General features: G+C 40.1%; 4 protein-coding genes across 6 annotated transcripts; all 4 read right to left on the reverse strand.

Moving 5' to 3' along the window:
• Nucleotides 1-9,185: 9,185 nt before the first annotated feature.
• On the reverse strand, nt 9,186-26,123 carry ASB9 (ankyrin repeat and SOCS box containing 9; the record flags this gene model as incomplete). The annotated part of the gene is made up of 8 exons (XM_084291696.1): nt 9,186-9,906; nt 11,003-11,167; nt 13,458-13,649; nt 14,990-15,124; nt 15,685-15,835; nt 17,167-17,274; nt 18,083-18,162; nt 26,030-26,123. The coding sequence occupies 7 exons, from the start codon at nt 26,121-26,123 to the stop codon at nt 11,043-11,045; spliced, it is 885 nt and encodes a 294-aa protein (XP_084147822.1). The 3' UTR covers nt 9,186-9,906; nt 11,003-11,042.
• Nucleotides 26,124-42,391: 16,268 nt separating this feature from the next.
• ASB11 (ankyrin repeat and SOCS box containing 11) lies at nt 42,392-54,565 on the reverse strand (the record flags this gene model as incomplete). Of its 2 annotated transcripts, none has more annotated exons than XM_084293375.1 (7): nt 42,392-42,516; nt 43,581-43,772; nt 44,726-44,860; nt 45,069-45,219; nt 47,666-47,773; nt 51,084-51,163; nt 54,388-54,565. In XM_084293375.1, 7 exons carry the CDS (start codon nt 54,563-54,565, stop codon nt 42,392-42,394), a joined length of 969 nt encoding a protein of 322 aa, XP_084149501.1. The 2 variants fall into 2 exon arrangements, with proteins under 2 accessions (XP_084149501.1, XP_084149500.1); XM_084293374.1 differs by having other exon boundaries at nt 43,575-43,772.
• A 6,416-nt stretch (nt 54,566-60,981) lies between these two features.
• On the reverse strand, nt 60,982-67,407 carry PIGA (phosphatidylinositol glycan anchor biosynthesis class A). Its single transcript, XM_084288090.1, has 5 exons — nt 66,641-67,407; nt 65,925-66,057; nt 64,645-64,777; nt 62,921-63,127; nt 60,982-61,276 (listed from the first exon to the last, which is right to left on the reverse strand). The coding sequence occupies exons 1-5, from the start codon at nt 67,347-67,349 to the stop codon at nt 61,013-61,015; spliced, it is 1,446 nt and encodes a 481-aa protein (XP_084144216.1). The 5' UTR covers nt 67,350-67,407; the 3' UTR covers nt 60,982-61,012.
• An 11,371-nt stretch (nt 67,408-78,778) lies between these two features.
• VEGFD (vascular endothelial growth factor D) lies at nt 78,779-109,227 on the reverse strand. 2 transcript variants are annotated; one of them, XM_084290241.1, is made up of 8 exons: nt 109,079-109,227; nt 108,684-108,848; nt 90,985-91,195; nt 87,124-87,314; nt 84,735-84,883; nt 83,829-83,926; nt 80,874-81,069; nt 78,779-79,421 (listed from the first exon to the last, which is right to left on the reverse strand). In XM_084290241.1, exons 2-8 carry the CDS (start codon nt 108,771-108,773, stop codon nt 79,295-79,297), a joined length of 1,062 nt encoding a protein of 353 aa, XP_084146367.1. In that variant the 5' UTR covers nt 108,774-108,848; nt 109,079-109,227; the 3' UTR covers nt 78,779-79,294. The 2 variants fall into 2 exon arrangements, with proteins under 2 accessions (XP_084146367.1, XP_084146366.1); XM_084290240.1 differs by having other exon boundaries at nt 109,073-109,227.
• Between the last annotated feature and the right edge of the window lie 34,952 nt (nt 109,228-144,179).

A 144,179-nucleotide genomic window follows, 5' to 3' on the forward strand; every position in this document is an offset into this window, starting at 1 on the left:
TCTTTTCTCTGGGAGAAGCAAAAAACCTAGTACTTCTACACTGCAACTCTTCATGAAACAAACCAGCCAAATTGTTTTGATTCCTTTAATGACAAATTGTCACCCTTTCCTTTTTCACTCACCTATCAGATAAGTAAGCCGAGAAAAACTCTGGACTCTGTAGATAGGTAAAGACTGCTAACAACTATCCTACGGATCTCAGCTGTTCTGAGAACAACCTCTATAATCTGACAGGCTGCTCTATTTCAGGCCTAGATACACATGAAACTTCACTCTGCCTCTGTGATAGGTGAGATTTAGGTAAACTCTCTCTCTGCTTTGCACCCGCCTTCCTCCTCACGGGGAAGACATCCACAGTGGTCTGAAGGAAGCATCAGTTTGGTTCCTGATGTTGACAATAGGTGGAGCAGAAATCAGGGTGTTCCAGGTAAAAAATTGTGTACCATAGCATCTAAGTAGTTTTGAGGAGCTAAATGTCAAGTGAAGTTGTGTGACTATGTTGTTTAGAGCATAATAATTACCAAATTTTGTCTATTTTGTTGTTGTTGTTTTAACCTTGATTGAGTTTGGATGTAAAAGTGGTTTTGATGTAATATTGATGTAATAACATAATATTCTAATCTGGTTATTATTATTATTTTATTAATATTCTTTTTTATTAAATCTTCCTTTCGGATTCTCAAAAATGCTTTCCAAATCGCTCAACAGTGTTCACATTCATGCTTCATACCTGCTGCACTTTAGTTATACTAATGATAATGGTCACCTTTTGTGAGTTTAAGGGATCAAAAATGTCTCTTAAGTAACTATAAAATGCTGCAAACAAAGATTTCCCCGAAATGAATGTTTCCTCCATGGAAACTAGTCCAACCACTGATATTTTACTGAACTTGTTCTGCCTGTGGGCAATCTTAATAGCTCTCAGAAAAGTAATCCACACCAAAGGTTTGAGTTATAAGGCAGAAAGCTGGAGGAAATTAGGTTTATTTTGCTGCTAAAAGAAAGAGGCAAGATCCTGTAGTAAATTATCTGTTTTTCATTTTTAAATGATTGAAAGATATTAATAAAACTTAAGACACAGAATGATCTTGCTTTTGCTATAAACATGAAAGGGCACTGTATACTAATAGCAGATTTCTGGGATAACCATAAAACAGAATTTAATGAAATTGCTTCAGAGAAATGCAGCAATAAATACATGTAATGAACCAGCAAAAGGAGACGGAAGGCAAGGTGCTTCCATACATATGAGTTAATAAGTGCATTAGTGAAAGGAAGAATAGGGTCTTGGAGAGAAAATTGTTTAAAGTGATCAGAAAAATCATTTTCACAAAATCCCACCAAGAAATCTTTTTCTTTCTGCTTATAGTAGAATATCTGCACTTATTAGAAATCTTAGGAGGCCAAAAATTGTAGTTAAAATACTATATGCTCTTACTGTCAGATGAAAGAGCTGTGAGTGTTGACATGTGCTATGAAATGAGGTTGTTCATCTGCCTGTATTGCTTTATGCACCAGCATACAAAACTCAGTGCTGCCGAGGGAAAAGCAGCCTCAGGATGACCATAGCTGGAGCTTAATGTTAAAAGATGCATCACTTCCGATGGAACCCACGCTAATTGAACCAGAAACTCTTTGGCGCTTACATCTGTGTGGTGCATGGTTTCCACACAGCTGGTTACAACATTCCTCTTTTCGTGAGCTCAGGCTGCAAGGGTGATTTGTAATATACCAAGCCCAGAAGCACACAGTCAACAGCAGAAGAGAGCTCCTGTCTCCTTCCTTTTATGGCTTGTGTGGAGACAGAAGAAACTGGTGAAGAAACTGTGCATCTTATGTATACACCAGTCAGCTGCAAGTTGCTGCACTGGAGTTGCACAAACACACCATGTTGGAGATACCATTCCTACCCCTTACATTTTTTCTCATTGATTTTTGCAAGTTTCTAGGCAGCTCCTATATAAGGTTCAGAGAAATGAGCACACTTTCAAAGTAAATGCCTTCATTTGCACAAGGCAAATGCATACCTTCAGGCAGTCACTTGTGTGTCCTACTAAACTGCCTTACCCAGAAGGATGCCTGAAGACCTGCCATAATAATTCAGAGCATATATTATATTTAAAAGGCCTAGCCTACATGTAGTCAGTATGTGAAGGCATTTGTTTCTAAGATATGAAGCTGAATGTCCTGGATTCAGCTAGAATAGAGTTGATTTCCCTCCTAGATGCTGGTATGGTGTTGTGTTTGGGATTTAGGATGACGTTTTAATTGTTGCAGAGCAGTGCTTACACTAAGCCAAGGACATCTCAGCTTCTTGCTCTGTCCTGCCAGAGGGCAGGCTAGGGGTGCAGCAGGAGCTGGGAGGGGACAGACCCAGGACAGCTGACCCAAACTGGCCGAAGGGTTATTCCATACCATCTGGCGTCATGCTAAACAATAGATAGAGGTGGCTAGCTGGGATGGGGGGGCCGTCTGCTCAGGGATAGGCTGGGCATCGATCAGCAGGTAGTGAGCAATTGCATTGTGCATCACTTGTTCCATACACATTGTTAGTAGTAGTAGTATTATTATCATTATTATTATTAACATCATCATCGTCATTATTATCATCCTTTCTTTCTGTCTTAATAAACTGTCTTTATCTCAACCCTCAGCCTTTCATGTCTTTCTAATTCTCTCCCCATCCCAGAGAGGGAGCTGGGAGGGTGAGCGAACAGCTGTGTGGTGCTGAGCTGCCAGACAAGTTAAACCAGAACACTGAATTCAGTTGTCATCTGTAATGCATACACCTGCTGGGCTGTAAACTGTCGAAAGCACTGCAAATAAAACACTGTAGAGAGAACATGGGAAAAAGACATTCCCATGAAATCAGTCACTGAGCAGCACAGGGAACAAACCTGGTGAATCCTGCCTGTGACATCAAATGGCCATGTACTGGATGTGTTTTAGGAGTAGGCTCTAAGGTGCACTCTTGTCCAAAATAAATTACAGGAAGAGCTCTTGCCTAGAGGTGCTGTCTAGAAAGTAGTAAAAGGCAGTCTGTGCAATTGGGAAGATGACATTTAGAATTATTTCCTTGGAGCAGAGAAGGGGCTCTGAAGGGTATTGTACTTCTTCTGTAAGTGCTCATCCTGAGCACCAAGGCAGATTCAAGTGTCTAATTGGTTAATTATACGTAATTTCAGTAGGAAGGGGTGCTCCATTTTAGACTTCTCTAGCTCTTACATTTTTCTGTCAAGTATTAACGGATGTTGGGGGAAAAACATCTTTAGCAAAATTCTAATTTAAAAACAAAATAATTGAGCAGACCTTTCTAGGACTGGGAATGTTGAGGGCTACCTTGAATTGCCAAGTCTTTGACAAACCAAGCGAGAGTGTCCATCTGCATTTCTGCCAGAGCTCCCTGGTTCTTTCCTCACATCTATATGATTGGTAGACTGTTAGCCTTCACCACAGAGTGAATAAAAAGCACAGTTGACCCATCAGCCTGGGAGTTGTATGCATGCTGCTGAATCGCACTTCTGGAAAATCAGTGCAGAAAAGCTGGGAAATGAGAGTATAGTAAAAAAATAAATAATTATAACAACAATGACGACAACGACGATTTTATTATTATTATTATTATTATCATCATCATCGCCGCAATAATTAATAGAAGAAGAAGAAGAAGAAGAAGAAGAAGAAGAAGAAGAAGAAGAAGAAGAAGAAGAAGAAGAAGAAGAAGAAGAGGAAGAAGAGGAAGAAGAGGAAGAAGAGGAAGAAGAGGAAGAAGAGGAAGAAGAAGAGGAAGAAGATTGCACAGCTTGGAATTGGCAATGTCGGGCGATGCCCTGGTCCTTCTGATCTCGTGTTGTCTACTCGGCTCTCCTCCCTGGGCATCCCCGGCTGTTTTTGGGGCGAAACCTTTACGCGGCGCCGTGTGCCGGCAGTGCCATCTACCGCCGGCACCTGAAGCCGGCTGCTTTTCCATGGCCGGGGGGGGGCTGCGGTGAGCCTCACGCTCAAAAGAAATAAATTTCTGGCTGCCTGTTCCTCTGCTCAGCTGCCTGGGCACGACGAAGAGCAGACACGGAGTCCCGGCTGTGCTCAAGGGCCAGGCACAATCCGTTTTTTCATGTCTCAGGGAAAGATCTCAGCGCTGCTTCCCTGTTTGGAGCCTTGCATGTAGCAGTCACCCTTAAATCCAGGGAAAATGTGCACGGTCATTTTTATGGTCTGGGGTAACTGAAAAGAGAGAGCATGTGCAAAAGCCCTTCAGAAACTGAGCAGAGGTATTTCTGGTATTTCTAGGTATTTCTTTTGGATTAAGCTGTCTGCCTATACAAGCCAGGAACAGGCAGTACTTGAGAAACACTACAAGGCATTCAAGGAAAACAGCCAGAGGGCATTAGGTAGCACTGGCCATTTTCTGGGAGAATGTAGGAGTAATACTTAATTTATTAGTACAACCTCAGGTCAGTCCTGTCCAAGGACTGGCTAAAGGGGCTGGGAGTCTCTGGCCTGGGGAAAAATAAATAAATAAATAATAAAAAAAGAAAATGGAAATCTAGAAGGGATGACATAGAACCATCAAGGGGGTACCAAGGAGAGAATCAGGGACAATTGCTTGTTTTCTCCTACAGTTCAGGAGATAGTGAGTATTGGATAAAATTAGTTAGAAACCGCTTCAGAACAAATGAGAGCAACTAGCTATATCCCAAATACGTCGCAAAGGTACGGTTCTCTTAACAAAGTCCAATGGATGCTGAAGCTCTGCAGGGCTACCAAGTTGTCTGGGCACTGAGGGCACCCCCTCAGCCCTCCCTTGTCACCCCCTGCCCCAGTGAGGCCCTCATCTGAATACCCAGTCTTATGCTCTTACAAACCAAGACATTATCAGTGAGAAACTTTTAGTGAAATCAAGACAGTCTTGCTGGATGAGTGGAGTGAGACGCTCAAAAATGAGAAAGATTGAATCACAGAATCACACAGAATCACAGAATTTCTAGGTTGGAAGAGACCTCAAGATCATCGAGTCCAACCTCTGACCTAACGCTAACAGTCCCCACTAAACCATATCCCTAAGCTCTACATCTAAACGTCTTTTGAAGACTTCCAGGGATGGTGACTCCACCACTTCCCTGGGCAGCCTGTTCCAATGTCTAACAACCCTTTCGGTAAAGTTCTTCCTAACATCCAACCTAAAACTCCCCTGGCTCAACTTAAGCCCATTCCCCCTCATCCTGTCACCAGGCACATGGGAGAATAGACCAACCCCCACCTCTCTACAGCCTCCTTTAAGGTATCTGTAAAGAGCAATAAGGTCACCCCTGAGCCTCTTTTTCTCCAGGCTGAACAAGCCCAGCTCCCTCAGCCGCTCCTCGTAGGACTTGTTCTCCAGGCTCCTCACCAGCTTCGTCGCCCTTCTCTGGACAGAGAACATTGAACTCCAGAGAAACAGGGAGGCTGAAGATAGAGACTGAATATGTTAGATCCTGTGAGGGGATTTGAATTTGCTTCTATCACTTCTAAAGAATTTAGGTCCCAATAGCCAAGAATAGCCATGTTTCAATATATTCCTCAGAATGTGTCCCAAGAATAGCCCAACTGATGGATATTTTTCACATTTTGTTTTGTTTCTGCAAGAAAAAGAAAAAAGAAAAAAGAAAAAAGAGAAAAGAAAAAAAAGAAAAAAAAAAAAGAAATTAAAAAGCAATTTGCTTCATGTGCATTGAACTATTTGGGGTTGTTTCCATTTACTTTCTGTTTTCATAAATAGTACATTTATTTATAGCTTGGAAAACAGAAAAAAAAAAAAAAAAAAAAACTATTTTTTAACCTTTGATTTCTGAGAAAGAGGTTTAGGGTCCAGTGGCTGGCTGGCTAAGATATGTGGGAGCACAGAAGCTGCCTCCTGCTGTCCCTCCAGCGGTCAGTGAGCAAAGAGCACAAGATGCTCCCAGGGCCTGAGAGGTGTTTTGCCTTTCCTATGGGATGAGTTAATAAACTTAACTCCAGGGAAGCTGTGATATGCTCATGCCTTGCACTCACTAAGCCTAATTAGTTCAGGAGCAGAAGTACATCTGTTGCCTATGCTGAACCCACGAGTATAGAAATAGTTATTACTGAAGAGGAAGCCTGTCGCTTTCCTTGGAGAGACTCAGGAAGGCAGAGGTGCCACCTACCAGCTTATAGGAAGAATTATACATGGCTGGAAGGAATAAAGGGTTTGCCAGCCCCAGTCCTGGCACTCATGGGAGCAGCACAGCAGGGGTTGTGTACAGGGGTGGCTCATTGCCTGGAGCTCTGGGGCAGTAAACTAGATGCTGCAGGCTTCTCTCTGAGGACAAGCTCACAGCACAGACAGTTCTTGTTTTGGGATGACTGTAATGACAAAGACAAAACAACACAAAAAAAAAAAAAAAAAAAAAAACTTGAAATGAATGGAGAAAATCCTATATTTATCGTATTTATAGAATTTTACAGGGCCTGCCTGGACTTTCAGGGTTGAGAGCCAGTGCGCTTTCATGAGACAAAGAGCTCTGACTGTTATTGCTGTGTTTTTCAGGCTTTAGAAAGGAATTATCTAGGGATTTCAAAAGCCCCAGACCCAGCAGAGATTCCACAGTGTAATTTGTGAAGCGAGACAGCTGACCAAATACAAACTCAATTTTACTTCACAGACATGAAAGCCAGGAATCTAGGCTTGTTTCTCTCAAATTGGTGATGAGTAAAGAGTTTCAAGCCCATAGCCCATTAAAAACACAAAGGGTGATAGAGCAGAAAGTAAAGGCTTCATCTGGCATAGAAAAAGAACGAAACCTTGTTACAAGGTGACACAGCCCAGGTGTGGTCGTTGTGCTATCCAAGCACTCACTCAGAGCAAGGGTTACTTTGTTTAGTGGGGACACAAGAATGTGAAACAACTGTCTTCACAGAAATAGTTCATTGCTATCATTTTAAAGAAAATTGGACTCCCCAAGGTATCCTAGTGAGCACTTTTGCATCAAATGTGTGCATGAAAGTGCTCCATCCCTTGAAGCAGTGAGCTGAGAAATGTATCAAAGAATGACAAATAATCACTCAATATGCAGAGAAATAACTCCCAGAAACATTTATTCAAAGCCATCAAAGTTTGGGCTGGGACCATAGAGCAAGGCAGTCTCTATTTTGGCATATATATTGCATGCGTATCAGGAAAAATTGCCTTTAGCTGCATCAGACCCTGGACCTGGGGCACTCAGGAACACGAGTGCTGAAGGGAATTCAGTATATGCCATGTTTAGGGATGCAAGCTTTCTCTGTTGTCTCTTCTAGCACCACTAATCTGCTACTTTGTAGCTGGTCAGTCCCATTGTGCTAAACTAGTAAAGTAAAATGTATTTACTTAGTCATCTTTATAAGACTTAACTTCAGTAGATACACAAAAGGACAGAATCACAATGTGGCTGAGGCTGGCAGGGCCCTCTGGGCTCACCTGCTCCAAGCCCTGCCCAAGCAAGGATACCCAGAGCAGGCTGCCCAGGCCCAAGCCCAGGTGCCTTTTGGACATCTCCAAGCAGGGACCCCACAGCCTCTCTGGGCAGCCTGTGCCAGGGCTCCTCACCCACACAGCACAGAAGTGCTGCCTGGTGCTCAGGGGGAGCCTCCTGTGCTCCAGTTTGTGCCCAGTGCCCCTTGTCCTGGCACTGGGCACCACTGAAAAGAGCCTGGCTCTGTCTTCACTGCACCCTCCTTTCAGGTATTTATAGACATGGATGAGATCCCCCCTGAGACTCCTCTTCTCCAGGCTGAGCAGTCCCAGCTCTCTCCACCTCTTCTCATAGGAGAGGTGCTCCAGTCCCTTCATCATCTTGGTGGCTCTCTATCAGACTCTTTCCAGCACGCCCATGTTTCTCTTCTACTGGGAAGCCTGGAACTGGACACAGAACTTCAGATACAGCCTCACCAGAGCTGAGTAGTTGGGAAGGATTACCTGTCTTGGCCTACTGGTGACATTTTGCCTAATGCAGCCAAGAATACTGCTAGCCTTCTTAGTGGTAAGGGCACGTTGCTGTGTCACATTCAACTTGGTGTCCTCCTGGGTCTTTTTCTGCAGAGCTGCTTTCAGGCTGGGTGCCCCCCAGCATGCACTGGTGGTTGGGGTTGTTCCTCAGCAGGGGCAGGACTTTGCACTTCTTGTTGCTGAACTACATGAGATTTTTTTCAGCCCACTTCTCCAGTCTGTCAGGGTCCTCCTGGATTGCTGCACAGCCCTCTGCTGTATCAGCCACTCCCCCGAGATTCATGTCATCTGCTCATTTACTAAATTACAAAATATTGCACAAAATCAGTGCTATCATTAAAAAGAAAAAAAAAAAAAAAAAAAAAAGAAGATGAAAAGGGAAACAGATTATAAACCATTTATTTTTGAGCTAATATCCTATACAATTGTGCATTGGTAGCCACTACACTGCCAGCAAAATAACAGCAAAGAATCTGATAAAATATATTCATAACAATCTTTCAAATCCTGCAATTACATTTGGTTTCAAATACAGAAAAAAGTCTAAATCTCACCTATATTTAGCTTATTTCATTTGCATCTTCTACAACTTTTGCAGTTTATAAATGGACATGTGTTGATGCATAAAGATATACTTTACCAGTGTTGATCACAATTTTTATTAAAATAAATAAGCAAATATATTGAGATGATACAAATGAAGCATAGAGAATTCATCCTAATTTTACATGATCTGAGGGATTCAAGTAAGCAGAGTCAAGGCATGAAATTTCCAAATGAAAAGCAATCTAGAAAGAATGCTCTTACCACATCCTCTGAACAATATTCTCCTTGTATTACTCTGGTAAACCCATTGAGTGATGCTACAAAATAAGATGCTTAAAGGTAAATAATGAAAATAGCAGGTAAAAAAAAAAAAAAAAGAAAATTTTCATCTAAAATAAAATAAGCTGGATTTTCAACTTTCAGATGTGTCACCAAAACAGGAATTCTTCACACTTAACTTTCATCTTAAAAAGTTAAGCATGATTCAGCTTATGCAAGATAGTGATTTTAAAAGGATCTACCTATACAAGACACCTTTCAACCACCATATGAAGACAAATGTCTATTTTTTCCCCTCAGCAGGAAAGAAAGAGTATAGGTGGCCATCTTAAACCAGACAGCAATTTTTTATATGGCTCAGATGACATGTGATGAATTGGGTCAGATCACTGAAGATGTCTAGATGTCCATATCCCATAAAAAGGAATTCTAATGACCTGACTGTACTTCTGATTTTGTCCCATTAGGGTACAATTTAGTGTCCCATAAACCAAAGGAACTGTTCCTGTTGTGTTTGGTCAGCACAACAATTAAACTCTTATACTGGACACCTGCAGCCAGTAGTTGTGTTCTCCAGCTGCATATCTGAACTGTTCTATACATCAAATACAAGTACCCAGGTGTAGCCTTTGGTCACTCCTCTTGTACTTCTCATAAGCAAAAGGAAGGCTGGCTCTGCAATCACACACACACCAGCAAACACCAGAACTGTGTGCATATTTGAAGACCGCTGCTCTCTCCACTAACACGAGATGAGGACCATCTGTATCTCATTGCTGATGTTGATGACTTCACCACAGTTTTTGCACACCAAGCTCATTCTTGCAGGAGTCTTCATAGCTAAGTGAAGAAGAAAAGGATCTCCAAAATCACCCAAGTGCTTGGCCTGCCCCTCTGGCACACAAGCAATGTGGCACTAACCCTGCAGGTGCACAGTGGTCCAGATATGGAGGTAAGATGAGGTTGATGGTGTAAGAACTAGACCTTCATCATCCTCAGTCTCATATCTGTTGGGTAGCCAGTATTCCCAGGGGAGCATCCAGGAGAGCACAGAGTGATTGTAACTGCACTTTGGTTTGTGGCAGCAGGACAGCTTCCTGGGAGGAAAAGAAAAACAGCCACTATTGAAATTTAGCTGGAGGAAATATTCATTTTTATGACCTCAGTGGAATAAGAACTGCATACATAATGTGCATTTGAGAGTCTTATACACTGCACCTGCAGATCAGCAATGGAGAGAGGGGCAGAAATTATCTATTGTACGTTTAATTTGGGATGGACTGTAATTTCACTATTTATATTGTTAATTTTATAACCACCCATTAGAGGTCCCGTTATTATTACTCCCATTCAAAATGCTATGAATGAGGTAGAAACTTTTCAAGAAAACAAATTATCTTATTCTCAAGATGTTCTTTTTTCTTGGGTGGGAAGGGAGATAGAAGCTCTTGTTTTTCAGATGCATGCTGAGGAATACTTAGGAAATGTCACTGAATACTCAGGGCAGAAAGGAGGAGTGCTTAATGCCTGCAAGTGATAGCCTGTTAGCCCGTGTCCTTGAAAAATAATATGCTACAAGGAAAATATGTGTAATATTGAGGTGGGGCTCCCTTATGTCTCAGAGCAACAGGAATAAGTGATATAAATGGGTGATTAAAAACATTTCCTCCGTTATTACCGCACTGTGGGGAGCTGCCAGCAGCAATGACTTACTTGCTGTCATGGCAGAAATGTGTGTTTCAGATCCTGGCCTACATGCAGATGATTGGTGGTTGGTGCTCATCTATCTGCAGTGTGATATACATAGTAAATAAATAACACCTGCCAGGGGACCTTGCTTGCTTTGAAAGTAGGTTCAGCTGGGTTCCCTTTTCTTACCCTTACAGTGGTGTGGATGCAGCCCTCACATCCATAAGCCTTGCTTACAGAAGAAGTGCAGATATCCTTAGAGTTTAATGCACACAAAATGCTGTTCCTGCTGGGCTGGGATATGAATTTTCTTTGTAAGGTGTTGTTAGCCATAAGCTCCTTTTCAAGTTACTGGTTTGCTGGGGGTGGTGGCAGGGAGGACTCAGCAAGTTGGTTGTTCTCATCCTTCCTGGACTGAGGGCTCTACTAGAGACCAACAGCTATCGTAAATTATCACTGCAGGTATTGGCAACACTACTGATGGGAAATCTTTCCTCAACAAACCTTGCTGTGTTATTAAGGCACCATGTTGAACTTGAAAGGCTTAAACATGGAGAAGAAAACGTTTCAGCTCATCTGGGAGGAGAAGATCAGTTATTTTCTGGTGCTGCTTGTGTCCAAAGCACCTCCTGATGGACAGGCGGCACAAATGCATCAAGGACAGTGGCCCTGGAGAGAGAGCCAGGAGAGAGGTTACACACGTGGCTTAATCACACCAAGATCCTCCATCGATGCTCAGCCCCCCCAACACACTTGGCAGTGAAAGCCAGACTGATGTCTACCAAAGAACATCAGCCTGCCTGTGAGTCAGTTCAAGCCTCATCACTCTCTGTCATTATGCAGACATAATTAGTATCAACAGCATCATTCCCTTCTAAATTGCAGAAGTGTGAAGCAGCTTGTGCTACGAAGAGATGATTGATGCTTCCTTCCAAGTCCTTCCACCCATACCCTCACTGAGATCCAAGTTTGCAGTCCACTGCTTTCCTGAGACTTATTTCATAACAGTGGCAAACACATAGCAAACAAAAAATTATACAATCTTTAATTTAAACCTTCCAATTAACCAGTCCCATGATGATAAATACAATACCTGCTGAAGAATCTGTGGTGCTTTTTTTTTTTTTAATGCACATATAATGTAATTAAAGGCTTGTTTGGGAGGTGTATCCTTTCTATGAAAGGTAGATCCTGTGCAGTGCTTTTAACTGCAGCTCCTGCTACCATCCAGCCCCCCAGCCTGTCATTTGCACGGCCATATGGCACACACAGGGTGACCAGCACCAAGGGCAGTGAGGGAACGTTCAGGGGGCAGATAAGAAGGGGAGATACAGGCAGGCGGTGAGCACAGACAAGGGAGTCCCAGACAGGAGTGGGAAGGAGATAAGTGGAGATGGTGCAGAAAACAAGAGGGAGCTGGGAGGGAACAGTGTAGGTGCTATCAGCCATGCCCACCTGCATGGTGGACAAGGTGGTAGTGAGCAGAGGAGCTGAAGTGTCAGCACTGGTGGAGGAGTGAAGCGCGGTACAGAGGGAACGGGTATGGCAACAGAAATAGCAAGTGCAAGTGAACTCTTCAAAACTATGGTGCATATTTGTGTTGTTAGCTTTGCATGTAAGACCCTCGCTGCGATGCCAGCAGGTTATGTGGTGGTGTGCATGTGGAGGACATGCACAAGCTGTGTATGCCAGTGCTATGGGGCTGTGAGCCTCGCTTGCAGGGTGACTCTGAACCCACAGCACATTTGCAAACCTCCACGTGAGACCAGAGGGTGCAACGTGTGCAGCCCTCTCACGTGTCACAGCCATTCATCCAACCAAAGGAATCAGACATCAGCTGCTGATCGGGCATGACCCTACTCAGGAAAAGGAATGTTGGAGAACAGCAGAAAACACCAGTCAGCTGCAAAATGCCCTTCAGGCATTCATCGCTTCTAATTTCAGTTACTGACTTACACTTAGAGAAGATCCTTACTGCCCAAGCTGCCAGCTCAGCTGCATAAGAGTTTCTCATGCCAGCTCCACAGGGTGTGCCTGAAATTTTTTTTTTTTTTTTATCTCAAATAAACAGGACGCATGTGGTACCATGGGAGTCATGAGTCTAATGCAGCAGGGACTTGAGCTTGAATAGATCACCACTCTGTGCATCATAGATTAGGCTGAGAAACCAAATATCTGCTGCACATAACATAATATGCACAGCCCCGTTGCTTTCATGCTTTTATTTTCATATTACTGTTCCATGCAGGGCCTGATTCATCGCTTTATTGCCAGTTTTACCTTGGTGTAAATCTGTTTATGATAACAATCACATAAATACTAACTGGCATAATAGAATTGTGGAGCAATGTGTAACTTGTTTAAAACAATGAAAATCTAGACTATTTAGCAATGTGTATAGCTTACTGACTGAATGAGAACAGCTAAAGTAGAACATAAGTACTCCAATAAGCAGATACTAGAGAATTTATTCTAGTTTTCCTCAAGAATAGTTAAGTAAAATTTCTCTCCATAATTCATTGAAGTATTCATAACCAATAAAATAAAAGGGTCTGGAAACTATTTCATTTACAGCTGCAAAATAATCACTTCCTAAGGGTCAAGCCTATGGCTTGATACTACTGGATTATTCAGCATATCGTTTTGGCCTTTAAAAGCAGAGAAACAAAATAAACAAAACCTAATATATATATATATATATATATATATATGTGTATATATATATGTATATATATATGTATGTATATATATATATATATATATTCATTATATCAATCTTGTGTAGTTTTCCTTAATCCCCATAAAACAACAGCTAACACATATTTTTGCATCCACACAAGGTTTTGGCCCAAAAATGTAAGTAAAGGCCAATAAACCAGAAGGTCGGTGTTGCAATATAATTTCCCCCACCCCCATCACATGCAATGAACAAAGCAAGCATTAAAGCACTAAAGGGCACCTTCTTTCTGCAGGAACAGTCGACCCAAGGGGCTTCCAGGTGGAACCAGCTCCATCGGCCTCTTGCTTTTGGCATTCTTTGCCCAAATGTCTGCTCCAAAGTCAATCAGCAGCGTCACCAACTCTGCACTGCAACTCCTGGCGGCCGCATGCAGCGGGGACTCGAGGCCCTTGCCGCTGTTCACATTTGCTCCTGAATATGAAGAGACAACAAGGAATAATGACTATAGCACAGTCTCTTTCCATTTCCTGCACTAACTGCTGTTTCCCTGAATAATCTGTAAAGACTGGAGTGTCCACTTAGAGGTGGACTTCTGTGCTTTAGGGCTTGGTCCCACAATTTGCACATACACAACTTGTGCTGTGTGGGAAGCAGTCGGGTGTTACCAAGAAAATTATCCCAGAAAAACAGGGCATGAGGAAGTCTTTCATCCACAGCCCAGCCCACAGACCCTCTTGAAACAGGACAAAGATGTAGGTCCACCTATGGCCCACCTTGCTCCCCACCTGAGCAATCCATTCGCTTAAAATACATGCAGTGTTTCAATTTGCTCTATACCAGAGGCTTAAACTGATGGGATTTCCAAGTTCTGAGTTACCCAATGTGCTGGAGGAAAAAACATGAGGATGGAAAATTCTAGAGGCCCTAGATAGAGGAGGGTGTAAGTACGCTGTGATTTCAAAGTGCTTCCAATCTGTTATCCTGGGCTAATGGTTCATAAAACTCAAGGGTGAGCTGCAGAACTAATTCAAAACTATTTATAACATTTTTAAAGTACACATGCCTGTACATAGAAGACAGAAAAGGAAAAAAAAAAAAAAGAAAACAATAGACAAAATTATATTTATATTGTGTTTGATTTCTTAAAACAAAAATCAACATGATATATAAAACATAAGGTCATTTAAGTGTGGGTTTTTTTTGTTTGTTTTTCAAAGGGGCTTTGTTGTTCCTTCTTTTTTGTATGAGCTGTGTGGTTATATGTCTCCTTTGGTTAGGAGAGATGAATTACCAGAGATAACAAAAAATGGCCTTGAACCTAAGAGCTTGGATTTGCAGCTGGGTTTGTTTTAGGCAAAGAATACAATATTGAATGCTTTTGCTCTGTGTTGGAAATGTTGCAAACTTTTTATGAACTTAGTGAGAATTAAAGTGTTTGCAAAAATGGTATGTAAAAGTCACTGAATCATATCTTTTGGATAAAGAGAAAGGAACAAAAAAGGAAGTTTCTTCCTACCCTATTCAAATACTACAGCAGCACATACACAGACATCAGGAAAGATGTTGTCCTAGGCACCACTGGCAGTGTGAAATCCAAGATCACCCATCATTTTGCTGGGAGCTGTAAACCTCAGTTCCTGTATCATGAATGCCCTGTCTTACACTGCTGCCCTGTTTAGCCAGGGCTGCCACTGAGAGCAAAACATCTCCAGATCCAAGAGCAGGTGCTCTCTAAATGTTTGATGCAAAGAGAATCCAATGATGGATGCTATAGGAAAGGAAAGAACACCATCCTTTATTTTCCGTGTTACCTGACTCAAGCAGCTTCCTGGCACAGTTGACTTGCTGGTTCTCACAAGCTACATAAAGCGGAGTACCCAGATGCTTGATGTTATGATCTATGTTCACCCCATGGGATGCGAGGATCTCGACACATTGCACATGACCTTAAAAGGGATAAAGGCAGAGTCAACTCACAGCGATCAGCAGTTTTGCAGCAGTCCAAATTCTCTGTTGCAGCAGTGTAATTTGGCAAAGATTCACTCTTTTGTCAAGAGGTGATAGCGTAATACTTTCATCCACTCCCCTAATCCAGTGTTTTTAACCATGAAACACGAACTGCAAATCCACAGTTAGAAAACAGGCTAAAGCCCCCACATTTTATCTGACTAATTTCAGATATGTACTGAAGATGAGATGAATCATGTCGTATTTCTCTCCACTGCTCTTGAAGATGGCCAGATGACTCTTGCAGATGTCTACATCTAAAACAGCTGATTTAGGCAATGCATCCCCTGCCAGGTGTCACCACATGAACTCAGAGGCCCCAAGAGCTGGGCTGAGCAGCTCTTGATAAGCACCAGGACTGGGAGGAAAGCACCATGAGGAGAGCAAGTAGGGATGAATAACTCATGGCCTAAATCACAAAAAGAATCTTCTTTATCTCTTTTCCACTTCAGCTAGCTGCTAGCAACACATAAAGCAGTTCTGGCACCCATGGGGTTACCTCTCTTAGCCGCTTCGTGTATGGGGGATGCTAAGTCACAGGGTGGGTGCAGGCTGGCTCCGTGTTGCAGCAGTAAATTCAAGCAAGCCACACTGCCACTGACACAGGCACTGAACAAAGGAGTGTGCCAGTCAACAGTCACTCCATTCACCTGGGGAAAGAAAAGACAAAACAAGGCACATGTAAGCTTTTTGTTTGTTTCATAATAGATGAGATTTGGCCTCAATAGAAAACAGGGTTTTCAATAACTTTTATTTTATTCTTTGTAAAAACTGCCTACTGCTCCTGAGGATTAAAACTTTGTATTTAAAAGAACATTAAACAAATCTGCAAAAACCTTGCTCCCAAGTGTGCTACAAGATCTCTTGGGAGTTATTGAGACACGTGTGCTCATTTCTCAGTTACCTCAGCTGAAAAGCACTTGCCTATTGCCCTGTCCTAAACCATCCATTTTTAGCTGAAAGTGTGCAGCCCTTTTTTAATTTATTTATTTTTTTTTAACTGAAAGGTAATATATGTATGAGTTAAATTTTCTTATTCACTATAAATTTCAATATTAGCTTGAAAAGTAGAGGCCATGAGACACACTCATTTCTCACATTACTTTGCATATTATCTCCATTTTCCTCACATCATATCTATATATTTTTATATAAAGATCATTTGATCTTTACAGTCTTACATCTCTACCTAATACTCTGCATATTGACACCAATGGGATTACTGTATGCAGAATACAGAACATGCACTTAATTTTTACAAGATTATAAGCCATTTGCAAGAGGAACTTCCCACTTATTCTTTCAGTAAATGATGAAAACATTGTACCTTGATCTAAAGAATAAAAATAGTTACTTCTTATAGCTGCACTTTTTGGATTTCTTTGTTAAGAATTACATTTTATAACATGGGTACTTTAGGATGAAGTACAGAATGTAAGTAGTGATACTGTACATCTTCTAGAAAGGGGTGGAAAGAGGGTCAAAATGATCAGAGGGCTGGAGCACTCTGTCCAGTGAAGAAAGACTGAGAAGGTTGGGGTTGTTAAGCCTAGGAAAAAGCAAGCTCCAGGGATATGTCGTTGCGGCCTTTCAATACTTGGAAGGGGCTTATAAGAAAGATGGAGAGAGACTGTTTACCACAGCCTGTAGTGATAGGACAAGGGGTAGTCATTTTAAAATAAGAGAGATTTAGATTAGATACTATGAAGAAATTATTTACTGTGAGGGTGGTGAGGCTTCACAGGTTGCCCAGAGAAGCTGTGGATGCCCCATCCCTGGAGGTGTTCAAGGCCAGGCTGGATGGGGCTTTGGGCAATGGTCTGGTGGGAGGTGTCCCTGCCTGTGTTAGGGGGGTTGGAACTAGATGGTCTTTAAGGCCTCTTCCAACCCAAACCATTCTGTGATCCTACAATCTAGTATTAATTTGTCATTATAAAACATACAGACTCTGGAGACAGAGACCTGCCCATGATGTACTTACCTTAGCACCGTGTTTTAATAGGACACTGGCACAAGCAGCATGACCACCTAGGCAGGCTTCATGGAGAGGAGACACCTGGTCTGTTGTAACAAGATTAACATCACTCCCCTGAAGAAATAATAAAAAATATCATTACAAACAACTGCAAAACAAACAAAAAACACCAACAAGAGCAAAAACAAAAAAACACCACCCTTTCATAATGATCCTGAAGTCTTTATTTAATCACAGCTTCCTCAACAGCCTGCAGTTGCTCATCTCATCTGACGGGGTAAGCAAGGAAAGAGTCTGTGATGCTCCAGCTGGAATAGGTACAGTCAGAGCATACTGAAGGTTATGCCTTCCACCTACTGATAATCAATACAGAAAGCTGCAGCCAGGGGACTGTCTGATGGAACAATACAGATATCCTTACAGCAGAAACCATTGGCTTGATTCTAACACTGGATCTTTTCTTTCTAGCAGCCTTGGTACTCCAGAAGTTTAAGCTGGAAGAGTATCCAGTAACTCTCCACAGGCTAAATCCAAGAGTTTTGAGGGAATTGAGCAGTGAGGTTCAGAAATCTTTTCTCCCCAGCTGTGGCCTTTTGCAGGGGGGACAGGGGCCCCCTATACCCTCAGGCATTTTGGATGGCATCAGAAACAGAATCTTTCTACATGTCTTTGGCTCAGTACACAGAGTTTGTGCAAAGCAAGGAACCATTTGTAATAATAATAATAATAATAATAATAATAATAATAATAATAATAATAATAATAATAATAATAATAATAAATAATAATGCATTACAAGCAGACCTCACTACATTCTGGTCAAAGCAATTTTCTCACCGTGGATGTTTCACAGTGAAACTCAAACTGAATTCAGCAACCATACAAACCCATCAGAGATCACATCAACCTGGCAGAGGGATACCTGGCTGATGAGTTTCTTTAGAGTAAGCAGGCGCCCATGGATAGAGGCATCATGTAAAGGAGACCAGTCTGAAACAAAGTCTGTATAAAGAGAAAGACAGGAAAAAGGTTAACAGCTCCACAGACTGTTCCTTTTGTGTACTTTACTTCAACTGCATGACCCCAGTAAACCTCTCTTCTTCTAATTTATTACTTGAACTGCCAAGCTTTTCTTGGAGCAGCCACAGGGAGGGAGTGAAAAAACAGGATGGGTTTGCTCTGGGTGTGTTTTTAATTCATCCCATGTTAGTGCTGAGCAGCTGTGTTCCCATCCAGAGGATAAGAGAGTGATTTACAGAACACCACCTTGTTCTGACTGAGCTTGTGCTTAGCTTTGAATGATTTCCAGTGACTTTGTTTTCACAAGTTCATTACATTTTACCAATTAGCTCTAAAGGAGTATGTTTTGAAAAGGGTACAGCTGCTCAGTCATTCACCCCTGGTCAGACATGGGCTAGAGTCAATAATAGGTAACTAGAGAAGGTACCAAAGTACAAGGACATAAGTTATGTTACCTGTTGATTTTGTGTCTGTTTTGTGTCTGCTGTTAGCCTGTGCAGTGGTGCATTTTAAGTAATAGCTGTACTCTGCATCGTAGAAGCTATAAAAAGGCAGGTATGGAGGGAAGCTCAAAGTAAGGGTCTGTCTTAGCTTTTAGTTTTAACATTTAGTGGAGGAAGGAAAGCACACAGGATTAACCAAAGTAGACTTGGTGGAAAACATCGTATCTCCAGAAGGTTGTTTATTTTTTTATTATTATTTTTTAATTTTAATTTTTATTTAAAAGGGGACCTGCTCACAGATGCTGAAGGAAATGAGACTCCTCCAATGTGTGGAAACCCCAGGGAGGGAGCACATGCTGAGACACAAGTAGCTCCCGGGACATTGCAGGGGATGGGACAGGATGCCTGCTGCATGGCACTAAGGATACAATCCCAGGCCACGAAGGGAGAAATTTTACCCACAGGGGTCATAAAGAAACTCTACTACTGTGATAAACACATTGATATTTAAAGTGCCTGTATAAAGCAAATAGATTTGTATTTGTTCTTGTTAGGTCTTCTGTAAAAGATTGACCTAAGGTCACTTTGTTGGGTGACTTAAGAGGCACAAAAGGTCAGCATCAGAAACAGAGTTTTAACTCCTGTTTCCAAGTAATTTGATATTTAGAAACTGATGTTTAGAAAAATACCACAAGCCAAAAATAAGTATTGCAAATGAGTCAACATAGTTCTAGTTGGATGAGGGAGGTGTAGGAGGAAACCCATATGGTTAAATTTGGTATCAAACCTGTCAAGTCACGTAGAGTATTTTTTAGAAAGATTTATTGTCCAGGCAAAAATATTATTTGATGATTTTTACAAAATATACCTTCCTTTCCTCAGTTACCCAGTGTAAGGGTCTGAGGAAATACTTACTGCTAATGACTTTGCACTTCATTTCTCTGGTTGCTGTATCTGTTGTTTATTTCAATATAGTGAAACAAACTAGTACTGAGGATTATTCAAAGATTAACAGAGGGGCTCTTTAGTATTACATATTCATGGCTGAGAGCCAGCTGATATGGCTATATATATTATTAGTGTGGCCCTGAGCATATATATATACATATATGAGCATATATATATATATGCTCAGGGCCACACTAATCCCTCTGGGAGAGATTTACTTCCTTCAGTATTCATTGCCTCAAAACTCAGTATCTGTTCTATGTTAATGGCCCAGGTACCCCTGGGAAGGAAGAAAAGCATTTCCAGATGGTATTTCATCCATTTTCTTTTACTAACACGTTTTGCTGCTCTCTGGTGATGTCCCTCTCTCCTTCCACTAACTACAGAGAGAATCCCAGTGACCGTCTTAGGCAAGTTGCTGAGGTTTTCAGGGACTAGACCTCTGTGAATTATTACGTGAGTGGAATAGTCTTAACAGTGAAAAGTCTGCTTTCAACTACAAGCCCAATAAAATACTGTAATTTCTTAAATAACTTTCACAGATTAGTTGATGATGTCAGTGCTTATGCAAGGTCTGTATATCCTGCTTTGTCTCAGGTATAAGCACATGGGGGAGCTCTGAATCCCTCACAGCTGATGTCCTGCCCTTTCTGGCTATGCCACAGTGTGCCAGGATGGGGTAAACCATCACCTACTCTGTTGGGCTATTGCTGTCTCACCTCCCAGAGTGCTCAATAAGGGACAACAGATTTAAACAAGATAAGACGTAGCATAACAAGAATTGTATTGTCTTTGGGTTTGAAATATTCTGCACTAAATAAATTGTGACTGAAGATGTTTGTATCTGAAATGTGCTGTCTCTACTACACACGGAAGACCTTCACCTACATAGCTATGTTAGGCAGGAGTGTGACCTTCTGCTTTATAATGACCACAGAAAGGCCTGCTATAGATTTAGGTATTATTGCAAAAATCCTTTATACCTGTAGAGCATATTTTCCTAGAGTTATTCATATAAGCAAAAGTTTATTCCTACTTCTGCAGCACACCATTTTTAAGCCACTAGATGCTCATATTAATGTTTATCTGAATAGCACAGTTTTGCAAATATATGGATATTGCATTTGACTGTCTACGAATTATGGCTCATTGATGGATTAAACATGGTAAATTTTAGTCTTTCCATTCTTGGGCACCCAAAACCTGTGGCTCACTTTAAGAAGCAACAATTCAAACATTCAAAATAATTCAAATAACAATTCAAACTGGCAGCAGTCACACATACATGACTGAGACAGAAGCCAACTGGCCCTTGTGACAGTTCTTAAATGAATGAAAAAAAATCTAGAGGGGCCGTCAAGGCTTAATCTTCTCTTAAGATAACTCTTCTCTAACAGTGCTCTAGCACACTCCTGGCTTATAGGACAATCTCAGTGACATCCTGGAAATAACTTTGGGACAGGTATGAAGCCCAGAGGTGGACAAGTTGTGAGCAAGTTTAAAAAAAAAAAAAAAGAAAAAAAAGAAAAAGGCCTTTAGGAAAATAGGTCTCTTCAAGGATGGTCAGACAAACAGTTGATTAAGGATTTTCACCATTTCTCCTTATTCCCTTGTCTCTAGTTATTATTGCCACATAGTTAAGAGAAGGTAAAGGAGGAGGGGTTGGGGGTTGTACAAAATAGTAGGTAATTCATTGTTTTATGCTAGATTTACATTTAAATTGTCAGAGATAACACTTGGTGCTCCTTGGGGTCAGAAAAGAGATTTATCTTGTGTCTACTGGAGACTGACCACAACTGGAGACTGGACACAGACCTAGCAGAAGGATCTGCTATTACTCTGACATACTCTGTCAGTATGTTCTGCTCATGGGTGCAGTTAAAATCTATAAGCTTTGAAATCCGGAGATGCTCGGAAAGAAGGCTGGGAGGGACCATCAGCTCTGCAGCTGTGCTTCTTCCAAGCCTGGGGCACAGTCTCCTTCCTGTGCTCACCATGGTGGTCTTTTTTAAAAAAATCCTATTTTGACTCTTTGTCCTGCTCTTGACATGTAATTATTACAGCTGTGGGGTTTGGGTCTTTACCTACAAATCATAAGTTTGTTGCCACAGAACAGGGAAAGTGTTTGGTGACATACTGACCATGCCTACAGACTAGGTGTTTGGTGGACACTGAAAATCACTATCTATTCCATGACTGAGAGATACTGTCAGAGATTGTGTGGATTTTATAGTGCTAGATAAAGAGCTTCAAGTTTTTTTGTAGATTAGTCCAGCCAACTCCAAAACAATACTCAGACACAGATCAAGGAAGAACTTTGTATCAGAGAAGGTTCCCAAAGGTACTTGTAGAAAAAGCTGCACCAGTTTTGGCTCTTCACTCTACACAAGCCTTCCTCAGCAGGACTATCCCATCAGGCTTTGTATATGCAAGCATCCTTCCTGCCATGCTCAAAGTCATGCAACACATTGCCTCAGCTTCATGTTATGAAAACAATATTCTGTTGGTCTGCAACATGACCCTGATATTTTATCAGAGACTTTGAACTGGGAAAATATACAAAAAATGATATGAATGTCTCAGAAAAATCAGAGTCCAGCAGTGTGGATTTAGCCAGTCTTCTCTTGAGGGGACAAGCCTTAAGCAAGTGAAAATATTCACTTAAGCCTTAAGCAAGTGAAAATATTCACAGGCAAGTCAGCCTGAACCATTTGGTCTCAAAGACAGAAATGGCCCCAGTCTCTTTTATTTAGCAGCATAGAAACAGATAACTAGACTCCACAAATCAAGAGGTCTTTTCAAGCTTTATATTCCTATCACTGTGAGAGTTGAAAGGAAAAAAAAAAAAAAGGAAACTGAGAAACAATCCAGAATTCATGGGCACAGATTCAGCAACTCAGTTGTGACCCATATTGTGAGGATCCTCAATATTAGAAAGCCAAAGGAAGAGATGTTACCCCAATACAGCTTTACAAGCGGTACTGGGAGCATGAAATGAACAGAGGAATGAACTCTGGAAGTCTGGGTACTGTATGTTAATTAGCTTTCAAAGAGAATTATATTCTTTGTCAATGGCATCATTTGAGAGCTTTCTGCCTCTTTCTACATCTCATGGGCTGTGTTCCACAATAACCATGTGTTTGCAGTAAGTTTACAAACATTTTTTGGCTTTAACAAATGGACAGCTATTTCCAGAAGCTATGGTTCTGTTCTCATAAGGATATGTCATCTCCTAAGGGCAGCCAAACCATGGTACAACTATTAAAGCACAGTATTATTAATTGACTAAAATAGCTTTTCTTTGAAAGTGGTGAGTATCAGATGATACTTGTTAAATTACATTCAACTGTGTAAAGTTAAATATTTATTTTTCCAGTGTGCAAAGCTGTGAAGCATCTCTGTTTTCATTGTCCACCCTAGGAATGACAGTCACATTGTCAGTGCATTGTGGTGCACTGAGATTACTGTTCTACATTTCCCTGTGCTTTGTCAACAACCCTCACCATGTTGTTTTAAGCAGTCCTGTGAGAAGACCCAAATCAGTATTGATAAGAGCAAGTGAAAACCAACTCCCAGAAACATCACTAAGTAAAGACCCTTGATTTTGTCAATCTTTTTGAAATGAGGGCAGGTGTACACCTTCAAACCTTCATCTCACTCCCAGTATGTTGAACCAAGCTCAGTTCTAACAGGCATCCACTCCGGCGGTATTGCCTGTGTCATGCTGTTTTTCTTATTGATCCTGCCACCGTTACCACTGGATGTGTAGCCAGTGCCATTGTGTAACCACCACCATTGCCAGATCTTCATGAGTTGCAAGGGAACCGTGTTTACAAGTTATGATAAAATCTAGATTGAAGAACAAGTTTTCTGAGCTGTGCTTGATCACTTTTTGGCCAAAAAAAATACAGGCAGAATTTTGTATGAACTACCAAGATGATATATCAACGTGTCAGTATTTTGGTGACAATAAAGGAGGTGGATGGTCATGTCACCATATCCAGATGTAGCCTTTATCCATTCAGTGCTTTCTTGAGAAAAGGCAGGTTTCCACTGAGACTCTAAACCAGGGCTTGACCAGACCATAGTCATCCATAAACTGGCCATTACCTTGTAATTTTGTAAACTCTTAACATCAGATTAGAAGAGTGACTAGAAGAATGTCAAAGACAAGCATCAGTGGACAATAAAAAGAGGTATGTGCAAAGATGATATCCTAAACCACTGAGAGGGGCTGAGGCCTTTATCCTAAATGGAAGTGGAGGCCTAAGGTAGCTCTAAGCTAGTCTTGGATACACTGGGCAACGGGAGTCTAAGGGCCTGTAGGATGCCTGGCGTAGTAAGTACAGCATCAGTAATATAAATGATCACTATTTTCACTACATAGGCATCTGATTAAAGCCTTAGGAAGTGCCAATGTGAACTTCTTAAATCCTCAAATAACATTGTTTAGGAAAGTACTCAAAATATTTTGCCCACCAAGCTGTCCATGGAGGAAGAAGACTGTTGTACACAGGTGGTGAAGTTGTGTTTGCTGCACGTACTACCACAGCAATGTGGATTTCTGATTGCCAAAAATGCATACAGCTGCTCTCTTATGGAGGAATGAGCCTGTTTATCCAAACTTGAAATGTACCCACACCTTAATCCACAGGCAAGCTGAGTCAGGCCTCAAGGCTTTCAGCCTCTAGACATCCAAAACCCACTGGTTTTCCTTGGCATTGGGCCATCCAGTTACCCTTTCACCACTGAAAACCCCAGGCAACCCAGAGGTTACATGACACCTCTGGTCCTCCACCTGGGCCTCTGAGCTGGCAGAGCATGTACGGAGGGAGCCTTAAACCCGTAAGCACACGAACATCCAAGCCCTGACTGCAGCCTGGGGACAACAGAGCCTTCACAGCACCCTTCTAGGAGAGCATTCAGTTCTGACGGTGGCTGAATGTATCTTTCTACAGCCTCTGATCGTGAGGAGGGTATCATGCACTCAGTGCACATCCCAAGGCCGGTTCCCTTTCATGGTGCTCTCACACAGTGCAGCTCACAAGGGGCTTTGAAATCCTTTCAGCTGAACTATGCTCTTGTATACACATTTGCATACACATAGGCTTATGGCATGTATAACAGTACCGCAAATGGTATTTTTCATATTTAAAAGCTATCGCCTAATGTTTGTGATATATGTCACCAAATAAAATCCTGCTGTAAGTCACCAGCAGACCTTACTGATGCTGCTAAGGACCAGGCAAGCACAGGAGGAACACACCAAGCTCCAGCATCTAGGGGACTGAGCCACCCATGTGCAGCGGTGCTGCCTGTGGGCTCCCCTCCTCCCAGCCTCCATTTTGGCAGAGCTCACCTCCAGTGAGAACAGGGTTTGGTTCACACTGTTAACAACATTGTCATCCCTTCCCTCCCACCCAGCCTCACTGTGTACACACACAAACACGAGGAGCATCAGACAACACAGCCAACATACTGATCATTTCTGTATCATAACTTGCCTCTGTATATTTTTGTGTCCTGTTTTTCTATTTGGTTAGAATGAAAGTGTCCTGAATAGCCCAGGAAAAGAGGATGGATGGTTTGAAGTTGTGTTGTATTAATTTATCTCCCTATTCCTTCTTCATTGCCCATGAACTGAAGGAGAAGTGTCTCAGAAAACAGGGCTAGAGGGAACACATCCAGCTAAACTGTTATGTGAGGTTAAATTACTTGTCTTTTGTCACTACGTCATATTTTCAATGGCCCTGGGCCAGACAACAGAGCAATGATCGGAGTGAGGCCATTTGATAATAAATAACTGACTAACTGCTCACCAGTGACCACAACAACATTGGTCACAACTGACCACAACGCCCTGGCAGTAGGGGAAAAACCCACTAGGGCTGGTGGCTGGGCCTGTGCAAGAGCACTCGGGTCTGCTCATTGGAAAGAATAAAGGGGGAAGGCGTGAAGAGGGGGATGAAGAAAGAAAAAAAGAAGGAAGAAGAAAGAAGAAAGTAAAAGAAAAATAAAGAAAAATGAAAAGAAGAGGCAGAAGTAGAGGAGGGAAGGTAGAACAAAGCGAAGAAAAAAAAATGAAAGGAAAGAAAAAGAAAAGAGGAACTGAGCCAAAGCTGAGCTCCCAGCCAGCAGCAATCTAAGTTCAACATGCCACATTGCAACCTCTTTTTTAGTTTGCTATAGTTCAAGTACTACATTTGTTTCCGCTTGCACAAACTGCACTACAGAATCAGACACTTTTACGTGATGCACAGGGGGGAAAACAAAAATCAGTGCCAAATAAAAAGAGCTTATTAAAATCCCTTCTGAAGTACAAGGACACTATGTGGGAGAGGTTGTGGACCTGCACTGGAAGCGAGACATCAGGAGGAGCACACAGCCACAGCCTGACCCTGTCCTCTCCGTCTGCTGGCAGAGGCGAGGGCAAGTGGCAAGGCAGGAGCGTTACTTACCCCTCATCAGCAGCAATGATGGAGACGTTGCAGACGCCTGGCCCCCAGTTCCTTGTGATTTACTGGTGTTTTGACTTGTTCCCTCATCATCCATCTCAGCCTTGTCTGCCCGGTTTCTGTTTTCTCACTTCAGGGTTGCTCTTGAGGGTTCAAATTCCATCGTCCTCGGTGAGCCCCTGCACTCGTGAGTGATCTGTTGAGCAGACTGCCTGTGCACCACTCCAACAAACCTCGCAGCGGGCTGGGACTAGGTGCAGCACCACTTGGTGCAGAAATTCGAGTACCTGGGATGGGGTTTAGGGAAACATCTCCCCGACTCCACTGGTAGGCAGCCAGCAATCGGACAGACCACACCGCACGAAGTGAGAGATGTGCCTGATGTCATATCCTCCGCAACCCTGCACCCAATCGGGGCGCCGGCCGGCTGTTTTTATCAGGAAGGAAATCCTTGGTTTGCCAAAAAAACAAGAGAGAAAGAGCCAGTTCAACTAGTTGAGCAAACTCTGCCTGCGGGGGATTTGCAAAGAAAACCCAGAGAGGCACTGGTGAGATCCGCACCACTCCCAAGCGAGCGGCTTGCAGGCGGCCGAGCCTCGCTCCTCTCTGCAGGCTGCCCTGTGCTGTGTGAGCCCACCCTCCTGTCCGAGCAGCCCACTGCCCTGCTTGTGCAAGGAGCGAGGCACTGAATTCCTTCCACGCGGTGGTGGTCGCCACATGCTGTACGGATATTGAAACCACATGTTCGTGGGGCTCTGCTTTCCACTGGAAGCCCTTTATTGTCTCCATGGCACGGAGAGTGCAGCACCGAGTGGGCTGATTTCCTTCCCCCTGTTTCAATCTGGTTACAGTCACACCAGGAGTTTCATATCCAAGCACTTTCCTTTTATTTTTTAAGCAATTTCTCAATCTAAAACCAAAATTGCAAACCTAGTCATGAACAAATAGCAGCAGATTTTCCAGAGCACCTCTGCTTCGTTTCTCTAGGTCTGTCTGCAAAAATCCTGACCTCACACATTATCTCTGTGTACTTTTTTCTTTCCCAGTGAGTATAAGTTACAAGTGCAAAGTCTTTTTACTGTCCCTGAATATCTGTTCATGCATAAAAGCAAGCAGGCAGAATTTCCACATAAAAATCTCACCCGTGTAAATAAAATTTGTCCACTAGAGCAGATTTGGCATGTGTGTATTTGGAGATACAGAGCTGCTAATCCAAATCCTAACTAGACTGGTCCCAAACAGCAGGGTTTCACTTTTAACCCATGCAGTAGATTTAGATTCTTTTTTTTTTTTTTTCCCCATATCCTCCCTGCCAGCAGGGAGGCTGTGAAGGCAACCTGGGCACATGCTGATGCAGAACTGCTGATGAAACAAGGATAGGGGAAAGGTTTAAAGGTTTGCCCCTTCCAGGGCTGTCCCTGCCAGATGCCCTCCTGGCATCTGAGTTTGTAAACACATTCTGGATGCAAGTTTACACCTTGGGCTGACTGGAAATTAAATTTGTGTCAGCCATTTAATTTACAGCATTAAAATGTTGTTGGAAAAAAATGCATATATCTATGTGGAAAAATGTACATATATATAGGGTTTGATGATTAATATGCTAAATGAGGAAAGGAAAAACAATTTTTCTCTTTAGTACTGCTTAAGTGTAGTGGCTAGATTGCTATATCTTATGTATAATCATATATTTAGCAGTATTAGCAAATATGTCAGCAATGCTACTGCTAAAATGGACCAGCATTTGTGTCCAAATATGCAGTGATATGGCTTGTAAGTGAAGAAGCATTATCAAAGATCTTTAAATTCCACACTAGTAAGAAGGGGCCTACAAGACAGAAATGTCTTAGTCCCTAGTCGTCCATGGATGGGGAGACTTTGGCCATTTGATCCTTTGATCAAGAGACCTGCTGACTATTAGGGTAATCATTTGAATCATATGGTATTCATTGCACATACTTTGGTCATGTTTTGTTATATAAGTCTCGACAGAAGAGCTGAAGACTGCTCTTCCTTGAAGCTGATAAGGTTGCTGAGAGCATCTAACACTTCACAACTCTCCTCATGGTGGTGGGTAGCCTCTAACTACTATTCCTGCCTCCATCACCCTCTCTGAAAGGGAGGCCTCTGAGATCCCCACAACAGGCTGGTAGCCCACAGGCATACTTTATCCTAGTGTGTTGGTATCCTGTTCCATATGTATTTGTATCTCATGGAGTAGAAAGTCACAGGTGTCACAAAAGGAGTTCCTAGTTTCATCACACTTGTCTTCTGACAGCACCAAAGAGGCAGAGACCTGGGAAAAAACACAACGTGAGCAAGATTCAGGTAGTGGATCTTAGTGGAGTTAGGGCAATTCAAGAGTAGCCCAGCATAGATGCATAAATACTTTTCTGTCTGTGAAAATGCAAATTCCTGACTCTCCACACCCTGTCCTGTGTGGTGTCTCACCACAGTCTCTCTTCAGCACATGCACACATTTTCCCCAAATAATTAGTTTCTGTTTGGCCAGATTTCAGCTTGCAGAGATTTTCTGTGTCACATACATTAAGAAAGCTGGTAGTTTTTACAGTTGTGAGGAGTCTAGTTTTGAATTCTGCCAAACGAGTTTGTAGTAGAGGCACAATGAATTAGCAACACAGAGAACAGAGTGAAAAACAAAGAAACGCTGTTTTTCTTCTCAATTGCAAAACTGCATTCCTTTCCCTTTGCTATGGTGTTCCCCACCATTGTATGAGCAAGCAGGAAATCAGCATGTGAGGTTCATAAAAAGACACTTACAAGACATACCATTATCTCCCAACATTGAGGCCATATTGATTATGCTTATGTTGGCAACCAAGCATGGGTCACTGGAGCTCTAGAGAGCTTCAGAGGGAAGGTTCAAGCCCTGAAATTCTGCTGTGTTGGGAGCTCAAGCTCTCCTTCATTACATTTGGACGTGTGAAGTATGCTCAGAGTGTAGCCACCTTTTCTGCTGACCAAGAATTGTGCTCCTCCAGATTATACTGCAGATGCCTTTATGCCGATGTGCAGCCAGATTACGGAAAAAAATACCCAGAAAATACATAAATCAAGAATTGAATAGATGTTAATTGTCTCTTGGGCTTTTGTTTCAGCTAATAGCTCAGATTTGCATACAGAGGTGGTGTGTTACCTTTGACCTGGTAAATCAAATAAAAATATTTTACCATCTAGGGCCACTCATTTTCCATTATCACTTTGGTCTAAATGGCCTTACATCAAGGTAAATTTATAAATTAGCTAAAATATCCCAAAGTCAGGGGATTTCTATAGGGCCTATACAAACTTGCTGGGCACCAAGAATATGAAAGTTTTGACTCAATTAGCTACCTCAGCTGCAAATCTTTTTGGATGCAAATGGAAAATTGTCCAACAACAAAGGAGCATGTTTTAACATCAGTCTGGATTTCGAGATAAACATAACACAACTTCAAATACAGACCTGAAACAGCTTACACAACACAGAGCTTTTAGTCATTACAATACTATTTTCCATTTAAATAGCACCTAAAACTCTAAGTTCTACATAAACAAAGCTAGCTACAGAAATCACTTCATCATTATTCAAATGCAACCATCCTGCATGGATAAAAGTGCACCGTAAAGCTGAGACTATGACATTCAATATTACTTTTTCTGTTTACAAAATGTCTCATAAACTGAATCACTTTTTTTTTTTCTCTTGCAAAGATGTAAATTGTTGTTAGCAGTTCAGTGAAATATTCTTCTATCTTGATCTTTTGTCCTACTTGATAATCAGTTTTTAAACTGTGCATATTAATTATTCATTGAAAAAAAGACTAATTATTTACTATTCTGGGCAAGTATAATGCTTTTTTTTTCTTTTTCTTTTTTTTCTTTTTTGTATTGTTAGAGAAAATATTTGCTGCAACAGTGAAATAGACTGCTGCTAAATCTGTATTGGTATACAAATTCAGTTTTGGTTTCTAAGGATACAAACCACAGAATTACAGAAAATATTTGGAAAATTAGACACAAAACATGAGATTTTTTTCAATTTAACTTCAGAATCCAAGCCAGACATCACTAGGTCTACTTTAGAGCTAATGAAGAGAAATATGCATTTTGAGATCGTGATTCATCTGGCATAGGTTAGATCTCTCCTTTGAGAGGGCATGGACTAAGCCCAGAAAGCCTGCCTTCACTGAGTCTAAACAACAAGCTGAGGTGTAGATGTGTGCACGGAATCAGCTGAAATCCATTTTATAAGCATCACTAAATTCACAGCCAAATGACCCAACTCTGACTGCACATCAGCACTGCTGTGCCCTTTGTACCATACAACCTCTGCTGCAACAGCTTAGGAGAGCTGTCCCATGCCTGAGTCCCCAGACCTTGACTTTGGGATATCTGCACCTCAGGGAGGAGGATTTTGACAAACAGGTCTGGCAGATTTAGCTGCAGTGGCCTAATCTGTTTCTGCCTGCCCTGTTGCCCATTTTCAGCAGGGGTTTTCCATGACCTTTTCCATTCCTTCCAGACGGAAGCACTGTCTACAAATTGAGACCTCAGCTGCCTGTATATAGTCCATTATGGTAGCTCAACACCCAATTAAAACAGTTTTCTATTCCAGCATTTAAACTTGAGCCCAGAGACACCAACATATATCATATTCTGCTGCCTCTCCTCCAAGGCAATAATTTCCAGCTGATGAGCAAGGCAAACATTTGGGACAGTCCTTTTTTAAACCACAGCAGTTAAATCTGCCAGAGCTTCTTCTCAAGAGTACTAAATCACCAGTGCCATCTTCAGCATTACCTGCATGTTCTCTGCAAAGCTGCTGTGCAATCTCTGAGTGGACACAGAGTGAAGAGATCCATCCTTGAAGAAATTCATAATATTCTCCGGTTCTTGTAACCCTACTTTCCTTTCCTCAAATGGAGTCCAGAGGCTTTCCTTCTCTTACTGTTGTTCTGAGTATGCAAAATTTCCATGTTCCCTTCCTCTCACTCTCACAGAAATTTGCCATCAGATTGATTGCAGACCAAATAGACTTCTGCAAGGAATGTTTGCTTCTTTTATGTAGGTTGGCAGTTTTACTTAACAAGAGTCTCACAAATCACCATCTAAATGAAAGCCAACAAACTCTGAGAAAAATAGTAAACACGTCTTAGTGTCAATAGCACCTTTTGTGTGTTAACACATTGCAGATGCACAGAAGTACCACAATTTCCTAGGGAGCAGGACAAACTTAGCATGAGTTTGCACACGAGTTTCTTGTACTTTCTTTGTGGCAAAGGGGATTAGAGCATCTTCCCAATGGAGAGGTGAGCAGTAACACTCCATTTTTCATCTTCTTGTGCCAAACATCTCTCAGTGAACGCCTGCATAATTTATTTTTATTTATTTATTTATTTTTATGCTGTGAAATAAATCTTGGCACTGTTTTCTGAACTGGCTTTAAAACTTCTGCACTACAGACCATGCAAAAAGAATTCAAACCCTGAAACTTTTTTCTTTTCAAATCACCATGATTCCAAGCATTTTTTTTTTGGCTTGTCTTGTGGGTTATAATCACAGTTTATCAACACCACCATGTTTCTAATATGATGAAATGATATCACGTAACAAGTACACACCAGTAAGCAGATGGTAGGTGCAATTAAAGCAAAAACCTCAACCTAGTACTTAAGAGCTATGGTGGTGGTGGTTCTTTTATTATTTGTTTGTTTGTTTGTTTTTACCACAGTCTCCTAGAATTTGATAAACTGTAACGTGGTTTTATGCAATACCAAATTTAAGTGAGGTCCAAATCCAGGTATTGAGTGTATTTCATTTTCTCTCTCTTCTTTTCTAAACTCTCTTTATTAATTTTGAAAAAAAAAAAAAAAAAAAAAAAAAAAAAAAAAAAACAACTGTGGGATTTGGTGGTGGTGGTGGTAAATCTTTTGGGTTCCCAAACTTTCCAGTGACACATAACCATTCCTGAAGAAAGTAAAATCATTCCCAAAGAGACATTAGTTTTGTCCCAACAATTGTTGAACAATTTCCATTAAAAAAAAAAAAAAAAGAGTTTTCTACCACTCCTGCTGATTAAACTAGCAGATGACTATACTGGAGAAAACCCAGAAGAGTTACAAGCAAGCTCACTGCCACAGGAGCCAGCTAAGGTGGTCTTGTACAGCAGTGCTTGATGCCAGGCCCCATTCAGACCTGCCTAGGCATATTCCCCAGTTCACTACCACCCAACATCTTGTCTTTCCAGGCCCAAAGGCCCATGGTTAGTCTTACCAAACCAAGTGACTTTCTATATCTCCACCCAGTTGCTTTCTCTTCCCACTACTTATGCCGTACCAGGATGTAATAGCAGTAAAAGCTGAGGACTAACAAAAAGGCCAATGAGAAAGTGACAGGAGCTTATGGGTTGGAGGTATCTGATTCAGGGCACTCAGATTCTAACTGAGAGCACCTCTGCTCTAGTGCTTCTCTTCCCCAGCCTCACTGGGGTTAAATGTTCACTGCCCATCTTGCACATTACATGGCAATAAGCTCTTCCACCCGCAATCACAGGTGGCTTTACGGACCTTGTTAGAGGTTACCTCTAGAAATTTCCCTTAAGTGACATATGTCCCCACGCTTCTGCCCATGGTGGGAAAAGCCAGCATGCCCCAAATGTTCTCACACACACGACCTCTCAGGACTTCTCCATGGCATCCCGAAGTGACCAACATCTTATCACTACTGAAAAACACAATTCATGAACTTGCACCCAAAAATAAATAAATAAATAAATAAATAAATAAATAAATAAATAAATAAATAAATAAATAATCCTGTGATACTTTAATGCATGTCCTGAACTGGGACGTCTGTTGGCCTCCAAAAAAGGCCTGCAGAGAGCTATGCTGCCAGCTTAACTGCTCGGAAAATGACAGCACAGGAGAAAAATGTCCGTGGACATTTTATGTGGTTCTGTTCCCTTTAGCATCTCACTCACGTAGCAGGTGCTGTCATTTTCTTTTGGCAAAAGTTACTAGCAAATTACTAAGGTGTGTGAAATGATTAAACTCTCCCAAACACCACACTTGTCTCCCTGCACCTCTCCTGGAAGACAGCATATGGTGCTGTGGAAAAGGAGGGTTTGTGGAATAGCCTAAGTCAAACCCTTGGGATCTGAACTGTTCCCATCACTGTCTTCAGTCAGAAGAAATTCACATGCCTTGGCACTGACAGGTTAGCTGATTAGATTAGCAGCTATCCATATTCTCTGCCTTGAAAGATACAAATGCAAACCTGGGACTGTAATAAGCACAACAGTAGTGTGCTTTGGTAGATGTTTCCTTTGCTGTCCCCAAACACAGCTTCACTTTTGTTTTCCATGAGGCTGCAAATCCTCTGACAGATAGTGAGTGCAGATTCACAAAGCTGATACTGTAGAAATAAGAGTATTCCTTCCTAAAGGACTATGATCTGAGTACAGTGATGAGTGTGCAGGCATCTCCTAGTTACTGCCCATCCAGCTTGGCCACTTACCTGAACGTCTGATACTGTGACAGAATGGAAATTACCTCTGGAAACTGACATACTGGTTGCAAGGCTTAGCCCAAATTGAAGCATAAAGACCAGGAATTGTCCCCTGTGTCCACGAGCAGGGATGACAGAACCTCCCCAGGACCCTGCCAGCCCTTTGGCTGGTGGCAGGACAGAAAAAGTACGCACCAGATCCCATCCTGGTGACAAGACATGATGCAGGGGGGTGGCAGAGGCCAGACCCATCTGCAGACCTTCTGCATTCCCTCAGGCCACTTACCTGTGACAGATCTCCGTGCACTCAGCATCTTCAGAGCAGACCTGGAGGTTTTCAGCTGCAGAGCACAAAAGAGTTGTCCGGATCATTCTCCGTTTTGAAAAGGTGGGCATGTTAGGGCTTGTTACACCCAAATTTTGTTTTCTCTTCCTCTCTCCTTGTAACAGCACTGGGGCAGACATCATAAGATCTAGAGTACCTCTTCACTCCTCACCTTGCAGTTTCTCCTGATAACAAAGTTTGCTAGAGCTAATGTGACTTCATGGTCAGTAGCAAAAATGTATTTGTTCCCAAGCTGCTGCAAGCAAGAAAAGCCTAGGTATTTCTCATCCATGTAAAATGGCTGAGAAGTAGACAGGGAAAAATTCTGCACAAAACAAGTCATTTCAGCACAAATGCTTTAATAAATGTCAGACAAACTGGGGTCCCCGTGGACACCGCGCAGAGCAGCTGTGGTGCCAAGCCTGCCACCATGTTGGGTGGTAGGACACAGTTTCAGGGGCAGAACTGGAAAACATGAATTTCTAGGGGAAAAAAAAGAAAAATAAAGAAAATAAATAGAAATAAAAAACACCACTAGGCTCAGAGTGGAATTTCTTGTCCTATCTAAGCCAACAGCCCATGGGAAGCTGCTTTTGGAAACAAGCTGGCATTACTAGTTGATGTTATTTCAGTGGAAACTTTTCACTGAAACTTTGGCATACCCTGACCCCAAAATATGTTTCTCGGTAACTGTAGTTATTCAGGACCGCATGTCACATATATATGCCTTGCTGTATATCTGTAGTGACACTGAAAGCACAAACAGCAAATCTAAATTATCCTATTCGTTAATTAGGAGCCAGCTTGAATATTTGGGGTTGATTGGGCTTTGACAAGTGCTCAGTGATGGAAGGCATGAAGCTCCTGGGACAAAGTCAAAGTGTCTTTACACACACCTCAGGCTACAGGCAGCAGGAGCTAACCTTTTGAAACAGTTAAATGCAAGCATCTCCCTGCAAGATAATGAGATACAAACAGTAAGCAAAGAATGTGCCTCTGGGCAGTGTCCTTAAAGTATTTCAGCTTACATTATGGTGGAGACAGCATGAACAGGGAACAGTAGCAGCTCTGTTTGAAGATGATCTTTAAACAACAGCAATTCCCAACGGTCCACGTGGGCATATGAATTTAAACATATTTTGGAACAGCTGTACCATGATTTAATATTTGAAAATGCTGTAAAATGCTGAACTTTTTAGTTGTTTCCTGTTCCATGTCCACATCATGTGCCCTGTCCTCAGACAGTGTAACCCTGCTACTAATATTCTTCATCTAGTACTTTGCTCCCAGTTGGCATAAATAGTCATTATTTTTTTGATTAATTCCTTAAATATGAAGAAGTATGTTGCATTTCCACTGTTGAAAACCCTGCTATGAAGAGCTAATGCCATCATGGACATTGCTACAGCTTTCTTCAAGTAAATTGGGCCACTGTCACCACCTATACCCATTTGTTCCTTGGGACAAGATACTTAATCAGCATCTGGTGCAAGAAAAATGCAACAAATGACAAAGTTTAGCATACTAGCTGTAAACTAACTTCCTCTGTGACTTAGTAAGTTCATACATTACCGCTTTCCAAATACAAAGCAAAATGCATATTCCTCACCATCCTAGGGGGAAAAAAAAAAAAAAAAAAAAGAAAAAAAAAAAAGTGGGATTAATGCCTGTGAAGTTGGTGGAGCATGACACAGGCATCACAAAATGAGTAAGTCATAAGGCCTGGTGAGCCTTTAATTCTTCTCTTACTAGGGGAAAACAAACAAACAAACATTTTACTCACAAAGACTTGTAGACCATAAAACAAATGTTAGAACAAGTTTTCTCTGGAAATCTCTAAATCTCCCTTCCTTCCCATCCTGTCTAATTTCTATGTTGTTACAGCACATTAAACTTTATAACCAGCAGCTAGACCTGGCAGAAAAATGAACCACCCACTACAAAAAATGTACTGCCAGCAAGTCCCAGGTAACATATGTCTGAATAAAGTCAGGATGCAGCAAAATTCACCCACCAAATGCCCCAAAACAACACTCGGTATGACAGTTTTTGTCATTACTCACCTAATGTGTCCTCTTCTTTTCTAAAGGTTTGGGTTATCAGAATGTGAAACATGAAATCATCTGGCTTTGTCCATGCAGCACCTCCAGCACTGCCTTACACAACTGTGCCAGCAGCTCCAGCTCTGGGCAAGAGTAAACGCATGTGAACGAGGAGGCAGCCTCCCATCCTCATCCTCCCCTGGCCCAGGGTGGCAGCAGCAGTAGCACAGCTCCCTGGGAGGCAGGGAAGCTTGCTGTGCCTACAGGTTTTGTAAAGCGCACTGTAGCCCAGAGCATGGTCTGGGTTATTGCAATTACTGGGTGAGGTTCTGCAGCTTACATTGCAGAGGAGTTCAGATGAAATAGCCATGGCCTCCAGGCCTGAAAAGGCAATACAGGGTGGAATACTTCTTCTCTGTCTGTGTCTTCGGATATTTTCCGCTGAATCCCTACATCTGGGAGAAAAGATGAAACTAGAGAGCCCTGTACATTAGTCCACTAGAGTATTTCAGGAAAACGTGTTTAAATGCTGTTTATACCCTCTCTTGCCCTCAAAGACTGGCTTGGGAGACTCATTTTTCCCCTATTCCAAGTCGGCATAGAGTCTGTTACATCTTACAGCTAAAAACGTTCAATCCAGGAGCTGAATTTGATGATCCTTGTGGGTCCCTTCCAACTTGGGATATTCCATGTTTTTATACCTTATTTATTTATTTATTTATTTATTAACATAGCTTGAACTTAATTATATTTCTCAGACCTCAGTTTTGTGTTTGAATGAGAGCCAGGTATGCGTTTGTGATTCTGGAAACCTATATTTGCAGAAGGTAATGTCACCAACTAGGAGTGTAATGACAAAAATTGTTACATTGACTATGTGCTGAGTTTTGACATTTACAATGCAATAGTTTTGCTCAAATTGCCATGATAGAAAGTTCTGTACACTTAAGTCTAATCAACTGAAAAATAAGAAGAAAAAGGAAAAAAAGGAATCTCCCACACTTGGTAAATATATACATATATATATTAGTTGCAATGGCTTGCTGTCTAATGTGTTGATTTGACTGACTTGTTAAACAAAATGTTAGAATAATACATTCTACCAATGCATCTCTCCCACCTTCCAGATGATATTCTCAGCCAAATATGTAAATTATGTTTTCTTCCAAAATTCCTGATACCTTTTATTGAACAGTTTTCAATTCCAAAATGGGTGTAGTTTTCCCTTTGTTTGCAATGCATATCAGTAGTTTCTGCAAATGGTATGAATTTCAAGGATAAAGAGATTTTCAAGAAACAGATTAGACAGAAAGTCTGTTTGGAATACTCTGTATTTGACGTTAACATAGTATACATCTCTTGCAGAAAATTAAAAAAAAAAAAAATCACAATGAGGAGCAATTGGCTTGTGCAAAAAAAAGTTAATTTCCAGAAAAAAATATACAAAGGCATCATAAACTGTCAGTACACAAATCTTTCAGCAAAGAGTCAGTGAATGTGTTTCATTTTCATTCATATCAGGCCAAATATCCAGCCTTGTCCTAATGCCCTGCTGGGACACACCACCAATGTTTTTCACCCAGTGAGGACTGGAGGGTTGTTAAGTGCCAACAGCAGAGTTGTGCTGGAAGAGACAGGTGAGATTTGGGATGGGAATGTGCTGGACAGCCTTCACAAGGATTTGGACATGGTTGGCACAACATTAATGTCTCGCATCAGCATCAAACAGAAGACTACATACCATGAGGTGGATGTTGACCAGGCTGCAGTTCCCTGGTGAAAGGCAAGGCTGGAAGGAGATGAGCCCCTGGTACCGCCATCTAAAGGGGCACAAGCACTTCCCATCACAAGAGGAGGGAAGGACAGACAACCTCTGAGTCTTGCATGTGTTCAGGCAGGTGGGGTGTCTGCACCTCAAGGCATATGTGGGGAGTTTCGGCTCCTATGGGGTGGCCAAATATTGCAGCAGCTTAACATTTTCCTCCCTTTTTAATTTCACTTTGAGAGTGGGAGATTCAGTTGGACAGACAGAAAATCAGAGACTGGCACAACTGTTATGGAGAGTTGAGACTCAGAGAAGACTTTCTGGAAGCTGTTTGAACACCAGGTTTGGTCAGAAGACCAGGATATGTATCTTTTATGGACCAAATTATAATGTAATATTTATTTTCCTGCCAACCATGATAAACAATGTTTATTAAACCCTTTCAGAATGTGTTGGTCTATTTACTTTCACTGCCATATGTCCCTTAGGAGGTGGCTCATTAGCCAGATGCTTGCAGATGAAACTCTGGAAAAAAGTGCTCTCAATCTACAAGACAACCTGGAACCAGGTCTTGGGCCAAGGTGCTGAGATATCAACAAGGTGGGGAACAAGAAGAGCATCCCCACAATCACTTTTACAAGCCAGTGCAAACTGCAAACATCCGCAGATTGTCTGCTGCTGTGACCAGACATGGTGAAAAACAGTTATGTGCAGCCAGCAAGCAAGCAAATAGTGGTGCCATGCCAGGAGTTAGTCCAGACAACACCCAGCATGGCAAAATGATGTGCTCCAGCTCTGCTTAAAGAGGGTGGCCTGTGCAGTCATGTTCCCACAGGGACATGACAGCTGAAGAGCAATGTGCCACGGGTGTGATGTCTCTCCAAACACCAGTGCCATCTCCAGAGCAAGGGAGGGCTGAGATGTGCAGGGCTGGAGTGGGGAACCCAAAGACAGCAGCTTGGTGAGTGGGAGAAATAACACATCTGACAAAGAGACAGGTTGACCCTCACTAAAATGTCTGCTGTTGAAGAGGCGTGTTGCTCAAGGAAGAAATTAAAAAATGTTTTCTTACAGGCAGAGGAGAAAGACATGAATCCAGGAGGAAGCTGATGAGGAAAGATATGCTTATGAACAAGAGCTTGGTAGTATGTGAAAAAATACAGTGAGTGTCCAGACTGTAAAGATATTTGGAGTCATGGAGATGCATCTTTTTCTAGAAAGAACATAGATATGAAGGCTTATTTTAGAGCCTTCAGGGCTGATACAAAGCCCAGTTAACTCTGTTTTGCTTTGGATCACCACCAATGACAGGCATACTAAGTAATGAGTGACAGCTTGAAGCCACCATCTGATCAGTTTGAGAGGTACACGTCATCAGCATTTCTGAGTCCATACTTGCTCACTCATAATGTATGGATAATAAAACTGAAAAGTGGTCCAACGGACTGAGAAAAACAAAAGGAAATTCTTGGGGTTAATACTGCTCATGAGTAGCTCATGAGTAACCTTTTCAAGACATTTCTGCAAAATACACTCGGGAATAAGGACTTCATGGCTGCTGAGCATTCATACCCCAAGCTCATGCTGCAAAGCTGCAAGTCAGAGTCCGGACATAGAATGACCGAATGCTTGTGGTTTGCAAAAAACTATTTTCCTCTAGCCAAGATATTATGTAATAATTCCTGTTGAGATATGCTTCACTGAAGCAGATAGTACTGGCAGTCATTGGGGGTAAAATCATATGCATGTGGCACAGCAATGGACATTGCAACACAGAAAAAATGTCTACATTCCCAGGAAAGACGTATTTCTCCCAAATAACTGGTTTCTGTCAATGATCATAGAGTGGCATGGAAGATGTCACCCATTTTAAACAAAAGAGACCTTGTGAGGGTAGTCAGCCATCTTCTGCCGAGGAAAGAGAAGCTGTATCTACACCTGACAGATGTTTTCCCAACTCATTTGGAAAAATCACCAACAAGGTTCAGTAATCTTCTAGTAAATTAAACCAGTGTTTCCCTATCCTCACATGAGATGGCGTATTTGGAAAAAAAACAAACAAACAAACAAACAAAAAAACCTCCAACTGCTTCCATGGTAATATTTATGTGCATTGCTACAACACAAAGTATAGCCAATGAAAATTAAATGTGTAGTTTTAGTCTGAACCACACTTGTGATAAGAACAAGAAAGTCTAGGTAAAGTTTCCAATGAAATTGCTTAACATCAAGACTTCTAAACTTCTCTCCTGATTTATTAAAGTTCTGTTCCCCCAGAATATCTGATATATGGAATTTCAGGAAGAATGATGTCTCTGGAAGGATGCAAAGGTGAGGTGATTTTTTGATGGAAAGCTAATATCAGCAATAAAATAGGGCAGCTTCTGCTACTTCATAACATAAACCTCTCCGAGAGGCTGAATGGGCATTGCGTTTCCTTAATGAAGATACATTTTTTCAATTTAAAATCCTATGCAAGTGAAATACTGTTTTCATTGATGATTGCAGTAGGAAATCAATTCGGTATTACACATTCTGAAATAGATCCCATAAATTGTCTTCGCTCCTTGATTGCAATACAAGCCTGACAACCCACACAGCTGAGGCTCTGTCTCTCTATTTGGATAGCAGATGGTATTCTGACTGCCGCCTTATAAACAGAGTAGGTGAGCTGGCAGTGAAGATAAGACAGAGAGAGATTTGCTGACATTAAATTAATATAGACATTTCTTTCTTGATAGCATTTGATTTTCAGAGGCTCTTGAGAATTTAGAGTTCAAATCTCTGAGATTCATGATATGCTGTACTACACAAGGTCATTCATGTCACAGAAGACTTTATGGGCAATAGTTCTTGCTGTCAGATAGCATTCAATACGTGCAAACACAGGCTACTTCACAGGCTGAAGACTACATTCATTTTCAGTTATAACACTGCAGGTATAGTCTCATGAACTGCTGGGAGCACAATTTGTCTTACTTGTGCTGAATGATTCGTGAGAAAGTACAGGAAAGGTTAGTCCTCTGTCTCAAGAGGGAAACTGTCATGGTGAAATTACGGGATAAGCACCGGACCAGGGGCTGATGCTGCTGGAGCTGGGACAGCAGCTCAGCGCCTGCTGGAAACCAGTCCCCTACACCATCTCCTGCAGGCTCGTTTCCCCTGACTTCATGTACAGGCAGTGAAAACTGGTACTAGCATGCATAGCTCATAATAAAACCGCCACATCTCATAGCCTGAAAAATTATGGACCTCTTGGCTCAACACATAGCTGAGCTATGCGTAGGCAGATTCTCCTTTAACCTTTATGTCCTATTTTGTTAAAGCTGGTGAAACACCATTGCGCATTTCATTTCACCAAAACTCAGGTGTGCTGAAACATTTCTGCCCTCAGAACAACCTCCACAGGAAAGATAAACCTTTACAGAACCCCTCAGGCATTGCACCAGTCGCTGGATCCCAAGTATCTCACCTCAAAGTCTGCAGTTTCAGCTCTGCTATGTCCAAGCTACAAACCCTGACAATATTTAAACACAGTGGTCAGAACTGCTGTTTAAAATACCCTTTTCCCAGTGATGTGATGAAAGACTCCAGAGTAAGTAATGAGGGAGCAGACGAGTTTGCCAACTTCTTCTCCTGGTGGACAATAACAAACAAGGAGAACATTTGAGTGATGAACAGCCATCCTTAGGGACCCTGCTTCTCTATTGTTCTGCAGTCTGAGGACTTATCTCGAGAAATGTCAGAGCATTCAAAGCCAAAAAGGAGAGAAGCAAATCATTCCTTTGGTTTTCTTTAAACTTTGCAAAGGACAGGCATCGAAAGCTGGCCTACTGTGCCTATGAAACCACCTGCAGTTCTGCCTTCATTCTAAGCTAAGAAAAAATATTTGTATAACTAACAGAGACTGATCTCAGGTAAGATAGCTTAGAATAATTTTTTTTAGAAGAGACAAAGGTTTTTTTCAGACTTACAAATAGTTTTGTGGGTTTACTCCAAGCCCCTGCACATGACTTGGTAATGTCACTCTCACCTTGAAGGAAAAGATGTGTGAGCACTGAGGACAGCTGGGCCCAGGGTGATGGGACATGCGGCAGCTGGACAGATGGAGCCTGCTGGAAGTCACTACAACTCCACTAGGACACAGGAAAGAGGTGACAGAAAGCAAAGTCAGAGAGGACAAAAGATGCCAAGTATATAAATACATTTGACATTAAGTGCTGAAGGTTTTCATTCCCACTCTAGTGGAAGAATAACAGCCACTATTTTGATTTTGACGGTGAGATTGGAGGAAAAAGAGGATGAAGCTGCATAGATATTACAGGAAAAACAAACAAACATACAAAAAAAAAAAAAAAAAAAAAACAACATAATAATTAGATAACACTAAATGCAGGGGAAATCTCTGCATATGTCTGTGGCTGGGTGGATGTCTGCATGTACATTTAGAAACACATGTCAAGCGAGCTGTTCACTTATTATTTCTCAAACTGCCATAAGTGCATTTGTTAATAAACTGTGGGGGAACTAAATCCATAATACCATTCAGTGTCTGTGAAAAGGTGTTTTCCATTGACTTCAATTTACACATTCAGCAGCAGTGTTTGGTACCCAGAGTAGACAGTAAATGATGTCTTTGATTTTTTTTTTTCCTTTGATGTAATATTTTGGAGTAAACAACCATTTGTTCCTCTTTCTTTTCCAGTGTAAATATAGTCACAAATTTATCGGTATAGAAGAAAGTTCTCAAGTGGCTCAGGCAGGTGCAGCTTAGGGACTGCATATAAGCACGACCGACCCAGATGTTTTCTGATACACAACCGGCACAGCTGGGCCAAGCTGGCAGGACCTGGAAAAATATAATAAAATAAAAGCAAGAACAAGCTCCCCTGCCCCCAGTATAAGTCAAAAGGCAACAAAGAGCAGCAAGATCTGAAAATTAGATCAAGCACTACACAACAACTTGTTGATGTTAAAGAGATCTACACACATTATTGACTTATTTTGCCTAAACTGCTTCAGCAACTTTAAACCTATGAACACTAAGAACCTTTTTCTGTGTGCATAGCTAGTTTTTTTCTGGACCTTTTCTTGAGCTAATACTGAAAATGCCATATAGGTGTCTGCATTGTGTCTGTGTCTAGCTGTGTCTGGGAAGGCAAAGCCTGGGGAACACAGGCCAACTAAGAGGGCATGAGCAAGCTTGGAAAAATGAAGGTTATGGAGGGGAATTAATCCAGCATGTCCATGTCCTGGGAATATTACTATTGGATGCACCAAGTTTTGGCTATATGTGGCACAGGTGAAAATGGCACAAGAGGAGCTAGACTCATTTTTGCTCAGAAGTTGCTTTCAGTAGACTGGGAAGATAAATAGAAATATTGTAGAGAGTGCAAAGGGCACTGCAGCTTACTTGCAGTTTTCCTGCACTTGCTTGCAGGTTTGGGCTTGGACAGCAGCCCCACAAACATTCATTCATTGCACCTTTTTCTTCAGGAAGCTGGATGTTGAGTCAGAGTGCTTGACTGAACACAAGATGGCGCTACTAAAATAGCTGTGATGATATCAATAAATACACTCTCCCAGCAGTTTTCAATCCTCAGTCCTTAGAGTCTGGATTGGTAAATAAAAATAATTTTCCTTCCATACATTGGAAAGAAAAACACAGAATAACCAACCACTTTACTTACTAAAACTACTATTGTGCAGCAGATGTAGCAACAAAGCAGAGATTGCTTATTTCTGTGTAGTAGGCCTGTGCTACAATCTTGAAATCAGTAGAAAACTTAGGTAAAAGAAATAAATACTGTTCTATTAAAATAAAAGAGAGAGAGAGAGAGAGAGAGAGAGAAGAAGAAGAAGAAGAAGAAGAAGAAGAAGAAGAAGAAGAAGAAGAAGAAAGGAAACCTTTACCTTCCCGAAGTAGGAGCGCCTGCTCTATTTTGCTGTTGGGTACAGCAAGGTCCAGGGCACATTTGAAATCTGCATTTCTGCCTTTCAGGTTAGCACCATAGTCTGCCAGCAAGACGACTATCTCCACGCTGGATTTCCTTGCTGCTGCATGGAGAGGGGAGTCTAATCGCTTCCCTGCATTCACGTTGGCTCCTTGGGAAAGCAAGAGTGTGTGGTTGGCACTGGGAGGAGGCAGGAGCCTTCTGACCCTGCATCATAGAGGTTGGCTTCCACCAGTAGCCTCAACAATTGAAGGGCATCAGTGGCAGCCAGCCCTTCCTAATTTCTCTAAGTACTGCCAGTCCAAAACTCATCAGATCAAATACCTGCTTTATAAATGTCTACTGAGCCAGAGTCCTGTCTGCAGCAGGTAGGGCTGAGCAACCATTGAAATTCTTAGACTTTCAACCCAGTAGATTATCAAAAGCTATCACCTGCTGTGCAAATTTGTTAATATCACACAATCTAACACAGGTTATGTTAATTTAGTTATGGGAAGATGGGTGAGGGAGAGGCAAGGGAGGAAAAAACTTTTAGGTATCTGAATGGAATAATTTTGGGAGTACAGCAAACAAAATGCATGCCCTAGGTTTTGCCATTCACAGCAGGGTCATGCTTCCAGCAGGTGTCAATCAGCAAATGTACACTGACAGCAAAAATGTACTGTAGCTCTTAAAATGTGCCTGGCCCTACAGGGATTTTACTTTCAAGCATCTTTACTACTATCTTCAACATCAGCTGAGAAGCAGATGAAGTCAATGCTTCTCAGGGCAGTTAATTTTTTCATACTCAGAAGACTTGATTTTGGTCCTCAATATTGGCCGATACTTTCTATGCCTCCTGACATCATTCTAGAAAACAAACTCTATTTTACTTTCATATTCAGATGGTCTCAGGTAGGTCTCTGTAACTATAATTTTCCAGCAAGGAAATCCTAAATTCTTCCTGAATACAGGTGAAATTTCAGTCGTCTCACAGATTCAGACTGTCCAAATATCTCTTGCAGAAATTTCTGTAATGTTTGTGTTGGAGAGGAAACCCAGGGTGATAAGCTGTGTTGGCTCACACCACCCCAGCTCTCTCCCAGCCCCTATCTGCAAGCATACCAAGCTCCAGCAGCTTCTTGACACAGTCCGTCCTCTGGTACATGCAAGCCACATAGAGAGGGGTCCCATGCTGCAGGTCTTCTTGGTCAATGTCAACCTTGTGGGCCAAAAGGACCTCCATGCACTCTCGGTGACCTGTGTGGTGAAAAAAAGCCATCACTTAATTTCAGTGGTGCAGAGCAGAATACACCCAGATACAATCAATGAGGCAGAAGAGATGGGAATAAGCCAAGCATATTTATTCATGCTGTAGACTTTTTTTTCTTTTTTTTTTTTTTTTGAGGGCAAAGGGGAAGAGAATGCATTGAGTTGCTACTGCCTTCACTCCCACCCTGAACATTACCTCTCTTGACTGCCTCGTGAATGGGCGAAGCAAGGTGGCTCCCGAGCTGTGGCTTGGCTCCAAATTCAAGCAGCATGTTGACACAAGCCACGCTGCCACTGCAGCAGGCATTAAACAGAGGAGTGATCCCATCAATGGTGGCTGCGTTGACCTGAAACAGCAGGACACGCTCAGAATAATCCGATATAGGAGGAACACCCTTGGAGTGTGCGTCATGTGCTCAACAAAAATGCACCAGAACAAGATGCTTGCCTTCTTTAATTTCAAAATTGATTTTGTTTGCAATTTTCAGAGTCATTCATTATGGGACTGCACATATAACATTTTGCTTTGAGCTCTGCCCTCTCTCACAGACAGCTAGTGCCATAAGGCAGCAATAATGCCTGCTGGGAATTGCTCAGAAAACGCAGACTATTTCTTTCTTATATGGAGAACTTGAGTATTGTTATAACCATCTATTTTGCACTAACACATAGTATACACTCAGCTAACTTTGCTTTTTAAATGAAAATGTAGTCCATGTTTAATACTTTCACCTGAAAATACATTTCCAACAGAAGACATATTCATGAAAACATAGTCTTAATCCCAAAGAGAATAGGAGGCCAAAAGGGTTTGTGTTCATGTGAGTGTGTATATTTATGTGTAAGACAGAAAGAATTTCTGTCCTTGACCTCTGACATAGATAGCTGGCAAGAGCCACCATCCGTCATTCTCCACTGGGAGAGCACAGTGCCCAGGCTGTGCCGTGCACACCACTGTAGCTTCCAGGTTTGGCTGTCTAGCAGGCCCTCTGAGGCAATTTATGCAGTGAACCTGCATGCTTTTAATTTTGTGGCAAACTGAGAAAGTACAATGAATTGTGAAAGCTCATGGCAGTTTGTGTGGTTTCCAAATCAGTGAGAAGAGGAAAAAGGAGAGAAAGAGCTGGAGAAGTCCTGGGCCACCAACGAAGCTGAAGTCTGCTACCAACCAAACAGGAGCAGCTTCACGAGAGGGTGGAATAACCAGGGGAGAAATACTCAGTTTGCACAATTCAATTAGTAAGATATTTTGCCTGTGAAGTGGAGAAAGGCAGAGATATTTAAAAAACTATTGAGTTATCTAGATAATTCAGCAGTGGACCATAGGCAGTTGATACCTTTCTTACTAGTTGTCTTTGTTCATTTGCCCAACTGAATTGTATACGACACCTTACAATTTAAACCTTTTTCTTACAAGGTGTGTTTCACACAGTCACAGGCCCATCCTTGCCCCTTTCAGTGCTTCAGCCCTGGCCATTTCCTGCAAACCCCAAGAGCACAGCAGCTGGTGGGAGGTCACACTCCTCCTGGGGTTGCTGCAGCAGCACAGGAGGCAGCTCCTACCCTTTGGTGGCTCCTCCAGTGTGTGGGGAGAGGCCAGGCACTACAGCATGCGAACATCTGTCTGTCTGCTCAGATCCTGGAGCCCCAAAATGAAGCTCAATCTTCCTGAAACGGCAGGGCTCTTGCTGAGACTGTTTCAACAGTACCGTCACTGCAGATCCCATCCCCTTGCTCGCTGTCAAGCTAAGCAATCCCCCATCCTAAACAGCTTCAAAAACAACAGAAGGAAAGGAATGGATGTATTTTGGAGTATCCATATTTCAGACAGGTCTCTTGCTGCAACGCAGCACTCCCCAAACTCTCATGGGCAGGTCTGACTAGAGCTGCTGGGGCACTGGAGGTCCATTGGCATTGTTTTACAGAGGGGCCAGAGATTCAAGCAAGCTGATAGCAAGGGTAAGCAAGGAGATAGCCAAAGAAGGGAAAATACGTCTTTAGATTCCCTCTCCACTGGGCATTGGTTTAACTGGTAAAAGAGGAAAGATGGATAAAACAGCTGTTGTGGAATAAATGGTTTCTTTAAAACAACAACAACAAAATAGGGTACAGCAATAAAGGTGAGCAGCAAAACAGAACATTTTCTCCCAGAAGTCAGACAACAGCTTGCTGGTTTTATTTATGAACAGAGAGGGAGGGGAAAGAAAACAAATAAACAAAAAAACTCTGGGACTATATATTATATCACGAACAGGCTGTTTTCTTAAGTAAGCAACAGGTAGTTCAGACGTGATCCTCTAAATTACAAAAATAAATAAATAAATAAATAAAATCATTTCTATACCAAAACTGCACAGAATTTTATTTTATTTTTCCCCCATCTTTCAAAGGAACTGAAATATGGCACAGTGTGGGAAGTTAATAAATGGATTTTCTTCTGCAAGGGATGGTTTGATTGCCTGTTCTGGTGTTTCACAGTTTCTTGCCATGTAAATTGTGCTTGAAAAGCTTGTAACTCAGTCAAATGAAATATGTTCTCATATATCTAATCCTATTCCTGTATCTCCATTTTTAACGTGTATTCTACCCTGGTTCCAGCTGGACAAAATGGTATTTTATTAACAGACAAAGTGTGACATTGATTTAAGCACATCTGTTTTTACTTACATGAGACTCCCAAACTACTCCGTGGAAGACTGGAGGCAATCCAATTATCATTACAGAGAAAAAAAAAAAAAAAAAAAAAAGAAGATAAGCCATTTTCCCCAGACCTCCACCAGCCCTGAGGCTCACCTGAGCACCATTCTCCAGCAGCAGCTTTGCACAGGCCACATGGCCACCCAGGCAGGCTTCGTGGAGAGCCGAGACTCGATCTGTTGTCACCAGGTTCACATTGAAACCCTGCAAGGCAGAGCGTGGGGCCTGAGGGGAAGGACCTGCTGGGCCAGGTAGCAACCCCAGGGCACCAGTGGTGGTTGGATGCTGGATGGAGAGCACCATACCACGAGGTACATGGGTAGGGATGCACACGGGTCACATTATTGCTGTTTGTGGTTGTCACCAGAAAGGGTAGCTGCTAATGGTGGTGGTCCAGCAGCTTGGTTGGACCCTTTTGGCTCCATCCGTGGGGAAAGCAGACACTCATGATGTGATTCATCTCATCCTGAAGTAGCTGCAGATTGAATGAATTGCATCCTGAAAATGCATCCACTGATTATACGGGGTGCCAAATGTGGTCCACTCAGGTGTAGTAAAGTAGATAAATCTCACCCACAGATCATATCCTCTTATCTGACCACCCAGAAGTTTTACGCTGGAAGAAAAGAACTGTGAATTACACACGCCTCATTACAGGCATTTCTCCAAGTGACAGTTCTTACATCTATTCCCACAAAAACAGACACCAGATATATTCACTGGGGAGAAAGAAATTGCCATATGTGCTGTCCCCAAAATACAGCTAAATATCCTCGTAAGTAAGATTTCACAGCCATGTGTGAGAACAGGCCTAGGAGCAGCTTCATTTCACACTTGACATCTTGTATTATGCAGCACTATTCCTCCTTCTGCCCAACGTGCTGTAAGCCAGGCAGCTCACAAGATGGCAGCAATGCACTGCTTGTATCCAGCAGTAATGCTTTCAGTAGAGAGAAATACAAGCCAGCAACGTTACACTGTAAAAGCCACCAAACCTGGTGCAATGAACATTAAAAACAGCCACTGTAATTACTTTAGGATAGAAATTCTATGATATAAAACCAATCATTTTTCAGCCATGTGAAAATGTTATTAACGCAAAGGCTGGTTGTGGCTAAAAACTGGCACAAATTTCCTTCACGTTACAACAATTCCAGGGGAACAGATAAAATCTTGAAAAAATGTTGAGGTTATTCCATTTTCACATTGTATAGATGTTTCATATTTACTGATCAGTATATTCCTTCAAGAATAATGTCTTCTAGAGGCACCTGGTAAGAAGAGAGCTATTCATTTTCATTATTCATATATAAATTTAACAAATTAAATTCATTAATTGCAAATGAAAAAATAAGAACTGATATCTTGGACAAAATAGCAGTCCCCTCAGTTACTAAATGGCAAACAAGTTACACATCTTACAACAGCTGTTTCCCAAATACCACTGATGTTAAGCCTTGTGTTCATATGATTTTACATTCTTCCCAGTGTATTTGCAAAATAAGATGCTTCTTCAGGTGCTGGAGCTGGCATTGGTGAGTCCTTGAGCTCCTTTAAAACTGCAGTGACCCATCTCCACACAGGCACAAACAGCCCCTTATATCAAGGCATCCCCTGGGAAGCAAAAAACTGTCCCAGATTTCAGAAGAATTTGGTCCCAAGGCAGAGACATCTGAGTGCCCCATACCCTAAAGTATAGCTCCATATTTCATTTCAGGCTAATGGCATAACTACCTGGGAAGCGATGAGCAATGGTTATACTGTTCCATGAAGAGCTTTGCCCTTACATTTATCAAACTGCTCTGAATCATCTCCGTTTCACTCTCCACAGACATTGCTACCTCGATCTATTTTCATCAGCAAGGACCCTCATCCTTCACTCCTGAAATTAATGTTCTCAGCAGAAGGAGAAAGGGTAGATTAACTAAGTAATGTATAGCCACGCCAGGTGCTTCTCCCATGTGTAACCACAACCAGTGAACAACTGGGGCATCCACTGTTTAACTACAACACTGGGTGCCTCCCGCTGATAAAATGGTGTAAAGTCAATGCAGGTGGAGATAGAGGGGGTCAGAAGGGACCTCTTCAACGGAGAGAAATGCTGGGTTCTGCCCCTGGGACAGAGCAAATCCAGATACAGGCACAGGCTGGAAGCCAGGTGGCTGGGGAGCAGCTCGGCAGAAAGGGCCCTGGGGGTGCTGGTGGCAGCAGGCTCAGCACCAGCCAGCAGTGTGCCCTGGCAGCCAGAGGGCAAACTGCTTTTTGGGGAGCATTACACACAGCACAGCCAGCTGGTCAAAGGAGGTGATTCTCCTGTTGCATTCAGTGTTGGTGAGGCCTCACCCTGAGCACTGTGTGCAGTTCTGGGCTCCACAGCACAGAAAGGCTGCTGAGGTCCCTGAAAGTGCCCAGAGGAGGACAGCAGAGCTGGCAGCAGGGCTGGAAGGCATGTGCTGTGAGGGGAGGCTGAGGACACTTGGACTGCCCAGCCTGGAGGAGAGGAGGCCCAGAGGTGCCCTCACTGCTCTCTGCAGCCTCCTGAGGAGGGGAAGCGCAGGGGGAGGCGCCGGCCCCCGCTCCTGTGGCCCGATGGCCAGGCACGGGCACGGCACAGAGCTGCACCAGGGAGTTCAGGCTGGGCATCGGGAAACATTTCTGTGCCGTGAGGGTGGGCACACACTGCAACAGGCTTCCTGGGGAGCTGGGTGCTGCCCCGTGCCCGTCAGTGCTCAAGGGGCATTTGGGCAATGCCCTCAGTGATGTGCCCTAACTGCTGGTTAGGCACCAACCTCATTTGGCTGCAGCCGTGCCTAGATAAATATCTGGAGAAGGGGCATTTGCCCCTGCAGCTCCACTCCTTGAGGATATTGCCCATTTGAGATGCAGCCTCACCTTGTTCTCCATACAGCTATCGCGGATGAAAATTATTGACCATGATTTGTGGGGAGGAGATTACTCAGTTGTGCCAGATTGAGGATCTGGGTTTAAAGAAAGATAAGGAGGATAGCTTTCCCTTTACAGTTGTCCATTTTCATACCTATTTTCATTTCTAATATATATCCTTTCCCCCTCTTTCTTTCGCCTGAACTCTTGGTTACAGTTCGAATAAAGGGTTTCGGGCTGCCAGCTCTCTAGGAACACCATGCTTGCTGTTTTATGAAGTAAGACATACTCTCACAACTTTCTACTTTTTTTTTCTCCAAATATCTAACATATATATTGTTCCTATTCTATTCAAGCCCAGTCTGCACTGTTTATCACTGAAAAAGAGCCCGAGGATCATTGTTTATTACACAGCAAGCTACAAGCAGTAGCAGTCTTTGTCCTGGGCTTGTACTCAGTGTCTTGTCTCAGCAAACCAACATATGCCCAAAGGCGTGCATGTGGATATATTACTTATATGACTGTATTTCTTAGGCACTGCTGCAGTCTACTACCAGCTCACTGACTTGCAGATATAATTCAAAAGAAATCAGGCTGCTTCCCAACCCTGTCTTTACCTTTAGGCTTTTACCTGTGCAATCAAGGTTTTCAAAGACAGGAGGCGTCCTTGGAAGGCAGCATCATGCAGAGGAGATCTGTCCGCCCAGCTGCCTAGAACAGCAAAATCGTAAGGGTTAATTCAGGTACGGAACAAAAGGAGATCCTGGGAGGATGAGGGAAATGCAACTGCATGTAAATGCAGACCGGGCTCGAAAATCAATGCAGTGTCAGCAGTGAAACTGTTGATAAATTGATCTCAGCTGAGCAGCTGAGGCTCAGCACTCCAGAGTAAAGCAGACCACTCATTAAGGGACCTAAACACAAGCTTGTTGGCAGAACTTTTAAAAACAGCTAAAAAACACCCTTCGGCAAAGACTATGACTTTAGTGCTGTTGGGACTCACCCAGGGACTTTAGAGCCCTGCAGTTCTCATATTGGAAAAAAAAAATAAAAATAAAAAATAAACAAAAATAACAAGCCTCTGTCTCTTCTAGAGAGCTTTTGTCACAAATGACCCATATTCTGGCTTCCTTTCACTTAGAGTCTCATAGGAGGGAGACACTGGGACACTGTGTCCATCAAACGAATTCTAGCATGACCCTGGCAGTTTTATTTCCCAAACCAACAATTTCATAAATAACTTCCTCCAGCTCTGACTAGCAAGTATCACGTTTCATCCTCCTCCTCACTGGAAGGTTTCAGAACAGACATAAAAAAATAAATCCTGCCTGAGGTTTCACTTCTCTTCCTTAATCATTTTGAGTTCTTGAACTGTGCAGACTCCTTCGTGCAAGCTAGCTTGCTCTTTTCCTTATCTTAGTCTATTCAAGTGCCACAAAACAAAAAATCCTTAGCCTAGCTACTACCTACACTTACAGCCAACTTGCCTATATTAAACGTAACTCAAGTGGAGCAAGTGCATTTACACTGCCAGAGGATGGAAGCAATATCAATGTTTGCATTCACACTCTGGTGTAGTGTAACCCTACAAGCATAGTACTTGAAACCCATATCCTGTTTAATATTTTCAGCAATGCAGCACACCAGAGAGAAAGGAAAAGGTGATTCATCTCCATTTTAGGTGTAACCTGAAGCAGAGATCTCAATGAGAAGCTCAGAAACATCCCTGGGGACTTCAGGCCAAGGACTCGGCAGGTTTTTTTAGCCTTGGCCATGGTAGAGCTTTTTTCAAGCTCTCACTGCAATACCCAAGAAGCCCAACCAACAAAGGGCACCCTGGTGCACGTGGCAAATTCACTGGCCAAGGCAGAAGTGACAGAGCCCAGAAATACGCAGGGACCGTCGTGCCTGTATGCCAGTGACTGCCACACAGCTGCAGGAGAAGAGATGGACCTAAAGGATCTGTTCCACTCTCTGGTTTAAAGCCAGAATTACTCTCTGGCTTTGCCAGGTTTTCAGCAGCCCTTGGCCTCCCTGCAGTGTGCGTTCATTACTCTAGAGGTGGGATGCAATTCACCTCATGGTGTTACGATTTTAAATAGTGTTTTTATTTTTGTCTCTATTTATGTAAGGAGCTGTTTCTGGGCTCCTAGGGAACGAAGCTGGCATGGAAGGACCAGTCAGCATGCTATGCAACCAGTTTCTTCAGGATCAAGTAGGACTTGCCAGGCAAAATGACGGAAACAGGAACCAGGCAGGGTTGGAGAGAGGTTTGCCTGAAAACATCCAAAAAACCCCACCTCATGCTGACAAGTGAAACAGGCAAGCTCAGTTCAGAAAGTTAGAAGACTGGTAACATTGCAAGGGACAAAAATTATGGGTTGTATCCAGCAGCAGAGTTCAGAGGTAACTGAGATAATGGAGCTACAGTGTCTTAATTAAACTCCTAGTCATATCGTATAGTATGTGGAAACACATTTCACATGCATTGTAAATGCGTGTGTATGCACACACATGCCTCACCAAGAAAATACATGCTGCTGCATACTTCCATGCTAGCCACAGCAACCTACCTCCCTGAAATGTGTGGCAAATATAGTTCCCATACGGGGCACATCTTCCCTTCACAGGTGTGAGTGACATGTTGGAAGTCACCGTGTCTTTTCTAGACTTCTACAGTTAAGTTTAGGAAGCCCTGCTTCTGCACTACTTCACTGCAAAGAGAAGAGGCTGTGAAACTCTGCCTGTAATCCAATCTAGAGCCCCAGCAACAGCATCACATGATCTTATATTTTGAAAGATTATCCTTAATGGCTTTTTGCAAATGGCAACTTGCAGATAAAAATATGTTGTAGTCTGCTAAATTTCAAAGACACTTCGATAAAAACCTGTAGGAAGGAACAACTGCTGTTTGTCATGCCTTAGTCTACAACTGCATGAAGGCATTTCAGAAGAAGTGACAGCAATAAATAATTGGAATCATATTCTAGAGAATAGCAAATAAGTTAATAACCCTGAGACAGAAATTCCTGTATATAAATGATCTGTAAGGAATGCTTTTCTACCATTTTTCTTATGAATAGATCTTAATATCTTTGCTTCGGGTGGCTATCTCACACCACAGACAGACCCACTCATTTTCATGTGCCTGTTCGTGGTGGCACAGTTCATCTTGAAGCTAGTGTCCAACGACTGAGTCATGTAAAGGTCTGTGATGTTACAATGCTGATACAAATCTTCAAGCAGGAAAATATGTTCTCATTAGTAGTAAAATTAAATTATTGTGTCATTTTAATTACTGGAATTCCGGACACGCAAATGCCTGTCTATACATTATTATGGCAGTAATGCGGTGGAGTAATTTCAAAATTACTTGGAAGAAAATTAACCAAAAAAAAGTGAAACGACCTATGAAATAGCCTAGCAAATAAAATAGATTCTTGTGCCATTATTTTTTTCAGAATAATTTTAGCCGTATTCATTTTTATGGTCTGACTTAAAACAGGGATTTGGGGCTTGGATTCATGAAGTCATTAATTATATCCCCCTAGTATCTCCTTTCAGAATATCAACATGCTAAATTTTGTCCCTGTAGTCTCTAGCAGTAAAGCTAGTAGATCTGTCTGTAACCCCCACTAACGAATGCCTTGCTTCCTAGAACAATCTTTTTATCGACTGTAGTGCCTTGAGCAAATGTCGTCCTCATTCTAGCAGGGTAACTGTTGGAGTCTCATATTTTGCACACCTAAAGCATGCCAACACATACTTACAATGCAAAGACATCAGAACTGGAAGGCACTTCAGCTTAAGACATTCATCCTATGCATTTAGCAACAGACTCCTCGTTTCATGACAAATTGATATTTTAAATCCTAAGCAACATATTTGTAGCAAATACACATCTAAATGTTAGAGTGCCAGCATTTTTACTTTACCTGGGACTATTCCATAGATCTCTTCTGCTATCCTGGCAGCCTCTTTTCTGTTGCCTTTAACAATATAGAAATGGGTCAGCAGAGCCAAGGAAATCTTAATTAAAAGCTTGAAGCAAAACAAAGCAAAAATGGCAAAATAAATGTTAGTGAAAGCATGGAGTATAGAACTGCCCTCCATTTTGGTTTGTCCTTTGAATAGTTTCTCAGGTCTGCTAAGCTGCACCGGGCTATTATTGGTATCGTATGTCATCTATTTTAAACCCTCCAGAACTTGCTGTTCCTCAGTTACCAAAAATACATTTGTTTTTATTCAGTATGGCTATTTGATATCAAATAACAATACCAAGTATAAAATAATCTGAAAATCTCATGCCATATAGGATACAAACAAATAATTCTTTTGCAAAGTCACCTGAGTATGGATTTCTAAGACATTTTCAGACAGAAGTTCGCCATACCACCTGAAAGCCTATACATCCGCATTATATATATTCTTTGATAATGTGGTTGAATTTACAAAGACTATATATGCAAAGTTGCAGAAGTGGTTCACAGATACCACGAGAAGAATACTTTTCTGTCTTTCCCATCTTGATAACAGGCCTTGCTAGTACTCAGATACAGAACAAAGGCATGCATATCAAAGAAAAGCATTATCATGAAAGAATCTGAAATAAACCGGTGTGTTTTCAAAGAAAGGGCTAAGAAGTCAAAGTTACTCTATGAGGGGAAAAATATATTGAAAGTGTGTAATCAGAAACACATGATAACACACTGATATTTTCTGTCACTCAGGGATGAAGAATGGTGACCATTAATATCCCTTGCAACCAGCATCTGACTGTTTTGAAAGAACGGAAATATTTTTACATTATCCGTCACTGAATCCTAGATGTAATATTCGAAACTAAAGAAGATGCACCCTTTCTTTAACTCCTTTTTTTCTTTCTGAAAACACATGGCTTCCAGAGTACAGAGTATTTTTTCTGCATGTAATTATGTGAATGTCTGTAGAACACCCCATTTCCTTTCCATTTAAACATTTCTTTATTGCTATTTTTCCGTAAGTACAGCAGGAGAGTTTTTCTTCATATCTCCTCCTTGCGCCCAGGTTCTTCTACCCTTTGGCTTACATAACTGTCAAAGGAAAAAGTGGGACATCCCAAGGAGTCAGTGGATATGCAAAAGTAAATTTTACAGCAAATGATTACCCTGGACATTGAAGATGCAGTTTGTTTTGTAGTAAATATCCTACAAGTTTTGTGTTGTTGCTTTTTTTTTTTTTTTTTTTTTCCTCAAGTGAAACCATTTTTCTGAAATTCTGAATTAAACTAAAATACCACGCTTTTACCAAAACATACATATTAAGTGAACATTTCCTTCCACAGTAATATATACTGGTAGAAACCATAATACATATGAATCCAAAATAGGAAAATCACCAAGTTTTGGTCACTTTAATCACACTTGCAACATGACAAGACAGCTGAATATACTGATTACATGGCAAGACAAGCGCAGCTAAGGAACTAAGTTCCTTACATTACCCAATACAGTTAAGTTTGCTCAACTGAGACATAAAAAAAGAGAAGTTAGCAGAGGTGACCCCCAAAAGAAAGAGGGAAAGAATTATCGGTTAACCCTAGAAAAATATGGGACAATCATAGAATATCCCAAGTTGGAATCTTGGTAAAGATTTTAGTTGGACAATAGAGTCATCTGAGAAAAACTCATGTAATCTCTTAATCCGTTTACAGTGCATAAGAGCACCAGGAAAACGCCTGCACTGAATTTAGAGTCACTGTTAAGAAGACAGCTAAAAAGCGTGGTGGGAAGTATTAATTCTGGTGAAGGTGGTAGTCAGGCAAGCAATGGCAAGAGCTGGTGTGATCACCCAGAAACACGTGGCATTTCTAAAACTAAAAGAGGGTGGAGCAACAGAACATAGGCAGGAGAAGAGGTGTAACACAATGGAAGAGCACAACACAGAAACAGGAACATCACCTCCCTCACTGCTTTGTCACAGTTGTGTTTTGAATGGGATGGATTGTGCAACCTACCAATAGGCTACAGGGCTGGACTGAGCAAGTCAGCACATGGTAGAAAAAATATGCCTTATTGAGAACTTCGGCAGGATGCCTAAACCACTCCATGAATAGCTTTCAGCCACAGTGATTACCAAACTGTCATATCAAAATATCCAGAGTATATGTTAATCCTTCAGTAAAACTCTCATGACATGGTGAATAAATAGTAGGTTAGCTAGATCCTCTGAAGAACTGGGAAGTTATTTTTTAATATAGCCTTACTTTAGAAGTCTGCAAGGAATAAGCACAAAAGAAAAGACAGTCCAAGTTTAGAAGAAAACTCATTTTTATTATGGATCACCTTCAGTTTAGCCAAGAGTAAAAAAATATGTCAGATGTGACCTGAAGAATTTGGCAAGAGAATAAAGATCAGAGGGAACCTCCTCTCAATGAAGAATTAAAGAGGAGTTAGTCTACTCCTATGCTTGGCAGTCTTTGAATTATTGCATTGTATCTCTAATGTATTCAGTTGAGAGTTTGACTATCAAATATTTTCAACTAAAGATAATTGAAAAAAAATGAATGCTTTAACAGAAGAGATCAGAACAAGAATATGTTCTAGAGAGCCTAGCTATTTTTTCTATCAGTTTGATCTAATAAATGATATTGCCTCCCATGCTAGCCTTGCCTCACTGCATCCTTAGATCAGCACAGTTACAACACTGCTGCTTTCTGAAAGGGATGTATTTAGTGACTCACTGGTTGCTCTCAAACAAGCAGGTAGGTGTAGGATTCATCTCACCTAACCGTAGCCCATTGCACCACAAATTCCAGTTATCTAAACTCTTTCTACTATCCGAGTAGGAAAACAAGGAATTCCAGCTGGTAATTAATTTCCTTCTGTCTGTCTCCAACACCTAAGCTAGCGCAGGATGACTCACCCTCTAGATGCATTCCCTCCATCACTTCTGGTTAGGCAAGCTTAAATAACTAGCATGTACTAGATGACCAGCTGATAAACAGCAAAGTTCAATGAATCCCACACAAACATCATCTCCAGAGTTATGCCAGTGTTGAAACAACTCAGAACCTGAAAATCCAACCTATCTCTTAAGTTTATAGGAAAAATCCATAATTCCAGTACAACGGTAGACTCAGGTGCATAACTGCATCTTGCCTTTAGTTGTATTCCTTTAACAATAAATACATCCCTTTCACCCAAGTGACTATGGCAGTGCTAGAGTAATTAAAAACCTATACAAGTCAGTGTATTACTGAGTGTCATGAAAGATACACAGCAAGTATGCTAAGAGCAGTTTAATGATAGCAAATCAAGCAATATATTAAAAAATATTTCAAAGAAGTATTTTATTTTTAAAAATGTTTGTAAAATCATTTTATTTTGAGATCAATTGTTCTTATATATGTTTACAGTAAGTAATAAAGTAAGTCTGTATTTATCTGGAGCATCAAAATGATGCAATTTTACCCTTATTTTTTTTATAAACTGAAGTAGATGTGAATAAAAGGACTAGCAAAGCAAACTAAATATCAAAAGGGGAAAAATAAGTTGTGGTTTTGTTTGTTTGTTTTTTAAAGATGCATAAAATATAGATCACAAAAGATAAGTACATTACAGTGAAGTTATCATCTTACAGATCTATCCAGATCCTCTAAAACAGTTTATAAATTGAATCTTACATTCATACTTCACTGGGTACCTGTTCTGATTTAACATACAGTTTTCCATTATCAACATGATGTCTATACCTTAATTCACAGTGTCTGCGTATAATGTATTGGAAACACAATTTCTCCTTGTACCTGTGGGATACAATTTCATTACCAACCAATACAAGATTTCCATCACTAAAATAAAGTAGTTCAAAACACTCCTGAGCGCACTACCCGGTCCCTTCTATGAAGGGCAGCAAGGAAGCTTCTGTATAGACAGGATTTGGGTGTTCCCTCCTCCTCCACACAGGAGGCTTTGCTCTATGCAAGATGTTACTCAGTATCATCATCGATTTGGTAACATTTCCTTAGTATTTCCCAATCAAACATTCCTACAAGCACAACCAAAACATTTTAGATTTGTTAAATTTTTATTTCCTTCTAAACATATATTCCTAAAATATACTCATCATCTCTGCTCAGTTTGTTGTTATTGTGATTACTTTATTTATTTAAACTTTTCCATTTCCCCCACTGCTGCTTTTTAAAGCTGTAAATGACTGAGTGACAGTGACATCATCCCTTATTCTACTGCACAAGGTAGGCAAGTGAATCAGTCCTGCAAGAGTTATGCACAATGTAAGTTGTATTACTTGAAAAACAGTATTTTCATAGTTAAACCAGTTATGGATTACATTTTAGTCTGTGTAAAACATTTTTTTAATCATCACCTTTATCAGAATAAGCCCAACCACCAGTGATGGAAAGCAGCAGTATGGAGTGTACTTCTGTACTTTTTAATTGTATGTTCCCACATATTAATGAAAAATACCCATTTTATATTGAAAAGGAAATAAACATTTTGATGAACTGTAAATTATACAAAACTAAAACAAGGTTTTTCTGTGTTATTCATAAGTACCCAATATTTCACAAAAGAAAAGAAAAAAAAAAAGAAAAAAACAGAAGCATTTTGAATAGATCATCATGGTTAAATCTGTGTTTGTAGATGTGGGAAACAAAGAAATAATCCAGAAACAACAAAATGTGAGTAAAAAAATAATGCAGCATTTCCCTGGAATGGTAATTAGCATTTTTTTAAAAATTGTTATAAACTAGAATGTTGCTATAAAAAAGTAACTTTTAAAAAAGTAAAATATTACCTTAATTCCACCCATTATCAACAACGTGGGGCACCATTTTAGTTAACCTCAACTTTTTAATGAAGTTTCAGTGATTCGAGTTGTAAGACAATGCATATTGTACTTTACATAACAAATGCTAAAAATTCTATCAAAAGAAAATATTTTGTATATGACATGTACTTTGCATTACCTTTCCATGTTTCATGAAAATACGTTCAATGAAATTATCAAATGTCATAAATTAGAGTAAGTATCTCTACAGAAACAAGACGATATTGACAGAAGCTGTGATTCAAATACTACCCTTCAAGGGTTTGAAAACAGTACTTTCATATTGCACAGGTTAAATATTAATACATTGCCCAACAATACATAATACTCAGGGTCATTGAATCATAAGACTTTCAGTCTTCAGTGATGCTTGAAAGGGAAATTAACCCAGTGCATTAGGCAGGGAGTAGTTTGAGGGTTGTATGAAGTAAACAAGAGAAGTTTGCCTCCTCTCACATTTGTACATTCTGCTGCCTGTTCCAACCATAAATTACTTACTGATGTACTTACCAGATGCAAGGAACTTTTTGTTTTCCCCTCAAGAAAAGCATATCTATTGGTTACTTCCATTTAAGGGATGCCTTCCCCAGATTTAAGTTGCAGGACCTGTCTGACAGTGTCTCTGGTGTGGTCTAGGTGAAATCATGCACACTAAACACTGTCCCTCCCAGAGAGAGACTGAAATGCCATTTACGTCAAAAGCAGGGGAACAAGAGGAGAAGGGAGAAAAACAAAACAAAACAGAAACACCAGAGAGAATATGGTGGTGCTTGTTGAGGCTTGTTAAGCCCTTCATAAATTTCTCTCTCTCTCTCATTCAGATACACACACGCACGCAAACACACATTACTTCATACTTTGGCATAGTCTGTTGGAGGTGTTTTCAGGCCTGAGCTGATTCTGAAGGCTAATTGTTATCATCTTAATCTAAGTAATATCATTCCTTCAACTATGTATTTTTACAAAAGCCACCTATGTACTTAAAAAAAAAAAAAAAAAAAAAAAGACATAAGCTTTACCTCACTTTCATATGTTAGTTAGCAGGATACTTGTGATGAAGATATCAGAAGCTCTTTATGGAGTTTTGATTTGGCAACAGAATGATCTAATTTTCATTAGGGACAAACTTCAAAATAATGTTGCTGTGCACACAAAACATTGTCACTGGGACACAACTGCTGGAACTAAGTCTCTGAAATTTCCATGTTAATAATGAATTTACAGTAAATTAATTATTACTGTGGAATTTCTTAGTATGACTACCTTCAAGTGTAATTTTCATCGTAGGAAAAAAAGGTATGTTTTGTTCAGTATTTAATTTTTTTTAAATAGGTCCCAAAAATCACAGTAAATATCAGGAATTGACAGGGATTACTGTAAACTAATGTAATTCTTGTGTTTTGCTTTTCCAAATATCACAAAAGTTTACACTCACTGTCTGTACTATTCGAGTTATAGAGAAAAATCTAATATTTTTGTCTCAAAGGCTCTTGACACATGTAAAAATCCACGTTCTCCCCCCAGGCTTTAAGTGCAAAAGAGATGTCCATATACTTATAAGAATCCAAAACTAAATTAAAACATAATCCTAAATTGAGGTAGCACATTTAACCAAGTTTCTTTCAAAGAACTTCAGAAAGAAACCGTAGCATTTGAAAAGTAATGTCTCTACCAGCAAGCTTTAAAACCTTTAGGAACTGATGCATTTTTTCTCTCCATTGGAGGATTTTAGGAGATCGGAGGTTCTTCTTTAACTCTTCTTTTTTTCCCAGAAAAATACTGTTTAGTCCATGCACCTTTAGGACCTGTGGCATCTATTGCAACATCAATAATGGAATCTGGAGTCATCCATCTCAGAAACACCAAGAAGAGGAAGTTCAGAACAGCAAGAAGAGCAAAAATATACCCAGTCACTGGGCCACAGTGAGATATTAGTCTGTCAAGTCGCTCATTCATGGGCAAAACCTTTTCACCTGCAACCCTCTCATATACCTAAAAAGGAGAAAAGAGAGAGTGAAATCTTAAGAGTGATGTCGCTTCTACCTCAAAAATCAAGCTTTGTTGTCAGTGTGCAAAATACAGTATCTATTCCTAACAACCAGATGTGACAAATGTTACACCAAAAAGCTTTGCAAGTTTAAAATGATTTATGAGCATTTCAGAAATTTAAATTTATGCAATGGTTAAGGAGAAAAATGAAAAGAAATCTTCTATTTTATGACAGCCCTTGAGAATATTTCACTAGATAGAAAGACAGCGTAATTTGCCTCTAATCTAATGTTACAGAGTTTTTTGAATTAATGGGATGGATTCAAATCTCTTAGACACACCAGTCAAGCACAGAGTCTGAACACGCAGTTACGAGATTTTCAACACAAAGATGGATGAACACGTAGCTGGGTGGGCAATCTTCCAATATCTGTATTTGGACAGTCAAGCAAATCAGAATAGGATTCTGATTTTTATTTAAAGAAACACTAGTATGATAAAATTCAATGAATATGGAAAGCAAATACATGGTATTAGTGACAACATACATATTAACTACAACCACTGGTCTAGTGTTTCATAGAACAGAAAACTACTATATGTGACTCAAGACTTAAATCATTCAAAAGAGTTTTGTCCTTGAGAACATAACAGACGTCATCCTACAAATACATCAGCAATGAGCTAACCAACAACACTCCTTTGTGCAACATAAGTTCTATGTGTCCTTCTCCCAGTTACGCTAACATTTCCCTTCACAGAGTTTGGTTTAATTTCTTAGGGAAGGGCAATAAAAGAAACTGAAACCTAGGCTAACTTTTACAAAAACTTTGCACCTGAAATATTGTTTGCAGCTTAAAAAAAAATCATAAGATGAATTGTACTGACAGTACTTGAAAAAGATCAGATAAACTGGTTGCGTATGATGCTTCTTCGAGTAGACTAGTAGGAGAGATATGTATCTGAGTAACAGTACAATGTAATTAAGATGTATCTGTTTCAACTACTCTCTTGTCTAAAACATAGGGGCTGAAGTCAAAAGTGACACATCTCCACAGGAGTTAATAAATTATTGCAGTTAATATTCCTTGCTAATGACAGAGATTTCAGACCAAAGCACGGTTCTAATTCTGAAATATGATTTCAAAAGCATGATAATTTATTTTCATTACGTCCATAGCGCTCATGTATATTCAGCTATGTCTGCTGGCATTACGCTACCTCGCATCATTTTAAACCACTCATTAGCATGCCACAGACAAAACTGTGTCATGAACTCTATCTTTTCATACATCTTATGCAGCATGTTTTCCAGCTATGCCAGAAGAGCTACTTATTGTGAAGACTCTGGGGAGAAAAAAATATGAGTAGAAATGTAACTAAAGGTCTAGGCTGTTCTTCAGAATACTTACCAGTACTTATGTTACAGAAAAAAATACAAATAGAGGAAAAACAACAACAAAAACGGGAAGTAGTTGGGAAAAGGAAGTATTTTGTGAACCTTTTTAAACCATGTATTTGATAGAAAATATTCAGAAGTTAAACTGAAGAATTACAAAAAGAACACACACAGTAAAGTTTCAAAGAAATCACTTTTCAGAAATGTACTTGAAGAGAATTAAAAAAAAAAAAAGTGGCTATACATACTTTTTCAGTTCTCTCTGCTACATCCCTCCAGGTATAAAATGTCTTTACTTTATTATGAACAGCTTCTGGAGATGGTAGTGTTCCCGATCTGAGCTGGGCAATAGCTTTTTCTAGACCATCACACAATGATTTCACAGAGGGTTCACATAAAATAATGAGATTTTCTGGAAGCACCTCAGGAATGCCACCAACTTTTGTACTCACAACCTTTGAAAGAAACAAAAGAAATACTACATATATTGCATAGCAATAAAGTCCAGTGATGATATTGTTATTACACTGTTTAGATTGTTTAGATGCAGCATTGAAGTTGAAGAGAGGGGAGGGGGGAAAAAAACAACACAAATCCAATGACTGCTTGCCATGAAGGCAAAGACTGCTAGGAAGCTTGGGGAGTTTTACCTGCATATGTGAATGGAAGGTCCAGGCCCTAGAAAGGACCTCACACAGCAGAATACTTTTAACAATGTTCAGAGTGACTCTTTGGTAGCATAAGACAGAAGGATTGGCCTAGTGTGTGTTTAATGAGACATCTTTCCTAAAGATGTTTGTCACAATACACAGCTAGATCTGTGTAATTAGATTTTGGATCTTCTCTCCATAGTTCCTCATGAAAACCATTACCTATACTTGGAGGAGATAATTTTACCACATCACCTTCGGTTTATGATTTGTAAGATACTGAACACTTAAAACAATTTCTTCAGAAGTTCAGTAATTACTGTTTTTAAAGGGAAACCAGAAACTACTAAGATTTGTATTCTTTAATCATCTCTAAACAGCAGGCAACAGTAGGAAAACCACAGAATTTTGGCACCCCTAGAGAAGAAAACAAATGACTGGAGAATGAATGCCACAAATACGTAGTAACTACCCTGAGAAAATGTTGGAGTGGAATAAAGCCCCTCACGTTTTCTATACTTCTTGTTTATAAGTGTCCTGGTTTCACCCCAAATTCTCTCCCCTATCCCCATCATTGACCATATTAATTAGATACTGATAACAATATCAATTAGATCAGTATCTAATTGTTGAAAGACAGCATCAGTACTGTCTTTCAAAAATAAGTTTCTTTAGATTTAAATGTGAGAATCTCTGTTCTTTATGGCTGTTGATTTCTTTTTGCTTTTAGCTGTCACTCTGCAAATGGAGCTGAATATTAGCCAGAAAGAGCTCTTAATGTGATTACTCTAGTGTCTTCTTTCTCTCTCTAACCCTCTTCTACCTTGAATCCTTGCATTCAGTTAAAAATAAATAAAATGTATGTCAGATCTTGGTTCAAGAAGAAAATGGGTGTCAAACAATGGCTTAGTCTGGTAATTCAATATGTCTGACTGACCAAAGTCACCCATGCAACTCCTCATTAGGCAGCATCAAAGTAAGCCTTCATGAACACCAAGCACTCTATATTCTGGAGAGGAGTACATACAAAACAGCACTCTGGAGAGGCAGTCTGGTTTGTTCAGAGATCTAAGAATTAGCAGATCTACATGTATTCCCATCTCTGTTCAAGTTTCTCCTGAGAGCTTAAGCAGTTTTGATAAACCATTCTGTCTTACTTTCCAGGTTATCTATAAATGTGGGCGATATTTGCTCACCTTTATAGAGACAGAGCTTTGGATGAAATGAAATAAAATGTTACAAGCACATATTATTTAATCATGAAGCTTGTTTAAAATGCAGTCTAGATAGTTAAGATCTCTCTTTTTATTTTATTTTTTTACCTGTAGGCCACAGCTTGCTGCTTCCACAATTGCCATACAAAAGGCTTCAGTGAGGGAAGTGTTGAGAAAAATATGCCCCTGGACTAGAACATTTCTAACATCCTGGTGTTCCAAGGCTCCTAGGAGACGCACCCTGCATATAAGAAAAATATAAGAGAAACACTAGGTTTATACTGTAAAAATGCCATATGTTACGCATATACTAAAAAATGAGTTCCAGTAGTACACGCTTATTTATATAGAGAGAAGCAGCATAGACACCTTTGTTCTGTTTTCTCTAAATTTTGACCAGCAATTGCTTTAATGTGGTAACCATCTTAAAAACACCGCTACCGAGCTTGCTATTTCTGGAAGAGAACACAGCTTCATGCAGTTAATAATTAAGAGTTATCACTCTTTCTCTGCTTAGATGTATTATCTGAATTTTCAGTGTGAGGTGTGATCAATCTCAGAGTCCACTGGCAAAAAAAAATAATTAGGGTATCAGTGATCAGGACCTATTCTTTTGAAGAGATGGTGGGAAACCAGAACAGGATGAAGGAAGAACAACAAAGAACACTAAAGAAAAAATACAAATAAAAAATTGATCTTTCATACCAGGGAGTCACAGAAGGAGGAATCACCGACTGAAGTACAGAACAGGCAACAGGAAATGAAAAATTAAGAACCTTTTGCTTCCTGTATAAAACGACTTCTGAGGAACAACAAAGACTCAAAAAAAATATACAGACATATGCATTATGGAAACATTTTGGTGACACAGTAGCACCAAGGAACACCTTTACCTACAAGAACAGGTACTGTTTAAGTCCTGCCCTGAAGAGTACCACATTGAAATAAAAAAGTAAAATGAAGCAAAGCAGAGAGATGTCAATAAGAATGAAACTTCCAAAACTATTAGCAGTTATCCTTAAAAGCAGCAGTGACACAAACTCGCTAACACCTCGTACCATACAGTAATCCAGCAGAAGTGATTTGAACATTGTCATTTCAGAGAAACAATAAATCAATGTCTAATTCAGATTTTCTCTGACTCATGTGAAAGTTCATACAGGGCCAACTTGCAGGATCATAGTCCAACTCTGCAAGTGCTCAGCTGGTGTTTGGTCTATCTGCTGTGCTTTCACTCAATAGTTCTCATCTTCTCCAGCCTCAAGATTTTGGGGTTTGTTTGTTGTTTTTTTGGAGGGTGAGGCAGTGAGCGAGGGTGTTAGGGTATTGCTGTTGTCTTTCCCACCCTTAAAATACAGTGAAGGATCATAAACATGCTTAGAACAAACCTGTCATGTAGCTGGTATCTTTCCCGGACTTCTTCCAGTACGATTCGTTTTGGTCCTTCTCCTCCAACTAAGAAATGCAACTCTGGATACTTCTGACAGAGCTCAGGAATTATACCACTAAGCAAATCTATACCTAAGAGGAGAGAATTTAGGACAAGCTGTATAAACAAGTATTTGATTTTAGAAGTTATCATGATGTGGCCTACTGTGTTAGCGCTACTCCGGATGGGAAAAGTCTCTTGAACAGTTGTACTGCTGAACATAAAGCTCTTAACAAGAAAAAAGAAAGCAAGCAAACAAACAAAAAACAATATGTGATCTATTAGGAGACAAATATGATGAACAATGACTTAAATTGATGATGGTTGATTAAAAAAAACAATTGAAAGGTCTTTAGTAGAATACATAGATCAGGGTACATAGATCATAGACCATATCCTCCAGATAAGCCAAACCTTTCACTTTACAAACTCCAGCACCTGCAATGCTGGAAAAGAAACGGGCCTCTAAAACCAACAGGTGCGAACTAAGGTGTAGATTCCTTCTTCTTGAATGCACTGACACAAATGCCCAACCCTGTCAGCTCACGAAGTAGTGAAACCCACTTCAACCCATGCCATAAATCCCATCTACCTGGTAATTATATCCAAGACCTTTCTTACCACGGCCTATAGGAAACGGTAACGAGGGTAAACTTGCGTTTTAGGCCCCATTACCTTTCCTGTACACGAGCCTGCTGACCACGACGATGGTGACGGTCCTGTCATCCCTCCGGGAGGGGTCCGGGGTGAAGTCGGTGGGGTCCACGGCGTTGGGGATGACGGAGACGATGCGCGGGTCCAGGGCCGCCCGCAGCACCGTGTTCTCCTTGCTGGTGTAGGAGACGCAGATGATGTGGTTGGTGTCGCAGAGCGAGACGGTCAGCAGCTTGTTGGTCAGCACCGAGCTGACGTCGGCGAAGCCGAAGAGCGAGTGGTCGGTGAACACCGTCCGCAGCCCCATGGTCTTGGCGTGGAAGAGGGCGTCGTGCGCCATGGCCGAGAAGGAGCTGTGCGCGTGGACCACGCTCACCCGCTCGCGCAGGAAGATGCAGCGCAGCAGGGGCAGGCTGTGGAACAGGGTGGTGGCCGTCGACTGGTTGTACATGACGCGCAGCGGCAGGTAGTACACCTTCAGCCCGTTGCTCAGGTAGCGCACGCCCCGCCGCCCGCCGTAGGCGTGGGTGACCACCAGCACCTTGTGGCCGCGCTCGATCAGGCACTGCGACAGCTGGTAGATGTGGCTCTCCACGCCGCCCATGTTGGGGTAGAAGAAGTCCGACACCATGCACACGCTCTGCGCCGCCGCCGCCGCCGCGCCCCGTGCCGCACGGCCCCCGGCCGCCATCTCGGCACCGCTGCCGCCGGCGGAGCGCCGAGGCGCCATCACGGAACGGCCGCAACGGCCGCAACGGCCGCCCCGTCGGGCCCGCCCGGCCCCGCCATGCCTGACGCGGGCCCTTTAAGAGGGCGGCACCCTGCAGGAGGGGCGGGGCGGCGCGGGGCGGGGCGGGGAGGGGAACGAGCGCGCGCGCGCGCCCGTACCGGCCGCCCACCGGGGCCGCCCCGGGAGCTCCCCCGCCGCCCTCCCGTTTCCGGGTACGGCCGCGGTCGCCACGGTAACCGCGCGGCCGGCCCGCCCCTCCGGCCCGCTTCGGCCAATCGCCGCCCGGCGCTGGGTCATGCGGGAAAAGGAGCGGCCAATCAGAGCGGCCAATCAGAGCGGCCTCGGGACGGCGGGAGGGAGAAAGGGAGGGAGGGAGGCGGCCATTAGGCGGTGTTGTGGGGGTTCCCCTTCCTCTCCCTGCCCCGCCCCACTCTGGGTTGTGGCTGGGGAGGGCTGTGCACAAAGTGCCTCGTCCGAGCTGCGGGGACAAATAAAGTGAACTGCGCGCCTCAGGCGGCGAGTGCTGTCACACACCCCCGGGTGGGGGTCTCCTGATAAAATAATAAATGAATAAATAATAAAAATAAACGGTATAAAAATAATAAATTAATAAGCAATCATAATAAACACGCCTCCTGATTTACTTTTGGGTTCTGTCAGTCACGGTGGGGTCTCACAAAATTCAAAATAAATAAAGTAATAATATATTATCATGTATTTTATTAAATAGTAATATTAAAATAAAAATAATTATAAAAATATATTTTATCCAAATATAAAAATAATATATATCATTAAATAATGAATAAATAAAAGTTAATAAATAGTAAGTCTCCTGATTTACTTTGGGGTCTTGTCAGTCACAGCGGGAGCTCACACAACGTTCTCCAGCCTCTTGCTGCAAGTTTTGTTTCTCTGTAACTGGAAATAAAACCCAGCATTTTTACAAACAGCCCAGGGGTTTGGAGTTTGGGAAGTGCAGCAGGGTAGTGTGAGATGTGCTCTGTCTCAGGGAGCTGGCACCGCTCGGCTGTGCCTCTCTGGTCTTCTCAACCAGCTTTGAAATCAGCAGTTCTCACCCCCGGCACTGCCTTGTCCACTGCTGGCTGCCAAGAACTGATGTTATCACACCAAGCTTTGGTTGTTCATGTCTTTCCTGTATGCTCCTACAATTATGCTTGGCAGCTGCTTCTCCTCGCCAGCATTTCTGATGCGAATTTTGTCCAATTCGGTTCTATCATCACTCCTGTGCAAATATGCTATGCATGAGTGGTGGTATGAGCTGACCAAGGCTACGGTGCTGGTTGGATTCCAGCTTGCCTTAAAGCCTGGACAAAGATCGGAGGTGCCAATCCGAAGAAGGAACGAGGAAGAAATCAGGCACTTTACTCTGGGACTGAAAGAGCTGAAAGACTTTATTGTGCTGAATAAGAAAACTGTTGCTCATTGAGGTTTTCTGCCACGTTAAGAAAGGTGAGACGGGTATTGGTACATCTGCACCTGTCATCAAGTGCTCCTCCTGAGTGGAATGCCTGGCAAGAACCTGAATTTTGTGACACCATGCTGTGAAAGAAGAGCCAGAGTATCAGGAAGCCATTGGGGTCCTAGTTCTCAGCAGAACCTGGAGCCTGGATGTAAAACAGTTGTCTTAAATGAAATCTAGGAAAACACAAAGTAGTGCCAGGAAAAGGCGAAAAGTACTTGGAGGTACTCAGCTGCAGCACCCTGGGAGGTGATCCCTGGTAAATTACAGTAGTAACCTGCTTCAAGGGCAGGCTGCCCTGAAGAATCAAGCTGTAGTACTCACTGCAACTCTAGCTGTCTGAAAAACAAAACTTTTTTTTTTTTTTTAACTATCTGGAAAGTTTTTTTTCCTTTTTTTTTTTTTTTCCTTTTCTTTTTAGACTAGCTGTTGCTAATAAATTCCGTGAACACTCTGTAGAGAAACTGTAATTCTTGGTATGCAAACTTAAGAGATGAATCGTAATCAGTGTACAACATAGCAGCCTCTCATCAAAAAAAAGAAGTAAAGTTTGACATAGCCCATAAGCCAATATTAACCATTGTGCAAATCCAAAATACTCTCAGTGACCTACAAAACCTTCCGCAGGATACACCCACTTCATCTTAGAAACCTCTTCTTATGCCATGGGACGGCTATGATTTTTTTTGGCCCTCTGCTTATCTGAACTTTGGAGTGCTTTCTCAGCAGCTGGCCATAAGCTCTGGAATGTCTTTCTGGAGGAGGTCAGGAAAAGTATTACAGTGAAGCTTTCCTGCATTTGACTTTGCATATTAACTTTGATGTTCAGACATCCATGTTCTACGTTAAACGTGTCTAGTTATGTTTAGTGTCATGTCTTCAGTCCAATTCTGTCACCCTGTACCAGCAAGTTCCTTCCCTTGTCATATTCAAACTATCCTGAAAATTTTGTCTACCTGTGAGCCTGGAAAAACCTGTAGTTGTTCCAGGAAAGGAAAGACATCCTTGCTACTGCAAAGTTGGCAAAAATACTGCTAAATTTTCTATCCACAACTGTTTCATGAGATTGGGGTACCACACGCTTTTCCCCAGCTGGGTTGCTGTGTTGTATATTCAGAAAATTGTCATTAATCTTGGGCATATTCAGAATCTGTCCTGCCCTGATCTGAGGTTGAGCTGCTATAAAGGGACCAGCAGCTGAAGAGGAATTCAGGTTTCGTTCTTTCCTAAATGCCTAAACTAGATGCATTCACTCCGTCATTAAAAGTACATACAAGGTCAGAATAAGACTGTGGAATATGTAAAGTAGGGAGTAAAGATGGTAACAGTAGACAGTAAAAAACAATGATAGCAGAGTAATTACTGCTTTCAAGCCTGGTCCTTGAATGCTCCCTAAAGCACCCTTATGAATTGAGTTAAAGGAAAGAGATGATGGAGGAGGCTTAAAGAGACTCTTGTGGCGTTGTTCTGGTAGCAGATGTCACCTTGCCTCAAGGAGATCGCTTCAGTGCTCCTGAAAACACAGAACTTTTTCAACAGGTACCACGCTAAATTATCTCCCTCTCAGCCCACTCTCACGCTGAGTTTGTCACAGCCCCAGCCTGATGTACAACATTGCATCTATTGAATATCTTGAGCACAAAATATCGGCTTGGTGGAGTGCCTTTGCTGTGTGTAATAAGTTGGTGTGTTAACTTAACACATTCGTTTATCGGAATATGTCTAAAGCATGCAGTTTATTATTTCAAAATGTTAGTAGTTGGCAAGAACAGATAATTGGTTGTCCACAAAGTAGTTCACAAAAGAACTGCACTGCTCCCCATCCTGATACTATGGTGAGGGAACAATTGTGGTTCTGGAAAATAAATGCCACAAGAAATGGTTCTCTGCTCATAGAGCAGTAAGATTTTTTGCGTTTTACTGGTATGTCTCCCTTCCAAGCACAATATCTAAGACAGGTGAATTTGCTAATAGATGTGAGAAGTTGATCAGCCGCTCTATGTCTGTCAGGTCTCACATCTGTATCTACCCTGTGCTCCTAAGGCACGTCCCAAGGTCTTGATATCTCAGTTGCCCTCTGTTCAATTCAGCTTTCACCCAGCCAAGATCCCAGGTCTGCTTACCGCTCAAATCAGGATGGTGACGAGGCAGAAGAGCCAGCAGGCTTTGGAGCCATCAGTGTGCATATACCAAGGAGTGGTTTGTGATCTCCTGAGCTCACACACAGGTCATGTCTCTGTCCTCACCAGCACAAGACTAGCTCACAGTGCACAACGTTTGCTGTGGATTATCCTCTTTAAATCCTTCACCACACCAGTGGTGTTCTCCAGGGGTCGATTTTGGGGCCCATTTTCTTTAATATATTTACTGATTACTTGGATAAGGGAATTGAGTGCACCCTCAGTCCTTTTGCAGATGTCTCCAAGATAGGGGGAAGTGTCAATCTGCTGGAGGGTAGGAAGGCCCTGCAGAGGGACCTGGACAGGATGGGTTGATGGGCAGAGGCCAATGGGATGAGGTTCAACGTGGCTAAGTGTTGGGTCACAACAACCCCATGCAGCACTACAGGCTTCGGGAAGAGTGGAGAAGCTGGTGGTCAGCCTCTTCTCGCAGGTAACTGGTTATAAGACTAGAGGGAATGACCTCAAGTTGCACCAGGGGAGATTTAGGTTAGAAATTAGAAGACATTTCTTCTCAGAAAGAGCAGTCAGGCATTGGAACAAGTTGACCAGGGAAGTGGTGGCATAACCATCCCTGGGGGTATTCAAGGAAAGGTTGGACATGGTGCTTAGGGACATGGTTTAGTGGGAGACATTGGTAGTAGGGTGGTGGTTGGACCTTGCAGGTCTCTTCCAACTTTCTTGCTTCTATGATTACATTCAGGGATCATTTTGGTGAGTGCCAGGTCTAAAAGCCCTTCCCTGTGCCCAGCAGGAGCAGTCCCTGGAAGCAGATCTGGGCTGCTGGCAGTCTTCTGCCTATTCAGCAGAGCCAGTGATCCCACTTCGTGGCTCCCCACATGGGACAGAAAAAATTCCTGGGCAAACAATACAGAATGATGACTGGGCTCTCCCTGACAGCTCAAATCGGTCAGAAATGTGGGTTAGCTTTGTACTGGCAGACCTAATGGATATCTGTCCTACAGCCAGCATACAAGCGACATCAGCTCTCTGACAAGTAATCTGACTAACGTGACAGAAATGCAGTCATGTGCCAGTATCTGATGTGGATCACATATGATACAGTAACAGGCAGATCTGGTATCAATTGTTATGAAGCCACAGTCTGTTGACTGGACTAGACTTGGCTTTACTATTTTATTTATTTTTTTATTAGTTTTGCTACAGTTTACAGTCTATTTAATTGCAGGTCTGAATTTCCATTTCTGCAGCCTCGAGGCCATTTCTGTGCTTTAGCGTTTGCACATCATCTGTGGTAGAAGAGAAGGCCTGTCTTACACTTCTGTTTGTACATTTAAGACAGGACTTGACAAATTCGTTAAAAAATCTTGGAAATTTATTGCCAAAGAGTCAATACAAGATGAAGTGCCAGAACTCTCAGATGGTTCAAATATTAAAATGCTAGCAAAATAGGTTTTATTGAGAATTAAACAACTCTAAGGACTTAGTGGAGGAAAGAAAAAAAAAAAATTGCAGTGACAACAGCAGATGGAGCTATTGGAAACGTAAAATCTTGGTCCTGGTGGGGATGCAAAATATTTTCTGTACAAAGCTGCAGAACCTTCACCTGGTATGTTTTATATCCTACTACTAATGCTCCCACCATACATAAGCTCCAGAATGTTGTCAGTACTGTTCTTTATGTTTGTGGTACCCGTTATTGTAATGCCGGCCTCTGCTTTCTACACAGTTTGAATTAAAAGAAAAATGAGTTTCTTATTTAAAAATAAAAATAAAAAATCCAATATTTCAATAGTTTGTATCTGGCCTTAAACTGTAAAGCAAGCATAATTCATTTTACATGTACTTTAAAATCCATCCAAACAAGTGTTTCTTTAAGTTCATAGCAGTAGTGTAGCCTTGAATATGTAAAGATAAAAACAAGGCAAAGTCTCTAGAGGAAGCAGTAATTTTTATTTGACTGTTAGAGTGTACAAAACTCTAACTGTTTGGGTTTTGTTTTTGTTTTTTACAGATGCTTTCAGGCTCACAAACTCTTTTTGAGGTTTGAAATGGAAGCCACAGGCTTCAGGCTTTCTGCAGGTTGGAAACATTGCTGTGAGTATAGTTTAATTACCGTGGAGCACAGCAAGGTGATAAGGTGATAGCCCTCCAGGGAACAGGTAGAGAGGGTAAGCAATTATTAGCTATGAAATCTTTAGGGGTGATTTGTGGATGGTTTTAAAATAGTATACATGGGAAAACACCAGAGCAGAGAGAGACCAGACGATTTTAAAGGATTTTTCGTAATATGCCTTTGTAATTGAGTTACAGGAAAATATTGCAGTTTATTATGGAGGCAGTATTGATAAGAAGTGTTACATAGTTCTTGTGAAATGTTGAGCCTTTCCTTGTGTTTTGTGACTTGTATTGTTTGTTTTATTCTCAACAGTGAAGCTAAATAACAGCTATGCAACCACGTTTGAGAATTGAAACACAAATCTGAACAGTTAGCCCATTCATAGGGAGTAAGAAAAGCTTTCCCGAGCAAGAAAGAAGAACAAAGGAGGCACATGAATGTGCTTAGACAGCCAGATCAGGGGTCAAGGGAAAGTTCTGGATAAATACTTTACCATTGAGTCACCTGACAGTGTGATGGGTTAGTCTGGTTATCTTGCATCAGTTTCGGCTGAACCTGTGAAATTAAGGTAAATGCCACCAGTACAGTCCTCACCAGTTAAAAATACCACTTTGCAAAACAAGTGGGGCAGAAGACCAGGGGAAATGCTTCCTTCTTTGTTACCTTCTTGCCTCTTACTTTGTAATTATACTCAATAAGCTGACATTTTTGATACAATCGTTATGGTTTAAAATATATAGCATATACTAATGCAGACTAGAATAAAGTCGTTGATTATTCAGCCATAAATGTGCCAAAGGTAGCTTTTGATGTTTAAGATATGAAATAGTTCACACTAAGTCATGAATCCTCAATGCTGTGAACCTGGGAGGACCTTTCAAATTGAATGGTATCGTAAAGTATGATAAAAGTGAAAACCAAGAAGGGTGTTAATGGCATAGAAGTCAAAATATAGACCAAGCCCTGACAGCATCTTTTTATGTACTCATTTTGCTTTATTGGCTAAAGGAGCAGTTTCCTTTTAAGTTAATTTAAAACAGACTTTCTCCCTCCTGGAGTGAAAATTTTTTATTGAAGGTTTAAGTAACTGCTGATGTAGGAGTCTGACAGAAATTAAACAAATGGCAGTACACCATTTATAACCCCTGACTTGTTTGTTTTTTAATGTAGAGTGTAATAAATGAGAACACAGATTCACTTGTCCTGGTAACCACCTCGTACTTCCACAAAGGCTTATTCCCAAATGAGTCCCAAATTAGAAGGTGACAGCTCCTTCCATATTTTGAAGTTGAAAAACATTTATCAGTTATTTACAAAATATAAATAGAAATGGCAGCTGAAGGAGCTTCCACTACTGTTGTTTTATTTTGTTTTCTGGATTTCCTTTTCCTTTCTTTACACTACTGTAAAGCAAAGTAACGATTGATTTAAATAACATAACTCCAGGCTTACTGTTGCACATGAAAGCAAAAAACATATTTTTTTTTTTTTTCTGACAAAATGTGCAGACAGGGGACGTGCTAGAGAGCCACATGATGAGTAAGGGCACCCATGTGGGGAAGAATGGCTGGAAAACAGGAAAGAAACTTAAGAGTCAGCTGGACCTGATTCCCAAAGGTTACATATGGATGTATATGCTTGCAATGTATATGAGTATGACAGGATTTATGTATGGTCTGTCAAGCTTTCCATGAATAATGCGTGCTATAAGCAGTGTCACAGTACGTGACATACGACAGCTTCTGAAGTAAATGGCAGCAGTGCATTCAGGATTCACTCGAGTTTCTTCAGTGTCACCTCTGTCCTTCTGGAAGTCAAGTACAGTCTTAACAAGTAGATAAAGATTTCCTGACTCTTTCAAATGCAATGGGAATATATTGCTCATTCAGTCTTTTTCCTGCCCCCTCCCCCAAAAAAGCACATGCAGGTTTGAAAACTAGCTAGACATAAAAAGTGATATTTTTTAGAAACTACCTGCACATTTTTTTCAGAATTAACAGTTTTTATTTAAGTAGTGTCATTCCTATTATAGAGATGGATATGTAGAGGCCATAATCCAAATGTTGGATTAAAGACATCCCTCATTATATAAAAATTGAGACACACCATAACAGGAAATTTTAGCATTATTATTCTGGCTATGAAACCTGTAAATCATGTCCATATGTTTAAAAAGCAAGTCATGCTGAACGCAGTAATAAAAGGCATTTCAAACTTCAAACACTACGTTCCTCTGTTCAATAACCTTCCCTCTGAGAAGGTCATTTAGTCATAGGTTAAAAGCTAATGACATCAGTCAAAAGCCAGATCTGCCATGAATTTTGCATACCCCATTTAAGTCTCCTGAATTGTTTTATTAAATCACTGTTATTAAATTCTGATGTATTGATATGAAAGATAAGAGAAAGCATTTCTATTCCCAAGTTTATTGAATATTTTGAAATGGATCGACTCCAGAATTTCTCAAATCAAATAACACTATAAATTCTTACAAGTCCTCATCAAATTCTAATTATCTGTTTTTGTTTCCATCTCCACCCAGAGCCTCCTTTTAGTCATAGTTTTCCAAGCAAAGGATTTGCAGCCTGTGCCACGGTATTAGCAACATCCGGATCTTCTTTGGGCTGTGACAACGATGATCATCATGCGGCACTGGCGTTCACAACATTATGCTTAAACTCTTGAGCTTTTCCACGTAGTGCTTGGGTGAGTGCTATAAATAGCCAGTACGTGCTCTAGCTTTGGTTATTTTCTCATCATACAGGAGAGCAGGACGGAAAAGTGCGGCACACAGCAATGCAGAGACTGGCACAGAGTCTTACAGCTGGGGATCTGCCAGGATGGAAATTTATTGTAATAGAAATAAGCTGCAAGATCCCTGTGCTGCCAACACAGTAGTGCACTGGCACAGTCCAAAAAGAACGTGACTGAAGGCTTCAGAAGATGGAAGTGCCTTTCTTAGTCCTTTATGCAGAAGCCAATGGGAGGGGAAGAATGGCCAATGCTCACACTCCGAACCATTAATGTGTAGGGTTAGAAAAAGGTATTTTCATGTTCAAAGTGTGAGTCTGGCTAATTCAGAGCCTTTGGGTACCTCTGCTTTGCCACCCAGCACTGTACCCTAGGTTAGGTGAAGTGAGAGGAGTTGCATCCATCCTACAGAGCTGCAGGGGAAGGCTGTAGTGCTGTCCTGGTGGTGCTGTGTGGTGTCTTTGGCAATGGGACACCAGCAAGAAGCATCCCCTTCCCCTGCCAGCCCTGGCACAGTGTGTGTGCTCGTCTTGGCCTCATTTTGCGTCCTGGAGCGCCAGAGGCAGCTGGCTGACAGATGAATGGGTTCGTGGAAGAGGAAGACTTGAGTGAGGTGCTGTGCTGCACCAGGAGGGAAAGAGGTGGGGTGTGATTAGGGTGCATGTATGCACACGCACACACAGACACTCATCCCCGTTCTCCTATCCTGCAAATGTTTGGGTCTTAACTTTGTGTGCCAGACAATCCTATTTGATCAAAGACTCACATTTGTAAGCCTTCTGCAAATTCTGAACACATTTTCTCTCATTTTTACAAGTTTCTACCAAAAATATTTACCTAAGCATTTCACAAAGTCATCCAAAATAGTTTATCACAAAATTTTGAGGTTAAGGGTTAAAATCACTCTGTGGCTTAGGCTGAATGAAGCCTATGGATGCAGCAACATCTCTCTCCTTCCCACTGGGATCTGCAATCCCAAGTGGGACCTCCAGGCACAAGTCTGTCTTACTGTGGTCTAGGAAGGTGCGAAAACCTCAGAGCAGGGTTCGCAGCAGTGGTCAGTGATGGGACCTTTCCAGCCTCAGTATCCAAATGGCTTTTGCACTCTCCTGGGGGTTGGATGGCTTATGACCAAATCCCTCTCTGCCTCACCAAGAAAAGCTTTCAAACATGGTTTTCAGCTCCTTAGTGATTGCTTTATCTAAGAGCCTTCTGGAGTTGGAGCAGACTTATTTGTCTCTCAGGTTGGAGCAATTCTGTGTTTTTTTTTCTTTTTTAAAAAATTAAAATGAATTTCTACCCCTGTCAGGGTGGAAAGCTGAGGAAGCCTCTACAGATCAGCATTGACAAGGCTGAGACATAATTAATACAGGACTCCAACTGCTAAATCTCAATGTAAGACAAGCTAGGAAATGCAAAAGCTTAAACTCTTTCCACGTTTCACTCAAAGTCAGACCTCTGCAAACCCAGAGGGCATCTTCTCATCCTGCCTTTTTATGTCAGTACAGCTCTACTGACTTCAGGAATTATTTATTCATGAGCCTAGCAGGTCTCCAGTCAGATCCAACTTGTGGAAAACCATTCATTTTCCAGTTGTTGCACTGTTAAATGACACTATAAATAACTGCCCATGGGCGATGTGGTTATAGTAAAGGAATATACGTTAACTTTCTTGACACTGAAGAAGAATTCAGCTGTACAAACACTTATGTATAGTTTCAGGCAAAGGTGTATTGTTACTTCATATGCCACTAGTGCCATCAGTTAAGTGTCTGGTTCAGTGTGAGGTGCCTGGGCTTGCAGAGCACCGTGCCTCTGCAGCTCCTTTGCTTTCTGAGGAATGTGCTAATGGTGTAGACGACATTAATTCCACCACAGGGTCGGGAGACCCCTGACTACAGGTGAGGTGAAAAGTGATGGGAAGGTTCGTTTCTTTTAAGGACCTTCACATAGCTCAGAGACTTCACCCACCATGAATATAAGTCTGAATTTAGAGCCTCTCAGAAAAGTGAGGGAAGTATAAGGGTGTGCTGCTTTTACTGCCCGTCTGGCTCACCTTATTTTGCACTGGGGTCCTGTTCTGGTCCTTGTTCATGTGGCAGGCCAGTTGCATATGCCTGTGCTGTGCAGGAAACCCCGCGGCAGGGGAGCCCAGTGTAGATGAGGAGGCAACTTAAAGGATTCTTATAGGATTGAGTTCTGATTTTATTTTAAAGAAATCTACTTTTCCCTATAAAAATACGATAAAAATAAATAAAATAACCCTCTGAGATGCATATCAAAAAGCTATTTTCTATTCCACACATTGTGTCGACCTTTCCATCTCCATTGCAGTTGTTTCATTTCCTCTGTTCCCTCCACTCACAATGCAGTATAGAATTGGAGAGTTCGGCAAAGCGGAAAAAATGATTCAGTCATCAAGACCATCATTTCCAGTTCAAGATTGCTGCTTACAATATTTTCTCTAGAATGACTCAGACCAGACTTCAGTGGCTCAGAAAATAATGTTGTCCTTGTACTTGATTTGGTTAAAACACTGTTATTCAGGCCTCACACTGGTGAAAACAATTTCAGTGCAAAGGACATATTTTCATGGCATGGTAAGTTAAAAGCAAAATTATCGTTTCCCTTAGAAAATCACTGAACAGTTAGTACTAGTGTGGCTGTTATCCCCTTAGGGAGATTAGCACACAGGAACAAATAAATAAATCACACATGGCTGTCAAGCAGACGTGGGAAAAATTATTCTTCCATACTGAAATTATTGGACCAAGTGACCTTGTTTCGACCTGGGGTTGGGCAGGAGCCAGTCCCAGTGGGACAAACATAAGGCTGTGCTTGAGGTGGCTTTGGGTTTTTGCTTATTTTCTTTTTGTTTGGCAGAGTTTTAGCATAACAGGGAAAAAATCAAAACCACTTGAATAACTGATGTATTTATTTTCTTATATACACTTAAATATGGCACATCTGACAGTAGTTGTACAATAAACTCAAAATGATAATCAAAGCTGGACAGTAGATCAAATAACTCAGTGCTGACCCTATTAGAAGCCAAATCCTGTACACTGAATTTCTGAAGAAAATTTCACCCTAGAGTTGCGTTAGCTAAGGATTCAGAGGCTAAGATTATCTAGTCTCAATTTTTGAAAGACTGGCTGGTGACTGCGACTGTATTACCAATACCAGCTTCATCTTCCATAGCATAACATTGAACTGGCTCTTTCTGTTCTTTCTTCCACACAGACAGAAATTCATCAGTTGTTTTTACCTCTTACAGAACAATTATCAGTGTCCCAGAGGACTGACCTGCAGTTAGTGATAAATAAATAAATGCAGACTGGATTCATTCTTCTGCTGTTAATGTGGAAGATGTTCGTGTTTACTACTGTTCGAAAGTCAGTGACAGCTACGTTGCGAAGCAGTGGATTTTTGTAGAATTGAGGAAGTTCAGTCAGGGATTTTCTTTGCTTTGAGACCCATGAGAACCTCTCTTCTCCTTCGGACAACGACAATGCCTGGCGCACGTTGGTTTTGCAGTGGGGCATGTTCTGGGTTGGGTTGGACATTTGTCCTCACAGCTGTTTAATGAAGGAGAAGAAAGCAAAAAAGAGAGGAGCATTTTAATATGATAATTCTTTGTCATTTTTCCCAACTTTTTCATCATCAGACATGTAGGAGATGTTTGAGAAAGTGCGGACACCCTACAATAGAGGGAGAAAAGACTTTGCTGCCTGGCAGTTCTTGTCTGCAGCAATGTCTTCTTGCTGTCCATTCATCCACAGTCAGCCTAAGTAACTCTTTCATTTCTTGCGAGCAGTGAGATCCTGGATAGTGCTGCCCTCAAATTTTATGAAGTACCTTAGCTTACTTGATGCTTCAGCTTTGGTCCTCCAAGACTACCGGGTATAAAAGGCTGGCATAGAAGTCCTGTGTCCATATCACAGTCATTTCTAGGAGCTACACTCATGTAATCAAATGATTGCATTGATACCCTCTCACACCTGCAACACATAAATGACCAAGTCTCTGATGCTCACTTTCAGCTCTGCTGATTCTTTTAGCTATTTGTATACTTGTTGCCATCTATTTTATGCTTGTCCATATTTTCAAAACTGAGTCTAAAGATGCAAATGTTACTTTTTCCACAGCTTCCTCTCTATGAATGAACCTAAGAGGTCTATAAGAATGGGCCCTATAGGTGACCATGAAGTGAACTGCAGTTCTGATAATTTACCCAGGGAAACTGAATTCTGACTGTCCACACAAGCTTTCAGACTGAGTTCTTGCATGCTCTTGGTTCTCTACATGTGACCAGGGTTCTCTGAGAAGGAAATTTTTAAAAATAAGGTAAAGAAAAAAAAAGGGAGTATTTTAAAAGCATATTTTCCATTTAAGTTTTGCCAAAGAAACCTCAAAACTAGTTACACAAAAAGATTTGGAAAATGCATGGAGTGCAATAGCCCCAAAACAATTTTCCTGGTTCTTAGAGGAATCAGACCTGATTGCATGGCTTTCCATGTGTACAAAATTTCATTAGCTCTAGCAAATCATTTGCTCTGAGGACAAATTTAGTAGGGAATGGGCTGCATGGTGTGGATGTTAATTTAGGGTACCTTTGTCCCTAGAAGTTCATGAGAAAGCATTTGGCTGTCACAGAGAACACAGGCTGGGTTCTGACTCGCTGGAAGTGCAAGATTCAGTGTCTCACAGCAAATCCCCTTTGTAACACAGTAATTTCAAGTGTAGCATAGTTTTAGAATTCATTCCCCTAAGAAGAGGGAAAAAATAATAAACCTAGGTAGCTGAATAACATCCTTGTCCAGATTTCTCAAAACATGTCAATTAAATAAACCTTAGACTCTTCTATGATGTGAGTATTGTAAAGACTATATTATTATTATTATTATTATCTTCATAATTGCAGCAAGGTATTTCATCCTGGGTGGCACTCCTGGCTAATTCAGCACTTGCACCTCCAGCATCTATGCAAGCTAATTCAGTATAGGCACTGAATGACAAGGAGCACTTACCTGCAGGTTTCAGCATGAAATATCTTGTGTTTCTGAGCACAGCTTTCCTGGCTCTCCCTACACAAATAGCAGCTGCAGTTCTCTTTACTTTGAAAGAAGTCTGTGGGACACTTCTGTCTACAGATGCATTCACAATTTTCTTCATCAAATTCCATATGTTGTCCACACATAGCCAGTTCAGCAAGAGGAGGGAGTCCTGCAATAGTTCAAAAAACATTTAGTGTTAGGCTTTACAGAGCTAAATCCTGCTCTGGAAGACACCGGCTCTTTCATTGCAATCAGTAGGACTCAGTTGTGTACTCTTCGATTTATTTTAGTCTTTATAATTTCTGCTGCAATTTACAGGGCAGAAAAGGTCTTCTCAAGTTTTTCAAGGGAGGAGTGAGCCGATTGTTTCGCTAACTCTGATACTGTTATTTCTTGTGGGTTGAACCCTGCATAAAAGTACTTTATTTTGGGGCTGTATATCAGAAGTGCCAAATGTTAGGTTTTGGAACAAACCTTTACTGCACTGCAGGTTTTAAAAAGAAAAATCTTAGAAAGGATTTAGTGAATGCCCATACCAAAGTTGCATATCCACACAAATTAGAACCTTCACTGCTCAATGTATCTTACTATCCATACACTCTGGAAATTTTTGCAAAAATAATATTACGTCTAGCATGATGCAAGCCAGTCTAGCACTTCAATAAGCAACATATGTACACTTGTCAGTTAAAGACAGGAGAAAATACTTTGTTTCAGAAACAAAACCCCAGCCAAGGGAACACTCCAATACCTCATCTATCTTCCCTCAAAATATACATCTGGAGTACAATATGAGGCTAATCCTAGAAAAAAGGGTAACATATTTTCTGAAAGCCACATTAAAACACTGGCAGCACATCCCTGGTTAAAGGTCATGGCATATAATGTGTCACTGGAAAGGTAATTTCCTGTAATTTTACAATTAGCTATTGGATTTAACCTAGGGAATGTGGAATGTAACCTGTATCCGTGACCTCTGCAACCTGAGCTCTGCTCTTACTGACCAGAACAGGCCTGTACGTTACTTGAAAGAAACCTTCATCATTACTTACTTAATGCTGAAAAACCAATATCCAAAAAAAATAAAAACCAAGTCCTATTTGAAGAGAGGAAAGAATCTGCCCCAAATTCTTGGAAAACAAACCACATCCTTGGGGTGATAAAGCTTGGCGTGTATGAGTGTTTCAGTCTCACTGTTTTAACATCAAAGACAGAGTTTAAGTTATTTTGTCCTAGCCACAGCCAAGCACAACGTGCTTCAGAGAGTTATATTTTATCTGAGGAAATATTGAGTTTATGTCAACAAAAGCTATAATTCAACAAGCCACAAATTCTGATCTCCATGCTGACCTTACAAAAGGCCAAGAGTGAAGAGGACTTTGTCTATTCATAGTCCTTTGGACATACTCTGAAATATGGAGCACTAATCCCTTCTTGAGTGAAAAGACTAACATGAGTTTAACTACATAACTTGATGGTCAAATGATCTGATCCAGAATGAGAATAGATCCTATAGAAAAAGATATGCAACCAATCTATTAACCTTAGGACATTGTAAACAACAGAATAACTTAAGAAATTATTTAGTTTTACTTTAACTTGCTTGCTGTCTCACTTTTATCATTGCCTTGCTGGATTTGCTCTTCTGCTTGCATAGGTTAAAACAGAGAGTCAGGGCTTCTATGTCCAACTGCTCTACTGCTGTCACAATTTTACTTCAACTATTTACAATTTCCTAAGAAAAACAGTTTCTTTAAAAAAGAATTACATAGGGCTTGGGGAAGATTTAACTTTACTCTTAATGTTTACTGCTAGTGGGTATATTTAGACTTACACAGTTCCCCCACAGAATATTTCCTGCAAATATATTTGACAAAGTTTTCCATGAAAAGCTGAGGAGAAAGAAAGTACTGGACACTTGTACTTACTTTCATAGATTTATAGAATCATAGAATCACAGAATGGTTTAGGCTGGAAGGGACTTTAAAGATCACTCAGTTCCAGCCCCCTTCCATGGGCAGGGACAGTTCCCACCAGACCAGGTTGCCCAAAGCCCCACCCAACCTGGCTTTGAACAGGGATGGGGCACCCACAGCTTCTCTGGGCAACCCGGGCCAGTGCCTCACCGCACTCTGAGTGAAGAGTTTCCTTCTAACATCTAATCTTAATCTTCCCTCTTTTAGTTTAAAGCCATTACGTCTTGTCCTATGCCTGACAAAGAGTCCCTCTCCAGATTTCTTGTAGGTCCCCTTTAGGTACTGGAAGGCTGCTGTAAGGTCTCCCCAGAGCCTTCTCCCAGAGCCTGGGGATTGTTCAGAGGCTGAACAATCCCAGCTCCCTCTGCCTGTCTTCATTTTACCCTCTCCCATTTTCTTCCATAAGCCTCCTAAATACCTTATTAGACTACCTAAAAGATAGTCTAATACTTTCAAAGATTATAATCTTCTACACTGACTACAGCTGATAGGAAGGACTGATTTTATCCATCTTATTTCTTATTCCTGTTACAGCTATTCTCAAGAATTTCCCATAATGAAGATTCAACATCTTCCCCAAGCAACATATTCCAGGGGATATTTTTTTTTTCTACAGTTAAAAAGCTTTACCTAATGTACATAATGCAACCTAAGGGCAATGTAAAAATAAAATAAAAAATAATCAAAGGTGCCTACTTTGTTAACTCTTTTTAATACATTCCTGGTTCTTATTTAGCTTTCTAATATAGATGGAGTAAAATGTCCATGGAAAAAACATGAGATGGGGATAAGCATATACGAGCGTTTATTTTCAGGTGTTTTTGCAGCATAAGCCAGGCCCAACTAAGGATGTAGAATTAAAACTGTACCTCTCACAACAGGAAATGGAACATAACCAAAATGAAACACGAGCAGCTTGGACATAGTAAATATATGGTAATTTTATCTTTACCTTCCCGTCTGTTGGGATGCTGTACATCTACAACACATTCACATTTGTCACTATCCCAGATCCATCCATTATGGCAAAGTTTGTTGGCAAAGGGACAACTAGGAAAAAAAAAAAAAAAAAGGAAATTAAAAATAATTAAAAATAATATCAAGAGCAGCATCAGAGTCATTTGGCAAAATGAACCTATGCTTAATGATCTACAATGAACTTTTTTCAGACTCAGAGGGACCAGCCTGACTTTCAGGTACTTGGGTCTGGGAGCGAAGCTCACAAACTGGAAGAAGGCTGAAGTTCTTCAGGGTCTGCCTAAGAGGATTCAGAGCAGCCAGCAGGCTGAGTGATGGCTAGAAGTGGCTTTGCTGATATGTCACCTATCCCCCAGCCCAGAAGTCTAGCTGAAGGGCACTTTCAGGGTCAAGCCTACATGCAGGGCTAGACAGGGACTTCTGAGCTAACTTTAAATGACCCTGTATCACAGAATCACAGAATCACAGAATTCTGTAGTTGTGTTTCCAGAGTGTCTGTTGAGTTAATGTAGCCAGTTCCCATCAGGACTACAGCTGCTATGCCATACTTTGGAGTGAGATGTGAGATCGCTTTTCTCCAGACACTGAGCCGGACAGATGCAAACCAGGACTGATTACAACATTTAAAATCCATGGTTTGCATCGATTCTGACCCAAGGTAACATGAGGTACAGCAGAGTGCTTTAGGTTGATCTCAGTACTCTCATGTGCCCTGGCTAAGTAATGTGTGAGCAGAACTGCTCATGTCATGTTGAAAAAATAAAATCTTTTGAGATAACAGAAAACGAAGGCACCATTATAATAACCAAATCAGAACAAAATAATTTTCATACATTGAACCACACAACATAGGTAGTCACTTGTAAATGAGACAACTTACCCATCTTCTTCCGGGTACTGGACAGATCTTCGTATGATGGTGTACTGATGACGCTGGGTATTTGATAAACATTTACAGCCAGTATGATTGGCAATTTTGATTGGCACAGGCTCTGGAACACTTGTCAAGGGAACTGAGATCTCAAAGAGCTAGGTAGGTGAAATAAACATTATTTTTTTTCCAGTTTCCATTATGCAATTACTATATCAAATCAAAACTTCTTAGCTTTTGCCACCATTTGCCTCACCATTGCTCTTTTCTAGCAATAGTTACCATAGGGATGAATGAGCAGGTGGGCACTGAGGGTTCTGAAGTGAAAGGCGAACAATGCCTATCACTGTAAAAACTTGCCAAAATGGTCATCTCAGAGTCATATAACCAGCTACTAAATACCCAAGATCACCCCAAAATCTTTGCAAATGCACTCAAATGCCTCTTCTGGATTGCTAACAGAAGATGGAAAAGACACAGGCATTGGGAACTTTGTTCTCAATTATATCATCAGTTGAATCTCAGCCACTCATAGAAACATTTAGCATTACTAAGGTACTCACAGCTTGCACCTTTAGGTCCCTAACTTAAGCTCCACAGACTTCTCAGAGACAGAGGAAACAGGAGTAAATAAAAGACAGTTCAGTCCACTTTAGTTGGGTTCCTCAGAGAATCATTCTTTGTTGACTGTAGTAGGAGACTAAGGAACCAAACAGCAATCTCTGGGTAGCCTTGTAGAAGCTCTGGTTCTCTGGGCAGCTCCATGTAGGAGTCATTGAAGTGACCCACACCCTCTCTGACCCAACAGGCCAGCTTTTTTCAAGTGGAAAGTAAGGAATAAAATACTTATCAACATGCCAGGTTAGTGCTGCATGCAGATTCAGTGGCTGAGAAATAGTTCTAAACCTGTTTAGATATTTAAATGTAGGTGTCATAGTCTCTAACTTCAAGTGGCAGGAATATCCTTCAGTGGATATTTTATGCAAGGAAAAAAAATGTACTCTTACTTTTATGGGAGTAATTTCATAGATTTTAGAGAAGTCTGGTCTGCTGGTAGTGTGTCCAGGACTGGAATTTAGCTGGGGGCTCTTGAGGGAATGGTTATTTTGAAGGGCACTAAAGGAATGTTACACTCTGCAGAATTGCAGCTTTTCAACAAACTTATGAACTGCTGCTCCAAAAACACATAAATAAGTAAATACTTTTTAGCGTGACCTAGCTCCCTGAGCTGATCAGATGTCTTTTGTGTATAGCCAACAGCTCATAAGTGCTTTCTCTGTCTGGTGTGGAATGAAAGCAATTAATGAACATTGACGCAAGAAGGACAGATCCAGTGTACCCAGACACAAAGGAATTGCATTACAAAAAACCTGAAACAATATGGAAGTGAATCAGGCCTGCTGACCTTCAAATGCTTTCCTGTAAGAACTTCAGTCTTCTGCCCTTAGTCTTTGTTCTGTCTTAAATAAAAACCTATTTGGTAACTAGAGTTTAATATATTAATATAAGTACAAAAGGTCTGATAAGTAGGGGTGCCCAAAATGAAGATTAATCTAGGAGGACCTGTCCCTTGTGTTCATTTTGTAGGTATGGATACAGATGGTTTCAAACAAAGCACTGACTGAAAGTACTGAAGTTGGAGCTGTGCTCATTTGCCAACTGGAGCAAGATACCTCTGTACATAGATGCTAGAGGGAGTCTACTGAAAGAAGCTCTGGATACTCTATGCTCACTTTTTGGCACCAGTCATTAAAATTCACATATTTGTTGCTTTTTGCACCTAAGCAATAACTGGGTGCAGGTTTAAGCCTTTCTTTTCCAAAGTAACTTGTGATTTGGGACATTCAGATCCTGAAGCATTCAAGCTTGAATGAAGCATGCAATGAGCAGTTGATATCTTCTGCTGCAAATGTCTCTTTTTAAGGCTCACAAAGCTGTACCTCAATAACTATTAACCATCCTTGTGGCATTAATGGCAATTTTGAGAATGCAGCTCTCAAACTCCTGGTCCCACACTACAAAATGCCCCAGATTTTCTCAGTCCTTTGGTGGAGAGTTTTCCCACGAGCCAATGCTCTCAAGAGGTCCCAGGTCCAAGTAACAATACGTTAGAGAAGCATTATATCCCGTAATGTCGTGTGAGCCTACAGTCACTTTCTCAGGGTCTGATTTTCCATCTCTACACATATATAAACATTTGTAATAATACGACATGAGTGTAAAATGTCATTGCACATGCCTGCGTTTACTCCACATGGATAAAAAAGTCAATTCTTCTGTTTGTTATGACAGAGTAGACAGATCTTTCATAACAGGATTTCAGAAACCAAACATCCTCTTTCCCCTCCCTTCTTTGAGAGCCAGGGCAAAGGGAATGCATGTAAATAGGCTCATTTACCGTTTTTGACACGTAAGTTGTACTCGTGTTCATGCAGCTCAGACTCTCCTCATTGCAGCAGCCTCCACATCTGAACACGTTCACACAGGGAGGCTTGAAGAATTTGTTGGTTGTCGTACCAAGCTCTTTGGCAACCTCCACACAGGTTTCCCTTGGCACACACTGAGTCTTTTGCCATTCCTCATCTATGACTGGAGAGAACACCATTTTTATGAGCAATCATGGCAAAGTAAACCTCTGATTAGTGAGGCAAAAACATTACACAAATAAAAATGAAGTGCTGGCAGGCCATCTGCACTTACTTGGATTAATTTAAGGACCAGAGAGAGGCGGAGTACAAAATTATCCCAGTAACTTACAGCAGCTGCCCTGGCAAAGAGGTCGCTACATTTATCTGCCTTTGGTTTTCAACAGGGATGACCAAAATCTCCATTCATGTCCATGGGTTAAGTAGGGCACATCGATCTCTGCTGACAGAGGATCAGCTCCCCAAAGCCCATCTGGTCAGGCAGGCCCCAACCCTTTCTTCTCTCCTGCAGGGTCATCTTCATGTTGCCACCCTAGCCTGTCACCACGTGTACCCCAATTTGGGCGCATAGAGCCTGGGCCTGACTGGAAAAGCACATTAATGATTAACAGATTCTGGTCAGAGGGTATTAGTACTCCCACTGGATGTCAGCCAGCGAGCTGTTTCCAAGCTGCTGAATGAAATCCAAGACAAACACTCTCACACCTAAATACCCTCTGGGGTTTTAAGTTGGAATAACAGGAATATGAATTCAAGTGTGTTTTATCTATTCAAAACAACGTGGCATCTTTCAAATACTCAGTTGGTATAGACTAGTAATTTATTTCAGACCTATCTGTCAAACCCTGACTGTGAGAAGGAATAATGCATTCACTGGCTGAAGCACAGAGAGAAAATAGTAACATTTACATAATACCATCTCAGGTCTTCTTAGAGGTGGCCCTGCTTTTTTTTTTTTTTTCTGCTTTTGCTTATCTGATTCATGTTATGGAATTACTCGAGAGTCATCAGTGCTTGTGCTTTAAGTCCTTAAAATACTGAAAACATTTTTCCTGTCTGCCCCCCTCCAGCAGGCTTATGAAAGGTGAAAAGCAACTTCTACACTATTAAGAAAATTGCTCTCCCAGTGCAGTCCATCTCCCTGCTATTGTTCCAGCAGTATGTACATTTATAGGGCATTTCTAATTTTTTATTATTTTTTTTTTCTGGAAGACTTTTGATCTAATTGCTATACTTTGTCTTCAGATAAGCCTTTATTTCACTCTTTCCTACCTGACTTTCCTTTCATTTATTTATATTTTCTTCAACTGACTCTGTATATCTAAAGCAGTTTGTTTATTTCTGCAAAGCTCTTCCTCAGGGCTGATTCACTCTACTTTCCACTCATTCAAAAACTACAAACTATAACAGTTTAGGGTCTGGATTCTGATTTTACTTTCTGTAGCATAAATTAAGGAAAGAATCACTAAAATCAATAGAATTTTCTAGAGTAGTTGAGACTATCAAAGCAGCAATCTAATCCTAAGCCTTAAAATAGAAAATAAAGTGTTTGCCAAACTTACTAAAGTACATGCATGTAACCACTTCAGATGTCACTTCAGTGAGAGTGAGAAGTGATGACCTTTCCATCTGCACATATCTTCCCTTTATTAATCACATTATGTATGTATTTATTTATTTTAAATAGAAGGGCTGCTTCAGGAAGGGCTGGTCAAAGAAGTGGGTGTCATGCTTTGTTGTGAAGCACTGTGGTCGCTGTGATCTCCCCTGAGCAAGCACAGGGCATTTGCTGCAAAATCTGGCTCCGATGATATACACCCAAGCTTGAAAGTGCTGCTGTTGTAGGTGAACTGAGCTGCTCTGGGCAGGTTGTGGTGGGACAGGGTGAGGGGGGCTTTCAGTGACTTCATTGTTAAAGCTCTAGAAAGGAGGAACAAAGTCTTCAAATTGCACCATTGGAGTGTGGGGTGCAGTGGAAGATGGTCTAACTGTGAAGCTGTGAATAGACTTCACCCAGCCTTCTCATCATAGCACTTTACTAAAACAAAACAGATGCTCTTGGCAAAAGGGACAGTGCTTACTGACTGGAAAGGGTGTGGGAAAGAAATACATGTTTATAGGCTCAGTTTTTTAAAAGGAGCTTTAATACCTTGAACATATTAAGATGTTAGAACAAAGTCATTTCTGTTCTGGGATAATTCCACTTTGGATGGAAAAATGGAGAAGATGACCCAAAAGGCTTTTTTTAACTTAAATTTCAGTGACTGGGCTTTGTTTGAGAAAGCGGACATACCTGTGTCTAAAGTTAGATATTCAAAGGGAAAGAAGGAAGTGAACTAACAGCTGTGACAAGTGGTTATGAGAATATTACATCTGTACAACTATAGGTATCTGACTTCATTACCTGAAGAGCTACATTTTTCTGCCATTCAAAATGCCTATTGCAAAAAGCCTACATTGCCTCAGTACCGTTTGACAACATCCTCTGTTGTTTCAGTGTATTGACAAAAGGAACATTTATTTTTTTCATAAATACAGAGGCTCACTCAATGAGCTATAGTGAATAGAGAAATACAGCATTTGACCCTGGGTACTACTTCTAATAACAGCTACATGAACTTCATTTGATATACATACAGAAACTAATGTTTCTGTATAGGCTTGTAAAGATGTGCAAAACAAAACATGCAAACATTAATTAAAGTCCCCTTAGTTGTTCTTCCAATCTGTATTGGATGCTGGGGTTTGTTTGGTTTGATTTGTGTATTTTTGTTGTTGTTAGCTTGCTTTTGTTTTGTTTGTCTCTACAAAATTTTTATGAGATGTTTAAAGCCATGCCTGTCACATAAAAACCCTTTTCAGACTGGCATTCATCTCTGCATTTCTGTTCCATGGCTCAGAGAACTAAATTGAGGCCTTTGCTCAGTCATAATTTAGTTGAAATGTAGAAGCAATAGATATAAAAGCGACAGCAATTGCGTGCAAATGTGGCTGTGGTTATTGTAAAAGCAGTGCTGGAACAGGATCAGCAATATCCTATTTCCCCAAAGGAAAGTGATATGGTCATGTCACTTCAGGGTAAAGACTGAACAAAAAAGAATAGCTTGATCTGTACTTGGTTAGCCTATAGTGTAGCTTTGCTGTAGGAAATCCATCTCCATGACTGAAGCGTAGTACTTGATCTTTTATTTTACATCAATGAACATAAAATGGCCCTTGAGTCTTTCACCTACAGGGAACAGTATTCATTTTTGCTCCATGTGGGGGAACAGATTTGTGATTCCCTTCACTCAGGTGCTGGCTGGCAGTTTCAAAGCTTACTTCTTCTCTCCAGAGAGATTTCCTCAAATAGAGAGAGAAGATTAGGGCAATACCTCCTTCCTGCGGTTCCCACTCAGACACCACTGATGATGTGCAGTGCCTTATATCAAAACACACCTAATAAAGAAAGGGATTGTGATGCCTGTTGTAAAACTCGTTTGTTTTTGCCTGCAAGCAAATTCCAGGATCTGGCAAGATGCTGCTGGCAGGCCCCTCAGCCCATGACTCCAGCCCACTCTATGCATGTTTACTTCCCCTCTTTTTGTGGAGTGACAAATTCATACATAATACATCTTTCCCTCGAATGGTACACAGTACAGTAAGCCTGATTTGCCCATAAATGAGGGAGACATACTCAGGCTGTTGCCTGACATTTTTTCATACAGAGTCATTTTCCGTGAATGCCCTGCTGTTTCCAGTCCAGGTGTATTCTAGGAAACCCCTGGCACTTAAAATCCATTACTGCATAAGATGGTCCTGAAGCTGCAGCCAGACTCCAAACCTGCACCCACCTTTCAGTGTATCGATGTCATAGAAAGCAGCAGCAAATCTGGTGGAGCGATGCGATGCAGAGCGGGAGTCTAAATTGGCCAGACTTTTGAGTTTTAGCCTGCATTTCCACAGCTTCCAGTCCTCAGAATGAGTGATTCGAAGCAGCTCTTCTAGGCTGGATGCCCTCCTGATCTGCTGCTCTGACCGCTCCAGTGCTGACAGAGATGTCCTCTGGAAGGAAAAAGGGAGAAGTCAGAAAGCCAGTGCATTTACTGCATGTCCCAAACACAGCACACACAGCACTTGCACCAGAAGCAGCATATTGATGAGAACAGCTGAGAATACCTGGGAAAACAGGAGCACATGGGAATGTCCCTGTTTTTAATGGTGCCTGATGTCAGACGGATCTGCAGGATTTGTGCCCTTATAAATTGGGAAGGTGAGATACCCCTTTCCTCACCGTTTCCATCACAGCCAGCAGAGCTGATCAACCAATTCAGGCTGCAGTCCCCGTGTCCCTGCTCCCCAGGGAACATGGCATGTGAATGAGTTCAGCTTGCAAGAACAATTCAGGCACCTTTGCAGAGAGTCACCTTGGGTGCAAAAACTCTGGTGTCAGTCAGGAGACATCACTGCAAAAGTAGGTGATATAGCCAGGAGATGCCCTAAGTATGAGGGCCGACCCACACAGTGGGCAAACACGATGTTCAACGTGCTGCAAAGTGCAGGGTGCATCTGCTGTTTCCCACCATGATTGCCATCTAGGTCATGCCCAAGTCTGCCAAGGTGGCCTCACATCAAGCCTCTGTGCTGTGGCTGTGCAGCAGTACATGACAGCCCTCCACTTCCATGGGATAACACTCCCTACAAAGGCCTACACTGTTAGTATAAAGTCATTACTCACTTAAAATATACCTTTTTAATAGAAACTTAGTAGTACATGGCATACCACAACAATACTGGTTTCTTTGGCTGCTGCTTTCTGACATCTGTGTGCCTTTACCAAGACACTGCATATTTATTTCCACTGACTCACCAGGTCTGCTAAAAACTACTGCCTCCAACCCAAGTGAAAGGTTATCTTTGTAAATGGCTGTACTCTGCTGGGCTGGTGCTCAGCTGTGTTCTCCAGTAATGCAGTCGGCTGTGCTTTCTGACCAGCAGATAAGGGGCTGTACTGCCAGCTCTTATAAATAATACACCACATCCTAAAGGCAAAGCTGAAAGATGGGAGCTGGTGATTAGGCAGCCAGCAGCCAGATAGTGTTCTGCATAAGCCTAGGGAAGGAGTGAGGAATCACCTACGAGAGAAAGATTTTTAGATGAGATCTGAAACCTAGGCATTGACCACATCTGTTGTTCGTTATTAAAACATCTGTGGCATTTATTTTGCAATGATACAGATGCTAGCTTGTACACACTGGCCAAGTTCATTTTTGCATAATTACCTTCCACTGACCTAAAATTCCCTAAGTAGTTAACCAGAATAAGTTATTTACTCTTCTTTTATGCCCATATGGAACATTGTACCGTGCTCTAGCATGCTGCCATGTTTTATTATGATGAAAGAGATGGCTCCTTTTCATAGGTGTATCATTTCTCATACATTTCATCTGTGGTGAAAACTGGAAAGCCCATCTCAATACTTATGGACAAATAAGTCAAAAGGAATGTGAAAAATTAGCACCAGTAACTTAACTGCAAGACAGTTTTACAAACAAGCTACCCAGAATTTTGCTGATCTAGGAAAGCTCAAATTCAGCTTGAGGTCAATATGTCAAGAGTTATTTTTTCAAAGAACCGCAGCTTATATTCACTCTCATACACATACTGTCTCCTTGACCCTGCAAAACAGTGAGTACGAGACCAGGGGTGGTGTGGTAATGGGACCAAATATGTTAAAAATGAAATGTATTAAGCATTAACATTTTTTTTGTCTTGAAAGAAAGAAAGAAAGAAAGAAAGAAAGAAAGAAAGAAAGAAAGAAAGAAAGAAAGAAAGAAAGAAAGAAAAGAAAGTAAAGAAAGAAAAGAAAGAAAGATGTCCAAGCTAGATCAGCATCCAAGACCTTTAAACTAGAATGAAATTACAGAGAACCAGTAAAATTATATGATGCTATTCTGTAAATGAAAAGACACATCTCTGCATTTCTTGTAGAAGTCAATAGTTAGGACTTGCATTTCCACTTCTTTCACTTAAATATCAAGTGTTATTATAGGAGAAAACTAATTTTAATCTTAAGGTCAAAAAATACACAAAAAGTATGCATGCCTCATGGTACAGAAAAGATCTCTGTGCTTATCTAAAGCAAAAATTTGTACTGCTTAAAGTATCTGTGTATTTTTAAAGCTATACAAATTCATTGATGTGGAAATTAACTGACTTTATGCCTGCAAAATTAATATTGTATAGAAATGGGAAAAAAAGTTTATTAATAGAATTCAATTTTGTACAAAAATAAAAAAGCATATCAAATGGATTTTGAATTGTGATAATTACAAAAGTGTACCTCTGATATTGATGCACTATAGTGGTATTGACAAAGCCTGCCTATGTATGCAGGTTGTTCCTTCTCTTCTTTTACTCTTTCTCTTATGCTGGAAATTGGAGAAGTGCAGTCAAAGGAAATGGGAAGAGCAGTGCACATTACAGAATTCCCTTTACAGTCATTAGAAGTTAAACCTAATTAACTACACCGTGATTATCCAAAACTCACACAGAGCCCTTGGAACTGAGTTATCACTTCTCTGTGCCAGGGTTATTCAACCCTGAAGTGAATCATCTGCCTTTACTGTCTTCACATTTCCCAACAGATACACAAGCTCTTCATTTAATGGGATAGCCAGTTGCCTCCCAGAACAATGTCAGGATAATCATGTTCTTTCTTCTTATATTTGACTTCCTGGAGGGAACAGATTTTGCAGCTGATTTTTTAACTTCTTCCCAGGAATCCAATACAAAATTTCCTGATGCCATTTCCCATATCAACAACAGCACTGAGATAAAGTGCTGTCTCTCCCTCTGAGCACTACTGACACTAGGCATGACAGTAAGCAGAAGGCACTAATAGATATTTGGAGAGGGCTGAATCCCAAATAATTGTAGATTTTTACACTGTGGACATCTATTTTGTCACTCTCAGCTCCCTCTACAGACAAGGTAGAGAAATAGACACTTGCAGAGCATAAGGCATTTGAAATCACATTGAAATTCTGCTAGCTGCCCAGTAAGTGAATCACAGAATTTCTAGGTTGGAAGAGACCTCAAGATCATCAAGTCCAACCTCTAACCTAACGCTAACAGTCCCCACTAAACCATATCCCTAAGCTCTACATCTAAACGTCTTTTAAAGACCTCCAGGGATGGCTCACTAGATCACAAAAGTCATCTGTGTTGTGGATCTTTGGTTAAACGAATCCCACTGCAGCTTTCTGGGATATAAACATTTGAAGACAAACATCTCATTTTCTTCTGATCTGACTAGGTGCTGAAACAGGAACAATTAATACTGCCTTACACATTTGTTTTGTCTTCACTGGGATTTTTACAATACACTCAATAAGATCTTTTAAACACTTGCTAGAGCATGGACAGACTGTTCATAATCTAGAACGGAGTCTCTCATCTTTATACAGTTTGACTGTAGAGGTGGATATCCACAACTTAAAAACATTCAAAACTAAAAGCTTATAGAAGGAAAAAGATATATATATATAAATGAAAACACATGGAAGATGCAGCAGCCCCACCAGCAGGATTATGGCCTCAGCTGGGGCACTCTCTTGTTATGGCACAGCAGCACTGAATAGTGTGTGGTCACAAAATCTTTCTCAAGCATACATTTGTATTTAGTGTGTTTTGAAAAGGATAGCATCATCTGAAAACATAAAAACTTTTATGGTCTCAGGCAATATCACAGATGACATACCATATGACTGCTAATGCCACACAGATGTGGACACTTCTTTCATGTACAACAGTTTGAATTCAAGCCCTGTTTCGTTACAGACAAACATACTCCGGCCGGCTGAAAAGCTCCACTTGGAAGAGTGCAGCTTTGCACTGAAAGATGAATAAATGTTTCAAAATGTGAAATTGGATAAAGGTGTTAGGTTTGATGACATTCCAAACCTACCCTTCATGTGATGATCAAAGACTTTTTTTCCTTCTCACAGTGATAATGAGTGGACAGCATGCAAAGAGGTCAAATCTCCACTGATATTTTTGGAAGGTCCAGATCCCCAGAACACGCAAGAGGAGCAGAGGCACTTTCTATCTGCTTCTCCTAACTGCAGTCACCTGCATGTGCTATTTCAAACTTTTCAGAGATCCCTTCCTCCCTTTTTTAGGCTTTCTCTGATAATGATAGTCCTTTGTTCCAGGTTCCTTCCCCTGTCATGGTGTTACCTGCACTACCTCTGCCCTCCTCGGTTCTTGTCTACCTGCAACATTCTCCATTCTGCTTTCATCATCTTGTACTGCTTGGAACACACTGTGCTTTTATGTTTATTTTCCCCTTTTTTCTCCACACTCTTAAGCGATGGGTCAGGTGAGAGTCTAATGATATCTAACTCAGGCTGAGCTGGTCAGCCTCTTGGTATAGAGACACCCATTTTTTCTCCCTGCCATGCCCTCACTCCCTTTCTCTTAGGTCACCAAAGATTTTAGTGGTTAGGTGGGATGAGCTTTCACCATTGTGGTAGCTGGTTGTGATGGTTGCAATCTATCTGTGGAATGGGACTTCACTGCACTTAGCATTGCTCACATAGTTGGAAAAATGATGATCTCTGGCCCCCAAAAGCTTAAAATTTCCATTACAGTTTGAGAGAGAAAGAAAACAGAGGAGCTATTGAAAAAGGGCCAGGACAATGTTCTTTACATGATCCCAAAAAGAAAAAAAAAATAATATATATATATATATAATCTTTGGAAACATATCACTGGATATCTCAAAATGTCACAAACTTTCACTACCCATAAATGTATACCCCATAGTAAACCAAGTACATAATGCTATTGCCTACAATAAATGTTTTCTTAGAACTCATCAATAACAAATAACAAAACAAAGTACAAGTAGTATAGTAGATTTAAGTAGTTCATTCTTATCTCTTCATCTTGTTGCTACTTTTAATATAATTTTTCAAAGCATCACAATGAATTCCATGCCCAAAGATAAAAATCTGATTTGTACTCAAATAAATTTTTCTGTTTTTCATGACAGGAACCTCCCGTATGTTCCAAAACTTTCTTCAGTTCAAAGAGGAATATCTATTTGCCTGCGTTTGGACTACGAGCAATATCATTGACATCAGGAAATGATAACGTGGGTTAGCATTGTGATTTTTGGATAATTACAACTTCTGTCTTTCCAAAAGAAACCATAATGGACTATCTATCTTCTTCCTAGCAATCTCAGATGCCAGGGAACTCTAAAAGTAGTTAGCATTGGAAAGAAACAAGAGAAAGAGCAGTGGTACATTCAGTGGTCTTTCCTACCTTGGAAGATGGTTTAAATCAGACAGAGTTCATTACCCTGTTGACTTATAATAATCAAACATTTGTCTTGTGTGTCATGTTGTACAGATGCAGAATTTCACAGTTAGTCTGCACTACTCAAACTTTGCCCCTTCTTGAGAGTTAGTATTGTCAAGCTCCTATCAGGTGTTGCCACTCAACAGTTCGCACCTTTTCTTCATGCTTGACAAGCTCCTAGGTTTCTTGCTTAAGGAAAAAGTACCCTACATATTTCAAACTGATGTCTGAGTGAGCCAGCAGAACACAATACATTTTTACATTTCACTCCTTCAAATATGCCACAGATGATCTTTGTATTAGTGCCGTATTTGGCCCATTCAGGATCTTCTGGAGGTAATTTGAACAGAGGAAAGACATGTAGAATGCAATAGTGAAAGAAAGGCCCACTGAAGTCCTAAGTTTACTCAAGGACCACAAACATATGCCTAGGACCTCGAATTAATTATTTTCAAGTTCAGTAACTATAATTTTTTTTATTTAAGAAAATAGATGCATAGTCAATAATATTCTGCATGTATGACAAGGCAAAAATAAAGGTTTATCAAAATCCATATATTGCACACTGTAAAGAAAGTCCTGCTTGCATTTCACTCTACACTCGGTCACACTCACAGACTCAAGGAAGACATCCCCAAAGCTTACACAGATGTCTAAACCACTTTCTTTTAGCCCCAGCCCTGGCAGTCCTTATCCACAGTGGGACATGAACCTCTGCTCAAAGCTATATATGTGTAACAGCTCTTCTGAAAGAGAACATATTTTTTTTCTGATTTAGGGTCACAGATAATATTGTGGCAAGCGCTGCACAAATACCAATGAAAAGCTTCAACATTATCACTATGTCTGGAGCCAGGACAAATGATTAAGGAACCTTTCAATAACCTTGCACTGTTTTATGGTCCATCTTCTCAGCAGTTAAACAATAAAAAGAAGGTAAGAACTTTATCTTGCCAAACAAAGCAGATTTTAGCTGCATAACAAAGAGTTATGATTCTCTTAATGTCATTGTATTACAGACATTGCCAAGCAGGTTTAAGCTAAGTTCAAACTAAATCTTTCAAAATTAACCAATTTAGTGGGGGAGGTTTCATCACAAAGTGAGGGCACTTGGACATTGACAAAGAGTACTGGCAGGAAATGAGAACATTTTGGAGCTTTATGCGAGTGCCATGTGCTTGATGCAGCAGTAGCAGCTACAAGTAGCTCAAAGACTTCATGCAACCAGATCATGCAACTGCACTAAGGCCTAAAGGAGCTGGGACTGGCTAAAGACAAGGACTGCCAGTAGCCTGGGTGGAGGACTTCATGCCTTGCCTCAAAGCCATATTGTGGTTCATAGTGCAGGCTGTTAGCCGATCTGACCAAGGCATCTCTACACTGAAAGCGAGTTCTTGTGGAAAAGCCTTGCTCTCTCTTGGCAGGAAAACAGCCCAGCTCCTACACAAAGATGGTGCCTGAAGTCATCATTTGAGCTGATGAAATTGACAAGCTTCCATATAATCTCTGCAGTAAGAGAAACTCCTTTTGATGATTTGCATCATTTTTAGTAACTATTTCTAGCATTGTTGTGGTTTTGGGTATGAACACAAAATAAAGAGACGATCCCTAACCTGGTGACTACAACCAAAGTAGAAGAAAAGAGAAAACAGAGGAAGGCATTTATCCAAAGAGATTACCAAGAAAACACAGAAAATAATGCTTAGAGTCATAGGCCGTGATTTTGAGATAGCAGGGGTCCAACCACTGTCAAGTTTTATCATAACAAATATTGTCAATTTTACAGCATCTTGTATTCTTGGGTGTTGCATAACAGACAATAAAATTGTGAAACTTTTCTGCAGCTTGAAAGCATCAGATTTGCAGGAGTAATTTACAGCCTTACCAAGAAGTAACTGCCTCAGCTTTTAAACATATAGCATGGGGAGTTTAACTTTACCAAGTCTGACACATAATAGCTTGCACTAATTTTATCATCACCGTTGTATTTCATTTCTGAGGAGAAAAAATAATAATAATTTGTTTTCAACAACTCCTCTAAAATCAGAACTTTGATTCTCTGTCAGCTATGAACTTTTTATCTATGTAATACCATCCCTGACAGTATCCCCTCTGCCCCTCTGGGCTCATGAACATCTGTGTGCCTATATCTATGATTATCTATATTTTCTATTAGTGCACAAAGAAGCTATTTTTAATTATAATGAATGTGACCTCATAGAGACAAAACAATGAGATGTTTTGACTTCCTACTTATATTCTTCCCTAAAACTAATAAGATTCTCATGGAATTTCTCACTGACATTTACAGGCTCTTCTGTCTTTATCAGAAACATGGATGAAGCTTCAGGGTCTTTCAGTACTTCATTCCACCTTCAGATGGAGGCTGTTTAAACAAAAACTTAAATCTGTTCTAATACTCAGGAAAAAATATCAAGCTCTCTCAGACTTATCCAGACTGGACACTGACCTGGGCTGCCATTCCAGTTACAGCATCAACAATCTGGAAGGACATGCAGCATATGGTAAAGTCAAGTGGTGGTCCAGTGAGGCTGACTTCTAGCTTTCACATTTTTTAAAAGTTCTTTCTTCAGAGGAAATTGTGTTGAAAGACTACAACTATATTGTCCGAGTAGATTGCAAAAAACATGCAACTGGACAGAATTTCTTTTTAAGAGGTTGGAAATGACCAAGTCTTTCCCCAAATACAAAATTACTAGGGACTGTGTTACAGTTGAGAAACCCTACGATTGCATCGGACATACATGTAGTTATATGATAGTCAAAAAAGTTGTCTGGGGGGGTGGGCTTGAGAACTCCCCCAGGTACTGGGGCAACTTTTTTCTGCACAAAAAAAAAAAAAAAAAAAAAAAAAAAAAAGTTGCATTTTTCTACACACAAAAAAAGTTTCATTTTCTGCAACTGCATCAGAGAGTGACTCCACATAACTCACACAAGCAAAAATATTAATGTGTCAAAAATGCATCTTCTAGCTGCATTGCCCAGACAGCTACTCCTGCTTTGCTCAAAGAGCAGAAAATTGTCCTCTGGGTGGAAAGCCTGAAGGTCACCTCTCTACCCTCACCAGTGCCTGCTTGCGCAGCTAGAGCTCAAAGTTTGGAAAGCAGTCAGAAGAACAAGAGTTTTGCTTCCCCCATCCAAAGCCTAAGAGAGACCTCTCTGCTGTCTGCCCCCAGAGTTAGAGTACTTGTCTTGACCATACTTCCTCTCAAGAAAGGGTGACCGTGTGATCAATCCAGTCATCCCACAACGTCTAGTGTGTCAATGCTGCTGAAAGAGAAACTGCATAGCACCCTGTCCTGTAAGAAGAGCAGCAGCAAATGGCCAGAGCACAGAAAGAAGGACTGACAGTTACATTATATGTGATTTTGGGAGGAACATAAAGTGGTAAAACTGATTTTTTTATCTGATGTTTTATCAGGGAGAAGGGGACTGATGGAAACATTCATCTGAGTCATATTTCTCACTGATAAAGAAATGATGTTTGAAGGTCTCTTTTGATAAAACTTTGTCAGCACATCATTTGGACAAGACCCAAAACTGGAGAAGCAACTTCTGGACTGCTCCAACATTGCTGTTCAGCGTGTTAAAAAGTTCCCTCCAGACTCCTCTCCTCCAGGCTCCAGCCTCACGCCCAGTGAAAAGAGGAGACTTAATTACCCATTTCCTAAGATTAGTAGTCAAGGTGGTGATAAACAGCTTATAATTTAGCTGAGGATGATATGCTTTCACAAGTGAATCATATCAGCTACCCTGCGTCTTCAGGAGAACAGCTGTTTTATATTTTGAATGGCCTTTTCAATTAGAATATATCTTTTCTGGTGCTACAGCAAAAAAATCAGACTTCTTGCACTTTAGTAGTGTGATTACATTATCAAAATCCTCAGACATGAGACATTTTGGTTGTTCTACTCTGAACATTTGGTTTGAATGAAACTAAATACTCAAAGCAAAGAAGTGAAAACAGCAGAATGTTACCTGACTTGGAAGTGAAACCATGAATCTCAGATTATTTCATTTCTTTTATGTGTCTAAACAATCAGAAACTGATAATGTATCAGAATATTTCTCACAATATTTCTCTTTTGGCCATATAGATCTTTTTTATTAAAATGGGTGTTGTGATGTGTTTTTTGTTTGTTTTTTTTTTTGTTTTTTTTTGTTTTTTTTTTTTTTTGTTTTTTTTTTCTTTTTTTTCCAGCCAGTAAATATTTTTAGAATCAACTAGAACTCTCATCAAACAAATCTTCCTTCCCACAGCCAGGTCTTTTGGCTGTCATGGGAAACTCCCTCACTCACAGCAGCTAAAGTATGCTTTTGAAGATAACAGCACTCACTATGCCTCGTCTTGTTGGTAGTGATGGAAAAACAAGATGGAGAGATGGAAAAAAGAAATAGGTCTACTGTGGTGTGGAGTTTCTTCCTTTTCAAGCCTGGTTATCTACGTTGAGAGTTTGCCTTTAGGCCCCTCCTGTGGTAATCATGCAAAGTGTATTTGCCTGGTCAGTAAAAGGACAGATAGGGATTGTCATAAATGCCCAGGGTGGTAACTGCCTGGTATATCCCAAATGCTACTGATAGCTATGGGAATCCTACAGTATGTTTTCTCAAGCTCTACTTCTGTTCTTGGTTGTATCCTCTGGCATAGCTGCAGTGTGTTCAGGCAGACACAATGCTCACCACAGAGCACAGCTAGAGACATTACATAAGCTCTTACTTCATCATATGCAATCCTAGGTGCTTGTCTAACACTGTGACACAGTACACATGTCAAAAATAGCATATTGCAGGTGTTTACAAAGAATATGTCCAGACTGTAGTCACTTTTTTTTTGATATTTTTCATTGGAAATCACTGGGGTTTGGACAGTGATTTTGAAATGTCTCAGTAACAGAGAATTGGATGAAATCAGATGACTATATATTCTTTTAATATTTGAAAATATTTTTAATGTGTTGAAGGTTCTTTCAGTTAGTGATTTCATTGGTTTCTGGGTTTGCCCCAAGACACTTCAACAAATGTTTTGGAAGTATGACTAGCCAATTGTACGGCCGGATTTCCAAATGTCACTTCACAAAGCAGAGCTACTGCCAGTACTGAGTGAACTTATGTTACCCCAATCACATGCACACATTTTCCTGGAATTGTAATTTTTCTTAAGTAATATTTCCCTAGCAGTTGAGGAAAGTATCCTAACATGGTTTCTGAGTCACATTGCTAATTAAAGTGAAAAGTTTTGCCTGTTTGTATGGCACATTCACTGTGTGCAATGTGACATATGATACATCAACATGATGCAACTGTCTTGTAATTTAACACGACTCAGATATGATTCCTTTCCCCACTGCATGCAAATAGTGACTGCACTATAGTGACAATGAGTTCTCAAAACTCACTCAGCATGCTCCTGGTCTAAATAATGTGGTTCTGGCAAAGCCATCCTGACCTGATAATAAGCAAAGTAATCACCCCTTTCCAAACCCATGCAGTGCCCACACTGGATCACCAAATTCTATGTGTTCAAACATTTGTCCCAGTTTTTCTAAGTGCCATTCTGCCAAAACGGTAAGAAGCCTAGGTGGCGTTCTGCCACTTGCTGAATGGTCATACCCTTTAGGTCAGATCTGGGGTAAAAAGAAAACAAACATGCAGATATCCTTCACAAAGTTATTTTTTCTTAATGTGAGCAAACTGAAATACCATTCTCAATAGTTCTACTATTCATTGATGTAGAAACCCAAATATAGCTCTTTTACAAAGATATTCAATAAAAGAACAAATTCTGCTTGGTCTTCCCATGGCCAAATGGGGACTCTGCAGCTGTCATGGGGGCCCATAGAATTTTGTCCTTGTTCCCCAACTCTCAACAAGAATTATTAAGATTTGTAAAATGTGCTGGGGAAATAGGGATGAGGTGTGGAGTTTTATAAGGGACTGGCACATACTGGGACATATAAGGGTTTATTTAGGAAAAGTATCATATCACGTTTACCTCCTTGCAGCAAAATAACTCAGGACACTTTTTACCCCAGCAGTGCCGTCAGTTTGGGACTACATCTCAAAGTCAAACCCAGGAAACAGTAATGGCTGGTTTTGTGACTGGACTTACTTGCCCTGTGAGAAAGGTTTAAGAGAAACACCGACCCCAATCATTTTTATCAGTGATAATGATAAAAAGTACTGTACAAGATTTTTAATGAATGGGAATAAGTGAGTTATCACCTACAACAACAGTACCTTACTTAATTTTCCCAGGCAGGCAGACAGGAGATAAGACACCAGCAAACCTTACTCAGATCTGAGTAGGGACAGTACTGACCAGAACAAAACTTGCAGCCACACCAGCAGAGACCTTACAAGATAGATTATGCACTATTTTTTCCCTTTTTCAAGCAGGTTATTCCTCTCCTAGCTCTGTTTGCCTCCTGTGGGAGCTGCATCAATACCACCACATCAGTGGTTAGAAACAAGGCAAATAAATCCCTGTGGGGGAGAAAGCACAAGCAAGCCACAGCAAACTGCCCTCAGACAAGCAACACTCGCTGAGCCTGAGTTGATTGCTTGCCCTGATTGCTCTGTGATCATTAATTAACAGAAGGTTCTCCACAGCCCTCTGAACCTGCCTTCCTGCCTCCCCTGGACTTTACAGAGCTCCAGATGTGAGCTATGACTGATGTCAAAGTTTAATTAGTGCTGTCTTCATTTCAAACCGCTGAATAATGGAATGAATTTCTCAAATGCTGCATCTGATTAGTCTAAACAGCCTGGTGGATTTTTCAGCACTCTGCTCTATACACAGACATTACAATCCCAGCTGAGATGGACTAGACTGGAGCAGCAGCTGGGAAGGATTTTTCTCATGAGTGAGAGCTGCTCTGGATAAAGCAGCAGTGTGCTTGTAATTTCCTTTCCCAACTGATAAGAGCCAAGGATGGATGCCACATGGCATGGCAATATACGGGGTTGTTGTCTTATCCTTCACTGTAGCTTCTTAAGTCAGTAGCAGATAAGTCAGAACAAATTGGCTTTCCTAAAAACCTCCCTGATAGTTTCCCAGTCCTGAAGGAAAAGCACAGGCAAACGTTTCTGCAGGAATGCTGCAAGTACATTTCCACATGTTCTTGGCTCATCATGCCTATCAGAGATTGTAATCACAGAGAATCAAGAGCAGCAGTGATAACAAGAAAACATATGAAAACCACAATTTCATAATCAGTATTTCAAAGAGTTTGTTAACTTTGAAAGGAAGCTGGATGTAAGGATGAAAAGTCTAGCTTAAAGAGAGAAATTGCTTCCAACAATCCTGATTGAGTTTTTCCTAGCTCCTGAGCAGCTGACTGTACTTCCAGGAGTTGCCTTTGAGGAAGAGAATCTATGAGATAGACAAACTGTTAGCATATATCTTTTCTGGAAAGTGAGCAACACTTGCAAGCTGTTATTAGAGTGCTGCATAGCATTTAGCTGCATGACTATCTGAAAAACAGCATCAGTGATAATCAGACAAAAGCTTACTCCCTGCTTGGCTAAGACTTGCTCAGGTTTTGTTGCAGAGCTCTGTTTTGGTTGCACAGACAGACTGCAGGTGGCTCCAGGAAGGAAGAGATGCAGAGCTTCCCGATTCCTTCAGCTCACGGTGGCTCTCCAGTATCTCCATGCCTGCCCAAGGGCAAGGCGTCTCCACTAAGGTTTATGGGGAACTGCAGTTTTGCTCTCGCCTTCAGCAGAGCAGGGCAGTGGACAAGGACCAGCAACTGGCTTCTGCCTCTGTCCATCTCCCAGTGGCAACATGAGATTGTTGAATCTAAGATCCTTCAGAACAGAAATGGCTACTTAAGCCTGTATCAATATTTGGTGCGGAGATAAAAAAAAAAAAAAAAAAAAAAAAAAAAAAAGGCTATTAGCTGTAGAAAAGGTGTGCACGTAGCAGAGAGCAGCTGGCTCCAGGGCTGAGAATATCTACCCCCTCTATCTTCAGACCAGATTTCATCAAGTTCGATGATATTCCTCAGGCCTATCAGCCATGGGATTCTCTCTAATGAACCAAAAGAGAGTTTGTCACAGGGAGAAAACCTCTGCAAAAAGAGAAAGCTCTGAGTTTGTTGTAACTTGGGCATTACTTTCTCTTGCCTTCCCCATAATAAATAACATAAAGGGCAGAACAGCGCAGGGAGCACTGAGACTCACCCCCTCAGCGATCAGGACTCTGTGGCCTCATCAGAGAGACAGTTCTAGTGCTGGAAGACAGAATTAGGTCTGACAGACCACTGGGGCTTTTCCTGGCAAAAGTCTTCTTGGCTCTGATGAATATAGGACATACCTCTTTCTACCTAATTTTAAAATTCTGGAAAAAAAAAAAAAAAAAGAAAAAAGAAGAAAAAAAAAGTAGTCTATGTCTGTCATTGCTGTATGGGAGAGGAAAAATGTGTTTGTGGGGGAGAAACAGGAAAAGTGACAGTTAAGTTTGTGGTGCTTTAGCTGAGGGGTTTCATAATGTAAGAGACTGGCAGGATAACACTTCAACAAGGCATTTTTAAGCATTTCATGATGAAAAAAATTAATGCTTAGGCATCAGAAAACCCATGTGGAAATGTAATTGTTCACTAAGGATTTAGTCTGTCAGACTGGCAACCTGAATCAAATAACTGGAGTGTGAAATAGAGGGATTACTGCCAATGTTGACATGAGTTCAGCTGAGGAGTTGTGTCTGATACCTACATGATTGCCCTGCCCCAGACTAAGCTGCCTACTGCTTCCTGTCATGAGACTGTTTCCAGTTGGTTATAACATCACCAGACATTCAGTGTTCAAGCTGAAACTTTCCGTGCCAGATGTCTGCTTCTAAATGATTTTAATAACTTTTTGACTTAGTGAAAAGTGTCCCTGCCCATGGCAGAAGGGTTGGAATTAGATGATCTGTATGGTCCCTTCCAACCCAAACCACTCTGTGATTTTATGATCCTATGATTTGTTGTCTGGTCAAAATGGTTTGCTCGCAGTTAAGGATGAAGCTCCTTCTGCATCTGTGCAAAAACCTTTTCCGGCAATTTTGTCTTTGTAAATGTCCAGCATTTCCTTGTGGTGGATGACAAATGTAAACTTTTGACACCCGAGGAAGCTTTGTTGGCACAGATGTGCCTCCTGCTCTCTCTGTAAATATCCACCCAGATGTAACAGCAGCAGCTCATGGATGCTCAGCAGAGACTTGCCAGGGGTTAGCAGCTAAACTCTGCAGATGGGGCTCGTGCTGACCACACACCAGCCTGGAGCTGAGCAGGACAAGGATGCAGACCAGCACAGGAGCAGCCCACAGACCTGAGAGCTGGGACAACACCATTCATCTCCTTTAGGTTCCTTCAGGGGTTGGGCAACATGGGAAAGGAAGATGTCGGATTTAAAGTGGAGAGGGAAGAGGAACATTAGAAAAAGAGTGCAATATCTAGCCTGAGAGCATCAGGGGAGACCAAAACTAGAAACTGGGGTCAGGAAAATGGAAAGGCAAGAAGTTCTGACCATGAAAACAAAGCTAGAAGCTAGGGAAGAGGGGAACCATGATCAGTCGGGACAGGATCAGTAGGGCACTGAGACTGTCACTGAGAAACTGAGACTGATCTTCTGAGGGTCAGAGGAAGGAGGAGGCTATCCCAGCCCAAAAGTGGGTGAGTGGGAAGGAAGGTAACACAAGGAGATGGCAAAAGGGATCCTGGTAGGGAAACCAACCCTAAGCCAGGGAGGTCCAGGAATACGGGCTGGGGATCCACTGATGCTGGACTGGAACAGAACAAAAATGGAGACAGGAGGGAAGAACTGGGGTCTGGCAGACAGGGAATTAATGGGCTTGGTGTACACGTGGGGAATAAAAGAGTCCTGTATCCAGAAGAGTATGGTGTTTCTGAAGGGCTAGGAAAAGTCAAGCACAGCAGAGATACTCCCTGAGTTACAGCAACTTGTAAATAAGCTTTTAACCTTCACAGCATTATTGAGGGTCACTGTGGCAGGGGAAAAGAGAGTATTTAAATGCTTAACCCCCTGAAACTCTATCACGTGATACCACTCTGACACCACCTGATAGTTTAGTCCATCAACAGGTTTAAAACTTCAAGTGTCCTGGGTTGAGCTTAGTTACCTGGTCTGCTATAACAACGATAGAGGAGGGGAGGCTTTCTGTGTCTCATTAATTGTGATTAACACCTACATCCTGACCTTGTGTTTTTTATCCCGGCAATATTACTGTTGATCTTACAGAACTTTTTTAAAATAAGATATGATAGGTGACTACAATACATTACTTCTGTGTTCTGCAAGTAAAATCTGAGGTGCAGTTGGTAAGAATACAGATAACCCTGTGTACAACAAAGCACTATAATATACCCCACACACATGCACAAAAGCCCACATGCCATAAATGCTAAAACAACCCAGAAACCTAATACACTATGTCAAACATTAAAATAAAAATAATTAACAGCTTAGCCAAAAAATCTATCAGAAAGAGGCAGAACAAGCAGGAAAACAAACAAACACAAACAAACAAACAAACAAACACAGTCTTTTCCTTTTGGTAATCAGCAGCCAATGCACGTGAAACATAGTCCTTTTTAGTGTGATCTACATAATACCTTCATGATAGTCTTGGAAACTAACAGTTATTTTTATTAAATAGAATACCCAGCATCTAGTCTGGCTCCTTGAGAGTGGTAGCCAAATTACAATGAAAACAATTACAAATATGCATATACTTGCTAGGCAATGTCATCACAGTCAATAAACTATAAACCAGTTTAAATGAGCAAGAAGAGCTCTTGTATGTATGCTGGGCAAAATGGATATGGTTTCAAAATTTAATTAAAAGGCTCTTAACTAACTAGTGATTTGCTAATACGCTGAATAAACTTGTGTTCCACGTGAGGGAAGAGTTATCATCATTGCCAATTATACAGTGGTTAGTATGCTATATTAGAAAGTGCTTTCTGATTTAAGTAAAGAGATTCCTACATGTGAGTAAACAGTGACTTGTCATGCAGTGCAATGTATATAAGAATGAAGGCAATGTATATGAGAATTATTGCACTGGTCTTCATGTCTTCCAAGTCCTGATAGCTAAGGTTGTAAATTAAAAGCTTATGAATGGTGAGCAGGCAAAGGCTTTAGGCATTAGTCATCCTGAAAACACATTGCTCACCACTGCTAACTTCTTGTGCTGGCAACAGAAATCTGCAATTAAGTACATAATTTAGCCTTTCTTTTCTAAACCTCAGGTCAACATGAAGTGCAGTTCACAGAGTAGTGTGTGGTCATCTCTTGCAAGCAGGAGGTTTTCTGAAGTGAAAACAAACCTATTAGCTTGTTTTGCTCTGTCAGTGAGAAACAAATAATTTGTTCTGGACCACACACTGAATTAATCATTTTTGGACACACTACACATGCAGAATCTTGTTCCAGCTTTTGTTCTGATTTTTCTAAATGATTGTCCTGGCTGTTCTCACATTTTCTCAGAAAGTTAGACAAAAAAAATCATACTCTCAAGGTGAAACTTCAGCTTAAATTTTCTTGCATGCATTGCATTCAGAATAAAGTTTGAATTTCAGGCAATGTGCCCTATTATTACTATTTGCTGCTTATTTTAAAGTCTTGGACAACATTTCTTAGTAAAACAAAAGAAAAATATTTCTCAGATTTCTGGCAAACAAGTAAGCAACTGATGAACAAGTGTTTTTAGAGGAAAATTTTCAACACCAGTGTTCTTACTTCTGAAATCATAAATACATGAAATAAAAAAAGTGCATTTAAAAAGTATCCCAAGTGCTCTGACTTCTGCTTTGTTTTGTATTTTCCTTTTGCCTTGCATGACTGATACTAAAAGTTTAATAAAAGAACAAAGTATATTAAAATTAATTAATAACAGCTAGTAAAAATAATAAACTAATAAACAATTTATATGTATTTAACTTCTATATAAATTCTCTTTCTTCTATGGCTGAACAATCACACACGCACACACACACAAAAGCACACACAACAAAACAAAACAGACAAAACAAGGAAAAAAAAACAAAAAACAAAAACAAACACCAAAACAGCAAGAAGCTCACCAACTTGCACATGAAATTTATATAATTCTGGCAATGTGGATTATTAACCATGTCAATAAATAGAGATCACCTACCTTCACAGATCCATTCTCATACTCAGATCCTTGCAGCAAATGCAGAAAAGAAACTATGAAAATATTCACAGTTGCCCACGGTTTGTACATTCTGATGTTTAAAATCCACAGGTTACTATGCAATCGTTGTCATACAGCTAGAGGCGTCTCTTTTGAAATGCATTTCTGTATCACCAATGCAGACAAGAAAAGATTCCAGTTTTTCTGTCATAAACTCACAGAAGATTCCAAAATGCAAGAGCAAATATCTAGCTCTTTACTCTTCTAAACAATTATTTTGAACAATTCACCTAGACAATGTAATTTCTTAGAGCAGATTTTACATGCACTTGAAAGAAAATCATGATAAGGATTTAAATAGATTTCTATCTGTACGTATACACACACACTCTCACAAGTGATCAGGTTTGGATTCCAGTTAATGAAGTTAATATATCTTCCATCAAGGCACAAAGAGGTATTCAAAATCCATCTGTGGTCCAGAAAACTGCAGAAATCTGCTCTATTCTGTGCTCCGTCTTACAGCAGCCTTTTCAGATGGTAGTGTAATGGCCAATGTTTTGAGCTAGAGAGCTGTAATCCAACTCTGTATTAAAACTTTTTTCACAACCTTCATGGAAGCTTGCAGAAGCATGTGTCTTAAATCTGATACAGACTTTGGCAGTAACACAGTCAAATTTTGGCTCTAATCCCATTTTGTCCCTACCAATAGCATAGCAGTTTTTAAACTAACTGATGCAATCTAGACTCCCATTATTTTAAAGAAGATTACCTGAAACATGAAACTTCAGCACACGTTTCTTACACAGCACACAGATTTTAAGTTTTTTCTTTTTCTTTTTTTTTTTTAAAAAAAAAGAGGGAGAGAAAGGAAAAGAGAAAGAAAGACCATTTTCTTTTATGTAGCATAAGGTTTTCTGGATAGATTTTAAAAAGGAAAGTTTAAAATTATATTTAAAAACACACAGGATTTTTTATTTTTTTTTTTTTAATGAAAGTTCAGGAAGCAACAGATATAAAAGGAATAAATCTTTTTCTTTTCCTTTTTTTTTTCTTTTTCAGCAAAATAGAATCTCTCTTTCTGCCCCAAGATAAAAAGATCTTGAATTTTCTCTGCACTTTTCCACAGTTTAAAGCCAAAATGGATAGCAAGCATTTAAATTTATAACATAGACAAAGGCTCTGATAATTACACATGTTAAGTCTTTATTGCTGTACTCAAGTAATATTTAATATTCAGGAGAATAGCTCCACTCTCACACAGCTTAGGGTTTGCAGAGCTACAGTTGTTACCATAAAACAGTCTGGTAGCTAATATTTCACAGCACTGCTTTCCTACCTTTGACTTCCAAGAAGTAGCTCTTTTAAATATAAGCCACATTTCTGTTGCTATCAGTAAGGTTGCATAATTTTTTCCTAAGAGTTCATCACAAATGGATATGATAGAGAAAATTATTTGAATCTGTTTTCTCCAGTTGTTGCCAGTTAACTGTGCCATCCCGTTTTAAAAACACATATGTGACTGAATAATTTTAACTGTTGTCTTTCACCATTTGTTTTGTGAAAGCAATTTATTCTCCCTTTTTTCTAGCTGGTGGCTTCTTCCCCCACCTACCCTGCAGTGGTTCGTGTAAGGACAGCATGAGTTTCATTCTCTGAGCTATGTGAGAAAGGTCCTCTGCTCTGCATACCTCCTTCTCCCCCTTCCACCTTGCCCCCCACCACACTGCTGGCTGTGTTCATGCAGTTTCACCAGCCCCACACCACCGGGGATGTTCTGCATCAATGCTGTAGTCTGCCATTGAAAGACATCAACTATTTCATTCATCATTTCAAAGGAGCATGTTATCTCTTGCTTATGTACGGTCACTCTGACCTCATTTAGTTTCCCCATTTCCCTTCTGATGCTGATAGCCATCTGCTTGCAGGAACTGAAACCTTGTGGAACAAAATGAATGCTCCTTAGCCTTGAGCACGCTACTTCAGCTCAAGGGACCAAGCCCAAAATAGTCACTACAAGGTCAGGACTGCATGATAATAACTACAGGTCAATAGAGAGTTATCTGGAGGGGGTATCTGCCTACAAACTTCTCTCCTTTATGGGGATCATTAATTGAACACAGACCCTGATTCACAACACAGGCAAAAAGCAATACATCCTTTGTGCCCTAAAGCCTGGTCACCGAAGTATTACTTACACAGCCTGTCTCCAGAATGGTTTACAGATGAGCTTCTCTGTTCCCCTGGAAGGGCTGGCACAAAATTTCACCTTTTCTTCAGCCAGACCAGGTAACTGGAGCAAGCTTTCCTTCCAGCTGCTAGTCAGGCTGCTTCTGGCTGGTGCCCTCACACAACATCACTACTCCGCTTCACTTTGTAAGGTGGCAGAAGCAAGGGACAACCCAGCAGCAGCACGGAAGGTCTTGAACACTAGCTGTGGAATTCCTCCTGCATCCCAGTGGGTGTTTTACTGCTTATAGGAGGTGAAAGGGCTTGGAGGGATGGAGAGTGAAAAGGCCTTGTGGTGATATGATCTGCAAACTAGTAAGGAAAACACATGTCTGAGAATGAGAGCACAGCTCAGCTCTCAGATTTAAATCAAAATGGGAAGAGACACAAACCCAAGGGTTCTCACAGTCTCAGCCTCACGGTGAGAATGGCAATGGCCTTTCCGCCCTTGTGGGACCCACAAAACCTACTTCAGGGACTATTAACAAACTAGCACTAGAAAATCAAGGCTGTTTGTTTTGGAAACACTGGCGGGAAACACCTCAATAATGTTTTGTTTGTGTTTTAGTTCGTCACTGCTATTAACCAAATTCAATTCTGAATCACAAAAACATTTAGAAAGACCAAAATTATGTCTTTCTGGAAGCAAAATGTTCATCACATCTGTCTGCCCAGCTCTGGCTTCAGTGGGCTTTTTGGCAGGAATACTGAACTGAACCTCTGGCACTGAATCAAATCCATTTAAAAGAGCAAGTTAGATGCTGCAGGCAGAAGATACACAATACTTAATCTCTCCCTCAGGGCTCAGACACAAAGACTTGCAAAGGAAGAAAAACACCTTTTGCTAACTGCCATGGACTTCAAATCTAGCTCAAAGCTGTTAGCGAAAGCACAGACAAAGCAAGAGAAAACAGTTACTAGGACAGCAGAGCAACTCTGATGATGGACTTTTGGGAACAGCTTCCTTTCACCATTTGCTCCACAGTCCCTATCCCTTCCCCTATTCCTCTTGTCTCTCCTCTCCAATGTGGGATGTGAATAAGGGCTCTCTCCAGCATTACCTCAAGCCTACTCTTCACACACATTTCTAACAATTTTTCCTGCCTGCTGCTGCACTGATAACAATGTAAATAGTTCTCTAATGCTAACTTAAAGTATTTTGAGATTACACTGCAGGTTGCCTGCAAGAGCAGTGAACAAACCTGCTGTCCAACCGGATGCCTCCTAGGACTATGACCTATGTTTTCTTTTACTATCTAAACACAAATTAACACTACTAGCACTACTAGCTTTTGTTTTTATTTCCTTTTGCTATTGCAAATCTACCTGCTTAGTTCTGTGCATGGCTCTGCTTTGCATTTTTTTAAAGCTAACACTGTAGAATGAAGTACTTCAATAAATTTTGCATGACTATTTGCATTACTGCACTTTGGTGGCTGAATATCCAGCTCCATTGACACCAACAAAGTTAAATTCTGTTAAATGAAATGAGACTTTATCTTCCTACTTTATCACTTCTGACTTAGCAGTTGTTTCATACTATGGCAACCAGTAAGCTCTTTGCAGGAAAAACTTAAAATATTTGGTTTAATCTATTTCAAATATTGATCAATGCTGAAGTCTCAAATGAATGAACAATACTTATGAAAACAAGTTTAAATCTCTATCTATAAACATTATATATTATTTATTCAATATTATTGTAAGCAAGCATATGAGACTTAATTCCAAAGTAACAGTTTCACATACATTCCACAGAAACCCCAATTCACTGATTGTCATAAATTTTTTTGGTGGAAGAGAACATAAAAAAATAAATAAATAATAAGGTATATATACCTAGAAACAGACTAATCATATTTTACTGATACTTTCCTCTAATTTGTAAGATAGAATATGCAGACCAAGTACAGCTTACTTACCAGGACTTTTTATTGAGTTGCATAGCAGGTTCTATATTTAGGCTTTAGACAAAAAATAAATAAATAAATAAATAAATAAATACCTTATAAATGTATTGCATGCTTGCATACCCAAAGAACAGAAGAATTTATTGGCTATACTGTACAACCCATATTCTTTAAGCTGAAATTCTTTCATCTGATAAAATAAATTCTTTTTGTTATCTGAAAATAACATTCCTGCAGATAGGTCCAGACCTGTGTCACTATTTGCCAGGCAAAACTACTAGGGAAACACCTCCAAAAATATCTTCACTGAGAGAAATGCAGCAAAACACACACAAAAAAAAGGTACTTCAGACCTTTTACCACAAGATTAAACCATGAATCAATAGGAATACTCAGATAACATAGTATTTGCGACGATATGTCCTAAATTAACTCTAATTTAATCAATCACTCTCAGATAGCATAAATTAAATTGGAGATCAATAAAGGCAATTCATTGCCTTTACTTCAAATATTGTATTCTTCTATTAGATACTTTGCGCTTGAGAACTCTGCACAGCTTCAAGTCTCAGCATGGAGTAATGTTCATGGAATTAATATAATTCCCAGTGAAGGTCATTAAGTAAGTATTTGTAAGATGATTCTATGAGCAGATCTGTACATTCCCTCTAAAAAATCCTCACACAGAGGAACTTTTGTTTTCTTGAATATTACATAGAAAAAGAAAAAATGGGTCAATTATCTCAAATATTGCAAACAAGAATCTTACTTATATTTAATATAACACTCGATACAGCAATTTGAGGCCGCTGACTTAGTAAAATTACTAAATTTATTATAAATTGTTAAGTAGTTATTTAAAATATGTTTAAATAATGCAAAGGTTAATATAACAGCTACTGGAATTAGAAATTTCTGCCAAATATGAGAGTGTTCAGGACATCACACTAAATGCTAAACTGGATTTATAGAATTAATTTAGAAACGCAAGCAAAATCTAATAGCCAGATTCATGTCTTGCTGCTGCTGAAGTTGTGCTAATGCGGTGATGGGACAGTGCACACCAGGCAGCCCCAGGACCAGCCCCACATACCAGCCAGGTGGCTGTGGCACCTTGTGAGGTTACTCTTTAGCTACCCTTCAGATAGACAGCCTCATCGTCTCCTTGCTGCTGTGAGCCTGGAGCTCAGTGCAGGCTGAAAAACCTGCCCGAAAAGTGGGCCACATAACTAGGTGTTGGGCATCCACTGCGCTCCAGGCTGAGGTGGCTAAACTGCTATCGATAGCCAATCTAGCTAGACTAAAGGTCTCTAGGGAATGCCTGCACAAGCTACAAACACACCCGTGGCTGAAGGGCAGACACACTCTCAGATTTAACATAGGTGAACCACAATATCCATGGGTTTGGTTCTCCACCACGCTGCACAGAGGCCTAGCTCGGAGGAGGGACTCTACTGTTAACTGCGTGCTGCAGCAGGATAGATGTCAACACCGGGCAGATGAAAACCACAAACATTTGGGGCTGAGCTTCTCAGTGATGAACACACCTTTACGCTGCTCTGTCTTTGAAAGGCTCTACCCCAGACTCGCAAAGGGCACGGCTGCCTTGCCACCCTTTTCTAGTTCATATTTCTAACTTCATAGTGGGCATGGCTGCTGTGATGAATGACAGCTTTACCTAGCCAAAGTATGAAGAAATCGCTGTTTCCTTGGTGTCTGTTTGTGTAACTCGAACTTCTAAGGAACCTAAACTACATTGTCCCTATTCCAGAGAACCTAATTTTTCTCTGAATTCCTACAATCCAGTATCTATAACAATGGGAGCTTGGCTTGTCTTCACCTCCATCTGTATTTACATAACTGTTAATGAGGGCACAACTGGAACAATAATCAGACTTTAATTACAATAGCACTCACAACCCCCGATTTCTCTTGTGACATATTCTAAGTCCTCACTATTTTTTTTATAAAAGAGTGAGGCAAGCTAAACAGGAAGGTAAAAAAAAAAAAAAAAAGAGTTCTCAAGGTTAAGGAGAAGAAAGGAAAAGAAAAGAAAGAGGAAGGAGTGAGGGGAGAGGGGAAGAAGAGGTAGAGGTCTGACCAGGGAGCAAAAGCCATCCTTCACACCTATCATAACAGGGGATGTGACTCCAAATTGACTGTGAAATGCTCACTGGCTGGTGTTTGAGTACATCAGAGGATTCCTAACTTTTTGACTCAGGTGCCTTAAAATGCTCAGAAAGTCAATGAAGGAGGCATATACCAAGAGGATGAATTCAAAGTCAATAGTTCAATATCTACCTTTAATCTGAAGCAATAGCCAAGGGAGGTATAACTGCAAAACACGAGTATCTAGACGGATTAATTCTGTCTGGATTGTGAGCAAAAATAGGTGAAATCTTGTGTGCTTACATTGAAGAAAATGGTAACAACAGTCATTTTCTCCAGTATGCACATCACTCTTGCTAAATCATCCTCGGTCTTAAGGGTATGCACAGCTTGCACCAACTTGTATAACTGAATAGACATTTGTTGTATTATGCATATCAAGCCTAGAGTTTCTCAAGAGAAAGATGTGACTACAGATGACATCAACATCTTTAACCTTTCAAATTCTGGGAATTGTCTTGAGTAAGTGAAAGAACCTTATCTGCTCCTCCTGCACACCAGGAGAAACTCTGTAGTGCGGCTGAGTACAAGGTAGCATCAGCTGACTCTTCAGTCAGAACAAAATGTTAGATATTTCCACATGAAACAGAAACAATGCAGCCTGTACTTTAAAACTTTCCATTTGGTCATTCAGCACAGTAGAGTCCTATAACAATAAAACTGAAGTGGCTGCAAGCTAGATGGTGGCAGCAGAGCATCTACAAGACATCATGAAGACTGACACATCCTTTTTATGACCACAGTTTCATTATAATACATCAATTAGATGTGAAAATGCTAATTTAATCTAGTGACTGTTACATTGTTAGAGACTGCAGAAGAAATACATGTTACAGACCTTGTCAGTTGAAGCCGAATTCATACAAAGTTATGTTCTGAAGTGGCCTTACCAAAAAATAACCTTCAAGTACTCCTGGAGAGCTCCACCCAACTCATCATGACACTTCTTTGAGGTAAGCAGGCTTTGTGAGAAAAGAAGGAAATTCAAGATTAATTTCATCTTTGCATTTCAGACAACAGGCTAGACTGCCAAAATAAATAGTCAGTGGAACTGAAATCATGGCTTAATCTATCATAATAAGGCCACAGGAAAAAAAAAAAAAAAAGTGGTTTCCCAACTGATCATATTTACCTATAGCATAAATTAGTCATTGTCCTTTTTTTCTGGACATCTTAATTTTATCCAGTCAAAAAGAAACATTCTTAGTCAAAAGTAATGTAAAATACCTCAAATTCAAGCACTTGCCTAATTCTGTTGTCCAGTCAAGGAGATGATTCCTTGGAATAAGCAGAAACAACCCCTTGAGAACATTTTCTGTGCACAAGTCCCAAACTCTTGACCCACTAGGTATGGCCAGAGTATACCATGACAACATTCCTGCCTCTCTAGGCCAGCAAGAAACTCAGAGAAGTCTTAAAAGATGCCAAGCCATAAAAACAAATAGCTTAATGCTGCCTAATTTCCCTTCTCTGCCTCTCCCTGTCTTCATCAAAAACAAAGCAGTTTTTTCTAAGATCTTTTAGCAGTAAAAATACAGCAGAACAACTATTTTAACCCAGCATTTCTATCAAATTAAGACCCCACTCCTAATACAGCCATTTTCACAAATAAGAGCAACTAACAGATGAGAGAGAACATACAGAGAAGTAGAAGGATGGAGGTTCAGAAGGAGCAAATTTTGCTACAAGTCCTAGACAAAATGAAATTAGTTTGTGGGAGGTATGACTGCAAGTAGGTGCCAATAGAAGGGATATTCATTTATTTTCTACAAGTGATTTCCCTGCCTACTTTGTAACACCCTGAAAAAACATCCTTGAAGTAATATAAACATATATAATAGATGGTCTGAGAACAAGTACAAACATCATCGTAACTGACCTTGCACCCTGAGAACATGCACATAGTGGTTTGCAATGACAGCAGATTCCCCACAAGTTAATATCAGGATTCGAATCCATTTGAGGACACTTTACAGTCACACTCGGTAATCTGAAAATAAAGTCCATCTGGTGCAACTTAAAGTTTGGGGATGAAATGTTTATTATTTACTTTTGGTTTAACTCCTTTAATATTCACAAACACTAGGCCAATAAAAGGATAAGTCAGCTCCCTGATGTCAGCAGCAAAGAATTAATGATCTCTCTCTTGAGGATGTTTAGAGAAGTAAATGTATACTTGAAGTGTATATATTATAAAGTTCATCTCTGGCTCTAACAGGATGATTTTTTTCACACAAAACACAAATGTACTTCTACCCTTTTCCAAAAAAAAAATAATAAAATAAAATAAAAAACATGCTTCCTGTCTTTATTACTTCCTATTGCTATCAATAATGTATACTGATATAAAAATAGTTTTTTAATCTCACCTTCCATTTCTTATTGAAAGTGCAATAAAAGATGGCCTGCCATGTGGCTTTTGTGAAGAGTTTTAGAGTTTTATACCCAAAAAACTCTACTCAAGCTCAATATGCCTTTTAAACCATAGTCAAATGAACACTTCATACCTATCATCATCTGGTCAGTGACCTACATGAAATGATCTATTTATCTTTAATTTCCCATTATTGACATCAGGATTCAGAAGACCAGGTACCATCAAGGCTTCTCAAAGGATGGGAAGAATCCTGAAGAGGCACAGAGAGTGTGTCAACTTTATTTCACCTTTTTGTCTCCTGTTTTCAGACCTAATTTAACATACACGCACTTTTTTTTTTTTTTTTTTAGGATCAACCCCCTGCCTGCTGTTACCCTGGTCTGCTACCAAGTGTAAGATTCTGCAGCTGTGTTCAGATAACATAAAAAGCCTGATGTATCAGCTACCAGTCATTGTGTTCTGGAGTAGATGAGTTCACTTGGCCATACAAAACATGAGATTTTACAAAGAGTATTTTACAATGTCACAACAGCTCTGAATGTTAAATTCAGACCTCCTCATCCTTTTGAGAAATACTTTGTTGGTGGCATTTGATGAATACACTTTGAACTTAAGTCTCTAGCACAGTCTTCTGGCAAGGCAGTTAATAACAAAATTGTCTAGGCTTAGGAGGGCTGTCAGGGAGTTGGAAAGCAATTTTATGTTCTTTAAAAGAAAAAAAAAAAAAAAGGAAAAGAAAAAGGAAAAGACAAGAGACAAGCAAAATGATGAGATAATCTTAAATTCACATAAACTGCTAGGTTAATCTTTAAATGCAGTGAAGAAATTTGATAGGCACATTTATAATATAAAAAGTGAACACAATTTAGATTCTGAAATAGTGCTTACTTATGAAAAGGTGGTGGTGGGGGTGGTGGTGAACATAAGTCCAAAAGAAATTAAACCTAAAAAATCTAAAATCTTCCAGGAATCTGTCACTCCTGTAGCAGGCTAGATACACGTCACTGAAAATTTAAAAAAAAAAAAAAAAAAAAAAAAAAAGACAGGATTAAAAACATGGAAAAAAAATAAAAATACATTATCTTCTTTCTGTACCTAAATATTCAGGTCTTGCTCTTCTGATGCTGTATGTTTGATGGAATGTTCTTGAGGAATAAGATTGTTAAATATAAAAGAGAGATAGTAAAGAGACTGTATGGGACCTCTGCTCTTCCCTGCTTCATGATTGCTTTGCTCCCTGGGCCTGTTTTAGATCACTCTGGTTAGCCTACTTCAAGACAACACACAGGCGTGGTTCTGGCAATAGTTCATTTCAGAGATCTCTTCATCAGTGAACAAGACTGTAGCAAAGGATTCTCTGGTTCCCCTCACCCAGAGCTTTATGGCATCTCCAAGAAGGCTTTGCTTCTTCAAACATGCACAAGTGTCTTCCTACCATGGCCCACCTTATGCCATATACATAATTATGATCTAATAAGTAAGTCATTAAGGTTAATGATGTTGAAAAAAATCATTAAAATGATTGTTAATTATGATTTAAAAGCACAAGAACATCAAGTGGAGCTCAGACAAGGTGCCTGGCCAACTACTATAGGGCTTGGTTTCAGCCAAATGCTCAAAAATATTAGTCTGATGTGTTGGTCTGAAGCAATCTGGGCATAGAGTTTCTTGGATTCAGGGAGAGGTCCTATCAACATTACACAGATAGTCCAAGTGACTACCAGAAACTTAGAAAATGTATGTAATTAAGAATGTTTTGTGCAGACTGACATTTTTTATGACCTATGATGCAATCAACCGTGACTACGGATTTTAGTTGTTTTCTGACACTGAGGGACCAAAGCAAATACAGTAAATGCATTTCAACAGATAATTACTTATGAATCTTTCTTCCAAGCTGGACTCCATGTTAAGAATATTTATTTGGCATGCATACCACCCCACCCACCATTGTTCCAAATACAATAGAGGGCACTCAAGAGAAAGCAGGACACAGCACAAGAGCAGATGATACAGAAAGGGAATGAGAGGATACCAACATGATGTAGATTCATCAAGACATTGAAGTGAGTTAGGGTCACATCTTTGCTTCTCCTAAGAGAGACTATCGTCTCACCAGATGATCCCCAAGACTGGAAAAGTAGGCAATACACAAGGCAAACTCTTCTGGAGATCAATTAGCTTGTTAAGTGTAACTGCAGGCCTATTGTTGTTCTCCTATTATTCTATTTGGGGAACAAGAATAACTTTATTCTGGCTACTTAAATTTTGAAATTTTCAAAAGAGATTTAAAAGAAATGATCAGACAGAATTAATCTGTTCCTGCTGATGTACATGGGAAGGCCCCCTTTCCAGTGCTGACTTCAAAATGAGGAGGTTGATATGTATCATGAAATTTAAGAAAACAATAAGCAATTAGTAAAAGCACAACAATTCAGGAATATTTAGGAAACTTTTGTTCCAAAAATTCTGAGAGCATGTTTATAAATGTATATATTAAAGGTTGCAAGAAGATACTTGGAAGGTGATGAGCCCACAGTTACGGCTTACGGCAACAATGTAAACAACTCTCATCTCAGTTTTATCAAGAAATGTCCTTCAGGCTGCAATTATTAGGGCAGAGCTACATTGTTAGGGCAGAGCTACATTGCTGTCAGAGTGAACAGTTACCATCAGTCAATGCATTATGTGATGAAGTTCTGGTTTTTGTTTAGCATCATCAGGATCTTTGAAGAAAACAGACATCTAAATATAAAAAAATTATAAGAACTGAGTCATAAATTATGAAAATATTTTTTCATAATTTTCATATTTTTTTCAGATAATACATGTAAAATATGTTACTATTCATATATAAAGTACGTACAAAAGACTCACAGAGTAGTATCAAAGACAATTACAGAAATGTTCACAGGCAATTTTTTCTGATACATTATGAATTTGATTATTTTTTGTAAATCAAAAATGTTTTGAAAGACATTCTACATGTCTTTCACTTATAGATACAGCCAAATCAGATAAGAAATATTTTCCATTGCTTAACCTGTGCCAAGAATGCTAACACTACAGTTCAGAAGGGTCTCTACTGAAAATAGCTGTTCTACATGTAAATATGTGGTTAAATTACAACATCTAAACATCAGCAAAAGCACGCAGATAGCTACCTGGAAAGACTGGCTTTCATTTATAAGTATATTTTCATACAGTATGACAATTATTGGTTAGTTCCCATTGGGTCTACTTCCCTCCAAGGCTGAGGATTAAGCAGTAATTCCCAACATTTTGAGGCACACAGACCAGACCAATTAAACAATAGCATATGTATTAAAATTCTGATGACTGCTTCTTGGTTGGAAGTACTGACCAGACTTATAGATTGTCCTATATCTCTTAGCAAGGGATTTAGGATTAAATACACTAATAGGGAAAAAATATAAATACATATAAAAATGTCCCCGTGTTTGAATCACCCTGGTTATTCATCTAGTGCATAGATAACCAAAGTTTTCCTGAAGATATTGTTTTCTTTCATGCATTTGTAGGTATGAAACAGGACCTCGGATATCCTTGCCATGGCCACATGCTGCCTCACTGTATGCTGGTGGGTATATCCCCAGGAGGAAACTGCAGCACCAAAATGGGCAGAAGATCATTCCTGTTCTCAAACAAGTCAGAAATGAGCCAGGAATTCTCCACCCTGATCTGATTTCCACCCTCTGGGATATCAGAAAGCTTACAGCATGGCGATCTACATCAGTGATGGTCTCCACAGCAGGCTGTGAAAACCACATAGTTAGTCACAATTTACAGCTGAAATCACCACCTGCAAGAGACTGATTTTTGTCAAATAGCAAAACAGTGGGATGCTGCAACACACTGCTGAAGCCATTTGGCTGGAAAGCTGCTTGCTAGGGCACAGCTTTTCTCCATCAGGTTGCTCACCAGGGGTGGTCCTGCAACAGTGTGCAGGCAGGGGCATCCACTGAGATGAAAGGGTGTAGAGCGGTGGGTCCAAAATCAGCTCCAGCATGTGGTAAAACAGATCTGATAGATGACTTGGAGCATGTAAATAATAATCTCTTGATATAAACCTGTTCTGTGCACATTTGTGTTTAAAACTCAACAGTATCAACAATGTTCTGAGGCTGAGGAGGAAATGAAAGCAGTGAGCTGTCAATCCACCGACACATTTTTCTGCTCAGCCACAAAGAGAGTGTTATTTTTATTAAGAGCAGCATCTTACATATTTGCAAATCTTGTCATCTCATCTTTTGCCAGAAAGTCATGTTTGGAGAGCTGAACAGAAGCTCTGTGGAGCGTTCAATACAGAGAGTTACCAACATACCCACCATCACATTTGGTATGAATAGAGGGTTTCAGCACTGACATACAGTGAGATGCGAAAATCAAGGTTAGTGTACAGAGTTTTAAAAAAAATTACCAAGAGGTCAGCACTGGAGTGGGTTGACTTGTTTCACAGGCTTGGACACTGAGACGTCCAGGCATAGGTGGCCTCTTTGGTTACTGGTAACCTTCTGGTTAACTTACTGGTTAACTGGTTACCTTTGGGTACAGCTGCCGTCTGAGTTATGGGTAGTTAGAGATTTGCAGAGGTGTCCTTTTTCCTAATTCCCAACACTACAGACACAAATGAGGCTATGTGACAGACTTAGGGAATTATTAATGCTATCTTATGACTTGCTTGCACTGAGCAAGATATTTTTTGACAATGACCAGCTTCTTCGGCAGAGTCCAGCACCTCCCTCAAACTCAGTGCTGTGTATATTTGTGTGTGCATGTAGGCCCTATCAGACAGCTCTGTATATGCTATTTCTTCTCATCTTTGTGCATATTTGTGTTTGTGCACCTGTGAAATCTAGTTTAACCTCTGAAACTCCTTGCACTGAGCCCAATCAAGCTGTGTCAAAGGGAATTATTGGTAGCTTTGGCTGGGTTCATTTCATCTAACTTTAGACTTCTACAAACAAGTATGTAGACTTATATCCAGTTTTGCCACTCTGAACTCCCTTTATAATGGAGAGAAACAGAAAGTTTCAGGATGCTATTTACCTGACCAAGTACATGCACATCCTTTAAAATGAGGACTGTGCTCTCCACTTACTTCCCTCCACTGACTCTGAAGTGACTTTAGGAGGACCAGCTCAAGTGTTGTAAGCATCTTCTTCAGATGTATAGCCATGTAGTAGAATCAGGGTGTTTTCCAGAAGCATTTTTTCTTCTCCTCTTATACTGTCTGTCTGGAAAATGTCGGCTTCCTGGAAACATTTTAAATTATTTTGCCACATAACCTAAAAGATCACTTATCACTTCTTACAGAATTCACAAAGTATCCCATCTGGATTTGTTGCTTCATCTGAATAAAAATATTTCAGCCTCATGTCCTCCTTTCCCCAAAGGTGAAACAAGGTCTTCCAAAATTTTCTGCAGGTTTCTGATGTTGTCTGTTTCTTAAATAACTTTCAGTAACCCTGTTTTTATTTATTTATTTATTTATTTATTAAATACTAAAATTCCATGTAACTCTCCTTGGGGTAAAAATGCATATACATGTATCTACCCTGTTTCTCCCCATAGTAGATATTTATCAGTTTCCTTTCCTGGCTGTAAAATATAATCACCGCAATTCTATGCACTTTATCACTTCCCTCACAGAGATTCCATTGTATTAGTGCCAGAGCTTGCTTGAGTTTCTCTGTTAGGAGCACATTTTTTCCCACCTATGGTGATACCTTCCTTTATGAAATGCTTACAACACCATGAGGCTGGTCTCCTGTTGATATAGTTTCAATATAGCTAACTTAATGCACCCTTGTTTTCCAAGAATTTCCACCCATGTCTGTCTCTTCTGAGATCTATCATGTAGCATTAACCTGTAGCAAAGGTTTTCCCTGTAGATCATTTTACTCCCTGTTTGATTTGATCTCTTTCTTTTGGCAAAACATATTGCTTTCATCTTTAGAAGCTTAACCTCCATCGTTATTTCCCCTTGTTTCCCAGGCACAATTTAACCAGGCTATGGTGGGGATTACTTTAAACTGAGAAAACGATTTTGTTCTGTATTGAACTATGCTGCTGTACCGCTGGGAGAAGTGATTACATTTAATAGAAGCTGTGGCTTGCTATTTGAGATGTATAGTAATCTCACTGGAGATATTATACTGGATCTTACACACATATCTGTTATATGCCAAAACTCCACAACTGGTATATGTTTTCTAATGTTAAGGGGTGTTAGAAGGAACTTCTTTTTAATTATTAATCAAATTCTGAAATGTGGTGTGTCCTTTGCACATTGAACTATGCTTTACCCTTTAATGCAGCCAGATTAATATTGCTATCAAAATTCTAACTTTGCACTAAGAGGATTTCTGATGTGTCAATTTTTCAATAAGTATGAGAGTGAGAAACATTCATATGTCTATAATATGTAAACATTCACTAACTACTAACAAGCTAACAAACACCACCTTTTCTTTTTCAGGGCTACTACTGTATCAGAATTAAATCTGCATTAAATCAGCTGATCGGAATCCCTACATTACACTGACCACATTTCCTGCATTCCCTCCATGTGCTGTGTACAAGGAATCATTTCAATCCCTGGTGAACAGCTCTGACATTGGGATATGGAGGTAAAGAACACAAGCTCTGAAGTTCTTAAAAACACCATCTCTTGTTTAAAATGTCATCTCTTGTATTCTATGCCTCCCAAGTCCCTATTTTTTTATGCTTTTATGTATATATGTACATATATACATACATACATACATATATATATATATATATAATGAAGAGTATACCTTGGTAATTTTCTTTTATCATTTTCTCCATACTTTTAATTCTAGAAATACATAATTTTGGAAAACCCCTATGACCCTTTCAAAATAACTTATTTCCACCCACTATTAGCTCCCAAATCATGGTTTGATTCCTAAGTAACACTAGACTCCAAATCCCTCACCCAATCCTTCCTTTATGAACATCTGTTTACACCAGTTCTAACCTTGCAAATTGATTCTTCTGTTCTTACCTTGCAAATTGATTTTGGATGCCAATGTGCTCCTCAAACCAAATTACAGACTGTTAGTTTTGGCTCAGTACTGTTGGCTGATACAGTTCTCCAGAATGACTGAAAAGTGTTAAGTCAGTTCAGATTTCCAGAGATGGTATTACCACAGAGAACAATGCTGCATCCTCCTGAAGGATTTGTTCTTAGAAAGGCACTTCAGGTTAAGAAAAATTTTCCAACTTCTTTGTCAGATGAACAACCCTGTTGATTATGAAAACTGAAAAGATTACACATATTTGTCTTGCAAGGGACTGGTTAATTGTTTTGCATTTCTCTCACCTTAAGCAATAAAAATAACTCAGCCTTATTTGGTTTTGCTTGTATCTATGTTTTTGTCATTTGCAATTTTACATCATCACCATTTAACTAAACACTATGATATTTTGTCTGTGAAGATGTAGGGAAGTCTTTTCATCATCTATATATATATTTTTATATGGGAACATTTTCAGCTCTTTTAGGTTTTAAAAATATTTTTAAAAACTCTCAAATGCTGGAACTAGATTTACAGGACATTGTTCACTGAAGTGTGCTCATGGCAAACAGAAAGCTAAATGCTTCTCTTCTTCAATACACCAAATCCACCATCAAAGCAACAAACATGCTGAAAGTACTGCAAGAGTGATAAAACACAAAGGGAAAAATTTAGACAAAATGAAATAAACAAATAAACAAACACTGTGCTGTGAATACAAATACAACAAACAATTAGGATTCAATTTCTTTTTAAGACAGTTGCAAATTTGATAAATTTAACATAATTGCTCACTAGGTTCCTGTTACTTCATGTGCTATGGCCACCTCCAGTCATTCCACTAGCAATTCAAAGCCAAGATCTGGTAAGCTGATTACAGTAATTGAATATGGTCTTGACCACTCAACTACAAGTCTATTCATACACACCTGTATGATGCATATAATGTATAATTTGGGGTGATTCACTTCCCATCTTTATTATTGTTCTAATATGTAATTTGTGATCTGTGCCCATAAAGGCAAAAGAGTCACTGATGGTGTTACACGCTTGTAATGCTTGATATAATCTTGTTCCTCATCTGCTCTTTTTATGTGAAAGCAACTAACAACTGTATCTCATATGGCAAATAAATCAATTTTTTTATGCAAATCAAAACCGCAGTAGTGGATAATAAAGAATTCCCTTTTATACAGCTAGCAGGGAAAAACGTGCTACAAATGTGAAAGAATTATGTGGTGCTGAGATTCTACTAATCCTGAGGGCAATCTTTGACTGACATAACTAGTACATGCTCTGTGGAGACCTGTTCCCAAGAGGGGAGCTATCAGGCACATGTAGGCTGCAGGATGTGGCCCCGGCTTCTTTCCAAGCCATGTGGAATGCACTGCTTCCAAACCCACAGCCTTGCTTCAGCTGCCTTGTACCGTGCAAAAACATCTGTTTTCTGTGACTGTACAGGCACTGACCAGCTGCTTAACTCTTATATGTGCCTGTTTTAAATGAATCGCTCATGCAATTAAAGCAACTAGATCCCTGAAAAGTTGTCTCTAATGGGTCTGTGATGCTCTTTTTTTTTTTTTTTTTTTTTTTTTTTTTTTTGTTTCCATTCACTCCTGTGTGAATTCTCTGATGAGAATTGTGCATGAAATTTTCCCTCTGATTTTAAGCCACCTGCAGCACTCTCTCATGGGACAGTAAGAGTGGAGTTCGTACAGTCTTCCTCTCAGTAGAGAGCTCTAATAGAATCCCCATGCCTGTTTGCAGGAAATTTGCATTTCCACTTGTGTAATTGTTTGTGAGCAACCTCAGCATGGAGATCTGCTCCATATGGGACCCATGGGCTGCAGGGGGACAGCCTGCTCCAACAGGGGCCTCTCCACAGGCCGCAAGGGAACTGCTGCTGCCTGCCTGGAGCACCTCCTGCCCTCCTGCTGCACTCACCTTGGGGGCTGCAGGGCTGCTTCTCTCAACATTTTCTCACTTCTCTCTCCCAGAGTTGTCCAGCCGTTCTTTCCCTTCCTTCAATCTGCTCTCCCAGAGGCCCACCCAACATTGCTCCCTAGCTCAGCTCTGGCCAGCAGCAGGTCCCTTTTGGAGCTGGCTGGAGCTGGCTCTGGTTTGACATGGGGCAGCTGCTGGGCGCTGCTCACAGAGGCCACCCCTGCGCCACCCCTGCTACCAAAACCCTGTCACATAAACCCAATACACAAATCAAGATATTCGGTTCCCATCTACAGGAATCCAGCTCCCATCAAGCACTGTGCTGCATTGTACCTGAAGTAGCATTTGGCACAGCTGCCTTTTTTTATTCATTTCCAAACAATGAGGGTGAAGAACATTGCAAAAATAAGGTGTTTCTCACCCCATAAAGTTGAAATTCTTCACCCTGCTATGACTCACACCCAGGTCAGTACTTTCCTCTTCTTCTCCCACTTTCCTACTCCCCAAAAAAGTACTAAGCTTCTTACCTTTTGGACATCTGCACAACCTTAGCTCTTTTTTTCATCCATCCTGAATCTCAGTTACACATTTTGTGTTTGCATGTGGCTAAAGAAGAGGTAGGGAAGAAAAATGTTGTTTACATACATGGAAGCTATTTTTAACATGGTATACTGATCAGGTAAGACACTAAATTAATTTTAAAAATATACTATTTAATTGAAGAAGAATATATATATATACTAGTTACATTCTACAAATATCATTCCTCAATGACAGTTTGAGTGAATGTTCATATGTAGTGTATTTTAAAGAGCTTTCCAGACATAAATTGTTCCATTACAGAATTAAATGAAAAATATATTAGTGAGAAAAGAGAGATCAGAAGGTACAAACAGAGTTCTATTTACATCAGACATGAAACATTTGTAGAGGTATAAGTTAGCTACTCCACTGCATACAGTATGCACAAAGGAATGTCTTCTTGCAGAGGGAAGGGTCAGTTAGGAAGAATGTAGAAGAGCTTGAAGGCACAGTCTCTTAACTGTCATGTGCCCACTAAAATACACATACCAATGAATATTACTGTGATACAAACTGGATTCTAAGAGGAGGTGTAGGACCATTGTTCAAAAACATCTTGCTTTCCTTTGTTCCTCATAAGAATGCTCCAATATCCTAGATAAGCAAAATAATAGTTGAAGAAGAATTTCACATTTACAGCTGTGGTAATAGTAACTACAATGGCAGCTGCATAAACATAATGTGGAAATGGGGAAAGAAAGATTCCTAGTAAAACCGGAAGCCAAGACATGAAACAAACAAACAAGCAAACAAATAAAACAGATGGGAAATTTGGCCAACAGAAAAGTTTTAGGCTAATATTTAGAACATTTCCTCACTCTGCATGTTTCAGAGGTGTCTCTTTTCCTTCAGATGGGTACACTGAGCAGAACTATGTAATGTCTCTCACAAAAGGCAAAGGTCATGGACAACAGTTGCATCTCCTTTCTGCTCAACAGCTCCAGCACATAATTTTTCTCTGTATTCTTGACCTAGTTATGTATCTATGAACTCTTTTCAGTAAAGGAACAGGGAATTTGAAACAGGAGAGAAATTGATAGCATGTATAGAGACATGACTTTTTGCTGTCACCATTCACATAGTGAAGTAAATTAAGGGAAACATAGAAGAAAAACAATTTTAAGCACCATTACTTTTCATGGGATATTCCACACTTGACTTCATAGATAACAGGCAAACTAGAGGAGTGATCACCCTTGACCTGATAATCATTGGCAAATGCTGGTGGTAAATGGGTTACCTCACATTGGTTGTTCTTTTAGAAATCAACAGTAACTATGAAACCTCATCCATGCAAGTGATGTGACCAGAACTTGAATAAATAAAACCAATGAAAATATCCACTAGGAATAGCAAAGCAGTAAAATAGTTTTTCCAATGGGTGTTTACTTGGCTTACTCTTATTTGGAAGTATTTCTAGTTAAGAGGCAGTTCCAAATGTACATTAGAAAATCCTTTCATTTCCTCCTCCCCAATCCCCCCACCCAGCTAAATAAAAAGAGAGTGTAAGTCCATTTAAGTTAGACACATATGTTTTCCAAAATATACATCAGTCCTCCCAAATAGAAAAGCAATGAAGATTCTTTGGAACTTCCTGAAGTATTGTATAACAGCCCTGAGGTGCTCCTAGATTCATCTCTCTACCACAGAATAAAAGACACCCAGCTTGTTCCTGTGAGGGACTGTCACATTGTTAAGCCATTCAGCTGCAATGAAGACGGTTAAGAGGTCAACAGAAGACTGCCCAGGTTTAAATGTTGGCAGACATTTTCCACCATGTCAGTGGAATTCTGCTGTTGGATTAGATCACCTTGCAATTTTGGTGGAACTTCTTCTTTTCAAAGTGAACAATTTAGGGATTATTCCTGAAAAAATTGCTGCTGAGCTCATGTCCTTTTTGGCAGGCCAACTGAATATAACAGACAAAGCAAAAGAAAAAAAAAATCCTTGTGACAGGTTTAACTGATTTTAATAGAGTACCACATTTCTTCTTCAGGAATCCTAAAAAGGTCTAAAAGCTATTCAAAATTAATGAAGCATTTCAGATGTGGCTAAGTCATTATGAAGTCATTATTAAGTGTATTTTACTCACTGAACTCCTTAAATACCACAGGAAGTTTCACAGTATTGCATGATGTTCACATGTAGAACCAACCATAAACTAACACTGAACTGGCTACAAAAATCTGGACAACAGTAAGAAGAAACACTTTCTTCCTCTTCCTCCATGGTAACAGAGCCTATTCAAATACAACACGTGGTCATAGACATGATCTTTCCTGGTCTCTGAGGGCTGATTTCAGCTACTTATTTTATTCTTATTATTAATAAGAATTACTTATTAATATTACTATTACTTAATATTCAGCTACTTACTTTGACAAATTGAGTATCCATAAAAAGACCAAATGCATCTCAATGTGTAATGAACTGCATAGTGGTCACTGGACATTTACAAGAGACTATCAACAAAGACTCTGTGTTCTGAGACAGAATATCATGGGTTCTCTGGCCAAGTGGTGGCAACTTTCAGAAGTAAGATACGCACTTGAAATTACCAAACCAAACCAACAAAATGTGTCTTATGGATAAATTATTGTAGGCCCTTGCAGCTGTACATTTTTTATTCATACTCGTTGAATAAGAATTAAGTAAATTGAGTCCAGTCAGGTTTTGAGTTTCTTCAAGAATGGAGACTCCATCACCTCTCTGGGCAACCTGTTCCAGTTCATACAATGGTCATTTACATTAAGGCATCAAACATCATCAAAGACAAGATAGGATACAGAACGGTTCCTCACTCTGCGGAGAAAAGCGTTAGAGATTACTCAAAAATATCAGGTTTGAAAAAATGTCAGGAGAAATAGTCTGACATGTTTTATTTGTTTTTTTTTTTTGTTTTTTTTTTTTTGTTTTTTTCTTACAGAGAATTTCTAGAGTTTGTGATATTATTAATTTCTGTTCTCCATTACAATCATGAAATCAATATACCTTCATCAGTCATATTTAAAATAGAAATAGCCTATTTTGAGTATTATTTAACACACATGCAGCCTGCCTAGTCAGATCTAAACTGCTTGCTGGTTAACATATTTTAGTATACACCCTAAGATTTAATTCTAACTGTGGATCAAAGAAAGGCATGTGTACCTTTTTAAGAGTGAAAGCTTCTGTAGCATAACCACCAAAAGTCTAAGCTGTAGTTTCATCGGTCTCCTTACATGCAGTGGGTCATGTTTCCTTCTCCTGTGGCTCACATAGACTTCCCAGATCTTTTATTCTAGAAAAGGAATGGTGAACAGGATTTTCACTACTAGTAAACCCTTCGGTCAGCCTTGGTATTGAGTCACCGATCCAAAATGATGAATCTGCCAGGGAACACAGGAGCCCACAGAGCACCCTGGGCCCATGTGGATAATGAATGAACTGTCTAACTCCTAAGTAAACATTAAATGAGATTAAAAATTGAAACTCTTTGATATTCCTTCTTTCTGTTCTTATAATTTTCATTTTTTCAATTGCTATCACCTCCACTAGATAATTCCCTAACTAAGGACCGAACCAGTTCAGGAAGGGGCCCTTAGCAAGCAGTCTCACATAGTAACCAGAAGCACACTCTCAATACAGAAAATGTACATATTGTAACTGGACTAAACATAAAAATTCCCTTTCTGAAATGAAGAATTACCTATATTGTATGCCCTTCAAAGAGTTTCCTTTCAGAAGTCTTTAATTTTATCACCCCTAACATTCTTTCCTTCCTTTCCTGGGTTTTATTTGTAAAGGTGTTCTTAATTATAAGAAGAAAGACATTGCCACACGTAAGCTCTGCAGCCTATTGAAATCACAGCTGCTCCAACAGGGAACACTGGAGTTCCTAGCACAAGTATGAGCACACTAAATTCCTCTTCTGGATATCAGAACTGATTTACTAACCTTTTTCAATATGTCCATTTTATTGCCAAACTGAATCAAAATAAAATTTAAAAAGTGAAATAAAAAGAGATGATAAAATGTAGTGGGGTTTGCATACCAGAGCAGTCATAAATTTTTCAACATGTGGCTTCAAATGTACCCATAAGTATTTTACCATCATATTTTAAAGACATTTTTTTCTTTAACCTTACTCCATTTTTAACTTATATAGCATATTCTGTTTAATTTCTTGACCTAATTATAAATTGCAACACCATGTCTTATGACATTATAAAAAAAAAAATGAATGTCTTCCTCTCAATTCTTTTTTTTTTCCTGTATTACTTACTTCCTGACAGACTCAATAAACTTAGTCATTTGCATCCAGACACCATATTAGATTCAGTTATCAATAATTCCACAAATATATAGACTCAGTATTCAAAGAGAAATTCGGGTGGAAATCAGACAAAATTTTCTCTACTCTTGCTTACATAGATGCAGTGTATTGAGCAGATCCATTCTTTTAACAGCTGCTTCTTTAGGCCTGGATCTAGTCACCAAATCTTCTAGAATACTTATTGTTTTAAGTAAACAGTGTGTTGATAATCACCTGTGCTTTTGTTTTGATTCACATATTGGAGTACTAACTCTATTTTACCTGACCTCTTGCTTCACCTACATTTATTTTTCTGTTCTACATCTCCTCCTTCCAGTTTTTCCCCTACGCCCCTTTCCCCTCCCCTCAGTGTCAATGAATCATAACATAGAGACAGCATTCCATAACAATTCTATCTTTTTAATTCATCTTTGCTTTCTCCCTAGATATTTGAAGTTTCAGACCCAACTTCAGTCAAGCAGCTTTGCAGTAACATAACATCTGGTTCCTCGCATATCAACCACATGCAATTTTGCCATGTCCTGTATAAATGCAAATGCAAATTCAAATGAACAACAACAACAGCAAACAAACTAACACATCCTTATGGGTCCTAGAGAGCTTACAGTATGGCTTCATCTTACTTTAGGGCAAAGATCAGCACAGACAAATGGGGGAGTTTTCCTTCCATATCTGTCATAATAAACAGATGAAACTTAAAATGTTGCACTCTTACATATTTAAACATATAGCAGAAAAAGAAAGAAATGTGGGGAGAAGACAAAGATAGCCAGGACAATTCATAGTTCTATCCATATTCAATTTTACTTCTCCTAACACATGAAATAATTTTAATCATTATTTCCCTAACATTCTTCTATTGGTTACTGCTTAGTTCTTTTTCAACAGATATCATTTCTGTCACACTCACAGTCTATTAGTTGTATGTGAAAGACCAAAAATTCTCTTTGTATGTAGAAATCCCTTCAGTTAAACAGAATTTCACAAGTTCAGGCTTATTCCTATGTAGATACAAATGCAAAATTGTAACCTTAGATTATAGACTTTCAGGTAGGGATCATACTTGTCTGATTCTTTGAAGTGCAAAAGTGCAGAAAACACTTCAGACAGCTAAGAACTTCATAATCAATAAAAAAAATGCTCATGGGAGACAGTGTTTAAGGATTGCTAGCCAGTGGTATGATGGCGCAGAGACTGAGAAGGAAAAAAATATTTATTTATTTATTTTAAGAGTCCTAATGACCTCCAAGTCAATCATTTCCTGACAGTTAACAACCAGATGGATTAAGACCTCCTCCAGATGGTCATTAACTGCCAGGAAATAGCCGGCTCATTGGCCATAAGTGCTTTAAACACCATTAGGATACTGCTCTTTATTAGTCCCATTCATATGATGTTGCTATGCACTGAGTATATGAATGCAGCAGAAAATCTTAGTTTCAAAAGACACCAGAACAGACTGCAGGTATGAAAACAGCATAAATAGACGTATTTTGCTTACGCAGAGCTGTATTGCAGCTAGAACCATAAGAATGTGACGCTCATGGAAATCATTGAAGAGAGAAAGCCATCATTGCAAGCTTCCACACACTAATCCACTTAAGTGCCTTCTCTTATGTCCTGACAGGACCACCCCAAGGGGTGAAAGGTTAGTCTCCATGCCAAATCAACTCATGCTTTCCCTGCTAAGATGTCCAAAAAACTATGTGACTATTGAGATTAGGTTACGCGATCAGTATTAACAGGACAAAGACAAAAAATCTAAAGCGTAAAAAGCACAACCATTTAGTTTTAGGGTACACACACATATTAACATATTCAAAGAGAGACTAAAATATCTCTTCCAAGCAATCTCTAGAAACAGAGAACGGTATTTTTTTTAATCATGTGTGGTATATACATATAACTACTTTTAGCTATTGACACAAAAAAATGCACAGTAAAACTAACTGGACAATCCCTAATCAATCTGAGCTTGATTTATTGTAAAATATCCAAAGTTAAAGATAGATCATTAATCTATCTTCAAAAATATTTTTTCTGATTCTCTTTATGTATATATACATATATATACACATATATAAGTATACACATCTATACATATATATATAAATAAACACATGAACATTTATGAAGTGAAAATAGAACTATTTGTGAAATTATAGGTAAAACAGTTTTGGAAAAATAACCTGCTAATGTTATTATGCAATGTAAGGTAACTAAAAAGCAGTGGAGCTGAGAAGGACTACCTTCAAAAGTGCAGTGAGCAAACCTAAAGCTATATTACTTCTATTATTTTTAACAAAAGTTACAAATACTCTTGCTCAAAATCATCATCCACTCCTTTGCAGAGATAGAAAGATTCTCTATATATTTGCCACTTTTAGATATCATTTTTGCAACACATTTTACACAAAGGGCATGTTAACCCTCAGCTTAGAAAGATAAAGCTAATGAAGAAATTGTTTGTTTGTTTCTGCAAAATTAATCAGTGATTTTGTATTTGGTGCTGGTGCTATAAGGCCATATCATTACAATTTACACGTCTGAAGATAAACACTAGCTTTTATGAGAAATCTACAAAACACAATATGAGTTAAAATTATTACAACACTTAGGTCTTCTGAAGGTCCTTGCTGCCAGCAAGCTTCATAACAAGCTCCCACATGCTGCATATTTCATTTTCCTGAGATTTGTATCCCAAATATGCCAAAATTAGTTTTCATCATATGCTGCAGATGTGTTAAATTCTTGGAGAGGTCTTGTTTGCACTGGGGCAAAGCTGTTTTCTTGGAAAAGAGAAGACGACTTTCTTATTATTTTCTTCCCCTTTTTTTTCTGCATTATTTTACTACAGTAGAATATATTTTTGTATGTTTGCTGAAGTCTTCATAGCAGGGAGATGCAATTAAAATAAACCAGTGCATTTTATCATTTTTTTTTTAATTTAAGTTTATTAAATGAGTATCTCAAAAACAGCCAGAGGTTCTGTGGTGCTTTCTGAAATACAGAAGAACACAGAGAAAAATCCAACACCCCCAAAAGGAATCCTTCTAATTGTGCTTGAAAATAGATGATTTATAAAGGAGAGGAGAAGAAATCTTTAGTAACATCAATGTGTATACATTACTAATTCCAAATATGACTATTGTGAGCTATTAAGCTAATCCATCAGTGAATTGGGGATGTCTATTCAAAGAGTACATGAACAACTGGGTCTCACAAGCAGGCTGGGTAGTCATGAAGCATAATCCTAACACCTTAGTATCACTTCTGCCATGCTGTCTCTCTTTACAGACCTCCTGAAACACCCCTAGAACAGAGACAATGCATTATTGTAGACCTGACACAACACTGCCTCTGACTGGCACTTACCAGTCCATGGTGAATGATGGAGTCTGGGTTGCCTCTTCCACACATAGAGAGATGCTCCTTAACACATGAGGGAAAAACCTGGATGATGTGCTAAAGGCAAAATGGCACAGTTGGAAGAGGTAGGGTTCCTTTTAATCCATGTGCTCATGCATTGGTATCAGAACAATTTCAGATAACTGAAGCTCAGAATGGGCTTCCTATATAGCAATGACTTATCTATCCCAGATGTACTATATAATTTTTCATATACTTACTTGTTCTAGTGACTTATAAGCTTTTCTTCTTTACGATCCCTGCTAGGCCTGTAATGGTGAGCAATCAGCTGGTTTATTCAGTTCTTGATTACCTCATTCCTTTTTTAGCAAACAAGAGTCCCTGCCAATTACAGGGTGCAGATGTGTTACAGTGTTCAATGCCAAAGAAGTAGAAAATGCTCCTCTGTGTACAGGCAAAGAATTGCCAGAAACTTATTTATAATGAGGATCCATGACTTTATTTCCAAATTTGGACAAGTTAGATATAACACAATCAAGTTATATCTGAATATCACCTCGTTCTGGAAGACAGCATACACAGAATATTTTCTTACTTCACCTGGTGATGACAAAATAACTACTGACTTTAGTATAAACGTAATTTCACTCGTGATTCTCCGTTAAAGTATTCTATACCCTTAGGAATTCTAATATGGGGAAAACCTGAAAATTATATTTTCCCAGTTAATTTTATTGACAATAACATAAGCCCTGATTCTTGTATACTGTCACTGTGTGACTGAATATATCTTAAGAAGGCTTGTGTGAGGATATTTTATAAAACTGCAATCTGCAATGATAGTGCAATAAAAGAGTGGTTTTGAAGAGAGCATTGTGGACAACAAACTGGAAGACTGGGCTCTATGTCCAGCCCTCCAAGTAAGTATCTGGGTTGGTAGACACTTCCTTATCTATAAACAGACCTAGTAATTGGTGGAACGTCCCTTATTTTCCCCATTTTATGATATTTTCTAAGCATCTTTCCCCATTTACTGGCTGAAGATATGTGACAAACAAATGGTAACAGGGAAAAAAAAAAAAAAAAACGTAATTCTTTTTTGTTAAAGAGAAAAAAAAAATCAAACCTACCACATGGACCTACTACGTTCCTGCCAGAGGGCAGTAAATGTCAACACTGTCATATACTTCCTGCTTCTAAAATGAACTGCTTTTAATTCAGAACCATTAAACTTCACAGCAGTGGTAACCCCTTCCTGTGTGTTGCCTTTGCTTTGGGCCAGTCTCTTAAATCATTCAACTCTGCTGCATGCTAGAGACCGAATCCTCAACAAATGAAACTATCCCTGCAGTCAGATTTCTGCAATAAGGCAGTGCTTTGATCAGAGCCTTCCTTCTTTCCCCAAGGATGAGTTAACCTAATAAAAATGCATATCCTGCCCAAATGTTCATTTACTCTCATTTACTCATTCCTTAATACTAATAGCAAGATCACTGAACAAACTAACAACTGAGGCTGGGTATAAATATCCACCTTTCAATGGCCATTTGTCAAAGATGATCAAGGCCATACCACAATTCATGCTCTACTTGTAGGCTGGGCAGCTGCTGTTTTTCTTGCGTTGGTTCAAAGGCACCCATTAAGAACAGCATCTGGTCTTAGAGAGGGAGCAAGGGCATGAAATCTGAGCAGTATGAGCAGATACAAGTCTGAGTTTTGTTGTTTTTTTTTTTTTTTATCTAGCTACAGATTCTCTTGTGCTCTGTCCCAGCATAGATGGTAAAATCCTCATTGGAAATGTAGCTATGTTTGTAGCTACAACTGCCAACCACTAAAACCTTTGTTCAACAACCACTTGAATTAAGATCCAGTAGTGCAGGTTCGGACTTTCTTTTGTACCCCACTCATCAACATCCATGGGACTGTGGAACAAAATAGTGAAAGGTCATCCATAAATGAGCTTGGTACAAAATAATGGTCTTATTCTCTATTTTATTATATACAGCAATACATGAAGCTAGATGCTGTCTAGAGAGGTAGGCAGCCACAGTGCTCTTCCTCAAAGTCAAAGCAAACAACCTAGTAGAGGGTACAGAAGACAGCCACTAAGTGTTCAACATACTGTAGCTGCACACAGGTACTTTCACCTGATGAAAGACAAAGAGAAAATGTACCCTACCACTACCTTGGGAAAAAAAAAGGAAAAAATAAAAATAAAGGAGGCTGTGGCTGTAACAGCAAAGATATAAGGCAAATATAAGGCAAAAAAAATAAAAAAATCATGTTATCTTTGTATCCTAGCTTCTGGATTTACTTTTGCCCTTAAAGTATCTCTAACACAGAGCTTGTATTTTCTTTCATAAATAGTAGTTTAGATTTACACTGGCTCAATCAGTCATGTTAGTGTTTATTTTTGCCTGTTTTGCTTGCATTTGATAACATATTTTTAAAAGATATTAAATCATAAAAACCAGAAGTTTAAAATATTTTTAAAAGAATTATTTAGATAATTATTTAAAGAGCAAGGAACTTTCTTGTTTTTTATATAACTCCTCTCACACATGAACACCGAAATCTGTCTGAGATTTCTACGCAGAAATCAAGCTAAAATAATAGCAAAAGACTACTAATGTTCTATCACTTTGGTCATAAAATGTTTCAAGTAACTTAAAAAATAGAACATTTTGGGTAATCAGAAGTCTCAGCCACAGCAGAAAAGATCCCTATCACAGCTGTGAATGTGCCGCCAGTTTGAAAAAGATGATCAAGAGGCTTGAGCTGTTCCCATACCCTATATGTTTTTCCCATAGATAAGGAAAGCATCACAGCTGCAGAGCAATAAGAAGCTCGTGTTTAAATTTCTTATGTAAGAGAACCCACGGAAAACTGAAAGGCATCTGATTGCAATGTTAGTGGTAGACTTGTCATTTCAGTATGCATTCATCTTCTCTTTCCCCTGTAAAAGTTATTCGTAATAAAGACAATGAAGCCAAAGAGCTGTGTATCTCCGCAAAGCAGATAAACATGGATGAAAATGAAGGAGCTGTCTATGACTGCCTTTTCTCATGCATCAAGGGTGCCAGGAATGAGCTTATGTCAGAGGTAATGCGATGTTCAATTTTGAGTCATTAACTAGTGATGACTAGTTAATAAACATCAATTCAGTCCTTCCATTGAGTTGACATTTTAAATTGCAATGGCCTTACCAAGGATGAAAAAATGCAAAAAGCCACGTGCACTTGTATAAAGAGTCAAAGCAACAATTATCATCTGGCAAAGAAAGTCTCCCATTACACTTGTACTGAAAAAGATGACTACATTATTTTGGAAACAAATAGTTGACTCTTATCTTGATTTGATCACATATTTATAACCTTCAGAACATTTCTCTCATTTCTCTGTGACCCAAAAAAAAAAAAAAAAAAAAAAAAAAAAAAAAGCTGGCACAGCAGTCAGAAAGCAGTGGGATTTTGTTGTGGATGGACAAAACAGCATCAGAAGTTTGGCTTTAAAAAAAAAAATCAGGTACCCTTCACCAGTTAAATGTACAGGGCATGAAGTGGCAACAGTCTTCAGAAGGGAAGGGGTTGGAGAAGGCAATGGTATTCTCCTTAGTGATGATATCATCTTCAAACTCTTTTTAGTCCTGTTCAACAAATCAATTAGTAATGGTTATGTTTACCCAAGCTTATGTGCCATCCTCATGAGAAATATTTTTTAATTATGTTCATAGTAGGGGCAACTGCAGCTCCAGTTCTGTGTCAGGACCTGCAAAAGAGTGTAGGAAGATAGGTTTTCAGCCTTATCTGACACTCGGATGTGAAGAAGGATGTGGCAGCAGCAGCGCCTCCAGGCCATGCATCATTCATGAGCACAGGAAGAGGCATTTGACTGTAGTTCATCTCTCATGTGAAATGTGACAGGATGAATGGGTTCGGGTAGCACTTTGAAGCAACTTCTGTAATATCACCAAAAGAAGTACCTAATGTGGAAAGTGACCTGTGGAAAGTTACACATCAGCCCTAAGAGCTGAGAGCCTGCCTGTCCTCTCTGCTGTTCTGGCACAGCACAGGGTAAAAAAAGGCTACTAAAGCTCCTCCTCTCTAATAACATCAGAAAGTAGCTTCATTTGATCAAAAGCAGACATCTGCATCTAAGATACTTCCTGAGGTCAGCAGGCCTGATTCAGCTTGAGATGAAGCGGAAATCTAAATACCAAAAAAATAAAAATAAAAATCTTTTCCAGTGGCAGCTGAGACCTTTAAAGTCAGGTGAAATAATTTCACTTTCCATCTTTCCAAAAACCTTTCATACAGCATCAAGTCCAGATTTATCCTAGTCGACACCCATCTGTGATCTTTGAAAATTCAATTACATCATTTTCTTCCCCTTTCTGTAAACATATTCTTGCTCCATCTGGCAATGGGAACCATAAATCACCCCAGACTCTACTGGCTATTCTGGCATATTTGCAGTAGTTCACACTGACAGAGAGTACATGTATTTATACAAATGGCAAAAGGAAAACACTTCTGGATGCATTAAGTGGAAGCATCAGCTATGAACAGTGTTTCTACTGTATTACTCTGAGTTCCTGATTCTGCACATCTTGAACTCAGCTGCACCTCTGTCCTCCAGTGCTATGTTCGTTGTTTCTTCATGACTGCTTTCTGTCAGAAATGCAAGATTAGTGGACCAAGAGAATGCAGCAAATGCCAGGCTTGTGTTACAGCAAACCCTTCATTCTCCATCTTACAGTCTCAATTGCAAAATTAATGTGAACCAGCTAGCATAAAAACAGTCATGGAGACTGAAAAACTCCATGAGCATAAACAGAGGGTGATGAATAGCCAAGTACAGAGGTTAGGGGAGAAAGCTAATAGAGAACTTAGGGATCAGAGTAAATCTGCTTTTATTTAAAGTATGCATTTAGGATCAGGAAAAGTACCTGGGATACTAAATTCATGCAATTTTTAGATGCTCCTAAACTGGGAAGAACAACCACCAGTCAAAAGGAAGGAATAATGCAAAAAGCCTTTGATCAAAAGAAAATTAAAATAGCTTGGTGAAACTATGTCACGGAGAATCATACATCCGGAGGAAAGGAAGTACTCTGAAACACTGATGCATACAGTAAGGAAACAGGGTAACCATGGTGCTGAATGGCACAAATGTGTAATAGGAACAGCAAAGTAGAGAGCCCTTGACAGTACAATGTGGTACCCAAGATAACCAATTCAATTAAGAGCTCCATAAGCAGAAAGGTCACCTAACAGGGACACCTGCCTTCACCTTGATGAAGGAGTCCTGCTGAGGGCCCCGAGGGCAGGGAGGGGGAGGCAGGTGAAGGAGACTGGTTCCTGCAGTTTCCTTTCCTTCCACATCCATCAGCACCAGCACTATCATGCACATCCTGTCTCTGGATGGGACAACAACCACAAGGCTTTGTGGCCCAGCCTCATGCATGTGGCTTCCTTTGCTGCAGGCTGTCCTCAGTTCTGGGCCTCAGATTTCTTGAACTACAGGTCAGAGTGCCCAGCAGGAAAAAGAACTGGGGGCAGAAAGTGGACTGCACTGTGAGAAAAAGCATGGTGCTAAAACTATTGAGTCTTTGTGTACATAACAAAGGAAGAAATATTAGTATTTGCTAGTAAGAGATGTATCATTTCAATGTTGTTATCTCTCATAGCATTTTCAGCTTTTTAATGCTCCAGGTGCTGAAATTATAGTTATACAGCAATCTGTCCTTTGATGTTGTTGTTTTGTTTTCATATTAGGTAACTTTCTTTCAACACAATAACACAATTTAGGAGAAACATTTGTATGCAAACTGTAACTTTCTGGGGGGGTGGCCTAAGGGGTTGTTTGTTTTTAAAGAATCTGCCTGAAGGCCAGCTTCCAAATAACTATATTGCCAACAGAAATTTAAGTTCTTAAAACATCTGTAGATGCTGGGACTAAGAGAACAAGATCAGAAAATAAATTGTAATGGTATTTGGAAGGTGAGAGTGTCTGCTTCCTGAAGCTGATCTGATCAAGGATGTTGTCAGTACAAAAGGCGGTAATACATATAGGGGAAAGCAATGAATGAGGACACATAGAGACACAAACCTGGTAAACAAGGAATAAAAGAGACAATGCCAAAGACCAGAAGTCTCATGTCAGTAATTGATGGGCTATTAAGAAACTGGAGGTACAGATTTGGAAAAGGCCAACCCAGACTTTGCAACCACCAAGAAGATAGAAACAAGAGGAACATACAGATCTGGGATATGCAAACAGTGTATGTGGGACAATGCCAGACATATGGAATATTTAGGGAAGGAGTATGGGGAGGAACAAAGAGGGACTGGACATAAAGGTGTGTAGAAGGGGTCAGTCAGTGAGGAGAACCAGTATGGCCAGATACCAGACCAGCATCTGGGGTCACACACCTTGCTGTTGTGCATGTACTGGAAGTGTTATGTGGGGTTATATGCCTGCATTATCTTATTATTTCTTAACAGATATCCTGTGAAAATATGCAAATTATACAACATTAAAAATCCCTTGGCATGGAAGACATGCAAAAAAGAAGCAGTATATCCCACACTTCCTGCTCCTGTTAGCCTAATAGACAGGCAATAATTTTGTGTTTTTCATTTTGTATTTTTAATAATCCAAGACTGATGAAGTCTAAGCTTAATTTGAAAAATAGTCTGCAGAGGATGTTATTAACTACCCCACTGACACAGCTGATGTGGAGGTACAAATATCTTATTATTAGAGTCCACAGAAGTGAAGCCTGCTTCAAATACATGAACTTGGGCACTGTTATTCATAGGATTTAAAAGACATGAAAATGTTGAGAACTATTTGAAGAACAAGCTTGCACCTGAGTCTTCAGTCAGAGATCTCCAGTCTTAGAAATCAAATCAATTTTTAAGGCCCTTTATGCTCTTGGTCAAATTGTTCTCATCACTATTTTCATTACTGAGAAACTGCTGCAAATAACAGTTGGGGATCTACAAGATAACTGAATGCATACAATCAATTATCTCTAAGGAATATGGTGGAAGTGGATACAGAAAAAAGAAAAAAAGAAAAAAAAGAGGCTTAAGAAAGACAGACATCTGGGTTTTGCACTGCTGTATGCTTTGTATTTGAGATGAGCTCTGCTTTTTGTTTTCCTGTGTCAGTGGTCTGGCAAAGAACAGTTTGCTAACAGGAACACCACATGCTAGGCATTACATACTCATGTATAAATTCCCACAAAAGAAGGACTTAGACCTTCTGCCTTGAACTGTTTTGGATATCATTTTAAATAGATGTATGTGGGAATTATACAATGCATAGAGACATAGGGAAAAAGAATTATTAAATCAGTCGGTCCAGTGTCTATCCAATTAGACAACATCATTTTTTTCAAGCAGCAACAAGCTTTATGTACTTCAGAGAAAAAGCAGGAAATCCTACATCAGACAGAAGATGTGTCTTTCTGTTTTATAATAGAGACTGTCTCAAATGCAGGATTCAGTTTAATAGCAATCCCACTTTTGTAATATATTTTTCTAATCCAATGTCATCTACAATTTAGTGTGACATTTGGGAGATGCTAACGGTACTAAACAACAACCAAAAGGTGTACCTGAACAATCCTCTTTAAACAAAAAAAACAACAACAAAAGGCTAAAATTCATCATAAATTAGATTGTAATTTAAACACAGTGGCTTGTCAGTTCCCAGGCTTCTGCCCTCACTCAGGGACACTCCCAGTAGTTGGAACTTCCCTTTTGTCAAAAAAAAATAGGTTTTGGCAAGCAATCACTCATCTATCTCCCCAGTGTTCTGAATGTAGCTATAGATCCAAATCCTGTAACTCGCCTTTTTAGCTACCATTTGTCTCTTGCCTCCACTAATGAGGTGATCTTTACGTATTCCCTACATCTTTTCTAGAAGACATTTAACTGCTTAGAATTTTAAGTCTGGCTAGTTGGTTTTGCCCCTTTAAGGAGAGGAGATGTCATTAGGGGGAAAAAAAATATTTGGTTATATCATTGAAAACTGAAATTGATTCCTGGTGCTACTGATACTATGAGCGCTCTGATTCACAGCCTTCTGGCAACACCAGACTGCTGGACTTGTTGATTGGTACCATGATTACACAGGTAAAACAGTCAAGGCTCCAAGGTCTCCCAAAGCATTCTTACATTTTTTTTACAAATTTCCTTTCCTTATTCAGCTCTACCTTTCTTTCCTAATGCATATGAAGGTATCAAAATCTTTAGATCCTCTTTTGTGGCAATTACAATTCTCTCTTTAGTTTTTCTTACCTGTCTTTAGAACTTAAAAACACTTTCACAGTTTGTGTCAGTTAAAAATGTGGCAAACAATTGTTGTGGTTATAACCATCTCCCTGCAGCAAGTATACTGTCCAGTCTATTCAATACATCTTCTGGTGAAATTGTTGCTTCAGAAGGAGTGTCATCAAATGTGTTTTTGTAAGCACAAAGCCAGCAACAGCAAAACTTGTCTTGCAGAAAAAGTATAGGTATGGACTGGCAGCAGTTCTTAGAGCAGCAGTTCTTAGTCCATTCCTAAAATCCTGGTCCTTCCTAAATGTTTTAGTTTCTCTCTGGTCAAGTCTTATGTAGTTAAAAGTATCCACACTAATTACCTACTCATAGAACAGAAGACATCAAATACTTCCTCTAGCTAGCTTGATTATATCTAAAGGCATCATTTTTGCAAAAAAATAAAAAAATAAATCAATCACAGCATTTCATGTGACCTGCATATGTGCAGGTCACAGACTTATTACGTATCCAGCTGAGGTTTTAAAATGAGAATCCTTCTAACTTCAACCAGAGAACTTTAAATCTAGGCAAAAAAGAAATACTTCTCAGTGTGATCAAGGTTGCACTATGCCTTGGAAGTGCCTATTTTTCTTCATTGAAAAAGGCAATGATGAGTACAGCCTGGAATCAATCCAAGCCTATCTTTTATTACGTTTTAAGAGAAACTTTCAAATTCTTTCAATTAGAAGTAATCCAACATCCACTCCAGCATCTCTCAAACATCTGTTCTGGCTTCAGCTGTTTTGATGGCTTGACCTTACTACAAATTCATACTTGTTGCAGCACCAGATACAAATGCCTCCACATTTGCAGCAGAGATAAGTCTATTTTCATTATCCTTAATATTTCTCAATATGCTGCAGTCAAGTAAATAATCTATTTGGGACTGAGGAAAAAAAAATCAGGATATAATTCTCAGACAAAATTTAAGTACTTCTGTATCTAGCAATTCTTCTGCACATGAAGAGACTTCTAGCTGCATTGTTTTATAGTTGTAGATTGATGCTCTTAGGTCTTTTCTTAGGTAAGGCCAGCCTCACTACAGGTGGAGATCATTGGATAGCACAAGCTCTGTGCTCTGAAGCAATGTTCTGTAATTTTAAGTTTGTTTTTAATGATTGCACTGATATGTTGTTGAGTTGGTATGAAACAACTGGACTTCAGAATAAAGTTGTCTTGTTGAGACAGCATCTAGTAGCAG

Source organism: Netta rufina, assembly GCF_964035555.1.
Source record: "Netta rufina genome assembly, chromosome: 1".
In the NCBI taxonomy this organism is placed as follows: domain Eukaryota; kingdom Metazoa; phylum Chordata; class Aves; order Anseriformes; family Anatidae; genus Netta; species Netta rufina.

Coding starts and splice junctions, on each gene's coding strand:
- PIGA (XM_084288090.1), bottom strand. CDS start 67,349: ATGGCGCCTCGGCGCTCCGCCGGCGGCAGCGGTGCCGAGATGGCGGCC. Junction 66,058..66,640: donor CAGGCTCGTGTACAGGAAAG/GTAATGGGGCCT, acceptor CTCTCCTCTTAG/GTATAGATTTGCTTAGTGGT. Junction 63,128..64,644: donor CAGCAAGCTGTGGCCTACAG/GTAAAAAAATAA, acceptor TTTCTTTCAAAG/GTTGTGAGTACAAAAGTTGG.
- VEGFD (XM_084290241.1), bottom strand. CDS start 108,773: ATGTACAAACCGTGGGCAACTGTGAATATTTTCATAGTTTCTTTTCTG. Junction 91,196..108,683: donor ATGAGAATGGATCTGTGAAG/GTAGGTGATCTC, acceptor TTTTCCTTCCAG/AGGACATCTCTGTCAGCACT. Junction 87,315..90,984: donor TGACATCGATACACTGAAAG/GTGGGTGCAGGT, acceptor TGTTCTCTCCAG/TCATAGATGAGGAATGGCAA.